Source organism: Arachis ipaensis, chromosome B4 (genome assembly GCF_059453495.1).
Source record: "Arachis ipaensis isolate K30076 ecotype BB chromosome B4, ASM5945349v1, whole genome shotgun sequence".
NCBI lineage: Eukaryota > Viridiplantae > Streptophyta > Magnoliopsida > Fabales > Fabaceae > Arachis > Arachis ipaensis.
Genome location: NC_142439.1, coordinates 143,016,378 through 143,159,147, shown reverse-complemented (window position 1 = coordinate 143,159,147; position 142,770 = coordinate 143,016,378). Strand labels below are relative to the sequence as shown.

General features: G+C 33.3%; 8 protein-coding genes, 1 long non-coding RNA gene and 3 pseudogenes across 20 annotated transcripts; 11 read left to right on the top strand and 1 right to left on the bottom strand.

Moving 5' to 3' along the window:
• Positions 1 to 10,392: 10,392 nt before the first annotated feature.
• Positions 10,393 to 14,918, top strand: LOC107635367 (receptor-like protein EIX1). Of its 4 annotated transcripts, none has more exons than XM_088483150.1 (4): positions 10,393 to 10,752; positions 12,085 to 12,531; positions 12,616 to 13,807; positions 14,678 to 14,918. In XM_088483150.1, the coding sequence occupies exons 1-3, from the start codon at positions 10,443 to 10,445 to the stop codon at positions 13,803 to 13,805; spliced, it is 1,947 nt and encodes a 648-aa protein (XP_088339276.1). In that variant the 5' UTR covers positions 10,393 to 10,442; the 3' UTR covers positions 13,806 to 13,807; positions 14,678 to 14,918. The 4 variants fall into 4 exon arrangements, with proteins under 4 accessions (XP_088339276.1, XP_020977706.1, XP_088339274.1 ...); XM_088483149.1 differs by having other exon boundaries at positions 10,611 to 10,752; positions 10,995 to 12,531; XM_021122047.2 differs by having other exon boundaries at positions 10,393 to 12,444.
• Positions 14,919 to 16,484: 1,566 nt separating this feature from the next.
• On the top strand, positions 16,485 to 20,344 carry LOC107637317 (receptor-like protein EIX1). 2 transcript variants are annotated; one of them, XM_088485254.1, is made up of 3 exons: positions 16,508 to 17,955; positions 18,322 to 19,613; positions 20,040 to 20,344. In XM_088485254.1, exons 1-2 carry the CDS (start codon positions 16,512 to 16,514, stop codon positions 19,599 to 19,601), a joined length of 2,724 nt encoding a protein of 907 aa, XP_088341380.1. In that variant the 5' UTR covers positions 16,508 to 16,511; the 3' UTR covers positions 19,602 to 19,613; positions 20,040 to 20,344. The 2 variants fall into 2 exon arrangements, with proteins under 2 accessions (XP_016196231.1, XP_088341380.1); XM_016340745.3 differs by having other exon boundaries at positions 16,485 to 19,613.
• Positions 20,345 to 53,998: 33,654 nt separating this feature from the next.
• On the top strand, positions 53,999 to 58,818 carry LOC107637316 (receptor-like protein EIX1). Of its 2 annotated transcripts, none has more exons than XM_016340744.3 (2): positions 53,999 to 57,277; positions 58,436 to 58,818. In XM_016340744.3, exon 1 carries the CDS (start codon positions 54,057 to 54,059, stop codon positions 57,273 to 57,275), a length of 3,219 nt encoding a protein of 1,072 aa, XP_016196230.2. In that variant the 5' UTR covers positions 53,999 to 54,056; the 3' UTR covers positions 57,276 to 57,277; positions 58,436 to 58,818. The 2 variants fall into 2 exon arrangements, with proteins under 2 accessions (XP_016196230.2, XP_020977705.1); XM_021122046.2 differs by lacking the exon at positions 58,436 to 58,818 and adding an exon at positions 57,726 to 58,015.
• A 3,297-nt stretch (positions 58,819 to 62,115) lies between these two features.
• LOC107637314 (receptor-like protein 6) lies at positions 62,116 to 64,259 on the top strand (annotated as a pseudogene).
• Positions 64,260 to 65,089: 830 nt separating this feature from the next.
• On the top strand, positions 65,090 to 68,255 carry LOC107637313 (receptor-like protein EIX1; annotated as a pseudogene).
• Positions 68,256 to 78,653: 10,398 nt separating this feature from the next.
• LOC107637311 (replication protein A 70 kDa DNA-binding subunit C-like) lies at positions 78,654 to 81,175 on the top strand. The gene is made up of 11 exons (XM_016340741.1): positions 78,654 to 78,803; positions 78,908 to 79,178; positions 79,275 to 79,374; positions 79,465 to 79,589; positions 79,679 to 79,763; positions 79,855 to 79,990; positions 80,069 to 80,232; positions 80,319 to 80,433; positions 80,525 to 80,722; positions 80,822 to 80,902; positions 80,990 to 81,175. Exons 1-11 carry the CDS (start codon positions 78,654 to 78,656, stop codon positions 81,173 to 81,175), a joined length of 1,611 nt encoding a protein of 536 aa, XP_016196227.1.
• A 4,437-nt stretch (positions 81,176 to 85,612) lies between these two features.
• On the top strand, positions 85,613 to 86,845 carry LOC148569496 (uncharacterized). Its single transcript, XM_088485087.1, has one exon. The coding sequence runs from the start codon at positions 85,613 to 85,615 to the stop codon at positions 86,843 to 86,845; it is 1,233 nt and encodes a 410-aa protein (XP_088341213.1).
• Positions 86,846 to 92,720: 5,875 nt separating this feature from the next.
• LOC107637310 (uncharacterized) lies at positions 92,721 to 96,925 on the top strand (annotated as a pseudogene).
• A 5,493-nt stretch (positions 96,926 to 102,418) lies between these two features.
• On the top strand, positions 102,419 to 106,103 carry LOC107637309 (receptor-like protein EIX2). Its single transcript, XM_021122048.2, has 2 exons — positions 102,419 to 105,333; positions 105,752 to 106,103. Exon 1 carries the CDS (start codon positions 102,461 to 102,463, stop codon positions 105,329 to 105,331), a length of 2,871 nt encoding a protein of 956 aa, XP_020977707.1. The 5' UTR covers positions 102,419 to 102,460; the 3' UTR covers positions 105,332 to 105,333; positions 105,752 to 106,103.
• Positions 106,104 to 116,211: 10,108 nt separating this feature from the next.
• On the top strand, positions 116,212 to 120,692 carry LOC107635366 (receptor-like protein EIX2). The gene is made up of 2 exons (XM_016338834.3): positions 116,212 to 119,425; positions 120,279 to 120,692. Exon 1 carries the CDS (start codon positions 116,301 to 116,303, stop codon positions 119,421 to 119,423), a length of 3,123 nt encoding a protein of 1,040 aa, XP_016194320.1. The 5' UTR covers positions 116,212 to 116,300; the 3' UTR covers positions 119,424 to 119,425; positions 120,279 to 120,692.
• Positions 120,693 to 127,847: 7,155 nt separating this feature from the next.
• Positions 127,848 to 131,011, bottom strand: LOC107635365 (uncharacterized). 7 transcript variants are annotated; one of them, XR_015880629.1, is made up of 5 exons: positions 130,233 to 130,993; positions 129,936 to 130,013; positions 129,123 to 129,318; positions 128,253 to 128,602; positions 127,848 to 128,137 (listed from the first exon to the last, which is right to left on the bottom strand). It is a non-coding gene; the product is annotated as an uncharacterized LOC107635365 (long non-coding RNA). The 7 variants fall into 7 exon arrangements; XR_015880631.1 differs by having other exon boundaries at positions 127,848 to 128,602; positions 130,233 to 130,254; positions 130,509 to 130,993; XR_015880626.1 differs by having other exon boundaries at positions 129,936 to 130,993.
• Positions 131,012 to 134,195: 3,184 nt separating this feature from the next.
• LOC107637308 (receptor-like protein EIX1) lies at positions 134,196 to 140,605 on the top strand. Its single transcript, XM_021122049.2, has 2 exons — positions 134,196 to 137,433; positions 140,351 to 140,605. The coding sequence occupies exon 1, from the start codon at positions 134,891 to 134,893 to the stop codon at positions 137,429 to 137,431; it is 2,541 nt and encodes an 846-aa protein (XP_020977708.2). The 5' UTR covers positions 134,196 to 134,890; the 3' UTR covers positions 137,432 to 137,433; positions 140,351 to 140,605.
• Positions 140,606 to 142,770: the final 2,165 nt, after the last annotated feature.

Sequence of the window (142,770 nt, the reverse complement as noted above, 5' to 3'; positions counted from 1 at the left end):
TCTTCTTTGTGGCATTTGCGATCTGTTTCTCCAGCTTTGAACCTAGCCTGTTTTTTGGACGTCCTCTTGTTCGAATCCTTGGCGGGCTTTGAAGCTCGTTAACGGATTCCAAGTTGGCGTCTTCGTGGGATAAAGAAGATGTCCCCTTCCTTTTGGCTTTTAATGCTTCCATCTCGGCCATGACGTTATCGTACGCACGGTGCAGAATTGCAGTCAGCTCCTCCGATTCGGAGGCAAATTCGCATATATTTTGCGAACGAAAAACCAATTGGTCGAACCTCTTGCTTCTTGGCTCCATTAGTGGCTCGTCGTGGCTGCTCTTGATGTGTGTGTGTCGCCTCTTTACCTTCTTGCTCCATCGTTCCAGTATGTATCTCGGTGACACTTGGCTTACTTGTTCGAAGCTTAACACGCTTAGTGCGTGACGGCACAGTATCCCTCTCGACTCGAATAATAAGCAATGACATTTTACCTCGGCTGCAACCGAGTCGTAAGTAACCACGAACTTGTTGAATATTGAGCTGGAAACTTGTTCTCCGACTTCGTATACTGAATAGCCTAGAGCGGAATTCTTTAGTCTGGTGATGCAATTCGCCTTTCCTCTGAATTGCGCTTGGACTTCCCTAAACTTTGCGTGAGTGTACGCATCTTGAAACTGAGCTTCAATGCAGGATTTGGTTGCACACGGTATGACCGTATGAAAATCTGCAGCATCTGATTCTCTCTCTGCTTGCTCCCTGCTTCCGAGGCAATTATCGTATTGTTTGACGAACTGAATAAGCGAGCTGTTCCGGGTGATATACTTGTTAAAAAATGAATGCATGCTCTCGCTCCTTTGTGTGCTTCTCATCCCTGCCCAGAAATGGTGATCCAGATAGATAGGAACCCATATGTGACGGTCTTCGTACAGATCTGCATAATACACCCAAAGACAGTCTATAAATACACCCGAGAAAACATGCAATTTACACCTCTGATGCAGATTTTAAAAAGACATTACCTGAAAGCCACTTGTTGTCCCCAAGACCAAAATTCAGCAGAAAATCGTTCCAATTCCTATCGAATGAGTCTTTGCTTTGAGAGTTCCAAACAACTTGGCTCATTTCTTGTTCGATATCGGCATGTCCCTTGTACCCGTTTAATTTGCTTGGAATCTTCTTCATGATGTGCCAAATGCACCAGCGGTGAACTGTTGTTGGCATACAGGCCTCTAAAACCCTTTTCATGGATGCGCACTGATCGGTGAGAAACCCTTTCGGAGCGTTTCCTCCCATGCAACGAAGCCAGCTTTGAAATAACCATTTGAATGATTCAATTTCTTCGTTCTTCATCAAAGAGCATCCGAGAAGTGTTGATTGACCGTGGTGATTCACCCCGACAAAAGAACCACAGACCAAATTATACCTGAAACAAATTACCATGGTTCAGAATGCAAAATCATTAGCTACACCCTAACAAATGCTTCGCATACACCCAATGAAACAGCCAATATACACCTCTACTGCGGATTCGTAAAAATAAATTAATTTGGCATCATAAATAGGAACAGTTTGTTACCTGTTTGTATTGTAGGTGGTGTCGAATGAAATGACGTCTCCGAAATACTCAAAGGCGGCTCTGCTTCTTGCATCGGCCCAAAAAGCCAGCTTAATCGATTGATCCTCTTCGAGTTGGAGCTCAAAAAAGAAATTCGGATTCTTCTCTTTCATTCTTAAGAAATATTTCCCGAATTCCTTTGCATCTTCTTGTTCGGAAACATTCCGCACTTCCCTGGTAATGTAATTCCTCACGTCCTTTTCGATAAAATTTAACTCGCGGTGACCCCCGGCAGCCGCAACAAACGATTGGTAGGTTTTGCTTGGTCTGATACCGGCCTCCTCGTTATTCTCTATCGTACGACGAATGGACATGCTTAGTTCCCTGTGCTGTTTGAGTATCTCTGCTTTGCTTGGACAGCAGGGGTGTGAATGATCCAGCACAACCTTTGAAATGATCCAAGCACCGACATCCTTCAATGTGTGTATATAAATTCTTGCAGGACAGTTTAGACCGGCTGTCAGATTGGTCTTCTCGGTCGGAGATATTTTAGATTTCCATTTTCCCTCTCTGCTACATGTAATCAGTTGGTTCTTAATCTCGTTTCCCTTCCTATTTGTGCACCGAACTCTTGTAGAGAAACCTGCAGCCTTGGCGTAGTTCCTGTAAAATTTTCCAGCATCTTCAAGGGTGGTAAAGGTCATTCCGACCTTTGGAACAAGCTCGTCATCAACAACTGAGAGAGGCTGCAAAATACACCGTGTCAGAACTGTAAATACACCCATAGATATGATTCAAATACACCCAATCATGTCTAATACGATACACCCGAACCGCAACAACTCAACTACAGAATGACTTTTAAAGCCATAAACTGTAAATACACAGCATGCAGATATACACCATCTCAAAAACTAAATACACACCTAATCATGTCTGTTATAATACACCTGAACAACAACAAGTCAATTAAAATAACAAAAAACCAGTAAAGTGTAGATACACCCACACTTCTAGATAAAATACACCCAAACAAGAATTGATCTACACCCGAGCGTCTGCTACAAATTTCAGGTAATTAATCACAACTAATACATTGAATCGACAGATTCAGGTAAACGTGTTACTTTCACAGTCAATGTTCAGCAATTTTTCAACTACACAATGCTATACAAATTACTGAAAGAAATTTCATACTAATCCTATGTAAATCAAACCTCAGGGACTTCGTTAGATTCTGACTCATAATCCACTTCGCCTGCATTCAGATGACAATCTGAGGTTGAATGATCCATTATCTTCAAAACGAGATCAAACTTTGATTTCGGAAAACAACAAATCAAAAATAGAAAACGAAGCTCGAGTTGCAGAGAGAGACAAAGGTAACCTAAACGAAGAAGATGCTAGTGAGAAGAGGAGACGAAAAGAACGATGGAGAAGAAGGAGGGAAGACGCGGGAGAAGAAGAACAACGAAATCTCAAAATAACGAAAACGAAAAGGGAAAGAAATATTTTAAATCTGGTAGTTAGATATACGCGCAATGTTATATAGCGCGTGGCATCAACGTACCTGAAGCAGCGCGTATTTTGATTTTATTGTTTAATGAACTTGTAAAGCATACAAGCCATTAGGGCTTGTATGCAGAGCTTTTCCGTTTTTTTTATAGCTGTGTCTAATGGAAGTGTCTTTATAAATGTATTTTTTGGATATGTCTCTTTATACATGTGTTTAAAATATAATAATTAATTATTGTTGGCAATAAATTAGCAGATATTATATTGATACCTTATATTTTTCCTTAATTTTGTATTGATTTTTTCCATAAAAAAAATAAACTACGCTCGTGGTGGTTTCCACTTCTCAACTGTATCATTTCCATTACGTGAAATATAGCGCAAGATATCTATCTATTTATATATCTATGTAAAAGTTGATACTAATATATAATAGAATGAATTTATGTTATATTATTTTCTGTATGAAAAAATATAGGTAATCAACAAAATTTTTGAATAATGTGTAAATAATATGAATTAATAGGGTTAAAAAAGTAAATTTAATTAGTAGCATTAAATTATGATGTAGTGTATTTTTATTTGATTGGTGGTTGTTCATATTGTTCAAATTTTTCATTGTTCTCCTGACACTCTCCTTTTTGTATTTATGCCTCGTCAATAATTTTACATACATATTTGTCAATTTTACAATATAAAAAATAATTAAATTTTTATATAATATTAATATATCATTTATGATTAATCATTACAAAATTTAAATTAATTTTAATATATCACTAAATAAAATTTTAAAATTTTTAATTAATTGAATTTAATATATATCATTAGTCAAAACTTAAAAAATAACGGTTACATATAATTATTATCTACATTAAAACGGTATATTTTTTATTTTTTTAAATAATCATATTAAATTATATATAAATTTTCAAATAAAAATTTTGTATAATATTTTTTTATAAATTAACTTTTAAATTCAATATTAATTTACATATTATTAATTTATTCATAATATAATATGGGTTAATAGTTAAATTAGTCTCTGAAAGATAAGATACTCTTTAAATTCATTTTTGAAAGATTTTTTCAATCAAATTGGTCCTTCAAAAATTGAGAATTAATTATATTTGTCATCTAGTCACTCCATTAACAATTTTTTTCAAAGATTGATGTGGTAAAACATTAATTGATAACATATATAATATCTGATATGTCTAATTGGATATTCACCAAATAGGTTTATGAAAATTTATTAATTTAGTCATCTTCCCCAATTACAAGAATCCTATTTCTAATATGACCTAATGATTAAATTGGTTGATTTTCGTAAACATATTTAGTCAACATTTAATTCAACATATTATGTGTTGATGGTAATCATTGACTAAGAGAATGAGGGTTGAATCTTAGCTTCCCTCTTGGTAGAGTATTAGTTTTACTTTTTCAATAAAGTTCAGGAGATATTTTCACTTTTTGTCTTGTAACAAGTTAAGAGACATTTTTGTTTTGTCTCGTAACAAGTTGAGAAATATTTTTCATTTTGTCTCCTGCGAACCAGAAATAGAGAAGAAGCAGAGAAGAGAGAATCACACCAATATGTATCCTGGTTCAGCTGCTAAGTGCAATGCAGCCTACATCCAGTCTCCATCACAACAGTGATGGAATTTCACTATCTTTAGCAGATTACAAACACTAATTCTTTTCCTATGATCTACCCAATCCTATTTGGAACAAATCCAGATTATAACCCCAATCTGAACTTGACTTGGACTGAAACCAAGCTTTCAACAGCAAAGTGCTAACCCAACTTGCAAGAAAATTCCCACAGAATCATGACACACAATAGAAAGATGTACAAAGAAACTCTGAGACATCTATGGCTTTTTCTCTAATTTTGATCACTACATTTTCCTCTCATTGGCTTTTTCTTACAAACCTCACCATATTTATCTTTTTCACCATGAGACACAAACAAACAAAACTAAGAAAAAGAAAATGAGATGAACACCGTTGAAGGAGAACTCAGAAAGTTTGGGTAGCTATGAGAACTCTGTACTTTTCACTTTCTCTCCTTGATCTCAACCATTGGCTGTTCACCCTTAATATAGAAGAGGAAGTTTCCAAAGTTGAAACCCTAACCCAACAATTTCTTCTCCTACCAAAGAGTAATTGCGCCTTCATCAGAAGGGGTTGAGAAAAGTGAGGCTAATGCATGCAAGCTTACCTCATCTCTCTCACCCTTTTTCTTCAAGCTTCTTCCATCTTGGTCATTCATCTTAACTTTGGCTTCAAAAATGAATTCGAACCCTTGATGAGCTTCTGACCCAGGGTAGTTTTAGGGTTTCCATTTTTGCTTCTACCCTTCTTGAGGTTCAGACGCTATCTTCCTCTTGGAAGAACAAAAATGGAAATGAACTTTTATCTAGCTAGATCTTCTTCCTGACAGAGGTGAATTGCTTCTATTCTTGGCAACGAAAATCTTAAAGGTTTTCTTCAAAATCTTTTCTTCTATAGCAAATATCTTTTTTGGCTATTTTCTGTGATTTTTCTTTTTCTTCCATCTTCTTTTTTGATGGATTGAAGTGACCGAAAATAAAGAAAGAGGAGAGAGAAAAAGAAACTTTCGAAAGAAGTATTCAAAGTAAATTAAATTCAATTAAAATCTAAATCTCAATTCCCAAAAAATAGAGTAACGTGTGGATCTTTTAATGCAATTAAATCGAATTGAAACTTTCATTTACCAAGACATAAAGTCACGTGTTGGACTTTTAGTTTCTTGAAAGATTGCTTTGTAATCACCGAATGAATTCCTACTAGACCTTGGGTCATTTGCTTCTCATTTTGATTCATCATGGACTTGTGATATGTGCCACTTTGGATTTCTTTCTTTTTTAATATTCAACCACTAATATTTAAATTAAGAGAAAAGGACAAATAGGTCCCTGACCTTTTGTCGCGCGGATATTTTCGTCCTTGACCATTAAAAAATACTTTTAAGTCCCTGACCTTCACAAAATTTGGACGGATCAGTCCCTCCGTCCAAATGCCTCCGTCTGGAACTGATCCGTCCAAGTTTTGTGAAGGTCAGGGACTTAAAAGTATTTTTCAATGGTCAAGGACGAAAATGTCCGTAGAACAAAAAGTCAGGGACCTATTTGTTTTTTTTTCTTAAATTAATTTTGTCCAAAACTAAATTTTCTTTGATGATCCATTTGGACTTGTGTAGTTTTGGCCCAATAGAAAATTTAATTTGCTTCCTGCACACTTGAACAAAAATCATCAAACAAATTATTGGAAGCAATTTAAACAAATAACCATTTAATAATTTTTAATTAATATTTTAATAATGTTTGATCATCATTTCGGTTTTCCAAATTTAACATGTGTCATATATACCATCAGTTAACATTTTATATCATCAATCGTCGACGAAAATTGTAAATAGAGTAACTGAAGAACAGCTATAATTAATTCGTAATTTTTGATAGATTAATTTAATTGAAAAAATTTTTGAGGGACAAATTTAAAAAATACCTTATTTTTCAAAAATTAATTTATCTGTCAATTTAGTATAATATTTTAAATTTATATTATATAATACAATTAATTTAGCTCTTAATATATAGCAGGTCTTAATCTAGTCTTAATTAAAACGCGCTGATGAACTTCATTCATCTGTATCGGTTCACTGCACTAGTTTACTAGTTACTTGGTCTACGTAATTAATATCTATTAGTTAAACCGCGTTGATCAATTCAACTCCATTCTTCATGTCTTCAATTTTGGACACATAAGTGGTTAGCTTAAGCTTAATATATGACTGACCTTTGCTCTTGTAAATAATCATTCCTCTTTCATTTGCTACACAATTACCATGAATCCAAGGTTTGCTATGGCATTTTATTATTATGTCTTTATTGTGTTCTTCATGCACATATCACTAATACATGTACTTGCATTAAAAAGCCCAATAGATTTGTTATTTAAATGGGTAAAATACTAAATTAGTCCTCTACATTTGGACGTAATCATGTTTTGGTCCTTGAATTTTAAAGTGTCATATTTGAATCCAAAAAAGTTTCATTTAGCTTTAATGTAGTTCCACCGTGATTGTCAAAATTAAATAATTAACGAAATGTCTTACATAACATAACAGCAGTACAAGAACAAGGTTGATAATTTGGAGAATAAGTACAAGTTCCAGAGGCACAAAAACAACTATAGATGTATCAATATATTTATTTATTATTTTTTTATAATTTAAATGAAATATTTTCTATAAAACTAAAGAGAATGATAAATAAATGTATTGATGCATCTACAGTTGTTTTTGTGCCTCTGGAGCTTGTATTTATTTTCCAAATTATCGATCTTGTTCTTATAATGTTGTCATGTAGGACATTTCATTAATTATTTAACTTTAACCTCACGCTGTGACTAAATTAAAGCTAAATGAAACTTGGATTTAAATATGACACTTTAAACATTAAGGACCAAAATAGGATTATGCCTAAACGTAAATGACTAATTTAGTACTTTACACTATTTAAATTAACAGTAATTTTGGTGTACTTATATAGTATAAACTCATTCAATTATAATTATGACTTTAGATAACTATTTAGGTGAAAATTCAAATGCAGTTAACTTTACGTGAAGTTAATAAATGAGAATCACAATTTGACTGATTTGACTAAATTTTCATCTAACAGAAATCTCAGCTATCAACTTTACGTAAAGTTAACTGCATCTTAGTTTCCACTAACTATTTATCATCTTGCCGGTGAAAATTTTTCGAGGGTGCTGCAGAGAGATTAAAAAAAGCTATCAGAAAACCAACAGTTCCCGTTACTACCTTTCTTATATCGAAAAAAAAAAAAACGAAGATAGAACACAATCAGAACAAGAAGAACCTCGGATTGTTGTTCAAATGGACACAGAAAGTCCTGCAATATACAAGAAAACCTGTTTGGATTATTATTTCGACCAACCGATCCTAGTAAATAACCACTAATCATTTTAACACTAATATACTAAATGGCAGATGCTAATACACTCCGAAAAAATAGAAATGTATCGCTTTTTAAATTTTAAAATCTAAATATTAAGTTTTAAATCTTAAATTTGGAATTATATCCTAAATTCTAAAATTTACATAAATTCTAAATTTTAAAACCTAAATCTGTAAATTTTAAATAAATTCTAAATCTAAACTATTAGTATAAAATATAATAAATAGAAAGTTAAGATTTGTTTAATTAATAATGAATATAACACTCTTTATTTTATAAAGAGCGTTTAAAGATGGAAAAAATTTCAAAAAACAGTAATTTTAATTTATATTAATTAACACTTTTAGCTAATAATCTAATATTTTTAGTCTATTAGTCTATTACCATATTTTTTGCTAACACTTTTAAATATTATTGATTAATTATAGATCAAAAATAATAAAATGTGTTGGTCTTTGTAGGATTGCTCTTAAATATGAGTCTAAAAGAATATTTGATTTTTTCAATGCATTAAATTATTAAAAAAAATTAAAAAGTTAATATTTGTGTTATATTTTTATAATAAAATATTTTATATTTATTAAATATTAGTCATTAAATTAGTTACTATATATTTTTGTATATTTATATATATTGATTCACATATTTTTTAATAAAATAATCAATAAACAAAATAATTAAATTTGTAATAGACAAATAATTGAATTTGTTTACAATATTATAATAAAAAATTTATAAAATAGTAAAAATATATTTCTATATAGCAATAACTTATTAGTATTTGATTTTTAATGTACATCGCATAGTATGATTGATTTCACAAAAAAAAAAAAAATCAATATCTTTAATTATTATTTTTAGAACACTTGCTAGCAATAATGTTAGCACTAAATTGTTAGAATTCTAAGTATATTATTTTCTCTAATTTGTTGACAGAACTTATATGAAGGTATATATGAGACAACAAAAAAAAAAATATGAAGGTATATTTGTGTTGACTACGGAATTAGGCTTGGTTTATTTGTTAAAATTTTTTGAGAAAGAGTTTGTAGTTTTCAATATATAGCATCAGTATCTTATTTTTTATTTGATAAATAAAAAAATATGTATTTATATTTATAGTTTTTAAAAGATAAAAATATTTTAAAAAGTATTTAAGGTAAATTTTTTTAAAATTGACCTATATTTATTAAAATTAAAAAATCTAATATAGTTAATATAAATTAATTTTTAAATTTAACTTTTACATTTATATCTAGTATAGTATTTTTAATTTTTAAAAACTATTTTATTAAATGTAATTATTATTATTTATATTTATTAAAAAAAATTTTTAATTTGATTTATTAAACATAATTTTTATAAATTATGTTTAAAAAATAAACATTTTACCAAAGTGTAGTAAGGGTTAGAGAAGTCTTGAGCTTATGTACAGACGAAAAAATTGACATAAAATTAGTGGAGATGAATGTCAGAGTGTTTGTCCAAAATGTAGGATCATTGTGTCAACTTTAATTACAAATTTTTGGGAACAGTCTTCTTAATCTTTTTTAACTATTGAAGTAGTGAAATGTGATATTTCACAATTAATTTTATAAATAGGATAAAAAAAATATAAAAAAATTAAAAATCATACTTTATTCTCTCAATTATTAAAAAAAATTGAAAAGAGCTATTTCTCAAATTTTTTCATTTATTTGCTACTCTAATTTGAAATATCCACAAAAGTACACATCTCACTGATAAGGAAGCCAATTTTTCTTACCCAAAATGTACGAAAGAATAATTTATTATGCTATGTGTGTACTAAAATTAACTATTAAAGTCAATTATCAGTATAAAATGTATGTTAAAATATAAATACACATTAAAAATAAATTCAATCACACATGTATTTATATACAAATACATTAATGACTGATTTTGATTTACAAATATTATTTTTTTGAAGAATAATATTTATATATTTGAGAGTATGTATATAAATATAAATGGTATTTTAAAAATATTTATTATTATTCACTTGTAGGCTTACCCAAACATTACTGTAGGAATATATGTTTGGTGTTGACTGTTGAGGCTCTCATATAATGCAACGTACATCAAACTTGTTAAGTCAATAGTTCAAGTCATGTCATGAGTCATGAGTATAGAATACGTTGAGTGAGTGGAAGCATTTAGGCCACACATGACAAGTTATTTATATTGGATTTATATATATCTTTGGTTTGAATTAGTCTTTGTGGAATTTGCTGTCCTCATTATGTATTTTTTGTGAGTATAACCTACGTACGCGTTGATTATAAATTGGAAATATGGCCTTAGGTTGTTGAGCACACACATGATTTGATACAACAACTTAACTTGAAATATTCTATGCTTGGAGTGATGATGATGAATGGTGTAGTTTATGTGGTGTTGATGGTGCAGGTACTTGCATGGACGAGCAGTGCAGCGGTGGTGGCAAGTGGGAAGTGCATTGAGAGTGAAAGGCAAGCTCTGCTTTCTCTCAAACGTGGCTTCAATGTGACCGATGATGATGATTGGCTGTCTTCATGGGGAGATGGGGAGCAGCAGAAGGAGTGTTGCATCTGGGAAGGCGTCAAGTGCAGCAATGTAACTGGCCATGTTCTCATGCTTCATCTCCATGGTTATCACTTTGCTGGCTCCATAAGTCCATCACTGGGTGAGTTACATCATTTGAAGTATTTGGACCTTAGTGGTAATCGTTTTACTCACACCCCATCCCTCCCTCCTTTCATTGGCTCTTTAACCTTTTTAACACATCTCGATCTCTCTTCTTGTTACTTTGGTGGAAAAATGCCACCCCAACTTGGAAATCTCTTATCCTTGGAACATCTTGATCCAAGTTACAATGCATTCACCGGAACCATTCCTAGTCAATTCAAAAATATTTCCCGTTTGCAGTATCTTGACCTTGATTCCTTGTACATGATGAGTTCTGATTTACAATGGCTATCTGAACTTTCAATCCTGAGGTATCTTTCGCTTGCTTGGGTGAATCTAAGTGGTGCCAGCAATTGGCAACAACAAGTGAGTAGCCTTTCTCATCTTCAATATTTAGACTTGCATGGTTGCAATCTTGTTGATTCCGTGTCCATTTCATCCCCCGCTAATTTCTCCACTTCTCTGTCTTTTGTGGATGTCTCTAACAACTCTCTAAGGGATGCATCCTTGATGTTCCCATGGTTAATGAATTCCACTGGTAGGCTTGAGGAGTTAAATCTTGCAAATAATGAGCTCAAAGGCCAAATACCTGTATCCTTGTTTCATAGTTGCAATTTGGTAGAACTAGACCTATCCAAGAACAACTTGATAGGGGACTTTCATGAATATATTCGAGAGTTTTCTCGTTGTGCTCATAAACCCTTAAAATTCTTGGATATGGGATGGAATGAAATTACGGGGATGGTGCCTGACCTCTCTCACTCTCAGCTTCAATCTTTGCATGTGTTACGACTTGATAACAACAGGTTAAGTGGAACTATACATGAAGGTATTGGACAACTATCCAACTTAACTCACTTAAACCTTGGGAATAACTTCCTGACAGGTTTGATAACTGAAGCTCATTTCTCAAGACTTTCCACTCTTTACACTTTGGATTTGTCTCATAATGCATTGGCTTTTAATGTTAGCGTCGATTGGATTCCCCCTTTCAATTTAATTAACATTTATTTGGCCCGTTGCAAGTTGGGGCCTGACTTTCCAACATGGCTTCATACCCAAACCATGATTGACTATTTGGATATTTCCTGTGCTGGAATTTCTAGCACTGTTCCAAATTGGTTTTGGGAACCTCTTCCTCAGATGATGTATTTGAATATTTCTCATAACTGTTTTCGAGGAAAAATTGAAGGCCCAATTCTACCAGCTATTGTTTCTGACCAAGGTCTTTCAATTGATTTGAGCTTCAATTTATTTGAAGGCCCAATTCCAGCATTCCTTTCAACTGCTTCTCAAACTTTTTTCTCCAATAACATATTTTCAATTGCAGATCCTCTTTTATGTGCAAACTCGACCAAATACATGAGATTTATGGATTTGTCAAACAACGATCTAAGAGGAGAACTTTCGGATTGTTGGAGGGGTTTTGAGTTATTGGTCGTCCTAGATTTATCCAATAATCAGTTGTATGGAAATATGCCAAAATCTCTGGGGTCTTTAAGAAATATCCAGTCAATACAATTTGAAGGCAATAATTTTTCAGGAGAGATACCATCATCCCTGAATAATTGCACACAACTACAAATTTTTGATGTTGCAGATAATAAGTTGTCAGGAAGAATACCAAGCTGGATTGGAGATAATATTCCAAACCTACTTGTACTTAGCTTACGTTCCAATAATTTTCATGGTAACATTCCATTAAGCATGTGCAATCTTCATAAACTCCATGTCTTGGACCTCTCTCTCAATATTCTCTCTGGCAATATATGCATATGTAATCTTTCTGCTATGGCCACTCTAGCAAATTCAAATATGCATATGTAAACTTTTTTCTCCAATAACAGATTTTCAATTGCAGATCCTCTTTTATGTGCAAACTCGACCAAATACATGAGATTTATGGATTTGTCAAACAACGACCTTAGAGGAGAACTTTCGGATTATTGGATGAGTTTTGAGTTATTGGTCGTCCTAGATTTATCCAATAATCAGTTTTATGGAAACATGCCAAAATCTTTGGGGTCATTAAGAAATATCAAGTCAATACATTTAGGAGGGAATAATTTTTCAGGAGAGATACCATCATCCTTGAATAATTGCACACAACTACAAGTTTTTGATGTTGCAGGTAATAAGTTGTCAGGAAGAATACCAAGCTGGATTGGAGATAATATTCCAAACCTACTTGTACTTAACTTACATTCCAATAATTTTCATGGTAACATTCCATTAAGCATGTGCAATCTTCATGAACTCCATGTCTTTGACCTCTCTCTCAATACTCTCTCTGGCAATATACCTAAATGCATATGTAATCTTTCTGCTATGGCCACTCTTGCAAATTCAAATGCAACCATTACCGATAATTTTACCATCGGAATTTATAATGATAGCACATCACTCATATGGAAAGGAAAAATGTCAAAATATAGAAGCACCCTGGGATTCTTGAGAAGTATTGATTTCTCCAGCAACAGATTAACAGGGAAAATACCAAGTGAGATGATGACTCTTATTGGCTTGGTTTCTTTAAATCTTTCAAGGAATTTGTTTAGTGGACACATTCCTCCAACTATTGGACAGCTGAAGTCAATAGATTTTCTTGATCTATCCAGAAATCATTTGTCAGGAACAATTCCTTCACAGCTTGCTCAGATTGACCGTCTCAGTGTTCTTGACTTGTCATACAATGATTTATCTGGAGAAATCCCACTTGGCACGCAACTTCAAACTAGGGATGCTTCTGATTATGCAGGAAATCCAAAACTTTGTGGTGCTCCCCTCAACAATACTTGTCCCATTCATGGTCACCAGATCAGTGAACATGATGCTGATGGTGATGATGATGAACAATTTGTAAGCGAGGGGTTCTACATTGCTATGGCTGCTGGATTTGTTATGGCATTTTGGGGAGTTTGCTTCTCATTGATTTTGAAGAAATCTTGGAGATATGCTTATTTCAAGTTGTTGAGTGATGTCTATGACAAGCTCTATGTATTTACAGCGATCAAGGTGGCCAAGCTGAAAAGGATCAGATCTCAAATATGAAGGTATGCACCGTTTTCATTTCTTCTAGTTTTTGTTATTGTTGATATAGTTGTTATATTCATAATATTGGTATACCAAAAAAATTAATATCTGATCTATCTAAACGAAACAAAATATAGTAGTGCTAAAATGTACTTTATTATAGTTGAAACCTTAAGTTGGACACACCAAATAAAGCATTTATTATTGATTTTTTAATGGTTAAAACATAGCTTAGTTGATTACTTCCTAGTTAAAACAGTAGCTTACTTATAATATTAGTTCCTAGCAAACATATGTTGTATTTTACCGAACATGAGTTTGTTTGATGCAAAAAGATCTTCATGGTTATCCGTTTGAAGTGGATATGTTGTTGAGAATAAGTATCACTGTTTTCTAAGGATTTCCATGGTTAAAGATTATGTTGTAGGTGTGAATTGATGAAGTTTGGACAGGATTCTTTTTCGTATCACTCTGTTTACATTTTCTGAATTGGATATTTATATATGGGTGTGAAGCTTGGTTTTATATATTTTATTCACGTTTTTTGGTTTAAGAGTGCATGTTTTAGTGTGTTTTTGTATAAGTGGATTTCATTCAATTTCTCTAGTGCTACTCTGTTTTCGAGAGCTGTTGATATACCTACTTACTATACTCAAGAGATTGTTTACTGTTTTCACTTTTTATATATACAGACTCTTTTATTATATATTTAGTCTTTATATATATACATTCTTATATATACAATTGTAAACATGTGAACTTGTTCTTGTATTATAGTATATGTATATGGGATATGTATTGCATTTATGTTACTTAAATGTATAGTTCTGCTCTTTTACACATATATATTTTGAATATTATCTAACATGTAATGTTGTCATATCTTTCAGGCAGAATCTTCATGCATGTGTATCCATTTGGAAGGAGACCAATAACATTTAGAGATGCAGTTAATATAATAAGTGTTATGTTTGCATATTCTAGCCCTCTTTTTAGGTTTTCTGCTGTAGCTACAGGGTGTTTGTTTTGTTATATTGGTGTGATTGTAAAACTTGGCCTTTGTTTTATTGCTGTAATTTATTTTCAGGAACGATATTAAGTGTTAGTTATTGTGGACTTGTGGTAGTTCTGTTTTTGTTCAGTTCATAATACTTACCATTTTCATATAAAATTAATATTTTCTTCTTTCAAAGAAAAAGAAAGTAGAAAAGCTTTCAAAAAGCATTGGTTTCCTCTTAACATTTCAAGAAACACAATGAGAGGAGATAAATTTTAACTATAGGACAATTGAAGTTGATAAATTTTCTTCATTTATTTAAAAACTCTTTTTTTTTTTTTGGAAGGAATATTCACAACTTTTCATCATTTTTATGTTTAATTTTGTATTGATTTTTTCCATAAAAAAAAAAAATAAACTACGCTCGTGGTGGTTTCCACTTCTCAACTGTATCATTTCCATCACGTGAAATATAGCGCAAGATATCTATCTATCTATTTATATATCTATATAAAAGTTGATACTAACATATAATAGAATGAATTTATGTTATATTATTTTTTGTATTTATGCCTCGTCAATAATTTTACATACATATTTGTCAATTTACAATATAAAAAATAATTAAATTTTTATATAATATTAATATATCATTTATGATTAATCACTACAAAATTTAAATTAATTTTAATATATCACTAAATAAAATTTTTAATTAATTAAATTTAATATATATCATTAGTCAAAACTTAAAAAATAACGATTATTATCTATATCAAAACGGTATATTTTTTTGTATTTCTTTTTTTTAAATAATCATATTAAATTATATATAAATTTTCAAATAAAAGTTTTGTATAATATTTGTTATAAATTAACTTTTAAAATCAATATTAATTTACATATTATTAATTCATCCATAATATAATATGGGTTAATAGTCAAATTAATCTCTCAAAGATAAGACACTTTTCAAATTCATTTATTGAATATTTTTAAAATCAAATTGATCGTTCAAAGATTGAGAATTAATCATATTTGTCCTCTAGTCACTCCATTAACAATTTTTTTCAAAGATTGATGTGGTAAAACGTTAATTGATAACATATATAATACCTGATATGTCTAATTGGATATTGACCAAACATGTTTATGAAAATTTATTAATTTAGTCATCTTCCCCAATTACAAGAATCCTATTTCTAATATGACCTAGTGATTAAATTGGTTGATTTTCGTAAACATATTTAGTCAACGTTTAATTCAACATGTTATATGTCATGTATACCATCAATTAACATTTTACATCATCAATCGTCGACAAAAATTGTGAGTGAAGTAACGGAAGGACAAATATGATTAAAAAAAAAATTATTTTTCAATAACTAATTTAACTATTAATCCAATATAATATTTTAAATTTATATTATATAATATAATTAATTTAGCTCTTAATATATAGCAGGTCTTAGTTTTTTTTTTGGTGACTTAGCAGGTCTTAGTTTAGTCTTAATTAAAACGCGCTGATCAACTTCATTCATCTGCACTAGTTTACTAGTTACTTGGTCTACGTAATTAATATCTATTAGTTAAACCGCGTTGATCAATTCAACTCCATTCTTCATGTCTTCAATTTTGGACACATAAGTGGTTAGCTTAAGCTTAATATATGACTGACCTTTGCTCTTGTAAATAATCATTCCTCTTTCATTTGCTACACAATTACCATGAATCCAAGGTTTGCTATGGCATTTCATTATTATGTCTTTATTGTGTTCTTCATGCACATATCAATGTTACATGTACTTGCATTAAACCCCATGATTGGCAACGTTACTGTGAAGTGCATAGAGAGTGAAAGGCATGCACTACTTGCTTTGAAACACGGTTTTCATCTCAACAACAATGCTTGGCTTTCTTCTTGGGGACATGGAGACAATCAAAAAGAGTGTTGTAACTGGGAACACATTCAGTGTAGCAATGAAACAGGCCATGTTTTGAAGCTTGATCTTCATGTTTCTGATCATATTGTAAGAGCTGGCTCCATTACTACAGCACTGGCTGAGTTGCATCATTTGAACTATTTGGATCTTAGTTACATTTCTTTCAATCTCACCCCATCAATTCCTATCTTTATTGCCTCTTTAACCCATTTGAGATACCTCAATCTTTCACACTCTGCCTTCCAAGGAAAAGTACCCCATCAGTTTGGGAACTTGCTCTTCTTGGAATATCTTGATCTTGGATATAATAGCCTCTTTGCAGAAATTCCTCCTCAAATTTCAAACCTCTCCAATTTAGTGTACCTTCATTTCGGATCCAATTTATTTCATGGGAACATTCCTCCACAATTTGGAAGTCTCTTATCCTTGAAATATTTGGATTTGAGTGAAAATGGTTTCAATGGAACTATTCCGGAAAGTTTTGGAAATCTTTCAAATTTGGAGTATCTTGACCTTAGCTCCTCTTACCAAATATCTTTGAGTTCTGGTTTGCAATGGTTATCTCATCTTTCATTTCTGAGGCATCTTTCACTCCCTAAGGTTAATCTTAGCACTGCAAACAATTGGCAACAACTAGTGAGTGGTCTTTCTCATCTACAATACTTGGACTTCAATGGTTGTGATCTTTCAGATTCCATCCCCTCATCACTTTCTCCAGCTGCAAATTTCTCCACTTCTCTGTCATTTGTGGATCTCTCCGGCAACAATTTGATGAACTCGTCTTTGATATTTCCATGGTTAATGAACTCAACTAGCAGCCTAGCCATGCTCAATTTGGATCATAATTCTCTGAGGGGAACCATACCAGAAGCCATAGGGGAATTGAGCTCTCTTGAATACTTGAATCTTGCCAGCAACCAACTCGAAGGCCAAATACCTATATCATTGTTTCATGTTTGCATCTTGAGAGAATTAGACTTTTCTGGAAACAGGTTGAGTGGCCAGTTTCATGAGTTTGCTAAAGCATTGTCCAATTGTAATCACAAGCAATTGCAAAGTTTGAATATGGGATGGAATGAAATTACAGGTGTGGTGCCAGACCTTTCTTCATTTTCATCATTGCAAGTGTTACGACTTGATAGCAATGGATTAAATGGAACTTTGCATGAAGGCATTGGACAACTATCCAATTTGAGGGAGTTAAGGCTTGGAAATAACTCATTGGAAGGTTTGATATCTGAGTCTCATTTCTCTAAACTTTCCATGCTATTAACTTTGGATTTATCTCATAATTCATTGGTCTTTAACATTAGCAATGAGTGGGTTCCCCCTTTCAAATTAATCAAGATTAAATTGGCATCTTGCATTTTGGGCCCTGACTTTCCAAAATGGCTTCAAAACCAACATAACATGAATTGGTTGGATATTTCTGGAGCTGAAATATCTAGCAATGTTCCTAATTGGTTCTGGGAATTCCTTCCCACAATGGTAAAATTGAATCTTTCCCACAACCATTTCAAAGGAAAAATTGAAAATTTACCTTTGATTCCTCAGAGTGCCTTGCAGATTGATTTGAGCTCAAATTCTTTTGAAGGCCCGGTCCCAGCATTTCTTTCAATGTCAGCACAAGTGTTTCTGTCCAACAACATGTTTTCAACAGCAAATCTTTTTCTGTGTTCTAACGGGTCTGCAAACACTGAATATTTAGATTTGTCAAATAATCATATTAGAGGACAGCTCCCAGACTGTTGGATGAATTTCCAATCTCTAGGCTTCCTAGATTTGTCCAACAATTATTTTCATGGCAGCTTACCGAGATCTATGGGATCATTGAGGCAAATTCAGTCATTACATCTAGGTGATAACAATTTTTCTGGAGAAATACCACTGTCCTTTGTTAATTGCACAGAGCTAAGACTTTTTGATGCTGCAAAGAATAATTTAACTGGGCCATTCCCTAGCTGGATTGGAAATAATCTTTCAAATCTGTTTATACTTAGCTTGCATTCCAATCAATTTCATGGGAGCATGCCTCTAAGTATATGTAATCTTGATGAGCTTCATTTGTTGGACCTCTCTTTGAATAGTCTTTCAGGGAATATACCTAAATGCATAAGCAATCTTTCTGCAATGGCAAGTCAAGCAACTTCAAAGGTTGATATTTTCTATGCTTATGATGCATATTATGATGATTTTGATGGCATTACCAGCTTTGGAGTTAATGCTGATAGTGCTTCACTTATATGGAAAGGAAAAATGTCAAAATACAGAAGTACATTAGGACTATTGAGAAGCATTGATTTGTCAAGTAACAGATTCAATGGGGAGATTCCAAGTGAGATGATGAGTCTTGTTGGTTTAGTTTCTCTTAACATTTCGAGGAACAAGTTAGTTGGTAATATTCCTCAAGGTATTGGACAATTGAAATCCTTGGATTTTCTTGATCTGTCTAGAAATCAATTGTCTGGAAGGATTCCTTCACAACTCTCTCAGCTAGATCGTCTCAGTGTTCTTGATCTATCATATAATGATTTATCAGGCCAAATTCCACTCGGTACCCAACTTCAAACTAGAGATGCATCTGCTTATATAGGAAATCCAAAATTATGTGGTGCTCCTCTCAACAAAACCTGTCTCATTCCTACACAGAATCCAGTTGATGGAAATGATGATCACGAAGAACAATTTTTTACTGAGGGGTTTTACATTGCTTTGGCCATTGGATTTATTATGGGGTTCTGGGGAGTTTCCTGCTCATTGATTTTGAAGAAATCTTGGAGATATGCTTATTTCAAGTTCTTTAATGATCTGTTTGACAAGCTTTATGTATTTGCTGCAATTAAGATGGCTAAATTAAAGAGACTCAGATCTTAAGAATACATACAGGTATGTAACCCTTCCATTTTTGTGTATTAGTATCTGTAGAACTGCTTACATGATTCTCTTAATTAGCTATTTATGGTACAATTAGTGTAAACATAATATATCCATCCAGATCCAGGCATCCATATATTTTGAAATTATTCACTATAAGATAAGATGTAAGTTGAACAAATATGCATTATTTTAGCAATTATTAGTAGATAGTATTGTTCTTCTGGATCATAAGAATTGTGATAATGTAGATACAGTTAGGATTAGTGTTGGTCGTCTATAAAATTGTAATAACAATGTGAAGTTGTTCTTGTGTTATACTGAAAGATAATGTATATGAGATGGTTGGCATTGTATGTTACTTAAATATGTTCTGCTTTTTGTCACTTCTGTGTATTTTGAATATTACTTAATATGTAACTTTGTTGTATATTTCAGGTAAAAGGGTAGACAACATCATATGTTAAAAGAAGAGGTTTGCTTGTGATACAACCAGGATCTCCATGTGTATCCATTTGGAAGGAGATCTTCAAAATGTAGTGATGCAGATGATAACAAGTGCTGTGTTTGCATATTTTAGCCCTGTTTAGGTTGTCTGTTGTAGCTGCAGGGTGGAGTGTGGAAGAGGATTCTTTGAAACTTGGCCTTGTTTTGTTGCTGTGATTTATTTTCATGGATGATTTATGTGTTGTTATGAAAGTGTTTGTAGTGAGTTAATACTCAATTTGACCTATGAAATTTGAGGTTGGACTTAATTTAATTCTTAAAATTTTAATATACTCAAATTAGACACCCAGAAATTTATAGTTGTAACTCACATTAATCATTGAGTTGATCTACATCAGTGGCGTATTGATTTGGTACATTAACTTGTTGCGATTTAGATTCCTCACTTAGATTCTATGCACATTGAGATTTATTAGAACTTCCACGAGCTTGACTGCTCCTAGAATCCCAAAATTTTCAAATTGAACTTGTTATTGTTATCTTTGTGAAGATATTAGGAAGTCAGTCAAATTTCTAAGAGGTCTAGCAGATCTCAATTACATGAAATTTAGATGAGAAGTCCAAATCTTAATAAATTAACATGTAAAAAAATTAGCATGTTATTCATGAAAATCAATTCAGGCCTAATGCGAGTTATCTATTCTTAATATATAAAAGTAGATGGATAGGTTTACCCACATTACTTTTACGACATCTTTCTCCTTCTATTAATGCCATGTCAGCAAAATCGCTTACTTGGCAAAACTTTAGAATCAACCACTCAATTTTTGCCAAATCAACTATTATTTTCAAATCAGCAAAAAATAAAACATACAAAAAAAACTAAAAAATACAATACAATAAATTTGTAACGTACAAATACATTAAATTCATATTCCTATATTTATTATATCTTACCGTTATAAACATTATAACCCCAACAATTAATTTATTAATTTTTATAAATAACTTACTAAAGGTAATAAACATCCATATTACAAATGTCATAATAATATTATTAATCATAATAAATTTTACGTTACAAGTATTCAAATTACATACTATTTGAACTACTTATATAAGTCTCTTATCACTATTCCTTCAAATAACATCAAATTTAACACAAGAAATTTATTTTCGAACTAAACATCTCAAACTTACTCAATGGAACATCATTCTTGCAATGAGAATCTGATGATCAGGTATGACAAAAAAAAACTCACAACATGCATCAAACATTCATACTTACTCAAATACTGTATACCTAATGATAGCATAAATTGAATATTAGAATAGGAAAAGATCTTCACAATTTTAGCAACTATTAAAAGTTTCATATTAAAGTACTACAATAACTTTTGTACTATTTGATGGCGAAGCAAACAAATTATTGGGCACAACTATTTCAAATCTAATGACACTTTATAAAAGTAATGACATTGAAGTACCACTCCATCAAGAGATTAAGGAGAAAGAAAACCATACAAATTCAAGACACATCTTTGGAAGAAGTACATGCAAAGATGGAACAAACAACACAATAAAAAGTGCATCCAACTCAACAATTCATAAAGAACATGCCTTTACAAGAACCTACGATAGAAAGAAGAAAGCAACAACTTTAACAACAACCAATAAAAAAAAAGGATGACGAGCGCCACATAAGAAGACTAGGTCCATCAACTAAAATAAATGTAAAAATCAAACCACCAAATAAAAATGTCACTTTATACAATTTCAACATCCAAATCTTTTATACTACAAATCATTTTAAATAAAACACCTTTTAAATTTAACTTTAATTTACACATATTTAATTTATTTCTACAAAACGTAACAATTTTTAATATTTATTATATACTATCGTTAACTCTCATTCTAGTTATTATAAATTTTGGAATTCAAATTGACTCAATTATAATTTTAGGGGTCAATTTGAATCCAATTTCAAATTCCAGAGCCAAATTAAATATTAAGGCAGTAGTTGTGTTTCCTATTAAGTTACCTATTAAGTTACTAGGTATTGAATCTATTGGTCTAAAAATCCGAGTGATAATGTATCATGTAATTTGTCATATCTTTGTCTACTCAAAAGTTGAAAATTAAAATAAAAAAAAATTCGATAATATTAGCCTTGAAAACAAATTTAAAAAGCCCAATAAATTTGTTATTTAAATTAACTCTAGTTCTGGTGTTTTTATATAGTATAAACTCATTCAATTATAATTATGACTTTAGATAACTATTTAGCTAAAAACTCAGATGCAGTCAACTTCACGTGAAGTTAATGGTTAAGAATCATTAAATAATTTGACTGATTTGACTAAATTTTCATCTAATCAGTTATTAATTTTACGTAAAGTTGACTACACCTAAGTTTCCACCAACTATTTATCGTCCGCCGGTGGAAATTTTTCGAGGGTGCTGCAGAGAGATTAAGAATGGCTATCAGAGAACCAATAGTCCTTGCTACTACTTTTCTTATATCGAAGAAGAAAACGAAGATGGAACACAATCAGAACAAGAAGAACCTTGGATTGTTGTTCAAATAGACACAGAGAGTCCTGCAATATACAAGAAAACCTGTTTGGATTATTATTTCGACCAACCGATCCTAGTAAATAACCACTAATCACATTTAACACTACATTCAATCCATCTTCACCGATCATAAGGATCTTCTAATCAACTTTTTACTAGCAACAACCTTTGGAACATACCTTGTATTCTTTTTTGCTTATGCATGAAAATGTGAAACAGCTATAATGGTTATCAGTGGCTAAGAGAATGGAGGGTTGAATCTTAGCCCCCTTTTTGCTTGATAATACTTGTTGACCTTTGAAACCAATTTTGGAAACTTTTTGTCTTTTTATCTCGTGACTAGCCACGATATTTTTTCTTTTGTCTCGTCCCCAGCCACGAGACTTTTCTTTTTGTCTCGTCACTTGACACGAGATATTTTTGTTTTTTTAGCTCCTGTGCAGTCAGAACAGAAATGGAGTAGAGAAGAGAGAAAATTACACCCAGATATATCCTGGTTCAGCTACTAAGTGCAATGTAGTCTACATCCAGTCTCCATCACAAACATGATGGAATTTCACTATAATCTTCCTGATTACAATCTGTAAAGTGCTAACCCAACTTACAAGGGGATTCCCACAGAATCATGAAACACAACATAGATGAACAAAGGAACTCTATAGACATCTATGGCTTTTTCTTTTAATTTTGCATTCTCTGCCTTTTTTCCGCTCTATGGCTTTTTCATACAAACTTCACTGTTTGCCTTTTTCCACGAGACTCAAGACATGACAAAATTAAACAGAAAAATTACAAAATAGAATACATTGAAGGAGAAGAGAAAACTGTTAGCTCAGGTAACTCTGAGAATTCTGTGCCTTGCACTCTCAAACTTTCTCCTTACTCCAAACAGTGGCTGTTCTCTCTTTTTATAGAAGAGGAAAACCTCCATTTTTGAAGCCAAAAACTAAGCCAACTTCTTCTCCAAGAAACAGATCCGGTTCGGCCACACAGAGAGAGAAGAGATAACCATGCAAAACCCAACATGCAATTACCTCTAGTCCTTCCTTGGTCATCACTCTTCATCAATCCGAGCGCTCCATCCTTGGCTTGCTCTCCAAGATGGATTTTTGGCCCTTGATGTTTCATGATGATAATGGCTTCATCTGCTCCAATCTCTGCCTCTTCCATCACTTCGCTACTCTAACTACTTCCTGTGGTGGTTGAGCAGAATCAAAGACAAGCCATGCCTCCAAGAATCTCTACCTTGCTGGCCGAATCTTCTTCTTTCTTTTTGAGTATGAAGAGCTCGAGATTACCTCACCAAATCTTACAATTTTTGGTGAAAATCTCAGCCACAGCATACTTTTATTTTGTTATGTTTTCTTGCCATCATTGTGATGGTCTTGTAGCTTGTTCTTCCTTCACTTTGGTAGCTCATTTTTGCTTTCATGGTTTCCTGGGTAATGACCGAAACAGAGAAGGAAAGAGATGAGAGAGAATAAACAACTTGGAAGGAAAGCAATTAAATGAGTTAATCAATTTAATTCAAAAGATGCTTTTACTTCCCTTAGAGTGGCGTGTAGCTTAAACACATCAATCATGTCACTCATTTTCTCTCTCTCATTTATGTTTTCAATGCTACCAAATTAAAATTTGAAATCCATCCTTAATGAGAATTGGAATCCGTTGGAAAGCATATGGCAAATGATAACATTTGCTTTCCTGATGGATTTTGGATCAAGCATTGGATCACTTAGCATAAATCATAATTGGGCTTGGAGCAACAAAATTCATTCTGGCCCAATTAATATCACAACAATTCAGCCATATAATTATTTTATTTTTATATCCATGCTGAATAAATTCACACTTGGGATTGCATCAAATCATTTAATTTTCGGCCCAAATGTACCTGCATAGCAAAAATTAATTTATTAACATATGTGAATTAATATTTTTGCTATTTATCAAAGTAATAATGTTTAGTCATCACAAATATTTGCTTAGAGTTTTCCAAACTCATCAATCTCTCCCTTGATGACAAACATTATTAAAATTGAAATGGAAAGAAATTTAAGAATTAGATTATAGAGTACTCCCTTTGAAGATTTGAATTTCTCCCCCTTTCAAGTTGTCACATGGCTCCCCCTTAATATATACCATTTTTACCAAGGAAAGTACTAACCTGTAACATTTTAATCAAGCTTCAAGTAACAATGTTATTTAGCAAAGTCATTACATGATGCTAAATGCTTGATTTATGAGCAAAGTTGGATGATAATTAAAACTCTTTTGTTATTAATAAATTGATTTTCTGCTGAAACTTTACACACATCAATTGAGTACAAAACAATGTTTGTTCAAAAGTTTCAAATATTTCCTAGTCAAGATATCAAAGCAATATTATTCAAGTAAGGAAAATATTTTTGAATCATACATGATCACATAAAAAATATGGCAGCTGTTAGATATCACAGTTTAAAGAAACTGCCAAAAATAAATTATCAAGCCAGCATGTTTACCAAGATGAATCAGAATATTCCTATTTCAATAAAGGCATGTTCATCAAGATAAATCAACAACCAGGCATTCATATAATCAAAAAAAATGCATTGTCAAACATCATCATAAACCAAATGCCAAATGCATTTCCAGCAGCAGTAATCATAGTGAAACAAATGCAATAACAACATGCATCCTTTTAACAAGGGTGATCATGAATTTTCAAACGAAAATTTCATCCCCTGTTTTTCACCTCTGTTTTTCAGATTTCAATTTTCAGCTTTTCTCCCCTTTTTGTCATCAAAGGGGCACCTGCAAGAAATGTTTAACATAGAAAACAGAGTATGCAAAAGATAACTCAAAACACAATCCAAAAGTGTTAACAGAGTATCACATAGTTATACTACTATCAGTCTCCAACCTAACAAAATAAAGTAACAAATTGAGCCAAAGTGTGCTAATATCAAACAGTAAACAGAAATTTAATCATCAGAAAGATTAAAGTTAGATCCCTCAGCCCCTGCTTCGCTACCAACTTCATCATCAAGGCTTTCAAGCATTAAACCGACCATTTCTTGGCATTTCTTCCAGGCCGTCTCATTTTCATATGCAAGTTTGCGAGTAGATTTGTGAAATTGAACCATGAGATCGGACATGTTTGAGAATTATGTGAGAATGTCTCTTAGGGAATCGGTCGCTTTTGAGGATTCTGGCCGGCTCTCAAAGTCATCATCAGAAGCCATAGATTTCTTTCCCTTTTTAACAGCCCTGCCTCCTTTGATCATAGAGACTTTGTTCTCTACATCCTCATTTGTTAAATCTACTTTAAAGTACTCAAAGATACACATGAGAAACATTCCATAAGGTAAATTAGCCTTTTTTGTACTCTTTACAGACTCCCACATATGTCTAATTATGAGATAACTAAATAAAATAGAAGATGAAGTAACAAGAGCAAATATTATGAGACAATCAGATACGGTTACCCTGTTATGAGAGCCACTCTGTGGGGTGAGAATGTGAGTTATGATGCGGTGCAGCAGGGAGTTGGTTGGTCCAAGAGCCTTGTGAGTCGGAACAGTGTCGTCGAGTCCAGACAGATTCTCACAAATTTGATGAAAAACTTGCTTGTATGCGACCCCAACGTGTGAATCCCATTTATCACTCATGTAAACCTTCGGCCCTTCATCAATGTAACCAAGGGCAGAAGCAATGGTCTCAGCATTCAGAGTGATATGCACACGTTTCACATGGGAGTGAAGGCTGCCATCAATAAATCTCAGATTTGCATAAAACTGTCTCACCAACCCTGGGTAAACCATTTTGTGAATAAGGAGCAATGGTGACCATTTGAGACTATCAAACAGGGGTTGTAGATTTATTCCTTTGGAGGTCAGAGACTCGAGATTCACCAAGTAGGAGGGGCACATATGCCGTTTTTCCAAAACCTCTTTGTGGAATTCATAGAATGCACATGTAGAAAACCTTGAAGGATCAAAGTGAGAATGTGGCTTATGAAATTTGTTCTTGAAATCCATTGAGCCAAGGTTTGCGGATTCCCGGGTCTCATGAAGCACGAAACCTTTGTTTTTCTGAGAGCTTTTCTCAGACGCATGAGGGGTGGACTTCTTCGGTGGTGATGGAGGAGGTGATGTATGAGATTTCTCTTCCTCTTCCTCCATGCTTGGTTCCTTGTTCTTGTCACTTTTTCTCCTTTCAGAGGATTTCTGGGCAATAACCTTGCGCCTCATGGATTCGGTTCTCTTGGTGGGAGGTGAAGGAGAAGATGAAGAAGTGGAGTGAATGTGTATATGTGTATGTGTTTGGGGAGTGGAAGGCTTTTGAGAGAGACGAATTCTTTCACTCTTCCTTGGTGCTGTTTTCTTTTTCATAATGAGGAAGATGAATGGTGATGGAAGTTGAGAGAGAGAAAGGTGGCCAAATGGTGTGGTGAGTGGAGGGAGGTTAGGGGGGCATTAAATGCTTGATTGAAAAGAGATAATGGAGGGAGTTATTAACCATTAAGGGCGCGGTTATTAACCAAGGAGGTTTCAAAAAACTGAAAAGGGAGTTTCCTTGAATCAAGGGATTAGTTGGAAGGAAAGATTTGATTTGACAACATGCTTCTTCCAACAAGATTTGATAAGACAACCAAGAGATTTTGTAATTTTTTTTTAAATAAGGAACTAACAAAACTGTCATGGTGGAGTCAAAGATATTTGGTAGGGCCCATGAGAATTGAATTCTGCGTTGCCTCCCCCTTGATTATAGCTTCTTCCATCATGCCCTCATTTTTATCTCGTCCAAACCTACGAGACAAAACTGAACAGAGTCAAATATTCACAAGTTATCAATAGAACTTAAATCAAACATTTCCAAACTTTTTCTCAAGGTGTAGAATCTGTCTTCACAGAGGGGTTTTGTAAAAATATCAGCAATTTGGTCTTCAGATTTTACAAATTGAATATCAATAGTAACCTTTTTTATATGTTCTCTAATAAAATGATATTTTATCTCAATGTGCTTGGTTCTTGAGTGCAGAACATGATTTTTTAAAATATTTATAGCACTCATATTATCACAAAATAAGGGTATACTATTGATTTTTAATTTGTAATCTTCCAATTGTGTTCTTAACCAAATTAATTGAGAGCAACAAGCAGATGCGAAAATGTATTCTGCTTCAGCCGTGGATAAAGCCACTGTGGCTTGCTTCTTGCTTGACCACATGTTGAGTGAGCTTCCAAGGAAGCAACACATGCCGGATGTGCTCTGTCTATTGACAAACCCCAATTTGACGGTTTGTTTTGCCTTGAATTTAGAACATTTTGATAACCTTTTGTCACATTTAGCCTAAGAATTAGCATGGTTTTGTTATCTCTTCCATGATTGTGCTTAAGTGTAAAAACATGCTTTTTAAGCCTTATTTTGGTGAAATCTAGTTTCTGTTTGATTCCATAAGATGCCTTGATGTGTTTGCTAGTAACCGCAGGCTGAAATAGGCTAGGCATGGATCAAAGGAAGCAAGGAAGGAAGCATACAAGTGGAGAGAAGCATAAAAAGTCAAAGAAGCAAAGTCAGCCATGCATGCGCACGCGCACAAGGCGCTCGCGCGCACATTACAGAATCGACCAGGGACGCGCACGCGTACCATGCGCGCACGCGCCGATGCTGGCACATGACCTCATTAATGCAACACGTGCCTGGCGATTTGAGAGGGTTTCTGAACCCATTTTTGGCGCCAAATTGCTAAAGGAAAGGAATAAAAGGATGAAGGATTAAGGGGAAGGCATCATTATCACTTAGGATTTTTTCATACTTTTCATACTTGAGAAGTTAGATAATTAGTTTAGTTTTAGCTTTATAGTTAGTTTCTAGAGAGAGAAGCTCTCTCTTCTCTCTAGGATTAGGATTAGGTTTAGGTTAATCTCTCTTCTTAGATCTAGGTTTAACTCATGCTTTGAGTCATTTCTCATTTACCAATTCTTAATCTTCTCCTCTTCCTCTTTCTAGTTGTGTGCTTTAATAATTGTAATCCTTCATTTTGTTTTGGATATATTGTTGTTCCTTGGTTTTCTTTCAATAATGCAATTTGAGGTAATTCATGATAATTGTGATTTCCTTGATTGTTGTTGTTAATTCTTTACATTCAATTGTAGTTAGAATTCATTCTTGTTGTGATTGACTATACTTTTCTTTTGTGCCTTCCAAGTGTTTGATGAAATGCTTGGTTGGATTTTAGTATAGATTTTGTTCCTCTTGGCCTAGGTAGAGTAATTAGTGACACTTGAGTTATCTAATTCCTTTGTTGATTGATAATTGGAGGGATTGCTAATTGGTTTGGAGTGCACTAAAGCTAGTCTTTCCTTGGGAGTTGGCTAGGACTTGTGGCTCAAGTCAATTCATCCACTTGACTTTCCTTTAATTAGTAAGGGTTAACTAAGTGGTAGCAATGAACAATTCTCATCACAATTGAGAAGGATAACTAGGATAGGACTTCTAGTTCTCACACCTTACCAAGAGCCTTTTATAGTTGTTAGTTTATCTTCATTGCCATTTACTTTTCATGCTTCTTATCCAAAACCCCAAAATAACTCATAACCAATAACAAGGCACTTTATTGCAATTCCTAGGGAAAACGACCCGAGGTCCAATACTTCGGTTTATAAATTTTAGGGGTTTGTTTTAGTGACAAACAACTTTTTGAATGAAAGGATTAGTGATTGGTTTAGAAACTATACTTGCAACGAGATTTCATTTGTGAAATTCTAAACCGCCAAAAATCCATTCATCAAAATGGCGCCGTTGCCGGGGATGAGCAATGGTGTTATGTTATTGGTTATTGTACATATGTGAATAGTGTAAATAGTTTGTCTTTTGCTTGTTTACTAGATTTTGTTAGTTTTATTTTGTTTTTCTATAATGAATTCTCACTTTGGCTATGAGTTTGGCTCTAATTGTGTTGTAGGGAATGTGAACTTCAATGCTAACATGTACCAAGGTTGGAACACTCCAAGATGGGAGGAGCCTCAAGGAATTGATCACTCCTATTGGCAACAACCTCCGGATACTTATAGGTACAATTTCCATCCTAATGCATGCCAACTTAGCGGCTATGATGATTCTTTTTGTGACACTCAACAACCACCATCATATGCCTATGAATCTCATCCTCAACATGAACCTCAACCATTCTCACAAGCCTTTCATCACCAAGCACCACCCTATGATCCATATCCATCATATAACCAATCATCCATACCACACTTTTATGGCCATTATGAGCAAGAACCTCTAGAATCACCACACCCATATCAAGATTACTCCCAAGAACCACCTCAATATTCATCATCTCCATACCTTTACCAAGAAGAACCACCTTCCTACCATGAATCCTCCCTCCAAAATAATGAACCTTCCTATTCACCCCAAGCCCCAATGGACGATCCTCTCACTTTGTTACTCCAAGGACAAGAAGCCATGAAGCGGGATACACTTGAGTTTGTGACCAATTTGACCAAGGTGGTGCACACTTTAGCCCACCAATGCTTGAATACTCAAGGTACCTCCGTGACCACATGTGAGAAGTCAAAAGAAGAGCAAAGCATGAAGGAGAAATTGGAAAATTCGGTGGAAAAGGAGGAGTCAAATTTTGTGTTGGAACAATTGGAGGAGCCTATGATCATTGAAGAAAAGGAAGAGGTGGTTGAAGATTCAAGAGATGTTGAAAGTCCAAGGGAATGTAGCATCATGGAGAACTCTTCCAAGAAGCTTGATATTGATGTTGAGGAGGGCGCGCAATCTCCAAGACATATCATCGTTGGAAACTTGGAAGCGGTTTATCAAGAAATGGATTCAATCATGGATGAATTTCTCTCTACAATGGAATCCTCTCCCCTTGGACATAGAGTTGAAAGTATAAGAGAGTGGGCACAACCTCCCATACCCTTGGTGAGCAATGAGAAAGAGAGCTACCAAGAGGAAAATGTTGGCATGGTGTATATCGAAATTGAAGAATATGAAGAGGTTGACCAAGAAATGGATTTATTCATCAATGAATTTCTATCCAAAATTGAACCACCTCCCATTAGGCAAGAAATCAAAGTTCTTGAAGACAACACCAAGCTATGTGATAAAAGGGGAAAGGTTGAAATCAAGGAAGCTCGCAAAGAGGTGGAAATACACAAAGAAGAGCACAAGGAAGTAGACCTTGCATTGTCTAAGTGTGGGGAGGTCTCCCTTCCCGAGTCACCATCCAACACAACATTCAAGTGGGTAAAATTCTTATCCATAAGCTTTACTTTCTCGCTTGAATATGGTTTGATTGAAACGGATGGACAACTTAGAGCTCTTTGTGGAATTAAAGGCAAGAATGAGTTGTGTAGTGGTTGCAAGTTAGGAATTAGGCTCATTAAGGTCAAAGCTTCAAGGTATAGGAACGATGATTGGAAGAATACCACTTTGCATGGGTCTCGACGGAAGGCTAGGTGTGCTAAAGAGAATTCTACATGTCAACCACCCGGAAAGAAAATGTACGAAGATCGAATCGAAGACGGGTGTGAAGATAAGATATGGGATCCTGGTTCGCTATGTAAAGACCAACTATGGGGACTCATGTCTTGGGTAGAATTTTGCCCAAGTTTGATGAATATGGTTGGAAATTCTGTCAACCAATTGAGGAGCAAAGATCCTTGGAGATTCAAGGATGAGTACAAACATAAGCCACCATGACAATAAGCATCTCAAAATGTCCAACTTAAGGACTTAAACTAAAAGTGCTAGGTGGGAGACACCCCACCATGGTAAACTCTTTCCATTCCCTTTTAAATTTGCCTAATAAGTGATTTGAGTTACCATTGTAGGTAGATGTTTCATACAAATTTATTTGTACAATTTAATTGTTAGCTTAGTCACATGCATGTTGTATTTAGTAGTAGATGAATAATATCGAAAATTGCATTTTTTGTGAATTCTATGATGGTTGAGTGAATAAGAGTTGTGAACACTAAGGGGAGCCCCAGCAAAAAAAAAAAAAAAAAAAAAAAAACCAAGGAGGGGCGCAGACGCGCACTACATGCGGGCGCGCCGACTGTTAGATCCTGGAAGTTTGCGCGGACGCGCACCTGCCGCGTCCGCGCCGATTTGCTGCTGCAGATGATTGGGCCAAACCCCAGAGAGTTAAGCCATTTCTGGGCTAACTCTAGGCCCCAGGCCCAACCCCATCTGCGCGAGCGCGCGCATCGCGCCAGCGCGCCATTTCACAAATTCGTCAATGTACGCGGACGCGCACTTGCCGCGCGCGCGTCCTTGCGCGGTGCCACCAAACTAGGCCATGGACCAGAGAGTTGGGCGTGCCTCAAGCCCATTCTAAGCCTAAGGCCCAATCTCATGTACGCGTGCGCGCACTGTACGCTCACGCGTAGATCTCCATTCCCCTCAATGCACGCGGACGCGTACTTGCCGCGTGCGCGCAAATCTAGTGGCGCGACTCCCAGGCCATTCTCCAGAGAGTTAGGCCTGAGTTGGGCCAACTCTAAGCCCCTGGCCCAACTCCATGCACGCGTGCGCGCACGGTACGCGCACGCGTCCTTCCCTCTTTTTGCTCATCCCCGCTTAAGCGCGTTGTACGCGCACGCGTAGGGACCACATTCTATCAATGGGCGCGGGCGCGCAAGGTGCGCGCACGCGCCAATTCAAAAATCGGGATAACCCTAGCTCGCGAGGCACACTGCGCAGTCGCGCAACCCATCCCTCCCAACCTCCATCTTCTTCTCCTCGCCCCATCTGTCATCGCAGCAGCAGCACCGCCTCCGCCGCCGCGCCATCTTCACCGCCGGCGACTCGCCCTCCCTCATCATCACCTTCTCTTCCCCCTCTCACCACCACCCATTCTCTCTCTCTCACTCCTCTCTTCCTCCTCCCGGCCGAACTCCCACCGCACCACCGCCTCCGCCTCCGCGCCACCATCACCGCCTTCCTCTCTCTCTCTTCCATTCTCTCTTACTCCTCTGACCGACTCACCCTCTCACCATCGCCGTCCCTCCGCCCTTCAATTTCTCGAACCACCGCGCCACCGTTCACGGCGGTGCCAATCTGTCCCTCCTGCCCTATCGTAGTCCCCACTGTCCATTTTCAGTTTTTCCCGGCTCCCAGGTTCCTGCTCCATTTCTGTTAATTCTTTTCTATTTTCCCTTTTTATTTGTTCATTCATGTTCGTTCCTAGAATTGCATGTTAGTTAGCTAAATTCAAATGTTGAATGTTAGGATTAGTTAGAAATAATTGCGGTTAGGTAGCTAGGACTGGATAGAGGATTCTAGGCCTGATAAGTGCTCCGTATGTGCTTACTTTCTGTTTGTCTGTTTGAATGTTGTATGCTGATTTTGGACTGTTTTTTTTATGCACTTCCTGTTGCCTGCATGCTGTACCACTGCTGCTGTGCTTAATTGATGATGCGTTCTTACTGTTTGTGCCATTCTGCTATCCGGGAACGTCCAATTTTAAGCCGGAATGCTGCCCGATTTTCAAGGACATTAGTTTCATTTTGATCTTTATTTTAGTTATGGGCAAATTTCCGTTTCCTTTTTGACTTCCCGGATTTGCACAATCATCGTGAACATGAACCGCAATTTCTCGTTCAATTGAGCCTATATATCATCATATCACCAATCCACTTTTCTAACCAACTAATTTCTTTCACCATTTTACTTACACTCACTTTTAACCCTCTTTAACAATTCTTTCATGAATATGATGATATTAGTGCCTTTTGCATATGTGGTGTTACCTTTCATGAGGATTACGGTTTTGGTTCAGTCACTTATGCTTACTTGCTCACTTTTACATATTCAGTGCAACATCATGATTGCTCTTTGATAATGGTATCCTGAACATGTCTTCTTTGTTACATGCTAAATGTTTTATATATTCTGTCACATTCTTTTCAGGATGTCGGATAAAGGCAAAGCCATAGCCACCGCCTCTAAAAAGAGAAAACACTCTACCCCCTCCATTCCTTCCATCTACAAGAACTATGCTAGGAATCCATTGCAGGACGAGGATAAAGAGAATCAGCAGTTGCCTTCTACCAATCCTGGCAAATTTCCCAATCTCTACTGTGAGCTTCGGTTCTCTAGGTATCGAACCACGAAGCTAAATATTGAGAAGAAGTTGCTCCTACCTAATGATGTGAGACGGCGCATTAATGGTCGGACCCTTGAGTTAGGTATTGACTTTGTTGACCGGGATTTGGGTGACATTAATATATCTTGGGTGAAGGAATTCTACTGCAACTTCTTCCGTCCGACCTTGGATTCAGTTCAGCTGAGGGGTAGAGAGATTATGCTCACCGAGGCCGCCATTGGAGAGGCATTACATTGCCGATACATCCCGCATGACCAGTGTGCCCATCATCAGGCTGAGATAGCCATCCATACCATGACTTTTGATTATGAGGCGCTTCGGCGTGTGATTGGGATACCGGAGGCTTCTTGGGTTATGGATGCGGGCAACACCAAGCCAAAGGGGATGTTGTTCACTCATTTGACTAGGGAGGCCAAGACTTGGCAGATGATCTTCGCCCACTACGTCCTGCCTACCACCCACTTTTCTAAGGTCCCCATGGAGATGCTTCTGCTGATCGGGTGTGTTATGGAAGGGAAGGATGTCTCCTTCCCTAGACTTATCCGACAGTGCATGTGGCGGGCGCATATTCGTGGCCTACTTCCGTTTCCTACACTGGTCACGAGTATGGCAGCCCTGGCTGATGTCCCGTGGTCAGATGATGATGTGCGACCACCACCAGCTGATGCAGATGACAGGGAGATTACTATCCCCTGGGGTGTTTGGGTGCACGAGAAGCCACCTGCTAGCCGCCGCTCTCGGGCTAGGGCTGTCATAGGCACACCTTCACCACCAGCCCCTGTAGCTGGCCCATCTTCTTCTACAGCCGCAGCTCCTCCACCATCTACAGACCCTCCAGCAGCACCTGAGCCTACCTATCTCCTGGTCCAGCGTCTCTTCCGGTTCTTAGAGCGAGAGCGACACCATGTCAGACGCCGTTTGGATCGGATGGACCAGGCACTTATCTCTCTAGGCGCTGAGCTACCTCCGCTTCCCGATTCTCCGGCCTCCGATGAGCAGGATCATCAGGAGGAGGGCGCGGAGGCACCAGCTCAGCAGGATGCCCCTGACGCTACAGAGCCAGCACACATGGCGGCACCACCTCAAACACAGGAGACTCAGCCGGTCCCACAGCCACAGTCAGAGCCAGAGCCTATCGTTGTACCTCCCACTGATCCTCCGGTTTAGCATCGAGGACGATGCTTGGTTTTAAGTGTGGGGAGGGCACCGGTAGCATTATTTGGGAACCGGTGAACTTTTTTTTCGGCCTAGTTATCTCATTTTGCACATCCTTGTATATATTTTGATGCATTTGCATTTCTAGTTTGCTTTGGATACTTTTATTGCTTATTTTGGATTTTAGACATTTTGATGCTTCTAGATATTATTGGATGCTTTTGGACTTTTTTAGATCTTTTGGATGATAGATTCCGTACTTTTAGTGGATTCTTCTTTATACATTTTGTTTATCTTTGTTTTTAGTTTGCGGTTGTGATTAGAAATCATGTTTTAAGTAAAACTTAGGCACCCTTTTTGCAAATTATATTGATTCTAAGTGAAAAAGAAAAGGGTGAACTAAGAAAATTTTTGAACTTTTCAATCACAACAATGCTTAGTCAAACATTGAGATTTTTCAAGAAGTTTAAATATAGGGCATTAACCCAATTGATTGAAAAAAAAGAAATTTTTGAAACTTGCTTGAATTTCATACCTTGTGAAGCATGTATTGAATTGAGAACACAAGCTTGTGAGACTTGAGCCTATTGATGTGGTTACATTTTATAACCATTTATTTTCCATTCTTGTGTGAAATTGTTCTCTTTCCATGATTGTGATCCTTAATTTGCTTGATTCTATATATCCGTTTATTTCTTGTGTTTGTGCATTTATATGATTGAGGCCATTATTTCATTTGCCACTTACCCAAATAGCCAACCTTTTACTCTCCATTGTTAGCCAATTTTGAGCCTATGCTTAACCAACTCATTCTTATTTTAGCTCATTACAAGCCCAAGGCGGAAAACCAATGAAAAGTCCTTGTTTGGATCCTTGATTGGCTTAGGCTAGTGAGAGTGTTTTATTATTCAAAGTTGGTGAGGCTTGGGAACATTGGATGGGATAAAAAGGGGCAATACACTTTTATGTTTAGGAATTGGGCACATATTCATGTATTAATCAAATGTAGAGACCTTATGCATTGATGTTCTTGTATTTAGCTTGAAAGAAGAAAAAAAAAAAAAAAATATATATATATATATATATATATATATATATATATATATATATATATATATATATATATAAAATGATGAAAAGAAAAAAAAATAAATAAAATGAAAGAAAAAAAAAAAGAAAAAAAAAAGAGAAAAAAAAATAAAAGGGGACAAAATGCCCCAAAGTGAAGTCAATAAAAGGGAATCAATGCATAGGTGTTGTGAATCAAATAAAAAAAAATGCATGAGTATGTAAGAAAAAGTGAAGAATGGGTAGTTCGAATAGCTCGCATTTGTATAGGTCATTAATTAGGTTAGGTGGGAAAGTCTATGCTAATCAAAGATTCAAATCCTAGCCCACTTGACCATAAATGATCCTACCTTGACCCTAACCCCATTACGACCTAAATGAAAGACCTCATGATGAATGTATGCATGCATTGAATAAATGTTGATTGTTAGAAGAAAATCAAATTTTGGAAAACATGATTAGAAGAGAATTGAGCGAATTAACCCTTAAACACTTGAGCGAATAGAGCGGATACACATCCGGTGAGGGTTCAAAAGTTCAATCACATGTGTTCACCCACATTATCTATATTCTTGCAAGTTTGAACTCCTTTTAACAATTCAATACAATTGTGGTTTGGACTTGGTCCTTATTACTTAGCTCTTGTACTTACACATGCTCTCTTGGGAATTGATTTGTTTGAACTAAGCATTTCCAATTGCTTTAGATAGTTGCATTTAGATAGGACTCACATAGTTTAGTTGCATTCAATAAATGCCATACCCCTTAGTTCCTTCTTATTTTAGCATGAGGACATGCTAAGGCTTAAGTGTGGGGAGGTTGACAAACCCCAATTTGACGGTTTGTTTTGCCTTGAATTTAGAACATTTTGATAACCTTTTGTCACATTTAGCCTAAGAATTAGCATGGTTTTGTTATCTCTTCCATGATTATGCTTAAGTGTAAAAACATGCTTTTTAAGCCTTATTTTGGTGAAATCTAGTTTCTGTTTGATTCCATAAGATGCCTTGATGTGTTTGCTAGTAACCGCAGGCTGAAATAGGCTAGGCATGGATCAAAGGAAGCAAGGAAGGAAGCATACAAGTGGAGAGAAGCATAAAAAGTCAAAGAAGCAAAGTCAGCCATGCACGCGCACGCGCACAAGGCGCTCGCGCGCACATTACAGAATCGACCAGGGACGCGCACGCGTACCATGCGCGCACGCGCCGATGCTGGCACATGACCTCATTAATGCAACACGTGCCTGGCGATTTGAGAGGGTTTCTGAACCCATTTTTGGTGCCAAATTGCTAAAGGAAAGGAATAAAAGGATGAAGGATTAAGGGGAAGGCATCATTATCACTTAGGATTTTTTCATACTTTTCATACTTGAGAAGTTAGATAATTAGTTTAGTTTTAGCTTTATAGTTAGTTTCTAGAGAGAGAAGCTCTCTCTTCTCTCTAGGATTAGGATTAGGTTTAGGTTAATCTCTCTTCTTAGATCTAGGTTTAACTCATGCTTTGAGTCATTTCTCATTTACCAATTCTTAATCTTCTCCTCTTCCTCTTTCTAGTTGTGTGCTTTAATAATTGTAATCCTTCATTTTGTTTTGGATATATTGTTGTTCCTTGGTTTTCTTTCAATAATGCAATTTGAGGTAATTCATGATAATTGTGATTTCCTTGATTGTTGTTGTTAATTCTTTACATTCAATTGTAGTTAGAATTCATTCTTGTTGTGATTGACTATACTTTTCTTTTGTGCCTTCCAAGTGTTTGATGAAATGCTTGGTTGGATTTTAGTATAGATTTTGTTCCTCTTGGCCTAGGTAGAGTAATTAGTGACACTTGAGTTATCTAATTCCTTTGTTGATTGATAATTGGAGGGATTGCTAATTGGTTTGGAGTGCACTAAAGCTAGTCTTTCCTTGGGAGTTGGCTAGGACTTGTGGCTCAAGTCAATTCATCCACTTGACTTTCCTTCAATTAGTAAGGGTTAACTAAGTGGTAGCAATGAACAATTCTCATCACAATTGAGAAGGATAACTAGGATAGGACTTCTAGTTCTCACACCTTACCAAGAGCCTTTTATAGTTGTTAGTTTATTTTCATTGCCATTTACTTTTCATGCTTCTTATCCAAAACCCCAAAATAACTCATAACCAATAACAAGGCACTTTATTGCAATTCCTAGGGAGAACGACCCGAGGTCCAATACTTCGGTTTATAAATTTTAGGGGTTTGTTTTAGTGACAAACAACTTTTTGTATGAAAGGATTAGTGATTGGTTTAGAAACTATACTTGCAACGAGATTTCATTTGTGAAATTCTAAACCGTCAAAAATCCAACAAATATTCATTCATAGGATTTTTGATCAAACTTTCCAAAGTTTTATTTATTGTTAAGTACAAAGCATTTGCATCCAAAAACATGAAAGTACTTAAGATTTGGAGGGGTTCCTTTCCATAGCTCATAAGGGGTTTTCTTCAACCCTTTTCTAATGATTGTCCTATTCAAAATGTAACAAGTTGTATTCACAGCTTCTGCCCATAAAAATTTAGGGATCTCATTCCCACAAAGATTAGCCCTAGTCATCTCTTGAAGGCTCCTATTCCTTCTTTCAACCACCCCATTTTGTTGGGGGGTTCTAGGGCATGAAAAGTTATGAGAAATTCCTAAGTCATCACAGAATTTTTCAAAGTCTTGGTTTTCAAATTCTCTTCCGTTATCACTTCTTAAATGGGCAATTTTTAAATCCTTTTCATTTTTAATTTTCTTGCAAAGAGTGGAGAAGGCATGAAAAGCATCATTTTTATGAGTAAGGAAAAGTACCCAACCAAATCTAAAGTAATCATCTACCACTACAAGACCATAGTGTTTACCTCCTAAACTTTGAGTTCTTGTTGGTCCAAAAAGATCAATATGTAACATCTCTAATAGCCTTTTGGTTGAGATTCCATCTTTAGGTTTAAAGGAGGATTTTACTTGTTTGCCCAATTGGCAAGCATCACAAGTAAGATCCTTATCAAATTTGATGTTTGGAATTCCTCTAACCAGATTTTTCTTAACAAGCTTAGAAATTTGGTACATGCTTGCATGACCCAACTTTCTATGCCATAGCCATTTTTCAGATTCAAGAGATGTAAAGCATGTCACATTTTGTTCTTTTAGGTCCTCAAGAGTCAATCCATACACATTATTACATCTTTTAGCTTCAAATAAAATATCCCCAGTTTTCTCACAAACAACTAAACAAACAAACTTCCTAAAAATAACCTCAAAGCCTAAATCACATAATTGACTAACACTAAGTAAATTATGTTTCAAACCATGTACAAGAAGAACATCATTTATACAAGATGAAAATTTTTACCAACTTTCCCAACAGCCACTATTTTTTCTTTTGCATCATCACCGAAAGTGACAAGTTCTCCATCATATTCATCAGGCTTTATGAAGAAGGTTGTCTTTCCGGTCATATGCCTAGAGCATCCGCTATCCATATACCACATATTTTCTTTCCGTTTGGATGCTAGGCACACCTACAAAACAAGCTCAAGTGACCTTAGGTATCCAAATTTTCTTAGATCCTTTCACGTTAAACCATCTCCTATGTCCTAAGCCATTGTAATCAAAAACAACTTTACAAACTTTATCACCAATCATTCTTTTACCAAAAAAATATTGAATAGGAAAGTGTCCATTTCGATTGCATAGTCTACAAAATCTTGGAGTTGCTGTTTTGTTAAAGTAGGTGGGATCTTGAAATCTTGTATCATTAGAGGATGAAGCAAAGTTTTCAAAATGAGATTTTTTAGCAGATTTATAAAACCCCAACCCAGCCTTATCATAAAGAGGTTTTTGACTAGCCAAGATTTTATTCAGATTTTCAGAACTTTGGGTGAACTTGGCTAAGTCTTCCTTAAGCCTCTTAACCTCGTTAAGGAACTCTTCATTTCTTTTAAAACAGTCTACATATGCAAGGACGGAATGATCACTTTCACAGCTCTTAATTTGGGCTTTTAACTGCTTATTTTCTTCAACAAGATCACAAGCAGTTTCGGCCTCCCTCACTTTTTCTTTAAGAAAACTGTTTTCAGCTTTAAGAATGGTGATTTGTTGTTCAAGTTCTTGATTTTCCAGCAGAAAACATCTTATTTTTTCAGAAAGGTGGTCTATCATAAGATGAAGATCTTCAGTGTTAGGGTTATGAAAGACTACCTGATCTATGTGATCTGCCATGAGACAAGGTTGTGACTTGGTCTCGGATTCTTCATCATCATCATCCGAGTCATTTTCCAAATCTTCCCATGAAGCCATCAGTCCCTTCTTCTTTCCTCTTTTTGGCTTCTCTTCCTTCTTTAACTTGGGACAATCAGATTTGAAATGTCCCATTTCCTTGCAGTTGTAACAAGTTACTTTGCTAAGGTCTTTCTTCATTTTTCTTGAGCTGCTGCCTTTGCCTTTGAGCTTCACCATTTTCCTGAATTTTTTTGCAAACAACACAAATTCATTTTCAGATGAGTTATCACTGGATTCATCATCCAGAGGGTTAGTGACAGAAAAAAAAGCTATTCCTTTCTTTTTTGAATCTTTTTTCAAGTAGGTGTTTTCAAAAGCAAGTAAATTTCCTCTCAAATCATCATAAGTCATAGAATCAAGACCACTACTCTCAGAGATAATTAAAGCTTTTGTTTCCCACTCTTTTGTGAGACATCTCAACACTCTTCTCACTAGCACAGATTCAGGATACTTGATTCCCATATCATCCAAGCCAACAATAATGGTGTTGAAGCGTTCAAACATCTCATCAATGGATTCTCCTTCCTTCATTGCAAACATTTCATACTCTCTGTTTAACATATCAATCCTGGTCTTTTTCACAATAGTTGTTCCTTCATGAGTAACTAGGAGTTTATCCCAGATTTTCTTTGCTGTTGTGCAACGTGATACCCGTCGATACTCCTCAAAGCTGATAGCACAGTTGAGCAGATTGATAGCTTTGGCATTGAGCTCCACCTTTTTTCTATCTTCATCCGTCCAACTTGCTTCTGGTTTAAGAGAAACAACTCCTTCGACACTTGTAACAGTTGGATATTGAGGCCCTTCCAGGATGATCTTCCAAAGTCTGTAATCCACTGCTTGTACAAATATCTTCATCCTCTCCTTCCAATAGGTATAATTTTTCCTATTGAAAGAGGAGGTCTGTTGCTTGATTGTCCTTCGGTCAGATTGTAGGACACCACATTTGAGCCACTGTTTTCTGCCATGAGGATCTTTACTCCAAGCTGCAAAGCTTGATCTCTTTGAGACCAAGCTCTGATACCAATTGATGGTTATCAGTGGCTAAGAGAAGGGGGGGTTGAATCTTAGCCCCCTTTTTGCTTGATAATACTTGCTGACCTTTGAAACTAACTTTGGAAACTTTTTGTCTTTTTATCTCATGACTAGCCACGAGACTTTTTCTTTTGTCTCGTCCCCAGCCACGAGACTTTTCTTTTTGTCTCGTCACTTGACACGAGATATTTTTGTTTTTTTAGCTCCTGTGCAGTCAGAACAGAAATGGAGTAGAGAAGAGAGAAAATTACACCCAGATATATCCTGGTTCAGCTGCTAAGTGCAGTGCAACCTACATCAAGTCTCCATCACAAACATGATGGAATTTCACTATAATCTTCCTGATTACAATCTGTAAAGTGCTAACCCAACTTACAAAGGGATTTCCACAGAATCATGAAACACAACATAGATAAACAAAGGAACTCTATGGATATCTATGGCTTTTTCTTTTAATTTTGCACTCTCTGCCTTTTTCCGCTCTATGGCTTTTTCATACAAACTTCACTGTTTGCCTTTTTCCACGAGACTCAAGACATGACAAAATTAAACAGAAAAATTACAAAATAGAATACATTGAAGGAGAAGAGAAAACTGTTAGCTCAGGTAGCTGTGAGAATTCTGTGCCTTGCACTCTCAAACTTTCTCCTTACTCCAAACAGTGGCTGTTCTCTCTTTTTATAGAAGAGGGAAGCCTCCACTTTTGAAGCCAAAAACCAAGCCAACTTCTTCTTCTCCAAGAAACAGATCCGGTTCGGCCACACAAAAAGAGAAGAGATAACCATGCAAAACTCAACATGCAATTACCTCTAGTCCTTCCTTGGTCATCACTCTTCATCAATTCGAGCGCTCCATCCTTGGCTTGCTCTCCAAGATGGATTTCTGGCCCTTGATGCTTCATGATGATGGTGGCTTCATCTGCTCCAATCTCTGCCTCTTCCATCACTTCGCTACTCTAGCTACTTCTTGTGGTGGTTGAGCAGAATCAAAGACAAGCCATGCCTCCAAGAATCTCTACCTTGCTGGCCGAATCTTCTTCTTTCTTTTTGAGTATGAAGAGCTCGAGATTACCTCACCAAATCTTACCATTTTTTGTGAAAATCTCAGCCACATCATACTTTTATTTTGTTATGTTTTCTTGCCATCATTGTGATGGTCTTGTAGCTTGTTCTTCCTTCACTTTGGTAGCTCATTTTTGCTTTCATTGTTTCCTGGGTAATGACCGAAACAGAGAAGGAAAGAGATGAGAGAGAATAAACAACTTGGAAGGAAAGCAATTAAATGAGTTAATCAATTTAATTCAAAAGATGCTTTTACTTCCCTTAGAGTGGCGTGTAGCTTAAACACATCAATCATATCACTCATTTTCTCTCTCTCATTTATGTTTCCAATGCTACCAAATTAAAATTTGAAATCCATCCTTAATGAGAATTGGAATCCGTTGAAAAGCATATGGCAAATGATAACATTTGCTTTCCTGATGGATTTTGGATCAAGCATTGGATCACTTAGCATAAATCATAATTGGGCTTGGAGCAACAAAATTCATTCTGGCCCAATTAATATCACAACAATTCAGCCATATAATTATTTTATTTTTATATCCATGCTGAATAAATTCACACTTGGGCTTGCATCAAATCATTTAATTTTCGGCCCAAATGTACCTGCATAGCAAAAATTAATTTATTAACATATATGAATTAATATTTTTGCTATTTATCAAAGTAATAATGTTTAGTCATCACAAATATTTGCTTAGAGTTTTCCAAACTCATCAAGCTACATGCTTTTCTGATAAGATTTCTTGTGTTTACAGTTAACTGGAGATGTACGTGTCATATTCTATGAGAAAATGATAGGAGGCCGTCTCTTCTATTGCTGTTTTAATACAGCTTTTGTTAAGAATAGCATGGTACAGGTAATTCTATTCCATCTATTTATTTTGGCATATTTACAGTTAGATAACAATCAAATTGATGCTCCAATTTTCATTATCAAATTAGTCCCTTAGTTTTACTAACATTAACAACTGTAGCATGATATTAGGCAAGCTGAGGGACCAATTTGATAACAGTTTATTAACAAAAAGACTAACTTGATTTACAAATTAAAATTGAGAGACTAATATCATCATTAAGTGAAAACTAAAAGACCAATTTGATTGTTATCTCTATTTACATTCAAAATGTGACTTTGTTTCCTTTTGTTATTTTGTTGCTGGGAATACAGGATTTGGACAAAGTTGGGAAGAAAGGAAGATGGAATATGTGGAAGTGATTTTAGCTTAGAATTACTGTTTGGTCCTGCCAATTCATCAAGTGTATCCAATAGTGACAATGCTAGTATTGTTTCCTTGTGATGATAATATTTATGCAACAGATAATATGAAAGGTCATGTTCAATTTTACATTACACTAACGTGTGCTGCAACAAAAAAACAGCAGAAAATTATATCCAATCATAAATGAGTCCATCAATGTTTTGTTGTGTAGTGTTGCATTCATTCTTTCAATAATCTTGCTGTCTAATTTTTTTATTGGCACAAGACATTAGGAGAAAGTGCAAATGTTGTATTGTTTTGATGTTTGAGTAGCATTTCGAGAAGATGGGGTTTCAAAGCACATTATAATGCAAAAGTTGCTATGTTTTCACATAGAATTTAATTTCAATTAAAGTTGCTATGCACCATAATCATCCATTTGTGTTCCATGTCATCCAATTGTGTTAAAATATAAAAATAAAAGTAAAAGTAAAAAGAATTTGATATTGAAAACATGTATGTAAGAACTAACCAAAATAAAACCAATTTCAATATTCTGAAAACCGGTCGGACCGACCGGTTTAACCGATTCAATCGGAAACTGGCTTGAAAAATGGTCCGATCCACTTTCCAAACCCACCCCTTCCCCCTAACACCCACCCATTCCCTCTAGCACCCACCCCCCAATACGTGAATCCATATATCACTATCTCCTGAACGTTGAACCCAAGTCAAACTCACCCTACCAAAATTCTAAGTTCTCCCTGCAATGGTTCTGCCGCGGTGCCGCCGCCGTCCGTGCTGTCGGCGCCTCTGCTTCCTCTCTTGTAGTTCGGCGTCCTCCTTCCTCTGTCCCCGTCCTCCTTCCATGTCGCCGTCGAAGGTAAGCGGCACTGCCTTCACTTCCTCGGTTCTTCTCTTCTTCTTCACTCCCCGCTGTTGTTGATTTTTGAATGTGACCTGTTGTTGATTTTTGAATGTAAAACTGTGAATGGATTAATAAGAAATCAAATAATTGATTTTGTGCTGTTGCTCTTTTTTTAATTCCTGAAATTTTTGTTGAAATTTTCTTGTTGCTGCTAAAAATAGAAATCAAAACATTATTGAAATTTTTGTTTAGCTTTATTGATTTCAGGTATAGTGTGATTAGGGATTACTAGTTACTGTTTTGTAACAATTGTTGCTGAATGCTAAAAATGGAAATCAAATCAAGTGTTGTTTGTTGCTGAAGGATAATTTTTCTTGCTTAATATTGAATGCTGTTGGTACTTGGTAGTATTAATTTTGCTGCTGTTATGAACTTAGCTGAGTTTTTTCGTTGCCTAATTGCCATACTATTGTTGTATCTTGCTATGTTATACTTCTAGTTTCTAGTAGTTTTTGTTCAAGTTTTTCCTTATTGATGTATATTGTTTTAAGCAATTTTTCTTCCTCAACAATCATGCATTCACTATAGTTAAATCTCACCAGTAAATATTGGAGGCCAAAGAAAAAGTCAAATTTACATTTGAAAGCTACAATCATATAGTTACATAAAAAAACAAAAATAGAAAATACCATTTTTCTAGAGACTGTGTTTGTGTTTTCAGTTCACTCAAATCTCAAATCTTGATAAGTAAAAAAAGAATGAACAAAAACCAGTCAATTATGAATTGAAAAACAAAAGGATGGGGGCATTTGGGAAAGGTTTGAAAAACTAAAAATCCTGTATCATGAACAAGGGCCTCTTTATTTTGATGAAACACTTGAGCAAGTGCTTGAAACAAAAAACTTGGTATCATAATCCGAAATTATTCATCATTCTAAATTACAGAGCCATTGTAATCATAATTTAACCAAAAAGAAAATGAAAAAACATGGAATTTACGAGAGGAATGTGGAAAGAGTGGAAGAAAATGAGAGAAGAAGCTAATAGGTACTCACTAATCGATTTCTTCGTCGTCAACAATCATACAAGCAAGGACGAGAGAGGAAGAATCGTTGCTGGAGATCTTCTCTATCGTTGTCGAAGGGTTTCTTTGTTGGGAAAGCCTTCCAGCGGCAATCTCCGGTGAGCTTAAGATTGAGCCGGTGAACAAAGAGATGAGAGCTTGAGCTTCAGTGAGAAAAGATTGAGGAAGGAGATGTTAGGGCTAGATTTTTTAATTTTTTAATTTTCGGGTCAGTTTGATAGATTAGTGAGAGATTAAGCTTGGATTTGGGTTTGGGCAGAGATAAGGGATTAGGGTTAGAATTTTTTTTAGAGACTTAATTGTATTTTTAAATTATTAGGGATTTAAATGTCTGCAAAATAAAAAATCAAGGATATATTTATCTTTTTATAAAAAATTTAAATATAATTCGGTTTATATTGTGTAAATTGATCGGAACAAACCGAATCTAATAATTATAATACGGACAATTAGGTTTATTATTTTTGTTATAATAAACCGATTTTATTATGATTTATTAAAAAATAGCTTATTAACCGGTTTAATAAAGATGTCCAATCATATTATGATACGTATACACGTCTTTAAAAAAAAGACATTTTTTGTGTCTTTATGTAAGTGGCCTCCAAATTAAAAATTTAGTATTTGTGTTATATTTTTATAATAAAATATTTTATATTTATTAAATATTAATCATTAAATTAGTTACTATATATTTTTGTATATTTATATATATCGATTCACATATTTTTTAATAAAATAATCAATAAACAAAATAATTAAATTTGTAATAGACAAATAATTAAATTTGTTTACAATAGTATAATAAAAAATTTATAAAATAGTAAAAATATATTTCTATATAGAAATAACTTATTAGTATTTGATTTTTAATGTACATCGCATAGTATGATTGATTTCACAAAAAAAAAATCAATATCTTTAATTATTATTTTTAGAACACTTGGTAGTAATAATGTTAGCACTAAATTGTTAGAATTCTAAGTATATTATTTTCTCTAATTTGTTGAGAGAACTTATATGAAGGTATATATGAGACAACAAAAAAAAATTATGAAGGTATATTTGTGTTGACTACGGAATTAGGCTTGGTTTATTTGTTAAAATTTTTTGAGAAAGAGTTTGTAGTTTTCAATATATAGCATCAGTATCTTATTTTTTATTTGATAAATAAAAAAATATGCATGTATATTTATAGTTTTTAAAAGATAAAAATATTTTAAAAAGTATTTAAAGTGAATTTTTTTAAAATTGACCTATATTTATTAAAATTAAAAAGTCTAATATAATTAATATAAATTAATTTTTAAATTTAACTTTTACATTTATATCTAATATAGCATTTTTAATTTTTAAAAACTATTTTATTAAATGTAATTATTATTATTTATATTTATTAAAAGTTTTTTTTTAATTTAATTTACTAAACATAGTTTTTATAAATTATTTTTAAAAAAAATAAACATTTTACCAAAGTGTAGTAAGGGTTAGAGAAGTCTTGAGCTTATGTACAGACGAAAAAATTGACATAAAATTAGTGGAGATGAATGTCACGAGTGCTTGTACAAAATGCAGGATCATTGTGTCAACTTCAACTACAAATTCTCTGTTGTGATAAGTATGAAAGCTGAGTTGGATGCCCATTAATGTCTGGGCGGCTCAGCTTCTCAATGGTAAATGGCATTAAAGAAATGTTGAAAAAGTAAAGTATGTTACCATTATAAATAGCAGAATGTTGTTTTACATTCGTACATACAAAAACAATAGCAATATAATAATATGATTCTCTTTCTTTTTCTTACTATAAACAAATGCTATTATCTCTCTCTCTACTTTTTATACTCCTTTCTATCTTTATATATATATATATATATATATATATATATATATATATATATATATATATATATATTTATGCAATTCTCTCTCTCTTTACTTTTTATACTCCTTTCTATCTTTGTATATATATATATACATTACAACATATAATTTTATTATATATATATATAAATTATTATTGAGCTAATTATTTTAATTTTAGAGTCTTCTATTTATACATCTTTATTTTATATATATCTTTTATTTTACAACACGTTATCAGCACGAGACTCTGATCAAATTCTTAGAAAGACTCAGGTAACAAAATTTTCATTATGTCGAAACTCTCTCATCTTGAATTCAATGCTCTTGATATATCTGGAAACAATTATTTATCATGGATATTAGATGCTGAAATCCATCTTGATTCAATGGATCTTGGAGATACCATTAAGGTTGAAAATAATGCATCCCAGAAGGATAAAGCTAAAGTCATGATTTTTCTTCGTCGTCATCTTGACGAAGGATTGAAAAATGAATATCTTACATTAAAAGATCCTGCAGATCTTTGGAAAGATCTTGAAGAAAGGTATAATCATCAGAAAACGGTGATACTTCCTCAAGCCCGATATGAATGGACGCATTTGCGTTTACAAGATTTTAAATCTATAAATGAATATAATTCTGCAATGTTTCGAATCACCTCACGAATGAAATTGTGTGGGAAAAAATAACTGATCATGATATGTTGGAGAAAACTTTCTCAACCTTCCATGCCTCGAATGTGCTCCTGCAGTAGCAGTATTGAGAGAAAGGGTTTAAAAAATATTCTGAGTTAATTTCTTGCCTTCTTGTTGCTGAACGCAACAATGAGTTGTTATTAAAAAATCATGAAGCGCGCCCAGCTGGCGCTGCCCCATTTCCTGAAGTAAATGTGGCAAATTACCCAAGAAGAGGTAAATGGCAAGGTTTTAATAATAAGAAAAATTATGGAAGAAAAAAGAATTATGTTCAAAAGAGAGGATCTCACCAGAAGTGGGATAAAGAAAGGAATATCGGGCAGAATAAATCAACCGAGGAGAAGTGTTTTCGCTGTGGTGGAAAGGGCCATTGGTCACGTACCTGTCGTACCCCAAGGCACCTAGTTGATCTTTACCAGGCATCTTTGAAAAAGAACGACAAAGGAAAGGAAACAAATTTTGTTTCAAATGATGCTGAGAACTCCACCACTCATTATGATGTATCTGATTTCTTTGAGGATCCTGAAAGAAATATTGGTCATTTGATCAATGATGGAATAGTTTAACATGTGGGATTGTGAAGTATATATGTAAATAAATAATGTAAAGAACTTATTGTTAAGTTTTATTTTCTATGTATTTAAGTTTCAAATGTGATGTACATAAATAATGAAATATTAATGTTTATGAATTTTGAAATGATTAATTGTGTCAAATTTTAAAATAAAATTTTAGTATATGACATTATTTTATGTACAGTGTTCCTTAGAAAAATAACTCTGATCAAGTATTCAATTTACCTGTGCATACTACTCATTTTATTATTATTTGTTTTTGAAGAGAATGGCAAGGATATGTAATGAAGATGTATGCCTTGCGGATAGTGCAAGTTCGCACACTATTCTCAAAAGTGATATATATTTTACCCATCTTGTGCCAAAAGAGGAATATGTTAATACTATTATTGGCTCAGGCAATGTGATAGAAGGCTCCGGAAGAGCTATAATTTTGTTTCCTGGAGGAACAAAATTTATAATAAATAATGCACTATTATCTACCAAGTCTCTGAGGAACTTGTTGAGTTTCAAAGATATTCGCCGAAATGGATATCATGTTGAGACGATGAATGAGGGAAATCATGAGTATTTATATATCACAACTCATGATTCAAATAAGAAAGTTATATTAGAAAAATTACCCTCACTTTCATCTGGGTTGTATTATACCAAGATTAGTGCAATTGAATCACATGCCACTGTAAACCAGAAGTTTACTAGACCAAATGAATTCATAACTTGGCACGACCGTTTGGGTTATCCGGGAACAACCATGATGAGGAGAATTATTGAAAACTCTCATGGACATTCACTAAAGAACCAGAAGATTCTTAAAACTAGTGAATTTTGTTGTGCTGCATGTTCTCAAGGGAAGTTAATTTTAAGGCCATCATCAGTAAAAATTGGATTTGAGTCCCCTGAATTCCTAGAAAGGATTCAAGGTGATATATGTGGACCTATTCATCCACCATGTGGATCTTTTAGATATTTTATGGTCCTAATAGATGCATCTTCGAGATGGTCACATGTGTGCTTTGTAAGGCCCACATCGGTTGGAGAGGGGAACGAAGCATGCCTTATAAGGGTGTGGATACCTCTCCCTAGCATGACGCGTTTTGACGAGTGAGTGTGGGGGGCTTCGGCTAGCATCCCTATCGTCAAAAGCAAAACCGTGAGGCCTTGTGTGCCAAAGCGGACAATATCGTGCTAGCGGGTGGTCTGGGCTGTTACATGCTTATTATCTTCTCGCAACCTGGCGTTTGCGAGATTACTGGCTCAAATTATTCGATTAAAAGCACAATTTCCAGAAAATCCAATCAAAGCAATTCGTCTTGATAATGCTAGTGAATTTACTTCCCAAGCTTTTGATGCTTATTGTATGGCTAATGGAATAAGTGTTGAACATCCAGTAGCTTATGTTCACACACAAAATGGGTTAGCAGAATCACTTATTAAGCGCCTCCAATTAATTGCTAGACCCTTGCTTATGAGAACAAATCTCCCAACCTCGGTTTGGGGGCATGCTATTTTACATGCCGCAGCACTTATTCGTTTGAGGCCAACGAGTTATCATCAATTCTCTCCTATGCAATTAGCTTTTGGCCAACAGCCAAATGTTTCCCATTTAAGAATATTTGGGTGTGCGATATATGTTCCCATTGCACCACCTAATCGCACCAAAATGGGACCCCAAAGAAAATTGGGAATATATGTTGGATATGATTCTCCCTCTATAGTGAGGTATCTTGAGATACAAACTGGAGATGTATTTAAAGCCCGGTTTGCGGATTGTCATTTTGATGAATCAAAATTTCCAACATTAGGGGGAGAGAATAAGCTTCCTGAAAAGGAGCTTAACTGGAATGCATCATCATTGATGCATTTAGATCCTCGATCAGGGCAATGTGAACTGGAAGTTCAAAAGATTATACATTTGCAAAGAATAGCAAATGATTTGCCTGATGCATTTTCCGATACAAAGAGGATAACTAAATCTTATATACCAGCGGAAAATGCCCCAATTCGAATTGATGTCCCAGTAGAACAAGTAGCCACTGAAGCAAATTCACGCCAGAAGCGTGGCAAGCCTGTCGGTTCCAAAGACAAAAATCCTCGAAAGAGAAAAGAGGTAAATAATATTCCTGTTGAAAAAGACATAATAGAGACACCTGCAGTTGTCCAAAATTCTGATATAACGCCAGAAGACGTTCAGGTACCTGAAAATTGTGAAAATGACGAGATCTCGATAAATTATGTCTTTACAGGAGAGAAATGGGACCAAAATAAGACAATTGTCAATGAAATATTTGCATATAATGTGGCATTGAATATCATGCATGAAAGTAAGGATCTTGAGCCAAGATCAGTCGAAGAATGTCGACAAAGGAATGATTGGCCAAAATGGAAAGAAGCCATGAAGGCTGAATTAGACTCACTTGCAAAACGTGAAGTCTTTAGACCTGTAGTCCGTACACCTGAAGATGTAAAACCTGTTGGATATAAGTGGGTATTTGTGAGAAAACGAAATGAGAAAAATGAAGTTGTGCGCTATAAAGCCCGACTTGTGGCACAAGGTTTTTCACAAAGGACCGGTATAGATTATGAGGAAACGTATTCCCCTGTAGTGGATGCGATAACATTGCGCTATTTGGTCAATTTATCTGCATATCATAAACTGCATATGCATTTAATGGATGTGGTAACAGCCTACTTATACGGCTCATTAGATCGGGATATCTATATGAAAGTCCCTGAAGGACTAAAGATATCTAAACCATCCAATGAATATTCGCAAGAGTTATACTCAGTCAAATTGCAAAGATCTTTATATGGTCTAAAGCAATCTGGACGAATGTGGTATAATCGTCTTACTGAGTATCTGGCCAAAAACGGATTCAAAAATGATGATATCTGCCTATGTGTTTTCATAAAGAAAACTACATCTGGGTTCATTATAATTGCTGTGTACGTTGATGATTTAAATATCATTGGGATTCCTGAAGAGATTCCAACAATTATAAAAACTCTAAAAGAAGAGTTTGAGATGAAAGATCTTGGAAAGACTAAGTTTTGTCTCGGCCTGCAGATCGAGCATATAAAAGGTGGGATCTTTATTCATCAAACAACATACACAGAAAAGATATTGAAAAGATTTTATATGGATAAGTCACATCCATTAAGTACCCCAATGATCGTAAGATCTTTGGATGTGAAAAAGAATCAATTCCGTCCTAAAGAAGAAATTGAAGATATCATTGGTCCTGAAGTACCATATTTTAGTGCCATTGGAGTGCTAATGTATCTTGCTAATAATACGCGACCTGACATATCATTCGCGGTGAATTTACTAGCAAGGTATAGTTCCTCTCTAACCAGAAGACATTGGAGTGAAATCAAACAAATTTTTCGATATCTTCATGGAACGGTTGATATGGGATTGTTTTATCCCTATGGATCCAAGTCACAACTAGTTGGCTATGCAGATGCCGGATACCTGTCTGATCCACATAAAGGGAGATCTCAAACAGGATACCTATTCACATATGGTGGTACAGCTATATCATGGAGGTCCACGAAACAGACGATTGCTGCAACCTCCTCTAATCATGCCGAAATACTTGCGATACATGAAGCTAGTCGCGAGTGTTTTTGGCTCAGGAGTTTGATCCAATATATTCTATCATCATGTGGACTGATTGATCATATGATAGCTCCAACTGTCCTATTTGAAGATAATAAAGCATGCATTGCTCAACTTAAGGGTGGATACATCAAAGGTGATAGAACAAAGCATATTTCTCCCAAATTCTTCTTCACTCATGATCTTCAAAATCAAGGGACAATTGATGTCCAACAGATTCGCTCGAGTGACAATCTGGCAGATTTATTTACAAAGTCACTTCCAAAATCCTCCTTTGAAAGATTGGTACATGAGATTGGGATGCGCCGATTTCGAAATATTAAATGATGTCGATAAGAGGGGGAGACTGTACTCTTTTTTCCTTGGTCAAGTTTTTTTTCCCATTAGGTTTTTCTTGACAAGGTTTTTAATGAGGCAGTTTCCATCATAAAGGATATTGTACTCTTTTTCCTTCACTAAGGTTTTTTCCCACTGGGTTTTTCTTTAGTAAGGTTTTAATGAGATATAATCCTAAATGGGCATCCAAATGGGGAGTGTTGTGATAAGTATGAAAGCTGAGTTGGATGCCCATTAATGTCTGGGCGGCTCAGCTTCTCAATGGTAAATGGCATTAAAGAAATGTTGAAAAAGTAAAGTATGTTACTATTATAAATAGCAGAATGTTGTTTTACATTCGTACATACAAAAACAACAGCAATATAATAATATTCTCTTTCTTTCTCTTACTATAAACAAATGATATTATCTCTCTCTACTTTTTATACTCTTTTCTATCTTTATATATATATTTATGCAATTCTCTCTCTCTTTATTTTTTATACTCCTTTCTATCTTTGTATATATATACATTACAACATATAATTTTATTATATATATATAAATTATTATTGAGCTAATTATTTTAATTTTAGAATCTTCTATTTATACATCTTTATTTTATATATATCTTTTATTTTACAACATTCTCTTGTTTATTTGCTACCCGATTCGAAATATTCACGAAAGTGCACAACCCACGGAAAGGAATAAGGAAGCCAATTTTTCTAGGAATATGGGTTTGGTGTTGACTGTTGACTCTCTCATATAATGCAACGTACATCAAACTAGGAAAGCTTTTTTGAAATTTGATTTCATGAGTGGAATTCTCTAATTAAAGCACTCAAATTGAAATTGGAGTATTAAGCAAGCGAAAGTATCTCTTATATATTATCACGTAATATTATTAATTTTTTTATTCATAATAAATATTTAAGAAAGAACTAACAATAAATAATTCATAGCTAGTGTGATGAACATAATAAGCTGACTTGTTAAGTCAATAGTTGAAGTCATGAGTGATGTGAGTATAGAGTACGTTGAGTGAGTGGAAGCATTTGGGCCACACTGGACAAGTTATTTATATTAGATTTACTATATATCTTTGGTTTGAATTAGTCTTTGTGGGAATTCGCTGTCCTCATTATGCGTTGATTATATTGTTAATTTGAATCAGTTGGTTATAAAATTGGAAATATGCAACGTATCGTACATAAATTAGCAAGATCTCATGAAAGTAGGAAAGCTTTTTTGAATTTTGATTCCATCATATAAATATATTAAGTAGACTTGTTAAGTGAATAGGTCATAGGAGCATAGACTAAGTTGAGTGAGTGGAAGCATTTGGCCCCACACTTGACAAGTTATGTTATGTCCCCTTCCACACGAGTATGTTGATTGTTGAGTGAGAAATATGATTTGAATCAGTTGGTTATAAATTGGTAATATGTACTTAGCTTGTTGAACACACATATGATATGATACAACAACTTAACTTCAAATATTGTCTGCTTGGAACGATGATGATGAACGGTGTAGTTTATGTGGTGTTGGTGGTGCAGCTACTTGCATGGACCAGCAGTGTAGCGGTGGTGGCAAGTGGGAAGTGCATTGAGAGTGAAAGGCAAGCTCTGCTTTTTCTGAAACGTGGCTTCAATGTCACGGATGATGATGATTGGCTGTCTTCATGGGGAGATGGGGAGCAGCAGAAGGAGTGTTGCAACTGGGAAGGCGTCAAGTGCAGCAATGTAACTGGCCATGTTCTCATGCTTGATCTTCATGCTGATTATTACACTCGTGGATCCATAAGCCCATCACTGGGTGAGTTACATCATTTGAAGTATTTGGACCTTAGTGGTCATCACTTTACTCACACTCCATCCATCCCTCATTTCATTGCCTCTTTAACCTTTTTAACACACCTCAATCTCTCTTCTTGTTCCTTCACTGGAAAGATACCCCCTCAATTGGGAAATCTGCTCTTCCTCGAGTATCTTGATCTTGGAGGGAATGCATTTGATTATTCGCAACGAATCCCTTCTCAATTCTCAAATCTCTCCCATTTAGTGTACCTTGATCTTAGTTTCAATTATCTGGTTGGAGAATTCCCTCTTCAACTCACAAATATGTCATCCTTGACATATTTGGATCTTAGTCATAATAACTTCAATGGAACACTGCCTCCTCAGCTTGGAAACCTCTTATCCTTGGAACATCTTGATCTCAGTGGAAATGCATTCACCGGAACTATTCCTAGTCAATTCAAAAATATTTCCCGTTTGCAGTATCTTGACCTCTCTTTGTTGGACAAAACCGTGCCAATAAATTCTGATTTACAATGGCTGTCTCAACTTTCAACCATGAGGTATCTTTCGCTTCCTTGGGTGAATCTCAGTAGTGCCAGCAATTGGCAACAACAAGTGAGTAGCCTTTCTCATCTTCAATATTTAGACTTGAATGGTTGCAATCTTGTCGATTCTGTGCCCACTTCATCACTTGCATCCCCTGCCAATTTCTCCACTTCTCTCTCATATGTGGATATCTCTTACAACTCTCTAAGGGATGCATCCTTCATATTCCCATGGTTAATGAATTCCACTGGTAGCCTTGTCACTCTCAGAATGAATGATAATGGTTTAACAGGAACCATTCCAGAAACATTCGGGGACTTGAGCTCCCTTGAGGAGTTAAATCTTGCAAATAATGAGCTCAAAGGCCAAATACCTCTATCCTTGTTTCATAGTTGCAATTTGGTAGAACTACACCTATCCAAGAACAAGTTGACAGGGGAGTTTCATGAATATATTCGAGAGTTTTCTCGTTGTGCTCATAAACCCTTAAAATTGTTGGATATGGGATGGAATGAAATTACGGGGATGGTGTCTGACCTCTCTCAGCTTCAATCTTTGGAAGAGTTACGACTTGGTAACAACAGATTAAATGGAAGCATACATGAAGGTATTGGAGAACTATCCAACTTAACTGAGTTAAGCCTTGGAAATAACTTGTTGAAAGGTTTGATATCTGAAACTCATTTCTCAAGACTTTACTATCTTGAGTCTTTGGATTTGTCTCATAATGCATTAGTTTTTAATGTTAGCGACGACTGGGTTCCCCTTTTTAATTTAAGTAACATTTATTTGGCCTGTTGCAAGCTGGGGCCTAACTTTCCAACATGGCTTCATACCCAAACCATGATTGAAAATTTGGATATTTCCTGTGCTGGAATTTCTAGCACTGTTCCTAATTGGTTTTGGGAACCCCTTTCTCAGATGTTGAATTTGAATATTTCTTACAACCGTTTTCGAGGAAAAATTGAAAGCCCAATTCTACCAGCTATTGTTTCTGACCAACCTCGTTCAATTGATTTGAGCTTCAATTTATTTGAAGGCCCAATTCCAGCATTTCTTTCAACTACTTCACAAACTTTTTTGTCTAATAACAGTTTTTCAATTGCAAATCCTCTTTTATGTGCAAACTCGACCAAAAACATGAGATTTATGGATTTGTCAAACAACGACCTTAGAGGAGAACTTTCGGATTGTTGGAGGGGTTTTGAGTCATTGGTAGTCCTAGATTTATCCAATAATCAGTTTTATGGAAACATGCCAAAGTCTCTGGGGTCATTAAGAAATATCCAGTCAATACATTTAGGAGGGAATAATTTTTCAGGAGAGATACCATCATCCTTGCATAATTGCACACAACTACAAATTTTTGATGCTGCACGTAATAAGTTGTCAGGAAGAATACCAAGCTGGATTGGGGATAATATTCCAAAGCTACTTGTACTTAGCTTACATTCCAATAATTTTCATGGTAACATTCCATTAAACATGTGCAATCTCTATGAACTTCGTGTCTTGGACCTCTCTTTAAATATTCTGTCTGGCAGTATACCTAAATGCATAAGTAATCTGTCTGCTATGGCCACTCAAGAAAAATCAAATGCAACCATTACCCATGACTATCATTATGAATATCGCAATGAGTTTAGCCGTGATGACGCTATAAGTGAAGTTTCCGGAGTTTATAATGATAGCGCGTCACTGACATGGAAAGGGAAAATGTCAAAATATGGAAGCACCCTGGGATTGTTGAGAAGTATTGATTTCTCCAGCAACAGGTTAACAGGGGAAATACCAACTGAGATGATGACTCTTATTGGCTTGGTTTCTTTAAATATTTCAAGAAACTTTTTTAGTGGACACATTCCTCCAACTATTGGACAACTGAAGTCAATAGATTTTCTTGATCTATCCAGAAATCATTTGTCAGGAACAATTCCTTCACAGCTTGTTCAGATTGACGATCTCAGTGTTCTTGACTTGTCATACAATGATTTATCCGGAGAAATCCCACTTGGCACGCAACTTCAAACTAGGGATGCATCTGCTTATGCAGGAAATCCAAAACTTTGTGGTGCTCCCCTCAACAATACTTGTCCCATTCATGGTCACCAGATCAGTGAACATGATGCTGATGGTGATGATGATGAACAATTTGTAAGCGAGGGGTTCTACATTGCTATGGCTGCTGGATTTGTTATGGCATTTTGGGGAGTGTGCTTCTCATTGATTTTGAAGAAATCTTGGAGATATGCTTATTTCAAGTTGTTGAGTGATGTCTATGACAACCTCTATGTGTTTACAGCGATCAAGGTGGCCAAATTCAAAAGGATCAGATCTCAAATATGAAGGTATGCACCGTTTCCATTTCTTCTAGTTTTTATTATTGTTGATATAGTTGTTATATTCATAATATTGGTATATCAAAAAAATTAATATCTGCTCTATGCAAATGAAATAAAATATAGTAGTGCTAAAATGTTAAAATGTACTTCTTTATTGTTGAAGTTTTAAATTGGACACACCAAACCGTTTATTATTGTTTTTTAATGGTTAAAACATAGCTTAGTTGATTAATTCCTAGCTAAAACAGTAGCTTACGTATATAATATGGTTAGCATTTTGTTACTCTGAATATGTGCTACCTGTTGCCATTACTGCAAATGGTGAATTTTACTGAACATGAATTCGTGTGATGCAAGGTAGATCTTCATAGTTATCTATTTGAAGTGAGATAAGTGCATAATTCAGTTATTGAGAATAAGTATCATGTTTGGTAAGTATTTACATGTGTTGTAGATTTGTAGGTGCATATTGATGAAGTTTGGAGAGGATGCCTTTTCAGATCACTCTATATTTTCTGATTAGATATTATATATGGGTGAGAAGCTTGGTTTTATATATGGTGGCTATTCCAATAAAGATATTATGAAGTGTCATCATGTGAAGATACTTCATTTTGATCATTGGATGATAGATTGTAGAATTTGATTTTTATTTAAAATAAAAGTGTTACCTTTATTAAAAATGTTGCTAAACAAATAAATTTCACTTTTTAAATAAGAATCATCATGAGAAGATATTTTTAGCATATTTATGGGAGAAGTTGCCTTTATATATTTCATTGCTGCGTGACTCAGTGTCATGAATAAAATATTATTCATGTTTTTCACTTTTTAATTTTTATACATGCATGTTCATCACACGGCCCTTTTATTATTTTTAGGCTTTATATATACATTCTTACATATACAATTGTAATCATGTGAACTTGTTCTTGTGATAATAATATATGTAAATATGTATATGGGATGTGGTTTTATGTTACTTAAATATATATTTGGAAAGTTTTCAAATGTATCTGAGGTGTTTCAGTAATTTTAACCGTTGATTTTAATTAATATATATTATATATCTTAATGCATATATTCTTCCTATATATTTCTGCTCTTTAACACTTTTATATATTTTGAATATTACCTAACATGTAATGATGTCATATCTTTCAGGCAAAAAGAGTACACAGTATATTGAGTTGAAAAGATAGAGCCTTGTTTGTGATACAGCTAGAATCTTCATGCATGTGTATCCATTTGGAAGGAGACCAATAACATTTAGTGATGCAGTTAATATAAGAAAAAAGTTTGTTAATATAATAAGCATTATGTTTGTATATTTTAGCCCTGTTTAGGTTTACTGCTGTGGCTGCAGGGTGGAGTGTGGAAGAGGATGCTTTTTCACATTTCACCTATATTGCATAGTATTTGTTATATGAGTGTGATTGTCAAACTTAACCTTGTTTTATTGCTGTAATTTATTTTCGGGGACGATATTAAGTGTTAGTTATTATGGAAGTGCTTATGGACTCGTGGTAGTTCTGTTTTTTTTTTTTTAATTTCTGCTTACCAAATCTATCAGGCTGAATTACGATGTTTATTTTATAATGAACTATACTTAGTCTACTTAAAAGTTGAAAGTTTAAAATTATTAGTAGGGCCCATATCGAGTAGAATTTAGATTCTACTATAATTTTATTTGCGAGTTTAATTTTTTTTTTTAAATTTAACATTGTTTTATTTGCAAATTGAGAATTTTCAAGATTAGCTCTATTTATACCCTAAAGTTCTACACTCAACTCTATCCAATCTTATATGTAATAAATTAATTTTTTTTCAATCACACACAATATTTAATTATTTCATATTTTATAAATATATTAATTAAAAAATATAAAATTAAGTCCATTAAAATTAAAAGAAACAAAATTATAATAAAATTCATGTTAAAATTTTAAAAGGGAGAAGACATGAGTTAAGTGCAATCTCTATCAATTTTATTATACATGTATAATAATTTTTAATAAATACTATATTATATTAGGAGTACAAATTGATTGAATAATAGGATTAGGTCTAAACTCGCATCCTACCATATCTGCAGCTCAATCTGTTCTGTTCCGTTCTTAACTAGATTTTTACGGTTAGGTTATTAACCGTGTTCGAACAAATTAGATTGAATTGGACACCCATAAATAAGGTTAGTATTATGAGTTCAATTTACCATGAAGTCATATAAATAACCGTTAAAAATGAATTTATCGAGAGAAAAATACTTTAAATAGGATTTGATTAAAGAATAAGAATATTGTTTAAAGGGAATAAATAAAAAAATATTTAATTTTTAATGCATTGAATGTATAAAAAAAATTTGAAAAAATGAATATTTGTTTTATATTTTCTTTATTTTTCTGTAATATCTTTAAGTAGTCTTTTTAAGGCATAGCAACAACCTTTAAAATATTATGCTGTCAGGCGTCAGCACTAAGCTATCAGAATTACAAACATAAAAATTTTCTCCAAATTGTTGATAGAACTTATATGAACATGAATTCATGTTGACTACGGAATTAGAGAAGACTTGAGCTTATGGACTTGAACTTCCAATCCAAATTTAATTAAGTGCACTAGCAGCATAAAAATTGACCATGTACAGGAGAAAATTGACACAGAGTTAGTGGAGATAATGTCATTAGTTTTTTTCTAAAATGAACAAACAGTGTCAACTTCAACTACAAAATTTTCTCATTTATATGCTGAAATATTCGCACAACCCAATATAAGGGATTAGAAAGCCAATTTTTCTTCCCCAAAACACACGAAAAAATAATATTTATATATTTTAGAGCATAAATATAAATGATATTTTAAAAATATTTATAATCATTCATTCTATTATTTTTGTTTATTTTTAAATATTATAATTAAAAATAATAAATATACTATAAAATCATATAAATATTTCAACGTAATAGCAAATTCTAACAAAATTTTTTCTAGAGTTACCATGATACAAGTGCATTCCAACAGCTAATTTGCTACAGTAACATGGTAGATCTACATTATACATACAAATAAAAAGGTGATTAGATGTGTAACAAAAAAGACTTATTCTCTTAATTTCTTCTTATATAGCTAAGTTATCGCCTTCGAGTCCTTTAGTATAAAACGGTTTGGTGTGTGGCATACTTTCCATGAAAAACCTTTTTTTTTTTGGTCAAGCCATGAAAAACCTTTAAACAAATGTATAAAAATGGGGTTGTTCTTGTTTTATTTTAAAATCACATCCTTTTCCTGTTTTGAAATTTTATTCCATCAGTGGATTTCTTTAATTTAAGCAATTAAATTAAGCCACTCGAATTTGAAGTTGGAGTTGTATGCCAGCGAAATTCTTATCTTCACATAGTATTATTAATTTTTTATTCATAATAAATATTTTTTAAAAATTAAGCATAAATAATTCAATAGTGTGATGAACATAATAAGTTGACTTGTTAAGTCAATAGTTCAAGTCATGAGTCTTATGAGTATAGACTACGTTGAGTGAGTGGAAGCATTTGGGCCACACTTGACAAGTTATATATCTTTGGTTTGAATGTCTTTGTCGAATTTCCTGTCCTCATTTACTTTTTGTGAGTATACAATCAAATAAAATGGTGATCAGATGTAATCATTTTCTTCTTATATATCTAAGTCATCAACTTCGAGTCCTTTAGTATAAAAACTGTTTGTGTGTGCCATACATGAAAAACCTTTAAACAAATATATAAAAATGGGGTTGTTCTTGTTGTCTCTTGTTTTGTCGACGCAATTTCTTCCTCTTCTTTATCTTGTCATTGACTATTATTGACTATGATGCACGAACATTCACATGGACACGAGACACGATATGACACGGGATATACCGACACACGAATTTAAAAGTTTTATAAGATACAGAAATATAAATATATATAAAATATAAAGTATTTTTTAGATGAATTGAAATGATATTTTGTTATTTTGTTGATATTAAAACATAAATAAATTTTTTAATGTTTTATTTTAATGATATAAAGTATTTAAAATATTTTTTGTTTTAATAAATAATAATATACACTACTTCTAAATTTATTTTAAGAATATATATTAAGAATAAAATTGGACACTTATGGTTAGGGCTGGAAGTGAGTCAAGCCAGCTCATGAGTCAGGTCGAGCTCGACTCGTTAACAGCTCGATAAGCTAAGCTCGTAAGCTGGTGAGCCAAGCTTGAGCCTGAAATTGAGCTCATAAATTAAATGAGCCGAACTTGAGTTTGGATAAACTCAACTCATTAGCTCGTGAACTGGCTCGATTATATATATATATATATATTTTAATATAGGACATAAATAAAAAATTTATAATTTATTGATAGATAAACAATATATAAAATTGATCTTTTCAAATATTTTTAAAAATATATAAGTTATAATTTATTGATATAAAATTATAGATTATGTATTTATGTTTCTCTTATTTGAGCCAGCTCGTGAGCTCGAGCCAGCTCGTGAGCTTTTGGTGAGCCGAGCTTGAACTTAAGAAATAAGCTCGATTGTTAATGAGTCGAGCCGTGAGCCAAGCTCAATTTTCGTGAGCCGAGCTTGAGCTTGGTCTAGCTCGGCTCAGCTCGACTCACTTCTAGCCCTACTTATGGTATTTAGGTGTGTACAAGTTTGTCTCAAGATATTTTGAGTATATTCCTCCAAATCCAATCAACAAGTTGCAACTCAAGATATCCACTCTAAGAAGCTTGATTCAAAATGCAACTAGTCTTGAAGTCCTCCGTCTTGGTTTTGTGACCATTTCATCTACTATACCTGATATGCTCACAAATTTTACATCTTTGCGAAAACTTGAGCTTTTCTATTGTGAGTTATATGGTGAATTCCCAATCGAGAGGTTTTTCAAGCTAAAAATGCTTAATAATCTTGGCTTATCCGGAAACAAATTATCTTTGCTCCCAGGGATAAGTTCTTCCAATGAAACTCTTCCTCCAATTCAAAACTTGGGATTGAGATCATGTAATTTGCATGGCGAAATTCCCTCTTGGATAATGAACCTAACAGATTTGGCATACTTAGATCTTGAGTATAACAATCTTCAAGGCCAAATTCCTCACTCTCTTTTTAGACTAGTCAATCTTGAAGTTCTTTCTTTAAGCTTCAATTCATTGCAAGGACAGATAGAACTTAACATGTTTCTGAGGTTGAAGAGGCTTACTTGGCTTGATTTATCTCGCACAAATTGTCTTTGCTCAATAAAAGAGATTCTTATTCCAATGTAACTATTCCTCCACTTGAGAAGTTAGATTTGTTTTCATGCAATTTAAGTGGGGAAATTCCATCTTGGATAATGAACCTAACTAGTTTACATTTTCTGAATCTTCAACAAACCAACCTTAGAGGTGAAATTCCGCACTCTCTTTTTAGTTTTTACACTAGAGAATCTTACTTTTCTCTCTTTAGACAACAATGAGTTGGAAGGACGGTTGGACCTTGATATGCTTTTGAATCTCAAAATGCTTTCTTTTCTTGGGTTGTCATACAACAAACTCACTCTGTTCCCTGGAGAAGATTCTAAAATTGTAACTCACCCTCCATTAGAAGTTTTACCCTTGGCGTCATGCAATTTGGTGGAGTTCCCCCCTTTTATTCAAGAACTGGATCAGTTGGGAAGTGTTGATGTTGGAAACAACGATATCAAGTCAATATCCAGTTGGATGTGGAGAAAAAGAAATCTCCAGAGTTTGTTTGCTTATGGCAATTCATTGACAGGAAGAATATCCCCATTGATTTGCAATTTGAAATCACTTGTGATTCTTGATTTTTCCTATAATAACTTAAGTGGTGTGATTCCTTCATGCTTGGGAAGCTTTAGCCAATCTCTCCAAGCTTTGGTGCTCCAAGGAAACAAATTGGTTGGCCCCATTCCTCAAACATATATGGCTGGGAGTAACCTGAAGATGATTGATTTCAGCAATAATACCTTGAAAGGTAAGCTACCAAGAGCTTTGGTCAATTGTAAAAGGCTAGAATTTCTTGAAGTGAGACAACCGAATCAATGATTGCTTTCCTTATTGGCTGAGCACTCTTCCAGAGTTGAAAGTTATTGCTTTACGGTCTAATGAATTTCATGGAGCTATAATGTGCCCAACAAGATGCACATTTCTCAAGCTTCATATCATTGATCTTTCTCACAATGAATTCTCTAGAAATTTGGCTCCAGAAATGATTAGGAATTGGAATCCGTGACAGCTTCCAACATAAGTCAACTACAATATGAGGACAGCACTATTCAATTTCCAAATCAGTATTGGTTTAGACTTTAGAGACATTTCCTATTCATTCACAATGTCTAGCAAAGGGGTTGTTATGGATTATCAGGAGCTTCAACAGGACTTCTATTTTATGATAGCCATTGATCTTTCAAGCAACAAACTCTTTGGAGAAATTCCAAATGTCATGGGGGATTTGACGCGTCTTGTTTTGCTCAACTTGTCAAATAACATGCTTTCTGGCAATGTTCCATCATCCTTTGGAAAGCTTTCTAATCTTGAAGCATTGGATCTTTCTCGCAATCGCCTCTCAGGACAAATTCCTCAACAGTTAATAGGACTCAAATTTCTGGAGTTCTTTAACGTGTCCTTCAACAATCTCTCAGGTCCAATACCAGAAAGTAAGCAATTCAACACATTTGAAAACAATTCGTTCATGGGAAACCGAGGCTTTTGTGGGATGCAGGTGTCCAGAAAATGTGATCATGCTAAGCCTCCACCACTGACATTTGATGGTGATCAAGACTCCGAATCAGAATCTTTCTTCAACTGGAAAATAATTTTGATTGGCTATGGTGGTGGACTTGTTGCTGGGCTAGCATTGGGAAGTGCTTTCAGCCAAGACATATTTATGTGCTTGAAGAGGGTGTTTTGAGTCAAAATCAAGAAACAGGAATTCCTACCATACATTGGTGTTAGTGCAGGCAGGGTTGGATGGATGAAGTGTACTGTTTGTTGTCTAAAATCTAGAAACTAGAGCTTATAGTTAATAAGAGTATGAACTAAATTTCCTTTATGTTTATACTTTCAAGTTGCTATGTGTCTTTTTTTAGTTACTACGATTGTGTTTAGCAAGTGTGAGATGAAAAGTTTTTAGATGTTTCTAAAGCAAGTAAATCATTATTACTCTGCACTATTCAATTTTTATTTATTTATTTTGGGTAGTACTCTGCACTATTCATTACTTTAGATAGAGATAATATAGTTATTACACATTGTAGAAGGAAAAAAAAAGGAGGGAGGAAAGAAAAAACTTTATTCAGATTGGGAAACACAAATTAAGCAGTAAAGGAAGGAAACCCCAAACAACATTAAAAAAAGAAAAAAGCTGATTTAAACTCCCCCCATCAACATGTATCGGCTTAAACTAATATATAGACCAAGTGGGTGTGTGCTATTTTTTTTTTTTCTTGAGCTGTTCAAGTAATCATCAAACCAAATTTTAGCATAAAATCCAATCTTGTTGTGTTCAACATCTAAGGAGTATTAGTAAACTTGAGGATTTTGCAAAGAGCATACATCTAAATGGGATGTTCTGTTACCTCATGCCATGAAATTTTTTTCAATAAATCACCCATCCATAAGCTTTATATGCAATAGCGATAGAGGGGGGAAAATGATTCAATACATTGTGCAAAAAACAGAAAAGTAATTATAGTTACCGATAAACAGATAAATTGCAGCCATCTCTATGCAGATTCTGATCCTCCTGTTAAGCTTCACCCTTGTCTATACCCACTCTAACCACCAATGTACGACCACAAAGTTCCTGCAAGAAACACCATACATGATAGGCAATACAAATAAGTGAAATCGGAAACAAAACATTGAGAAGTTGATAGAACTATATCCTACCGTTCCGTTCAGGGTCAATGCAGCATCACGTTCTTTCTCCGATAGGAAAGAGAGAAATGCATAAACCCCATGATTGGCAACGTTACTGTGAAGTGCATAGAGAGTGAAAGGCAAGCACTACTTACTTTGAAACAGGGTTTTCATCTCAACAACAATGCTTGGCTTTCTTCTTGGGGACATAGAGAGAATAAAAAAAAAAAGTGTTGTAACTGGGAACAAATTCAGTGTAGCAGTGAAACAGGCCATGTTTTGAAGCTTGATCTTCATGTTTCTGATCATGTAAGAGCTGGCTCCATTACTACAGCACTGGCTGAGTTGCATCATTTGAACTATTTGGATCTTAGTTACATTTCCTTCAATCTCACCCCATCAATTCCTATCTTTATTGCCTCTTTAACCCATTTGAGATACCTCAATCTTTCACACTCTGGCTTCCAAGGAAAAGTACCCCATCAGTTTGGCAACATGCTCTTCTTGGAATATCTTGATCTTGGATATAATAGCCTCTTTGCAGAAATTCCTCCTCAAATTTCAAACCTCTCCAATTTAGTGTACCTTCATTTCGGATCCAATTCTTTTCATGGGAACATTCCTCCACAACTTGGAAGTCTCTTATCCTTGAAATATTTGGATTTAAGTGAAAATGATTTCAATGGAACTATTCCTGAAAATTTTGGAAATCTTTCAAATTTGGAGTATCTTGACCTTAGCTCCTCTTACCAAATATCTTTGAGTTCTGGTTTGCAATGGTTATCTCGTCTTTCATTTCTGAGGCATCTTTCACTCCCTAAGGTTAATCTTAGCACTGCAAACAATTGGCAACAACTAGTGAGTGGTCTTTCTCATCTACAATACTTGGACTTCAATGGTTGTGATCTTTCAGATTCCATCCCCTCATCACTTTCTTCTGCTGCAAATTTCTCCACTTCTCTGTCATTTGTGGATCTCTCTGGCAACAATTTGATGAACTCTTCTTTGATATTTCCATGGTTAATGAACTCTACTAGCAGCCTAGCCATGCTCAATTTGGATCACAATTCTCTGAGGGGAACTATACCACAATCCATAGGGGAATTGAGCTCTCTTGAATACTTGAGTCTTGCCAGCAACCAACTCGAAGGCCAAATACCTTTATCATTGTTTCATGTTTGCAGCTTGAGAGAATTAGACCTTTCTGGAAACAGGTTGAGTGGCCAGTTTCATGAGTTTGCTAAAGCATTGTCCAATTGTAATCACAAGCAATTGCAAACTTTGAATATGGGATGGAATGAAATTACAGGTATGGTGTCAGACCTTTCTTCATTTTCATCATTGCAAGTGTTACGACTTGATAGCAATGGATTAAATGGAACTTTGCATGAAGGCATTGGACAACTATCCAATGAGGGAGTTAAGGCTTGGAAATAACTCATTGGAAGGTTTGATATCTGAGGCTCATTTCTCTAAACTTTCCATGTTATTAACTTTGGATTTATCTCATAATTCATTGGTCTTTAACATTAGCAATGAGTGGGTTCCCCTTTCAAATTAATCAAGATTAAATTGGCATCTTGCATTTTGGGCCCTGACTTTCCAAAATAGCTTCAAAACCAACATAACATGAATTGGTTGGATATTTCTGAAGCTGAAATATCTAGCAATGTTCCTAATTGGTTCTGGGAATTCCTTCCCACAATGGTAAAATTGAATATTTCCCACAACCATTTCAAAAGAAAAATTGAAAATTTACCTTTGATTCCTCAGAGTGCCTTGCAGATTGATTTGAGCTCAAATTCTTTTGAAGGCCCAGTCCAGCATTTCTTTCAATGCCAGCACAAGTGTTTCTGTCCAACAACATGTTTTCAACAGCAAATCTTTTTGTGTGTTCTAACGTGTCTGTGAACACTGAATATTTAGATTTGTCAAATAATCACATTAGAGGACAGCTTCCAGACTGTTTGATGAATTTCCAATCTCTAGGCTTCCTAGATTTGTCCAACAATTATTTTCATGGCAGCTTACCGATATCTATGGGATCATTGAGGCAAATTCAGTCATTACATCTAGGTGATAACAATTTTTCTGGAGAAATACCTCTGTCCTTTGTTAATTGCACATGGATAAAACTTTTTGATGCTGCGAAGAATAATTTAACTGGGCCATTCCCTAGTTGGATTGGAAATAATCTTTCAAATCTGTTTATACTTAGCTTGCATTCCAATCAGTTTCATGGGAGCATGCCTCTAAGTATATGTAATCTTGATGAGCTTCATTTGTTGGACCTCTCTTTGAATAGTCTTTCAGGGAATATACCTAAATGCATAAGCAATCTTTCTGCAATGGCAAGTCAAGCAAATTCAAAGGTTGATATTTCTATGCTTATGATGCATATTATGATGATTTTGATGGCATTACCAGCTTAGGAATTAATGCTGATAGTGCTTCACTTATATGGAAAGGAAAAATGTCAAAATACAGAAGCACATTAGGACTATTGAGAAGCATTGATTTATCAAGTAACAGATTCAATGGGGAGATTCCAAGTGACATGATGAGACTTGTTGGTTTAGTTTCTCTTAACATTTCGAGGAACAAGTTAGTTGGCAATATTCCTCAAGGTGTTGGACAATTGAAATCGTTGGATTTTCTTGATCTATCTAGAAATCAATTGTCTGGAAGGATTCCTTCACAACTCTCTCAGCTAGATCGTCTCAGTGTTCTTGATCTATCATATAATGATTTATCAGGCCAAATTCTACTCGGTACCCAACTTCAAACTAGAGATGCATCTGCTTATATAGGAAATCCAAAATTATGTGGTGCTCCTCTCAACAGAACCTGTCTCATTCCTACACAGAATCAAGTTGATGGAAATGATGATCACGAAGAACAATTTTTTACTGAGGGGTTTTACATTGCTTTGGCAATTGGATTTATTATGGGGTTCTGGGGAGTTTTTTGCTCATTGATTTTGAAGAAATCTTGGAGATATGCTTATTTCAAGTTCTTTAATGATCTATATGACAAGCTTTATGTATTTGCTGCAATTAAGATGGCTAAATTAAAAAGAATCAGATCATAAGTATACAGGTATGTAACCCTTCCATTTTTGTGCATTAGTATCTGTGAAAATGGTTACTTGATTCTTTTAATTAGCTATTAATGGTTATCAGTGGCTAAGAGAAGGGGGTTGAATCTTAGCCCCTTTTTCGCTTAGTAACACTTGCTGTCTTTTAGAATTCTTTGAGGAGATATTCTTGTTTTTGTCTCGTGCCTAGTCAAGAGACTTTTTCTTTTTGTCTCGTAACCAGCAAGAGATATTTTTCAATTTTGTCTCCTTCGAACAGAAACTGATATGGAGTAGAAGAGAGAGAGAGAATCACAACAAGAAGTATCGTGGTTCAGCTATTAAGTGCAATGCAGCCTACATCTAGTCTCCATCACAACAATGATGGAATTTCACTATAATCATCTTGATTACAAACACCAATTCTCCCTAGGAACTACCCTTCCTATTTGGGACAAGTCCAGAATCTATCCTCAATCCTGAACTTGACTTGGTCACCTACCAAGCTTTCAACTGTTAAGTGCTAACCCAACTTATAAGGGAATTCCCACAGAATCATGAAACACAACACAGATGTACAAAGGACCTCTAAGACATCTATGTATTTTTCTTTTAATTTTGTATACTCTGTCTTTTTTCGCTGTATGACTTTTTCATACAAACCTCACTGTTTGCCTTTTTTCATGAGACTCAAGACAGATAAAACTAAAGAAAATACAAAATGAAACACATTGAAAGAGAAGAACTTCTGTTAGCTTAGGTAGCTATGAGAACTCTGTGCTTACTCTCCTTTTATCCTTGCTTCAAGCCTTACCTGTTCACCCTTATTATAGAAGGGAAAGCCTCCAAGGTTGAAACGGTTAAACCGAACTAACTTCTTCTTCTTTTATAACAAACCGGTTCGGACAGAGAGAAGAGAGAGGAAACCGAATGCAAAATTCAACATGCAATTACCTCTCTGTCATCCCTTCTCACCAAGCTTCATCAATCTGTGCCTTCCATCTTGACTTGTTTCCCAAAAAGGATTCCTGACCCTTGATGAGTCCTTGATACTTGACAGCTCCGTCTGCTCTATCTTTTGCCTCTTCCTCCACGTAGCTACAGTAGCTACCTTCTGTGAAGGTTGATCAAAAGTAGAGACGAGTCATACCCAAGGGATCTTCTTCCTCTGACCGAAATGGATCTTCCACCATTTTTAGACATGGTGATCTTGAGACTACTTCACCACATCTTACCATATGTGGTAAAGATCTCAGCTACACCATATTGTAGATCTTCTTTTTGCTGAGGACATCATCACCTTAGCCCTTTTCTTACTTCTAGCTTCACTGCAACAGTGCCTTATCTCTGATAACTTGCTTCTTCTTCTCTGTGACATGACCGAATCTGAAGAGAGAGAATGCAGGAAAGCTTTCAACGTAATTGAAAAAAGAAATTAAAATGAATTAAGTTTCCTTTTTCCGAAACCCCCATGCCTTGTAACGTGTAAAGTCAACTAATGCCATCAAATCAATTTCAAACTTTCTCTTTCCAGTTACCAAGGCATTAAAACTAAATTAATTGAATTTGAAATCCATTTCTTAGTGGTAGTAGGTAATCGAGGAAAGCATGCAACCTAGCTTTCTTCCTTCTTTTTAATTTCGGACCAAGCTTTGTTGGTCATACATCAAGAATTGTTTTGGACTTGCACAATAAAATCTGGCCCAACTAACACAATAATAATTCAGCCACATTTTTTAAAACATTTTCTGCACAAGGCTGATTATTTTTGCCAACCATTTTGGACTTCATGCTTTCTTTATGCCCATTGATAAAATCTGTAAGCAACAAAATTATTAATTAACAAATATGAATTAAAAATTTAAATAATAATTTTGTAATTAATTATTTTAATAATGTTTGATCATCATCAAATTAATTTGGAGTTTTCCAAACTCATAAGCTATTTATGGAGTAATTAGTGAAAAATATATATATTGAAGGTTCTTGATGACCTAAAAGGGGTTAAATGTATGGCCTTCTTTAATTTTGATTAACAAAGTCTTAATACCAGAAATTAAAATTTGACTTCTGTTTAATCTGCGCAGCGTATGATATAGGAAACAATTTCGTTTTGTCTCATAAAATCAAAAAAACAGAATCAGAACAAAAACGAAGAAGGTGATACAACCATATATCCTAGTTCAATTGTCTAGTGCAATGCAACCTACATCCAGTCTCCACCACAACGTTGGTGAAATTTTCACTATTTTTTAAGGAGAAATGCTAGGGGGCCAGCAACTTTTGTGATTTGTAGCCATCAAATAACCATCAATGATGGTTTTAATGGTGTGAGATTGGTGTGAGATTTCATCCAATGGCTCACTTTTCTTTGCTGGTTACATGCTGGCCAGAATTTAACAAAATTGCTGGCCCCCTAGACTTTTCCTTTTTTAAGTATTGCTTACACTAATTCCACAGGACTCCACATAATCCTATTTGAGACACATCAAACTTTAACATAAGCTTGATTTGGTTATGTAACTACCTAAACTCAACACACTAAGTTCTTACCCAACTTAGCAAGAGATACCTCTCAAGTACATGACACAAAACAGAAATACAACCAAAAGAAATCTAAAATCACTCTTGCCTTTTCTCAAGTGTTTCTCTTAGACTTTTCTTTCAATGACTTTTTCTCAATGTCTCTCTTTTTTACCTTTTACCTCTGAATGAATACAAAGAAAGAGATGATGATTCACAACCTTAACTCTATACGCTGAACCCAACTTCTAAACTCATAACGTTGTTCTTTTTGGCGGAATGCTCCCTTTAGTGTAGGTGCAATGCTTCCAAGACTTCTCTCTGAACTCATAACGTTATTCTTTTTAGCGAAATGCTCCCTTTAGTGTAGGTGCAATGCTTCCAAGACTTCTCTCTCTTCCTCTCCCCCTCTCTCTCTCTCTCCCTCTCTCTGACCTGCACACTTGAACTACAGTATCAAAAACCCACTTAAATTACTAATCCAAATCAAACAAATTTGTCATCATTAATATGTTATTTATTTATCTAACTCAACATATATATATAATATATTGATTCTAATGTTTTTTAACTAAATGATCAATAAAAAGATAATTAAATTTGTTTACAATAATATAATAAAAGAAAGTATGAAATGGTAAAAAAGTATTTTAATATAGCAACGAAGTCTCTAATTTTTAATATACACATAGTATAATTAATTTTATAAAAGCCTTTTTAATATCTTTAATTAGAATATTTTTTTCAAAAAAGATAAATTGCATTTTATAAAATTGACAGGATCATAAGTGTCTAAAGGGATAAAATTAGAGCAAATGGGATTCTCTCACAATACATTTTTGAAGTGTAAAAAAATGAGAAAAAACTTAAAGAAAGAGAAAGTAACTTAGGTCATGAGCATTCATTAATTTTTACTCCTTTCTAACTCTTCACAAAACTTCTTCGTTGCAGCAATGATGTCTGAAGCTGATGATTCTTTTTTTTCAAAGATGAACAAATTACGAGCCTTCCACAGATTTCAAAGTAATACAGCATCTCCCTCTAATAATTTTCGCGTTTCATCCCTACCAGATCTTGTTGCCCTTACTCTTCTCATCCACCATAAAGCAAATTCAGTCTGGTATGTCTCAAATTCAGCTCCCACCGGCGTGTACTCCTTCCAAACTGTCTCTGTTATTGGGCATCGAGTTAAGCAATGTATTATTGTTTCTGGTTTTGCTTGACATTTTAGACAAAAAAGAGTAGTAGCTAAAAATCTTTTATGGATATTGCTAAGCACCGGAAGCTTCTCATGTACCGCTCTCCATACAAAAATCTATATCTTTGTTGGCACCTTCAATCCCTAAATCGAATTCCATAACCCTTTATTTTGCATGAGAGCAGGGCATTGTTCAATTTGGAGATGTTGAAAACTATATGCAATCTTATAACCGGATGAGACATCGTATAATTTACTTTTGTTCCAAGTCCAAATCAACGAATTAATACCTGAGTTATTTAGCAAGACACCTTTAATCCTCTCCACAGTGCTTGTAGGAAGTAAATCTTCAATCAGTGGCCAGTTCCAACTTCTATCTTCATTGAGCAGATCTTTTACTTGGTGAATACCATGAAAGGCTTGGTTGATCAAATTAATGATAAACGGGTAAGGAGGAGGGAGCCATGGGTCGTTGAAAATATTCACCATATCGCCAGATCCAATGCTCCATCTGAGTCCCTTCTCTATAACCGATCTTCTTTCAAGAAGGCTTTGCTACCCCCATAATGGTTGAACACCTTTCTCTGCTGTTAGAGTTGTTAAGAGTCTGTAATACTTGTCTTCTAGTAGTCGTGCAAGCAATGAGTTTAGTTTGGTTGCCACATGCCAAAACTGCTTCCCTTATCGCGCCAAGTTATGAGCCCTCAGATCTTTGAAGTCAAGACCCCCTTCAGATTTTGGTCGTGACATCGTTTCCTAACTGATCCAGGCCATCTTCCTCTCCGTCCCCTTTTGACCCCACCAGAACTGATTTAGAATCCAGTGAATATCGTCCAGCAGATTGTAAGGGAGTTTGAAATATGACAAGGTGTATACTGGAATCGCCTCACCTACCGCTTTGATCAAAATATGTCTTCCCCCAACAGAAAGTAAGTTTCTTTTCCAAGCTTGGACTTTTTTCTGAACTTTTTCCTTAACTACACCAAAAGTAGCTTTTTTAGATTGTTGGACAACTGATGGTAATCCTAGGTACTTGTCTTGTGCTCCTATGTGATTGATCTACAATACCTCTGCAAGTTCTTTTCTAATATTAGGAGGTGTATTATTGCTAAAAAATGCTGCCGATTTATTGAGATTGACTTTTTGCCCACTTATGTATTCATATTGCAAAAGGAGAGTCAAGATGTTATTGCATGAGTCTGGGGAGGCCTTGCTGAATAGGATCGAATTGTCCGCAAAAAATAAGTGGCTAACTGTTGGGCATCTTCTATATATTTGAATTCCTTGGATTGCTCTGTTTTGTTCTGCTTTGTGTAGCATGAAGGAAAGACCTTCTGCACAAATTAAAAAAAAGATAAAGTGATAAGGGGTCACCTTGTTGGATCTCCCTTAATGGCCTGAAAAAAACTATATGGTTGACCTTCCACAAGAACAGAATAAGAAATAGTAGAGACTACCTCCCTAATCCAAGAAGTCCATTTTTTTTTATCAAAACCCATTTTTTCCATTATAAACCATAAAAAGTGTCATTCGACTCTATCATAAACCTTACTCAAATCCAGCTTTAGAGCCATGTCATACTATAACCCTTTCTTTTTATTCTTCAAGTAATGCATACATTCATGAGCTACAAGGATATTGTTTGAAATTAATCTACCCTTCAAGAAAGCACTTTGATTTGGACTCACAATTATATTCATAACATTTTGCATTCTATGCACCATCACTTTAGAAATGATCTTGTAAAAAACGGTAGACAAACTTATCAGTCTCACCTGAGTCATGTCTCCAGCACCAGGGACTTTTGAAATTAGGCAAATTTGGGTGTGATTTAGTCCTTTCAACATTCTACTTCCTCCAAAAAAGTTTTAGACAGCCTTATAGACATCTTCACCCACAATATCCCAATAATTCTGAAAAAATTTGGCCGCGAAGCCATCTTCTCCCAGAGCACTCGTAGAAAAAATTCTGAAAGCTGCTCTCTTAATTTTTTTCATTACTAACAAACCTCAATAGTTTTCAGTTCATAGACTCTGTAATTCTAAATTGGAAATCTTCAAGAAAATGATTTGGATCAGTGTCATTTGTCATGAAGAAAATATTTTTAAAGTACTCTTCAGCTACCTTTATTATGTCTTCAGGGGTAGATGCAATAGTACCATCATTTCTTGTTAGTCCCAGATTTTATTTTTCTAGTTTCTTGCATGGAATTTTTGGTGACAAAATTTTGTATTGCGATCCCCTTCCTTTAGCCATTTGCATCTCGATTTTTCCTTCCAATAATATTCTTCCTTCACATAGACTGCCTCCAGCTGCTTTTCTAGTTCATTAATCTCTCTTCCTCCATGAACTCCTTCGGCTTTTAATTATTCTAACAGCATTAAGACATTTTCAAATTTTTTTTTGAAATTAATGTTATTCTGGAATTGCCATTGGAACAGCTTATGCATGCAGTCCTTTAGCTTCTGTGCTAGAATATACATTGGTGAGCCCACAATCTGTCTCCTCCAAGTATCTTTAATGATTTGTCGGACGTCACTCCTTTCGCACCACCTTTCTTAAAATTTAAATTGCCTCTTGGTTGACCACCTTGGCGGATCAGTGTCTAATAATAATGGAGAGTGGTCTAATCCATTTTCAAAGAGCCTCTTCACTACTGCTGTACTATACTTCTCCCGCCACTGTTCCCTCACTAGCACTTTATCCAATCTCTCCTTGATTAATTCATCGCCAGCGCGCCTATTGGTCCACATGAATGGTTGTCCTATCATCCCTAAGTCTATGAGAGAGTTCTCGTTAATAAATTGATTGAAATTTTCTATAGAGCTAGAGGACTTTACACTACCTCCCTACTTTTCACTGTGACACCTAATTACATTAAAGTCTCCTAATATTACCATTTTGTCAGCAAAAATATTTAATTGAGTTGCAAGTTCCTGAAATTGGTTAAATCTGCCCATATCGCTTGTGCTAAGGTGAACACCAATCAATCTCCACTCTTCTCCTTTACTAACATCCTTTATTCTTGTTGTAAAAAAGTACGCTCCCTGCTGTATTATTTGAACTTCAATGCTCTCCTTTCACGCAATTGTCATACCTCCTGATAAACCATTCAGGTCAACCAAATTCCAATCTCTAAATCCGCACGATCGAAGTTTTCTTTCTACAAGTCGAGGTTGATTCTTTGTTTCACATAAAAAGACCACCTCGGAAAAGTGGGATTTGCACATCCCTTTAAGAGAGTGGACTGTCCGGGGTCTCACCAAACCCCGGCAATTCCTCACAATTAACTTCATGATGACTTGGGTGCCATTAAACGGCTGGCACCCCTTACCATCTCAGCAACATCATCACCTTCACAAAGACATATCCTCTTTGAGCTCACTTCCTCCTCCCCTGCATTTGCACTTCTCTTCCCCCTGTCACCTTTGGAATTTCTTCTCCATTACTTCTTGCTAAGTTTTTAATCTTGTGAAACTTCCTTGACTTCTTCATATTAGTTTTCTCCCCTGTCTGGCTTGTGCTCTTTTCATCCAACTCCTTAAGTGGCATTCTTAGACTATTTTCCTTCTGGGCAGCAAGTTCACTTTTTTCACTACTAGCTTGTATGTGGTCACAATGAGGTGCTTCATTCTCCTTGTTTGCATTGGTTTCCTTGATACCAAGTCCAAAGAAAGATTCAGCGAGACAATCCGGGATTGGTTTTTTCTTTCTGATACAGTCTGCAAATGGTTTTCCTTGATAAGACCCATTATTCACCTCCTCTTTTTGTTCAACTCTAATTCCTATTTGAGTTACTTTTATCCACTCACCCACCATGTCTTGAGCCTGCTTCTTATTATTAGTATCCTCTAATAGCACAGGACAATTCCTATGTTCGTGCCCAATTCTTGCACAATATGTGCAAATTGTTCAAGCTTTTTCATATCGGAGAGCAATTTCAATCATAGTTTTGTCTAGGGGTGCACATGAGGCGGGGTGAAGCTGGGTTCGCCGTGACCCGAACCCGACCCTAAATAATGACCGGGTCTATTTATGAGACCCTTACCCGACTCTAGACTCGATGAAATCGTGTTACTTTTGGGCCACACTTAAACCGGGTCTAAACCGGGTGAAGCCCGGGTCTTGATCAACTTTATCACGACATCACCAAAAATTAGATTCTACATCTTTTGAACCTCTAAATTTTGAAAAATAATTATTCCATAACAATGCAACATTCGCATAATAATAATTTAGAATCTAATAATAATAATTTAAAGTTTCATAATAACAATTATATCAATTACACATTAAACATTCAAAGTTCAAAAGACAATTAAAACAAAGTTAACAACCAACACAAGATTAACATAATAATAATAATTTATAGTGTCATGCCAACCTATAACAACAAAATATTAAGTAGCAAACAACTACATGGGTCCAACGGGCCGGGGCCGGGTGACCCGAGACTTGACCCGAACCCGATTTAATAAATAACCGGGGCCATCTATTGAAACCTCGGGTCTGACCGGGCCATAACAAAGCCGGGCCAAATTAACCCCGAAGTCATCGGGTCCGGTCCGAATCTTCGGGCCGGACCGGATCTTGTGCACCCCTAGTTTTGTCAAGCTCGGCAACTTTCAAGCAGTCTCTCACCCTCTTCCCAGCATCCAAATCAATTTTAGCTTCACAATTTTCGTTTTTCTGCCTTTGACATTAAACACACCCATATATAAAACTGTTCCAATTTTGTTTCCTAGTTTCCTCCCAACCTCTGTTGTCTTAAATATTCCGGGAGCCCCAGAATTGGATCCACACGAGGTAATTGTTAATTTCTTGCGTGATTCCAGCTGTTTCAAGCATCCACCTTTGTGTGTGTAGCACAAAATCTTTAAATAGCCATAGAGAGCCTTTCTCTACTCTCATAACATCAATCTCTTTCTCAAAAAAAAATTAGAAGTAATTATGTCCAATTTCACTTACCCGGAAACCATCAAGTGGTCCCCGGATTGCATGAAAAAGCTCTCTCCATTATTCCGATAGATAAGGTTTTATCTGCAAAAAGTCTTTCAACCAAGCTGTTCATGCACTTTTTGAGACCGCTCCTAAAATCGCACTCTTCTATTTAGATGGAAATGTCATTCTCCATGATCCTCTTTATCACTGCTCTTCGGTTCTCAGCCATGAAAAAGAATACATAATTATTGTTAGGAACACTGTTATCACTATTTCTGACCCAAAAAAAAAAAAACGTTGACTCGTCGACACAGTTAAACTCTATCACATGAATTCTAACAGTCAAGAAAACTCTAACAGAGTAAAGGAACTCTAGCGGCACCGGTTATAATTCCACATCAAGCTATCTCTAATTAGTATGTTTAGAACGCTTGTTAGCAATAATGTTAGCACTTGATAGTTAGAATTCCGAATATATTATTTTTCTCCAATTTGTTGAGAGAACTTATATAAAAGTATATTCGTGTTGACTACGTAATTAGCGAAGACTTAAGCATATTGACTTGAGCTGATGTACAGACAAAAAAATTGACATAAAATTAATGGAGATGAATGTCACGACTCACGAGCACGAATATTGTATCAACTTCAACTTCAAACGCACGAAGAAATAATATTTGTATATTTTAGAATATGTATATGAATGATATTTTTTAAATATTCATAATCGTTCTTTTTATTATTATTGCTTTTTCTAATATTATAATTGAAAATAATAAGTATACTATTAAATCATACAAATTTTCTAAATTTTACGTAATGGCAAATTCTAATAATTTGTTTCCTATTGTTACCATGATTGATGTACATTTCTACGCTAATTTAGTACATAAATATAATGCATACAAATAAAATGGTGATTACATCCCTTTTTTCCTAAGTATGTTTGAGTGTTTGACAGTAAAAAAGTGAGAATAAATTATGCCTAAATAAATAATGTATATAATTTTTCATATAAAATTAATTTATATAATGTTTACCTTCGCTTCTACGCTCAACCCAAATCAATTCTAAAAATATGTTTCTTGTTGACTAGACTCTCTCATATAATGGAACCTACATAAATTAGCTAGACAGACCGTCTCAAACAAGGAAAGCTTTTTTGAAATTTGATTCAAGTGATAGTGGAATTCTTTAATTTAATGGCATAAAATATTGAAGAATCAAATTGAAGTTGGAGTAATAAGCCAGTGAAACTATCTGTTATATACTTATATTATCACGAAATATTATTAACCTTTTTATTTAGCAATAAAAATTTAAAAAGTTAACAATAAATAATTCGTACTTGGTAGTGTGGACTGTGGAGGAGGGTTTGATCAATATAAATATACAACTGGTTAAAAGAAATAGCTATGGGAATTGTAAGGTATAATAAGCTGACTTATCTATTAATATATAATAAGAATGTAGTAGGTAGTTCTTTGCTTGACAAGTGGAGCCGCCAGTATTCGACAAGTGTTATCTTTCATTGCAGGCCGCGTGTAAGCTGAAAACTAAAGCTGTTTGGAAAAAAATTAGGATTAGGATAAACTTGCCCGTAAAAAAATATTTTCTTGATCTTCAAATTTTAAAGAGACCTATAAAAGGGGGTTCAGTTTATGTCTATGAACAATTTTCTTCGCTAAAGCTTTTTGGTAGTATTATATCCCAAAAAAAGTGAGTGACTTCTGGTCCATATCTGCAAAAACATGGCAGAAATATGTGATATGTTAATGGATGTTAATCCAAGAAAACTCCAATGGACCTTCAAAGTTTATGTTGTGCACTTATGGGAAGTTCCAAACAAGTTCAACAAAAACGAAATCAATGGTATGGAGATGCTTCTTCAAGATATGAAGGCAAGTTTGTGAAACTTTTTTTGGATTTGCTTGAGTGATTCTCTTCTTGCTTTTTTTTTTTTTTTTTGTATTCGTAACTGACATGTAATTTTTCTAATTTCTAGGGTGGTAGAATCCAAGCTTCAATCCCAAAGCCATTAGTGAAGAAGTGGAGAGGCAGCATATTGGAGTTTAACATGTACGTCATGTCTAACTTCATTGTGGTGGATAAGAAAGAAAAAATCAGGACAACCAGGAATAGATGGACTATAAACTTTTCACAGAGAACCACTGTTATTCCGGTATCTCATCCAAGTTTTCCTCTAAAGGCATTTTCTTTTAAGCCAATCCCTGAGCTGCTGGCAGCTGAGAAGCTCGATGATTCATTACTTATAGGTAATGCATAAACTCAAAAATTTCTATATAAACATAGGAATAACCTACATTCCCGTGAGTACTTAAATTTTGTTTGGACCTGTCTTTGTGGTTTAGATGTGATAGGTGAAGTTGTTGGAAAAGAAGATCCAAGAGAATTGATTACTAGCAAAGGCAAGGAGACAAAACGTTTGGCTGTTTTGATAGAGGACCTTGAGTAAGAGTCCCGACAACATTTTTATCTATTTTAATTAGATATGCAATCAGTGTTTAACTAAATGAATATTTTTTTGTGTTTATTTTGCAGAAATAACAGTATTGGTTGTGTGTTGTTTGGAGACATGGTAGATCAAATTCTACCCTATCTTAAAGAAGAAAGGGTTGAGCCTTTGATAGTTATAGCGCAGTGCTTTAAACCAAGCAGGTGGAATGGTATGTCTTTAATCCTTGCACTCAGTTAATGTCAGAGGTATAAATCCATAAAAAATATGTGGCTCATAATAATGTCTCTTCTCTTATAGAAAAAACATCAGTACAAAGTCATTTTGATTATTCAAAGTTACGTATTAATGCTGATCTGGAAGAGGTTAGAGTTTTCCGTGACAGGTTAGACTAACACCCATATTGAGTCATTATGTTATTAGAAGTGAATATTTTTTTTACTGGCCTGTTAATTATTTATTGAATAATTATTTAGGAGGCTTTCTGGGAAACCTGCAAACTCGGCTAGAATTAGTCAAGTGTCATCCCATGGTCCGCGTTCTGGTGCTGAGGAACTAAGGAGGGGAGAAGCCATTGTTAAAACTATAGAGGAAGTCCTCAACTCAACACAGGCAAGTATAATTTGTACAAGAAGCTATTTTTGATATTTTTATCATCAGATATTAATTTTTGAATGTCATTGTGGACAGGAAGGGCCTGTATGGATTGCTGGTACAATAGTTTCAATAAACTCTGACAAGGATGATTGGTTTTATAAATCATGTCGAAAATGCCCGAAAAAAGTAGAAACTCCTATTGGAAACAGATATGAGTGTGGAAAATGTGGACATACTCATGGAGCTGCATCAGTTAGGTGTGTTCTCTAGGTTAAATAAAAAAAAAATATGTTTTGAATAATTAGTTGATTTTTTTTAAATTTCATTTTCGAGTTTGAAATAGGTACAAAGTTGAGGTAATGGCATGTGATGGAACTGGGAGCATAGCATTGCTAATGTGGGATAGGGAGACAGTCCAGCTCTGTAGGAGGCAGGCGGACCAGATCAAGGATGAGGTTGTATGTTAGTTTTCGCAGAATTATTTTAATCTCCATTATCTCTTATTGATATCACAAAAAATATAGGGACTTATATCAATTAACTCATCAGGTTTTGGGTGGAGATGGATACCCCCCAACTTTGGAAACAATGATGGATAGAAAGTTACTTTTCAAGGTTAATGTTAAATCTTCAAACATTAGACAATATGATCATATTTATACAGTCATGAAAATTTGTGATGATGAGAAAATTGTAAAGATGAATCCCCCAAAGGAAATTCAAAACTCCGACTTTGCTGCTGTAAATGTATGTATTTTAGTAATTTCTATTTGACTATCAAAATATTCACTCAAATATGAACTATTCCATAACTTTTAAGTAGCATTTTCGGGTGCCTATTTGTAGGAGAATGTGTGCAGTGACTCAATTGATGTGTCAGCAGTTGTGGCCAATATGCATAACAACACTGATTCTATTCTTACTTTGGTAATTTTAAAGAATTAATTTTAAGAAGTATTTTTTTAAAATTTTGGTATTCTGTATTAAAGTTTCAAACTAAATTTTTTTTCTCAGGATGATTTGGAAGAATGTGTCACCAGCCTTAAAGAGGAAACCCCAATTAAAAGAGCTGCCATGGGGGTAAAACATACTTTGACTATAAATGTTGACAATGAAAACGAAGTGGGATTTTCAACCAACAAATTTAGTCGAAAAGGTGGAAAAAGACAGAAGATACAAATTAGTGGGAGTGAAAATTGATCATAATACATGATTCATAATATGATTGGAGATCATGATGTTCATTTGTTTTCACATTAGGAGCAAAAATTAGTTATGGTTTCAAGATGTTAAAGTTAGGGGTCTCTATATATTGAAATGGGTAGTATTTTGTTATTTGCATTGGGAACAATGTATTAGTTTAGCCCTCAAATCAGATATGGGTTTGACATTTATTTTGTATTACGGTGAATGTTTTGGGTGTGGGTGTGGAATGAGTTGGCTAATGAATTTGAGGATAAATTTTGTTATTTTCATATGATCAGTGTATCTTTGCTTGACATTTATTTTCCTATCTAAGCTTTTATATGTATTTTTCATCTGCAATATATTATAAGAGTATAGAATCAACTATAAAGTATATTATGAAATTACCTTAAGGTGTACTAGACGGAGCGTACTTGATTGTTGGATTAGTATGGTGAATCAATTGAGTTACCTGCAAAAAAAAAATAAAGTGTTACTTATGAAGACTTAATCAAAGCTTATTCAAAGGAAATATAGTCAGTTCCCTTACATGATTTAGTCAACGAATAAATATAAACATTTTTAGCTGATTAGCCACTTCTAAAATTTTGTGTGTAGAATAATACATGGTGATAGATATTGGCACTAATCTCTATAACTGATCAGAAAAATCTAAACTCTGACTTTTTATACTTTTCAACAAGATATCTTGAAATATATTGACTCATAACATAATGTATTAGGATGAGGACTGTATCAAAACTTATATAAATAAAAGAAGGTTAGTTTTGAAAACTGAAATAAATAAAACAAAGTTAGTAAGATATCTATAACCACACACAGTATATTCTATTAACAAATAATCATAGAATAATGTGACTAAATAAGAGCATATTTTCAATATCAAACAAGATTAATAAAGAAGCGGGGCTTGGTAGAAGTGAAAGATGCAGAAAGTATTAAAGTTTAAAAAATCAAGAAAAATAAACAATTTCAAAATAAATAAATTGTCAAGTAAGAATATAGGGGGTTAGTGTTTTAAAATTTAAGAACCTGATTGGTCATTCAAAGTCATCATAGGTTTTAAGAATTATTAAAAAGAATCTCTTGAAGCATGGCATTATAGATTAATTTGCATGAAAACGTCAAAGTTAGGATTTTATATCCAGGGATTGCATGTTAATATAAAAAAAATTATAAAAAGGTTTAACCACTTTTTAAATGAGTGGAAGATAATATATTGAGATAGGTGTAAGCTCTAATCTATTAAAGAAAGAGGACAGTTATGAACCATGAACTTTTATCCATTCCAACAAGCAAGATATCTTGAAATAATTTGAACCATATTAGAATAAAAAGTTTGAGGACTTTATGAATGGGGTGAATACTTTGAAATATAAGAATTCACTGTGTCATTAAAAAGGCTCATAACTGTCCATATATTGTAAACAAAATCCCTGAATAACTGGGTGTAGAGATTTAGTGAATTGAGCCAACATCAGGATTGAAACTATAGGAAGATAGGTTCAAACATAGGCATTCCCTTTCAGTATAATATGTGCTCTTTTTAAAAAAGCAAGAAAACTAAACACATCTAAATAGCAAGCAAAAATGTCACTTCTGAGAAGTAAGCAACTTTTGACTTTGATAAATTAAGATATATTAGATTACTTTGAATCATAGCATAAAAGAAGAATACTCCACACACGCTAATGCCTTTCCAGAAGTCACTCTAAACAAAATTGTTAATTGTCATTCTTAGATGAAGAAAGTATTATAGTTAAAAAAATTAAGGAAAATAAACAATTTCTATATAAATAAATTATGAACTAAGAATATTAGGGGTTAGTGTTTTGAAATTTAGGCACCTGATTGGTCGTTCAAAGTCATCATAGGTTTTAAGACTTATTAAAAAGAATCTCTTGAAGCATGGAATTAGAGATTAATTTTCATGAAATAATGTCAAAGTCAGAATTTTAAGTCCAACGATTGCATGTAAATATAAAAAAATAAACTATAAAAAGATTTAACCACTTTTTAAATGAGTGCAAGATAATACATTGAGATAGGTGTAAGCTCTAATCTGTTAAAGAAAAAGGACAGTTATAAACTCTGAACCTTTATCCATTCCAACAAGCAAGATATCTTGAAATAATTGAACCATATCAGAATACCAAAAAGTTTGAGGACTTTATGAATGGGGTTGAATGCTTTGAAATATAAGGATCCAGTGTGTCATTAAAAAGGCTCATAACTTTCCATATATTGTAAACAAGATCTCTGAATAGCTAGGTTTAGAGATTTAGTGGTTTGAGCTAACATCAGGACTAAAACTATAGGACAAGAGGATCAGACATAAGCGTCCCCTTTCAGTATAATATATGCTCTTATTAACAAAGTAAGATAACCAAACACATTTGAATAGCAAGCAAAAATGTCACTTCTGAGAAGTAAACCACTTTTGACTTTAATAAATTAAGATATGTTGGATTACTTTGGATCATAGCATAAAACAAGAACACTCCACACACGCTAATGCCTTTCCAGAAGTCACCGTGAATAAAATTGTTAATTGTCAATTCTACATGCTAATAGGTGTTTGCATCAGTTAGGAAAAACAAGAATGGCAGGTCTAATTTGTAACTTTTTCCAGACTCAACATTCAATATAGGTGGTTTCATTTGACTCAGTAGTCCAAAATAAATATACGCCAAACAAAATAATGAAAACCCAAAAGTGAATGACTACTTATTTTTTAGTTGTCAAACATATATGATGATATGTATAACAATAAGTACATTTCGGATTTGTGACTGTTTATCAGTCTCAACATTCAAGATATATGCAGTACTTTGACTCATATCGCAATCAAAATAAATGCCAAACACCTTAACGCATACTCAGAAGTCCATATACTTTTTAATTGCTAATTGTCTAACTTCACAATCTTGATATATGTGTAGTCAGGATTGACAGAAAAAAGATGTGTGCCACATTGATCAGATGCCTAAAAAGTTTTAGGAGAAGTTTAGTAAAAGTAGGTCTGATCATGTTTCAGCCAATCACACTCTATAGTACATCTAATATGCATATTGAGCTTTACAAAGTTATCATGCCAGAGGCAAGAAATTTTAAAATATGGTTCCTTTGATTAGTCTTTTGATGACTGATGGAAATATATATAGTATCCAATGCACATGGATGCATATAAAGAAACATGTAGTGGCCAGGATTATACTTATTAGGAAAATTATTGGATGGATCGGTATATAGTCTATTAGGTAAAGTTATACAATCTCCAATGCACATGAATAGAAAGATATATAGTCTCTAATACACATTGATGTATATAAAGATAGATTTCTTATTACGATAAGGATTGGATATCTTAGCAATACGATTTTGGTAGTCGTGCAAAGATTTAAAATTCTTTTAACTAATAACCTCTGGATAAAGATTGTAAACAAGAAAAAATCTATGAAGTAATATGCAGTATTATATAAGTAGTCAAAATGGCTATGTAATCTATTACAACATATTTAAATAACAATTTTGTAGCACCTATATAAAACATATATTCAGTTATACAAGAGATATTGGTTTATATATATATATATATATATATATATATATATATATATTGCTTTTAAAATTAAAGTACTTTTTACACAACAAATTTAACAATCACATATCTGAATTAAAAGCGGTGAGTGCTAAGATATATTATATTAATCTTAGTTTAATTATTCGTAGTAGGGCCTGTGTTTTTTTTAATTTATTCCATGGCTGTAAGACCCGAAAAAGTAGTTTTATAATATAAAATTATACTTTAAATCAAATAATATTATACAAAAACTAAGACAAAGAGTATATGAGATAAGGATGGATATTGAGATAAATAGATTCTTAATAGGTCGCATCATTTTGCATATAAAGTTCATACATATATACAAGGATTTAAAATACTTTTGACTAATAACCTCTGTATAAAGATTATAATAAATAAGCAAAAAGCTATGATGTGATATGTATTATTATCCAAATTGTCAAATCGGCAACCCATATGACATCACTTATTTTCCACTTTTACTAATATATATATTAAACCACTCATTACAGAGTAGATCCAACAATCACACATGCCAATTAAGGAGATTGAGTGTTGATATATATTATATTAATCTTAATCTAATTATTCTCAGTTGGGCCTATAATTTTTTTATTATATTCCATGGTCTTAAGACTTTAAAAGAGAGTTTTATAATATAAAATTATATTTTGAATAAAGTAATATTATATATAAAATAAGACAAATGGCACATGATATAAAAATATATATTTATATAAATGGACTCTCAATAAGTCGCATAATTTTGTATTTAAAGTTGATACATATATACAAAGTACTTTTATCGGCAACCGTTATTATCACTCACCATTTGTATAAATCACATGAAACTTAAACCAGTTAGTGCTAACACGAATCTCCGTTCTATCTCACTGAAACATTTTTGCAAAAACTTCACAAGCTGTGTTCGACTACTTAGCGACTCTTCACTCATGAGTGTTAATCTTCCACATCTTAATGAGGATCTTATATGGAAGATCATTGTGAAAGCAGACCCCAAGACCGCTGGTAGGTGCAGGACCTTGAGTAAAGGCTGGAATTTCAGACTCTGCACACCAATATTCATGAAGGAAAACTTCAGAGAAAACAAGGAACGCAACAGGAGTGTCATCATTGGGATTGGTTACCCCCCCAGTGATGAAAACTCTATATGGTTCATAAGAGCTTTTGTGGACTCCGGTCGTCAAGTACAATTCAATGTTCCCATTGACATCAACCAGTATGGGTTTTATGCTTTAATCGGTTCTGACCATGGAAATGTTTGCTTGAGGATTTCAATGGGTGGCCTAAACTCAAGGCTACTTATTTGGAACCCTCTCACCCGTAAGAGGCGATATGCAACAGACGAAGCTAGCAAGCATTCCGGGCATGCTGTCTCGCTTTATGCCTTTGGATTCCTACATGACACAGTTGAGTATCGAATTCTCCATGCTTATAAGAAGTTTTATACTCAAAGAACTCTTTCTTGGTCATTGTATACATCATTTGAAAGAGATTGGACTCATGTCGGGACCTTTGAGTCCAGCGTGCAGAAGCTCGGTCCCAAGTATGTTGTAAACAAAGGGATTTTCTACTGGATAGGGTGGGGAGGGCCTAATTTGATGGAGGCAGCAGCAATAGTTATTTTCAATCTTCGTCAGAGAATGTTTCACGAGGCTAAAATACCCACCCAAGTGAAATCTGATTACCACTCATTGACGCATTTCAACGACGGTGTTGGTTTTGTATCATATCATAATGTTGGTTACACAAGGCAGGTCTTGGTTTGGCAATTGAAAAATGATTGGGATACCAATCTCGATTGGGAAAAGATGATCAGGGTTTCTGGATTTGGAATTCCATATACTCCAACCCTGTTTGTTGACAAGGACATATTATCAGTGCTGGAAGCTAGGAACGGCCATGGCTCTTCAAATGACTCAGAAGCAACTGATGTTATACTTTCAAGGCTTAGGTACATGGAGGGTAAAAGGGAAAATTTGGTCCACCGAACTTGGCACGAGCATGTTAATGTTAAAACGATCACATTGCATTCGGAAGGGCTCTTCATGGTTTAATATCAATTAGGATGCTTTTTGCACCCCACTACTATGAAGCTATGGTGTTTAGTTAATTAGTTGTTGTTTAAGCTTTTATTATGTACTACGCTCCTAGGTGTGAAATAGTATTAGCTAAATTTGGGTTTTTGAATGTATGTTTCATTTTCTTAAAAGAAAAACATGTTTTTGTAAAAGGGTAACCCCAATTAGTTATTGGGGCGATGAATGAAACAAGTAAGGTGTTATGCAAGAGTATTCGCATAGTGTTTTTAGTAGTTTATTTCAACTGAATAATTAATTGACCCTACAGTAGTTCCCTTGATATTAAAGAATATACAAGTCTGTAAGACCAATTTATCCACATGTTAATGATATCCAATGTTAAATGATACTAGGTTGAGTGTATATTAGTACATATACCATATTGTAAATGGTTGTCTGGGTTAGCGTGATAAGAATTAGTATTATAAAGATAATATAAACAAGATATTAAATTAAGAGTTCTGAACAGATATTGCGGTGACATAATCTTTAGTATATTCTAATAGTGCAAAGAAAAAGTTGACTTAGTTCAGACTACACAAAAAGAGTTCCAAATCAAGTAAAATAAGGGTAGTTAACTTGACTGGGGTTGGGTTTTAATATGCAGCTCAAGTTAAACAATCAGAATTTTGGTGAGTAATAAACCTTTAAAATTCACCAATATAGTTTTTCGGAAACAATATCAGCTCAAGGTGACTCCAACTTACATTAATCTAATTGATATGAGACACTCATCATTGACTTAAACACTTAACTATATACTTAGTTGTAAGAAACTTATTTTCTATCATATACAACATTAGTATCATATCCATTTTAGGGTTAGGCATAAACAGTGCAGTAAAGGAATTATTTATTATTTCAAAGAAATAAATTCAGACTATAATAGGATTAAATGTACCTGATGTCATATACTATGAAGCATAGCTAACCACTTAAGTATTTGACGAAGACAACATTAACTTAATGCAAAAATATAGAGGTGCGGTCTAAACTATGGCATGGCATTAGGTCTATATTGCCTACAATTGATAGGTAACACACACAAATGTTGTCTTGAGCTAATTTTTCAAGCATACACACAAAAGAGCTTATTCTACTACAAACCACCGGGAGGTAAAATTTTCTTATTCTCTCAATACAACTTAAGTAAATAACTTGGAACCTCAATATATGAAAAGTGCACCTATGTAGATGAAGATAAATTTCATATCATAATTTTTCAAGTTTAGAATGGATAGTCCAACAAAACCAGTACACAAGATGAATGGGGTTCATATTCTTCATGGGGAATATGCAGATAACACAGGATGCAGAAAGCCTTTGACAGAGCTACAATTTTATTCCAGCAGCAACACTCAAGGTATATTTCTTAACTATATATTTAAATTATTAAAGTAGTGATAATATACTATCATTTATCCTCAAGAGGAAGTGTCACCTTAAACGAAGTTATCACATCTTCAAAAATATAAATGAATCTATTTTGACTTTGAGTCTCAACTATGAGTAAAACCCAAGTTTGAGGAGCTTTTCACTTATGCAGAATGTAGTCAAAGTTAATTTTATTAACTATGTTTATAATATGAGTTATTCTGAAGCAGAGTTTTCACTTTAGATAGAGTTTTCACATCTTAAAAGTGTAAAAAAATCTGTTTTGTTTTTGAGCTGAAACTAGGAGTAAAACCGAAGTGCATTAAGCTCTTCACTATGGGTTATATAGTAAAAATATATTTTATTAATTATGTTTATACTACTTTTCATCATCTAGGGGAAGAGTCACTTTAACAAGGTTTTTCACATCTTGAATGTGTAAACAAATCTGTTTTTGTTTTGAGATGAAACTAGGAGTAAAATCCAAGTGCATTCAGCTCTTCTCTTACCCAAAATATAGTGAAAATCCAATTTATTAACTATATATGTAATATTCTCAGTTGAAGAGAGCTGTGGCTTATTAAACAATAAGCGAAAGGTGGATGAATACTGGAATACTAAATGGACAACCCTGACAAACACAAAACTTAATAGTTTAGTAACACCTGAAACAATTCACCCCTATGAAAAGAGGGAGTCTCCACATTCAGGTAAGCATTAAAATGTATCTCTAACTCTGTATGACAGTTTTACTCACATTGGATATGCCATTTACAAAGGGGATTTCATTCAGAATAATCAAGCACGTGAAATGCCATGGTGGTGAAATAAGATGAGTGTAAGAAGAGTTACTATGTCTTATGAATGCCTTTTGCAGATATACAAGCATTTCCACATATGATGTTAATGGATGATTCATGCAAAGATATAGATAACAGTAAAAGAAATGATCTCAGAACAAGAAATAAGGATGCAGAGTCAATATATTTTCATATGAATAATAGAATATATACAAGGGAGGAGTGCCAAGTTTTGGGAACCAATCCCATTTCAGAAGGCAATACACAAAGTGTGATTGTTCATATTATTCAGATTTTCTTAGGAACTATATATTCATTGTGAATAACTAACTACATAGCATATCTGCATCATCAGGTCACACAAGACATGCTAGGATGGAACGAACATTGAAGTTAGCAAAGAAAAGAAAGTGCTTAGGTATTGCTTACCAGGAAGGTAGAATTACAAGAAAACTGGCCTTAATAAACTAGATTATCATGATCTAATCGGAAAAAATATTGGTAGTGTGTTGCATCTAAGTTCTATCGGAGATCTTAGATCAATGGACGAGGCTAAATGATGCATATATATTTGTATCGATAAGTATTCTAAAAATCCTAGGAAATAGAAGTAACCTCTCAGATTATTCATAAACTTTATACAATTTTTCATAAGATGTATAAAAGTTTTTGCAGTATCTCCAATGGGTAATAAAAGTGAGATCATTGAGGGAAAGAGCCAACAAATTTGTCCCATCACTTCAGGTAACTAATACACAGAAATAATCTATTCATTTTAGGGTATATTTATACACATTATATGAAAATACTTCGAATTGTACAGGGAATATCATAAGTGTGGAAGATGATTATAGAGTTTTAAGCTCCGAGGACAAGGAAAATCACATACCGGGCATTGCATGTGGATCCCCTATAGACCAACGACATTTCGATGGAAGCTTGCAAAACTATTTACGAGACAATGATTCTACAACTTTGCTAGCTGAAAGTCAACAAACTCTCTCTCCATTAAATGGTAAGTTTCTTATACGTAGTCTCAGGAGAATTTGAAAGATATAGTATTGTATGTAAGTTATAAATGAATAAATTTTTTCAGCTAAGGCAGCAATACTATCAAATGGTAAGTTTCTTATATTTAAATTCAGGAGAATTCAGATGATATAGTGTTGTATGTAAGTTATAAATAAATAATTGTTTTTAGCAAAGGCAGCAAGACATGCTAGGAATGAAAGAGCCATCAAATTAGCAAAAAAAAAAAACTATCCAAAGTAGCTCAGACAAAAAAAGGTAAACGTTAATTGTTCAGATAATTAATTTTTACCACCACAAATAGATAACCATGGTTTTATATAAGTGTATTTTATGCTTTATATTATTGTTCTTTTTTAACACAGGGATAATCTCTACAATTACATGCACCACGACTACTCCAACTTGGAGTTCCATGAAAGGTAACACACAATAAGTGAAATGTGGGTCAAAATCCTTAATTCAAAGTTTATTCACCACAAATCTTCAATATAAAAAAGAATTGATAAGGGACATTATCTACATCCAAGGAACTCAATACCCTATATATACATTTATAACTCAGTGTTAGTTAACGTGAATAATACCTCCCCTGATTATATGGAATTGAACATGCAAATATCTGGTGAATAATCTAAAAAAATACTGATTTTTATGTGTTCAGGCATCAGCCATTTGAAAACTTATCCAATATGATTTTATCAGAATTTGTTTTTATATAACTCACACGTAACAGATCAATGGAGAGCTGCTAGAAGGGATAGAAGGCAAAAAATGAAAAGAGCAAGACAACCTGAAAATGAGCAAAATGGGCCAGGTGTGCATAGTTATCCTTATATTCTTTTGAGGTTATTATGTTGTTCCGTGAATGTTCTTTTTAAAAAAAATATTTCACATTATTATTCATAGTAATTAGGGAATTTAATAACATTATTTATCTATACTCTAAAATATAAATACTCTAAAATACCTATGGATCATGGAACTGGAAAATTGTTCATTGGAATTGAAACAGGAAGAAATAACCAATTGGACATCAAAAGTGGTAACTCAAGACGAATTTCGAAGGCATGTACAGGTACACTATATACATAGAGTGTTTACTAATTCATTTAAATCTGATGTATTAATTGTTTGAGATACAAAACTAGATTAATTAATAGTATATTTTATTAAAAAAAAGATAATGTCCTCAATAGATAAGTTAAAAATAGAAAATTTTGATAAACATTTGCAAAAAAATTTAAAACAAAGAGAACTCTGCCAGTTGGAGAAAATGATTGCACCAAAAATAGTGGTGAGTAGTAACTGTGTGATTGATAGGATTTTCTTTAGCTGGATAATGTATCCTGTAATTTTGAATATTTGGACACTTATATTACACCTAAATATGAATTTTTAATCACTTAATAGGCATTATATTATTGGATAAGGAAGAAATCACTGTATGTTTGTACTGGACATGCACGATAGAATACTGATAAATAATATCTTCAATCAGGTAAAAAGAAATCAGAAAGGGTGAACAAAGATGTCTATGGTGCCGAACAGCAAAACAAGGGTATGACATAATGCAAGGCTCTTAAATACATAGCTAAATTGCACGGAAATTATTAAGCTGAATATCACAATTATTTATGAATGAGTTTTCTTTCTTTGTATTTTGTAGAGTATGTGCACATGGGGGATGCATTTTATGAGTGTGAACACTGCAATGCTTTGTTTTGGTATGCTGAGAGGTCAAACAAAAACTACAACACACTTGAACCGAAATTCACATTATGCTGTAATGGAGGAAAGGTTCAACTACCACACCTACCAGAAGCCCCTAAAGTGTTATATGAATTGTTATTCAATAATAGCACAAATAGCAAGCATTTCCGAGATAACATAAGATCTTATAATAGCATGTTTCAATTCACATCAATTGGTGCAAAGATTGATCGTGGCATAAATACTTCTAGAGGTCCACCGACATTTTGCCTTTATGGGGAGAACTACCACTTAATGGGTAGTCTGATACCACCAACAGGAAACTTCCCTAAATTTGCACAACTTTATGTTTTTGACACCCAGAATGAGGTTCAAAACCGCATGGCCGCTATCCTGTAAGTAACACAACCATGAATTTATACTGTTGGTGTACATCATTTAAATACCACTAAAAAATGTTATAGTGAACTGTGCAAATTAATTAAATGTTTGATATTATCAATTTTTTATCTAGGGGTGAGGATAACAAAGTAATACATGAAGACATTGTTAGAGACTTGAAGAAGATGTTGAATGAGAACAATGTATTAGTGAAGGCATTTCGTATGGTTAGAGAGTCAGTCGCCAAAGATGCAAATAGCACAGTGAAGCTTAGGCTATTGGGAAAACGAGATAAAGATGGTAGAAGATACAACTTGCCATCAACTAATGAGGTTGCGGCACTGATTGTTGGTGACTTTGATATTGATAAGACAGATAGGGACATTGTGGTTGAGACATAAAGTGGAAAATTACAAAGAATTAATCAACTTAATCCGGCTTACCTAGGATTACAGTATCCTTTGTTATTTCCCTTTGGAGAGGATGGTTACAAGGAAGATATACCACTTAATAAACGTAATCAGAAGAGTGGTAAAGGACGTCAGGAAGTTTCAATGAGAGAATTTTTCGCATACAGAGTTCAAGAAAGGTTAGCAGATGGCTCTCCTCTGCTATATTCCAGGCGGCTCTTCCAACAATTTTTGGTCGATGGGTATTCAATGATTGAATCATCTCGACTAAACTATATACGGTTAGACCAAGAGAAATTTAGATGTGAGATGTATAAGGGAATAAAGGAAGCAGTTCTTAGTGGGGAAACAACTCCATCATCGCGCGGCAAACGTATTATATTGCCATCTTCGTTCACGGGAGGTCCGAGGTATATGATTCAGAACTACCAAGATGCAATGGCAATATGTAAGGTAGTTGGTTATCCAGATCTTTTCATTACATTCACATGCAACCCCAAGTGGCCTGAGGTCGAAGACTTTATCAAGAACAGAGAATTAATGCAGAGGACAGACCTGACATAGTTTGTAGGACATTCAAGGCTAAACTGGATATATTGATTAAAGACATCAGAGTGAACAAAATTTTTGGTAGAGTATCTGTAGGTAAAGTTGATATCAATAACTATTAAGAATTTTTAAGATGAGTATTTTAGATACCATTTTTGCATGAAACAATTTGTCGAGGTTGTGATTTTTATTAGGTCAAACTGATTTGTGAATTATTGATGTTGCAGTTGTGTACACAATTGAGTTCCAGAAACGAGGATTACCACACGCCCATATACTTTTGTTCTTACACAAGGATGACAAGTTTCCGACAGCTGAGGACATTGATAAAATTATATCAGCTGAGATACCTGATAAGGATATAGATCCTGTATACTTTGAAGCAGTAGAAAAGCATATGATGCATGGACCATGTGGGTGTGTTAGGAAAGATTCACCATGTATGGAGAATGGTAAATGTATTCGTCACTTTCCTAAGAGATTCGTGGAGTGCACAACAGTTGATGATGATGGCTACCCAGTATATAGACGCAAGGAGGATGGAAGAACTATTAACAAGTCAGGCGTCGATCTTGATAACCGTTATGTGGTTCCGCACAATAGGCTACTACTGATGAGATACGGTGCTCACATAAATGTGGAGTGGTGTAACCAATCAAGATCAATTAAGTATTTGTTCAAATATGTCAACAAAGGTCATGATCGCGTAACAGCTTCATTCTATAAGAGTGCAACAGAGAGTGTTGAGCTGGATGAATATGATGAGGTTAGTATGTATTATGACTGTAGGTACATATCTCCATGTGAAGCTGCTTGGAGGATTTTTGGATTTAACATACAGTATAGGGATCCATCAGTTGTGAGATTAGGCTTCCACTTACCAGATGAACAGAATGTAATATTTAAAGATCATGAAAACTTAGATGATGTGGTAAAAAAAGCATCTGTAAAGGAGTCCATGTTCTTAGGATGGTTTCAAGCAAATAAGGACTACATTGAAGCGAGATCACTAACATATGCAGAACTACCTACAAAGTTTGTGTGGAAGGCGAATGAAAGGATGTGGTTGCCTCGAAAATCACATGCTGTTATTGGAAGAATTTTCTATGTTCCTCCAGGATCTGGTGAAAGTTATTATTTAAGACTTCTGCTCAACTACGTCAAGGGAGCGACATCATATGAGGAGATTAGGACTTTAGATGGTGTCATGTATGCTACATTCAAAGAGGCATGTTACGCCCGTGGCCTTCTAGATGATGATAAGGAATATATTGATGCTATAAAGGAAGCCAGTCATTGGGGATCAAGAACATATTTGAGAAAATTTTTTGCAACACTTCTATTCTCAAATTCAATGGATTCACCAGAGCATGTTTGGGAACAGACATGGTCTATTTTATGTGATGACATACCACATAGGCAGAGAAGACTACTTGACAATCCTGGTAACTAATAAGTTTTCCTATTATTTCTCAATTTTTTCAAAACATGTTACATGCATGCTGTATTTATTCTACTAATAAGGATGAGTTAATATTCAAGACATGAAAGCAAATAAATAATGAAAAGGATTGTTTGAGATAAATTTTCAAAATAATAAGTATGAGTTAAAGTTCAAAATCTAAAATACTAATGTTGGATACAACTAATATTTGTTAAATTGGAGATTGAGCTAAGTTTAGCAAATTTTTCATAAGTGGTCGTTAGAAATTAGTAATGGACATTCAAGCTTCCTAATTTACACTACTTTTATATTATTTCATCTGTGACCATCATTATTTTTTTAGATATACTAGATGTTTTTATATATTGGCAATTTATTAAATTAAATAAATCACACGAACAAAAAAAATGCACGAAAATTAATTTATAATATTACAAATCATATTTAATTAGTGTCTATATATAGTTTTTAGGCTTAAATTTCATAACCATGACTACTACAGTTATATTTAACTTAACATATTCTATACATGTTGAATAATTGGGTAAAATGTTCCACCGTTGATCTCCTTTTAATCTGTGAATTTTGTTATGTGAAAGAGTTGTTGCTTTGCTTTAATTCTAATGTTAGATGTGTTTCACTTTTTTCATTTTATACATTTTTTTTATGCGTGAATACAGATTTAGTCCTTACTGATATCGAGTTGAAGGAATTGACGTTAATTGAGATTGAGAAATTACTTAACAACTTCAACAAGAGTCTTAGAGATTTTCCACCAATGCCAATTGTAGATATGAGTCAAGTTAATAGTGGTTTGTATACCGATGGGTTGAACAGGTTAATTTGTGACGAGCTCCGCTATGACAGAAGACAATTGGCTTCAGAGCATGCAACTTACATCCAACAGCTAACCGATGAGCAAACAGTTGTCTATCAAAAAGTTATGGAGGCAGTTCAAAGTGGAAACGGAGGTGTATTCTTTCTGTATGGTTATGGGGGTACTGGAAAAACATTTGTTTGGAAGACACTAGCATCTGCATTGAGATCAAGATCACAAGTTGTACTTACGGTTGCTTCAAGCGGCATTGCATCTCTTTTATTACCAGGTGGTCGGACAGCACACTCACGGTTTGCAATCCCACTAAACTTAGATGAATTCTCAACTTGCAACATAAGGCAGGGCAGCGCATTAGCTGAGTTATTAATCAAGACGAAGCTAATCATTTGGGATGAGGCCCCCATGGTGAACAAATTTTGTATTGAAGCTCTTGACAGGACTATGCGTGATATTTTGCGATTCAAGAACCATAACAGCCTTGACCAACCATTTGGAGGGAAGACAGTTGTTTTTGGTGGGGATTTTCGACAGATTCTCCTGATTATTCCTAAAGGATCTAGACAAGAGATTGTTAATGCAACCATAAACTCATCATACATTTGGAATAGTTGCAAGTTGCTTACACTGACTAAAAACATGAGATTGAACGCAACTAAATCCACCCCAATGTCATCTGATTTAGAAGATTTTGCTAACTGGATACTTAGTATTGGTGATGGCAGTCACGGCACACAAGGTGATGTATTTGACAAAATTGAAATCCCAGACGACATCTTGGTTAAACATTGGGATGATCCAATAGAGGCAATTTGTAAAGTTACTTATCCAGAACTTTTTGCTGGTTCAAATATTGATGACCAAATTCAAGACCGAGCAATACTTGCTCCAACCTTGCAGATCGTTGATGAATTAAACAACTATATGATGAGCTTAAATCCTACTGAAGCACAAACATATTATAGCTCAGACAAAGCATGCCCAACAGAGTCCAACAATGACTTATTGGCATCCATACATACACCTGAATTTCTAAACACAATCAAATGCTCTGGGGTTCCTAATCATGAGTTGACATTAAAGATTGGAACCCCTATAATGTTGTTAAGGAATATCGACCACTCGGCAGGTTTGTGTAATGGTACAAGATTGGTTGTAACCAAGCTTGGTAAGCACATCATAGAAGCACGCAGTAGCGCCGGAAAGAACAAAGGCCAGAAGGTCTTTATTCCTAGGATGACTCTAAGCCCATCCGATCATCGAATACCATTCAAATTTCAACGCAGACAATTTTCTATAATGGTATCATATGCAATGACTATAAATAAGAGCCAAGGACAATCATTGTCCAAGGTTGGGTTGATACTTAAAAAACCAGTGTTTACACACGGTCAGTTGTATGTGGCAGCATCTAGGGTGACAAATAAGGAGGGGCTTAAGATATTGTTATGTCATGACAATGATAACAGAACAACGACAGACAATGTGGTATTCAAAGAAGTGTTCAGGAATGTTATTTGAATGCTGCAGCTTCATCAACAGTAGGCTCAGTTGGAGTATGTGTTTTGGATACTTTAATCCAAAGTAGCTTATGAATCATGTACTTAGATTTCTTTACTTTCTCATTGGACAATTTTTTTAAAACAAGCAAATTAACCAAACTATTTCTAACTAATCATAATAGTTATAGATCATATAACTTTTTAGATGATAATAGAACCTTAGGATCACAAAGAAATTGAAGCAAATTTTTTAAATCACATTATTAAACACTATTATTGTGTACATCTGTATACCAAAAGTCTTATGCCACTTAAATAAATCACATAGAATATAAGTTAGTAATGAGTATCATAGAATATAAGTAACTTACTTGGATTTGAGCAACAAAAGTGGACAACTTGACTGGCTTCAGTCTCCATTAAGAGAAATATCGGTTGTGAACTCAGTTTGTCAATAAATCATACATTAATTAATTTTGATAACTGAAAGTTGAAGATAATTGATATGATGATTAGTTGTAGATCGAGATATAAGATATAGATTTGCTAACTGAGCCACAACTAAATAAATTTCTAAGGGTATTAATGATATTATGATCATGTATTAACTACATGAAAAAAAGATCCATGATTAAGGATCACCTTTGGAGAGCATTGTCCAATGTCCAAAATGGTAACACTAGCTGGGACCTAAAAGTATTGCTAGCTGCACAACACATATATAAAATAATCAACAATAAATTTGTTAAAATAATGGAGCAGTTGTTATTATCATAAAGAGATCCAAAATAGCTTAAGAATAAGGTACTTAGATTCCTTTACTTCTCAATATATATATATATATATATATAAAGCTCAGTAACCAAACTATTTCTAAATAATCATAATAGCTATAGATCAGCTGAGTTTTAAGATGATAACACAATCTTAGGATCATACAACAATTGAAGCAAATTTTATCAAGTGCATATGTATATCAAGAGTCTTATGCCACTTAAACAAATCACATACAATATAAGCTACTTACGAGTATCATAGAATATAAGTAACTTACTTGGATTTGAGAACAAGAGCGGACAACTTTATTGGTTTCAATGGAGACTAAGAGGAAAATTCGGTTTGTAACTCTGTCAATACATCATACATTAATTAAGTGCGAGAACTAAAAGTTAAAGATAATTGATATGATGATTAGTTGTATTGAGCTCATTATTCAACCATACACACAGAAGAGCTTATTCCACTACAAACCACCAGGGAGTAAAATTTTTTTATTGACTCAATACAACTTAAGTAAATAAATTGGAACCTCAATATAGGAAAAGTGCACATATTTAGCTGAAGATAAATCTCATATCATAATTTTTTAGGTTTAGGATGATAGTCCAACAAAACAAGAACACAAGATGAATGCGGTTCATATTTCTCATGGTCAATATGCAGACAACACAAGATGCATAATGCCTTTGACAGAGCTATGATTCTATTCCAGCAGCAACACTCAAGGTATATTTATTAAATGTATATTTAAATGATTAAAGTAGTGATAATAGACTATCATTTATCCTCAAGAAGAAGTGTCACGTTAAAGAGAGTTTTCACATCTTCAAAAGTGTAAAAGAATCTGTTTTGACTTTGAGTTTGAACTATGAGTAAAACCCAAGTCCATTAATCTTTTCACTTATGCAAACTGTAGTAGAAGTTAATTTTATTAACTATGTATAATATAAGTTATTATGAAGTGGAACTGTCACGTTAAACAGAGTTTTCACATCTTAAAAGTGTAAATGAATCTATTCTGATTTTGAGCTGAAACTTTGAGTAAAACCAAAGGGCATTAAGATCTTCACTAATGCAAAATGTAGTAAAAATTTATTATATTAACTATGTTTATACTACAGGAAGTGTCACTTTAAGAAGGATTTTCACATATTGAAAGTGAAAATAAATCTGTTTTTGTTTTGAGCTGAAAATAGAAGTAAAATCCTTTACCCATTATTATCAAGTACATCTGTATATCAAAGGTCATATGCCACTTAAACAAATCACATATAATATAAGCTACTTATGAGTATCATAGAATATAAGTGACTTACTTGGATTTCAGCAACAAGAGCAGACAACTTGATTGGTTTCAGTCTCCACTAAGAGGAAAAATCGATTGTTAAATCTGTCAATAAATCATACATTAATTAAGTTTGAGAACTGAAAATTGAAGATAATTGATATGATAATTAGGTGTAGATCGAGATATAAGATATAGGTTTGCTAACTCAGCCACAATAAAATGAATTTGTAAGGGTATTAGTTAGATTATTTTCATGCATTAATTACATGAAAAGATCCATGTTTGAGGATCAACTTTGGAAATCATTGTCCATTAGCCATTGTCCAAAATGTTCACACTGGATGGGATCTAAAAGTATTGTTAGCTTCACGTGTATAAAATAACGAAAGATATTATAATCCTAGGAAAAGAAAGAGCTATCCTCTATACAAAATTAGGAAAAGAAGGAAAAAGAGGAAATGTTCTCTGTCAACAGCACAACAATGCTCCCCAGTCTCAACCAAATCAGAGATGAAAAGTAAATTCTAGATTGCAGTGCACAGTAAACTTATAACCTATATCCTTTTTCCAAGACATGCATGTTGCATTTGCCCCTACCCTGTCTTTTAATCCCTCTTTCTTCCCATACAAAACATTTCATTCATGTTTCAATGTTTCATTCAAGGATTCATTAACAAACTTCAGAATTTTTACACTTTCATAACATTATTAAACAAACTAACAAAGCTTGGAAACTATCAGTAGGGTTAATACCAGTTTAAAAAAATAATAAAGGAAGAGTGAGATACACACACCATATATGATACATAGAGAAAAATAAGTTTCCCCAATTATATTAGATAATGGAAAACTAACAATTATAAGATTTAAACTGACATAAAGCATTATAATATTGCTTAAGCACCAAAATTAAATGAAGTTAAGAGATACAATCATAGTGAAAACAAAAATTTATATCAAGTTTTTTTCTCCTTTTTTTAGGAAATTTACAATTGGAGGATGGAGATACCGAATGGATTTTTTAAGAATTTATTTTCAATGAAGCAGTGAATTTGCATAATGAGTAAACTTATTTTGTGAAAATTTAGGCATCAGCTATATTGAGGACAGGTTGTGTAGCATTTCATATTTTTTTTCATTATCTGTTACCCAGTGTATGTAGGTCAGAGAAGAGTCAATATAGATACTGTTTAAGGAATACATGAAGATCCTAATCAAAGGCATGATTTCAATACATAATATGAATAGATGACGGATTTTTTTTCTCAGGTGATAATTGCAAAATTTGTAACAAGATTTACCTTGGACCAAAATCATTCGATGGTTATAGCTGAAGAAGACAAACAGTCTTTACTGATAATATGAAAGTGAACAATTGCAAAACAATCTCAATCAAAGGAACACTCACTGGGACTTGCAGATCTGAAAATCATATCCCAGTATAATGTTTATGCTGATAATTAGTGAATTTCTTCCTGAACCTTCGCTGCTTCGCTGCTGTGGATTAGAAAGGAAGAAGTTTTGATGAACTGTTGTTTATGCTTTTTTTTTTTTTTGAACTTTGTTGTAATGAAAGCAGCACATTGATAGGTGAAAAGGGAGTTATTATGTTCATAAACACCTATTATCAAGAACGTTGGATACTGTGTTTCATTTAACGTATTCATATTTTAAAAAATGAAACATTTAAATTCAATCTTCTAATTTTACATACTATTTATATATTTTTTTTTATATGTATTAGCGGTAGGAACAAATTTTACCGTTAACTGTCCCTTTTAGTATAATTTGTAGGTAGTGGGTAAGTTTAAACTTTTTTTATAAATAATAGGTACTGTTATGGGTTATATGTAATGAAAAAGTATTGGGCCTAAAAAACTTATTAATGTGTCCAAAAAAAACTAATAATGGGCCACTAATAGAATAGGCTATAAAATGTTACAAAAGATTTTTATATTTTTATATAACAAATGTTTTTGGTACTCATAGATTACATGTATAATAACATTCAAAATGTAACAAAAAAAATTTACAATGAATTCACAAATGCCCCGCGCGTAGCGCGGGCCTTCCACTAGTTAAGACAATAGTTAACTATAAGACTGATAAAATGGGTCAAATTTATCGGGTTACTTCGCTGAATTTGTCAAAAAGATAGGACGGATTAAAATTTAGAATTCATAAAAAAAAAAAGTTCATCAAATTCGCATTACATGCTAAGTTAAAGATTATTTTACTTTATTTTATTAAATAAAAAATAATTAATATTACAAAAATTAATAATTATATAACTTTTAAATATATTTTCTATTTTTTTAGTTATTAATTTTATTTATTATATTTTATACTTTTATATATATGTTTAAATTATGTGGTTTATTTTTAAAAATAAAAATAATTTTATTGATAGATATCATTTTAAATAATTTTATTAAAATTAAAAATTTAAAAAAATAAAAATATTATATTATAATTTAATTATTTTTTATTTAAAATTAATTTTTTATTAATTTTTTTAAAGAAAAATTAAATGGGCTAGCCACCGGTCCACCAGCTCACCATAAAATGGGGTAGCACTTTGAGTCCCTTAATTTAGTGAAGCAGGTTGGCCCGTCCCATGTTAAGGTAGGGTTCGGTGGAGCAGGACAAGCTGTCTGTCCCATTTTAAAGTCGGGCTTTGGCACAGTAGGATTCGCGGACAAAATTTTGATAGCGGTCATTGAAATTCACGACTTTTATTATTTTAGTTTTTTATATTTGAAATTTATTATACTGATCTATGAGATTTAGCTTGAGGCATCATATGTCTATCGGTTTTTAGATTTTTTTCGGTATTCAATTAATAACTACTATGTTAGACACAATATTAAATGACTTCGTTTTGTTTTGACACTTAAACAAGATAAAAATAAAATTATTTTAGAGAATAAAAGGAAATAAAACAATTTGCACATCATATAAATATTTTTTCATCTTCTCGTTTTTTATTTTATTTAAGCGTCAAAATAAAACAATGTCATTTATTTAAGATTGTGTCTAATGTAGTAAGTCTCAATATTTTATTTATTAATTTAATATAAAAAGAATTCAAAAGTCAATATGATTTCTAGAACTTAGCTATTAATATAATAAATTTTAAATTTATTGGAGTAAAATGGTAAAATTCGTTAATTCCCGATACTAACCTGGGGGGATTTAGTTGGGTAAAGATTGAGTGAGTGGAAGCATATGGCCCACACTTAGACTGTTAGACATGTATGTCTCCTTGCACATGAAGATATACATTATTTTGTTTCGGATTAGGCTTCGTTGAATTGACTGTCGTCAACCTTTTTTTCATTTTTTGTGATTATAACCTAAGCGTTGATTGTTGACTAATGAATATAATTTGACTCAGTTGGTTATAAATTGGTTACATGTCCTTAGGTTGTTGAGCACACACATATGATCTGATACAACAACTTAAAATATTGTGTGGTTGGAGAGATGATGATGAATGGTGTAGTCTATGTGGTGTTGGTGGTGCAGGTACTTGCATGGACCAGCAGTGCAGTGGTGGTGGCAAGTGGGAAGTGCATTGAGAGTGAAAGGCAAGCTCTGCTTTCTCTCAAACGTGGCTTCAATGCCAGGGATGATGACGATTGGCTGTCTTCATGGGGAGATGGGGAGCAGCAGAAGGAGTGTTGCATCTGGGAAGGCGTCAAGTGCAGCAATGTAACTGGTCATGTTCTCATGCTTGATCTCCATGGTTATCACTTTGCTGGCTCCATAAGCCCATCACTGGCTGAGTTACATTATTTGAACTATTTGGACCTTAGTTTCAATAATTTGGTTGGAGGATTCCCACTTCAACTCACAAATATGTCATTCTTGAGATATTTGGATCTTAGTTTTAATACCTTCGATGAAATAATACTTCCTCAGCTTGGAAATCTCTTATCCTTGGAGCATCTTGATCTAAGTGGAATTGGATTCAGCGGAACCATTCCTCATCATTTCAAAAATCTTTCTCGTTTACAGTATCTCCAGCTCGATCCTTACAATGAGAACTACTTGTTAAGTTCTGATTTGCAATGGCTATCTCAACTTCCATCCTTGAGGCATTTCTCACTTAGTCAGGTTAACCTCAGTGGTGCCAGCAATTGGCAACGACAAGTGAGTAGCCTTTCTCATCTTCAATATTTAGACTTGAGTCATTGCAATCTTGTTGATTCCATGTCCACTTCATCACTTGCATCCCCTGCTAATTTCTCCACTTCTCTCTCATATGTGGATATCTCTCACAACTCTCTAAGGGATGCATCCTTCATATTCCCATGGTTAATGAATTCCACTAGCAGCCTTGTTACTCTCATAATGAATGATAATGGTTTAACAGGAACCATTCCACTATCTTTGTTTCATAGTTGCAATTTGGCAAACCTAGATCTATCCAAGAATAATCTAACAGGGGAGTTTCATGAATGTATTCGAATATTTTCTCATTGTGCTCATAAACCCTTACAAATCTTGGATCTGGGATCGAATGAAATTACAGGAATGGTGCCTGATCTCTCACATCTTTCATCGTTGCAAAAGTTACGACTTGATAACAACAGATTAAATGGGGCCATACATGAAGGCATTGGGCAACTATCCAATTTAAGTGAGTTAAGTCTTGGAAATAACTTATTGCATGGTTTGATATCTGAAACTCATTTCTCAACACTTTCCAATCTTCACACTTTGGATTTGTCTCATAATGCGTTGGTTTTTAATATTAGCGCTGAATGGGTTGCCCCGTTCGATTTACGTATCATTAACTTGGCTTCTTGCAATTTGGGGGCTAACTTTCCGAGATGGCTTCAGACCCAAGTGAATATTGGGCACTTGGATATTTCACAAGCTCAAATATCTAGCTCAGTTCCTAATTGGTTTTGGGAACGTTTTTCTACGATATCGTATTTGAATCTTTCTCACAACCATATTAGAGGAAAAATTGAAGGCTCCGTTCCAGGCAATAATATTGTAAGTCTTCAAACAATTGATTTAAGCTTCAATTTATTTGAAGGCCCAATTCCAGCATTCCTTTCATCTGCTTCACAACTTTTATTGTCCAATAATAGATTCTCAACTGTAAATCCTTTTTTATGTGCAAACTCGTGGAAATTCACAAAATTTATGGATTTGTCAAACAACTACCCTAGAGGACAACTTCCGGATTGTTGGATGGGTTTTGAATTCTTGGTTCTTCTAGATTTGTCTGATAATCATTTTTATGGAAATATGCCAAGGTCTCTGGGATCATTAAAAAATATCCAGTCAATACATTTAGGAGGGAATAATTTTTCAGGAGAGATACCATCATCCTTGAATAATTGCACACAACTACAAGTTTTTGATGCTGCTAACAATCAGTTGTCTGGAACAATACCAAGTTGGATTGGAGAAAATATTGCAAAGCTACTTGTACTTAACTTACATTCTAACAAGTTTCATGGGAGCATTCCATTAAGTATTTGCAATCTTCATCAACTCCGTGTCTTGGATCTGTCTCTAAATATTCTCTCTGGCAATGTACCTAAATGCATAAGTAATCTTTCTGCTATGGCCACTCAAGCAAATCCAGATGCAACCATTAGCCATGGCTATAATTATGTATTTGCCGCTTTCCATGATACTACTGGTTACTATCAACTTGAATTTCCAGGATTTTATAATGATAGTACTTCACTCATGTGGAAAGGGAAAATGTCAAAATATGGAAGCATTCTAGGTCTATTGAGAAGTATTGATTTCTCCAACAACAGGTTAACAGGGGAAATACCAAGTGAGATGATGAGTCTTATTGGCTTGGTTTCTTTAAATCTTTCAAGAAACTTGTTTAGTGGACACATTCCTCCAACTATTGGACAGCTGAAGTCAATAGATTTTCTTGATCTATCCAGAAATCATTTGTCAGGAACAATTCCTTCACAGCTTGCTCAGCTTGACCGTCTCAGTGTTCTTGACTTGTCATACAATGATTTATCCGGAGAAATCCCACTTGGCACGCAACTTCAAACTAGGGATGCCTCTGATTATGCAGGAAATCCAAAACTTTGTGGTGCTCCTCTCAACAAAACTTGTCCCATACATGGTCATCAGATCAGTGAACATGAAGCTGATGGTGATGATGAACAATTTGTAAGCGAGGGGTTCTACATTGCTATGGCTGCTGGATTTGTTATGGCATTTTGGGGAGTTTGCTTCTCATTGATTTTGAAGAAATCTTGGAGATATGCTTATTTCAAGTTGTTGAATGATGTCTATGACAAGCTCTATGTATTTATAGCAATTAAGGTGGCCAAATTCAAAAGGATCAGATCTCAAGGATGAAGGTATGCACCGTTTCCATTTCTTCTAGTTTTTATTATTGTTGATACAGTTGCTATATCAAAAAAAAAAAAAATTAGTATCTGCTCTATGTAAATGAAACAAAATATAGTAGTGCTAAAATGTCAAAATGTACTTTATTATAGTTAAAACTTTAAATTGGACACACCAAACCGTTTATTATTGATTTTTAATGGTTTAAACATAGCTTAGTTGATTAGATCCTAGCTAAAACAGTAGCTTAATTATATAATATGGTTAGTTTTTTTGTTATTTTGAATATGTGCTACCTGTTGACAATACTGCAAATATTGAATGTTATGGGATATGGTTTGCATATTTTATGTTACTTAAATATATATTTCAGGTTTTGACACAATACATATTTTGAATATTACCTAACATGTAACTTTGTCGTATCAGGCAAAAGATTTCACAATATCATGTGGTGAAAAAGAGCTTCGCTTGTGATAGTCAGGATCTTCATGCATATGTATCCATTTGGAAGGAGACCAATAACATATAGTAATGCAGTTAATATAATAAGTGTTATGTTTGCATACTTTAGCCCTGTTTAGGTTTTCTGTTGTAGCTACAAGGTGGAGTATGGAAGAGGAATTTTTTCACATTTCACTTATATTTCATAATGTCTGTAATATGGAAGAGGATGCTTTATTTTTTAAGTGTTTTTTTTTTTTAAACTTTTGGTCTAATTGTGTTTGTTAGTTATATATTGTCTTTATTATTTATATATCAATATTTGTCCTTTGAACAATTTATATTTTTTAACAGAGAAATGATAATTCTACTTCTTAAAAGACAAGAATTCAAACGGAATAAAAAAGATAAATTGAAATTGAATAAAAAGAGAATCATTTTAATTTTTACTAATTTTTTTGACGTAACAAAAAATGAACTCCTTGACTTAATTTGTCTAGGTCATAGTTTGATAATTGAATTGAAGTGACTCACTCAGCCTTCTACCCAATTTTTCGATGTAACAAGAGATAGATTCACTCAACTTCACTTGTTTACACCATGGTTTCATCACGAAACCAAAAGGGGTGTGCAAACATTTAATCATTGAATGACGACTACAATAATTTATGAGATATTTATATCCTCTTATTAGGTTAAAATAACATAAAACTCAATTTAATAACTAAAAAAACAAAATCAAAATACATCAAACTAAATTAAACATTCTAAAAATATAAATTAATAACTTCTAAATAATACTTTGTCATGGCCCAAAATGAGCCATGACCGGCGCTCAGAAAAATAATCCCATAGCAAGTCTAACATGCTCAAATATAAATTGAATAAGAAAGTTATAAATATTTTACAAGTCCTAAATTAAATAATTATACATTTTAAACAAAATTAAAATAATTAAGAATGGTTGGACCCTGCCTGTGTCATATGGAGCATATATGATGAGTTTGGAAAACTCTAAACTAAATTGATGATGATCAAACATTATTAACAGCAAAATTATTAAGCTAATCTTGGTTATTGTGTTAATTAAAATAATTTTGTTGTGCAGGATTAATATTGGGCCGAAAACAAATTTATCATGATAGCCCAATTTACATTCAGCCTTGGTTTGATAATAAATAATGAAAATGGCTGTTTTAATGTTACTTGGGCCCAAATGATTTTGATTACTCTAAGCCCAAGTGGGTTACATGCTTTCCATTTGTTTTATGCATGCTCCAAGTCTTATCAGGAAAGCAAATGTTATTAATGGGCCAAGATCAAATATTGTTACAATCAAGCCCATATTTTATAAGAGTTTCTCATGCATGATCCGAAACCAAAGAAGGAAGAAAGCAAAATTGCTTTCAACGGATCCAAGGATTCAAACATTAGATGGATTCCAAAATTCATTTAATTACAATGTGTTGCATGGGAACTATGAGAGAGAACATGAGTGACTTTGATTTGATGGACATTATTGAAGCTACACGTTACTCAGTAAAGGGAAGTAAACATTTACTTTGCTTTATCAAACCACTTTAGTTAATGTCCATATTCTCTTTCTTCTCTCTCACAACTCTTTCTCTCTTCGGTCATTACTCAGAAAATATTGGCAGCCATGGAAGCAAAAGTAAGCTACCGAGATGAAGAGAAAGCAAGCCTAAAGACCATCACAATGATGGCAAGAAAACATACTAAAATAAAAATGAGCTGTGGCTAAGATATTCACCAAATGTGGTTAGATTTGGTGAGGATATCTTGAGTCTTTCATGCTCAAAATGGAAGAAGAAGATTCGGCCAGCTGGAGGAGATTCTTGAAGCATGGCTTGTCTTCGATTCTGCTCAACCACCACAGGAAGTAGCTAGAGTGGCGAAGTGATGGTTGAAGGCAGAGATTGAAGCAGATGAAGTCATCATCATCATGAAGCATCAAGGGCCAGAATTCCATCTTGGAGAGCAAGCCAAGGATGGAGAGCTCGGATTGATGAAGGGTGATGATCAAGAAAGGACTAGAGGTAATTGCATGTTGGTTAATGCATGGTTATCTCTTCTCTCTCTATGTGGCCGAACCGGTTTGTTGAAGGAGGAAGAAGTTGGTTCAGTTTTGGCTTCAATAAGTGGAGGCTCCCCTCTTCTATATTAAGGGTGGACAGCCACTGTTTGAAGCAAGGAGAAAATTTGAGAGTGCAAGGCACAGAGTTCTCAGAGCTACCTGAGCTAACAGTTTTCTCTTCTCCTTCAATGTATTCAGTTTTGTATTTTTCTGTTTAATTTTGTCATGTCTTGAGTCTCATGGAAAAAGGCAAACAGTGAGGTTTGTAATGAAAAAACCATAGAGCGGAAAAAGGCAGAGAGTGCAAAATTAAAAGAAAAAGCCATAGATGTCTTAGAGTTCCTTTGTTCATCTATGTTGTGTTTCATGATTCTGTGGGAATCCCCTTGTAAGTTGGGTTAGCACTTTACAAGTTGTAATCTGTTTGATTATAGTGAAATTCCATCATTGTTGTGATGGAGACTGGATGTAGGCTGCACTGCACTTAGCAGCCGAACCAGGATATATCTTGGTGTAATTTTCTTCCTCTCCTACTCCATTTCTGTTTTCTACTGCACAGGAGCAAAAACCAAAAATGTCTCGTGCCAAGTGACGAGACAAAATGAAAATGTCTCGTGGCTAGGGACGAGCTAAAAACAGAAAAGTCTCCTCTGAATCCAGCAAGTATTAGCAAGCAAAAAAGGGGGCTAAGATTCAACCCCCCCTTCTCTTAGCCACTGAAACCATCAATATACATCTAGGAACTCGTCAAGAATAAGTACTCATCGCAGATTGTTACTTCTTGAATAAATTAAAAAATCTCACATAGACAAGGAATTGTTCTTGAAAAATATTTTTAGAAAAACGGGGTGAGTTTTGCAACTCAGTGATTAGACAATACATCTATAATCGACATGAGACCATATAAACATTATATCAAAATAATTTTAATTAAAAAATAATAATTCATAATAATAAGTGAATCAATAAGGGAGTTCTCATACAGAAATCAAATCAAAAGTCCACACTTGGGCGGCTCCACCTCTATGGGTAGCCCTTTCCTCTAGTGTGTCCGTACGAAATAACTGATCCAACGTGTGGCCTACACGTTAGGCTAGCAACGCCCCTGCTAGCTGAGGTCTGAACCAGATGCATCTAGGTTAACGTCATAACCACCGTTAACTATGGTTTTCTAATACGAGCCTCCCAAACCAATTCAAAACATATAATTTCAAACACAACAAATCTTTGATCTTTCAAATATATAAGGTATCGAATCAAATCAAATCAGATAATACTTTCTCATCCAAATTATATTCAATCATATTTTCTCAATCTTAAGGCATTTCAAAATATTTCACAATTCCAAAATAAGTGAATACCAACAAAATTTCAATGTTTCAAAAATACACATTCGAATAAAATCAAATGCTTTAAAATAATATAAAACTTCTCTAAACATACATGTAGTCTCTTAAAAATATATAGTCTCATGTGCATATTAAAATGAGTTTAACAAGGATAAGCATTTAGTTCTAATAAATCAATTAGTAAAACTAATTTAAAATCATTTGATAATAATCTTTGTAAGTATAACTAAGTTCAAGCACCGTATATCCAAATAATTATAGGCGTAAAGCCAAACAATTATAAATGTAAAGCCTACTCACAACTTGGTCTCAAAGGACCGAAGAAACTGAAACCGGAGTGCCAAATTAAAAGGGTGAAGATGGTTGGAATAGAATGGATCGAAAGGACGTAGAATTTAGACCGAGGCAGTAGCAACAACTCCAACTAATCCCGTAGCAACAACTTTGTAATAGTCACAGCTATAGCGGCTGAAACAGAATGGAAACAAGGTAGCATAAATGGAATAATAGCAGAACAAAAGTGGAAACAATGCAAGTTTAAGCAAATGACCTAAACCAAAACAAAGGCACTATTCGGTGGCGTTTTTCCAGAAACCACAACGGTGATGGCGACATTAGCTCCGATAAGATGCTTAAACCGGAGGCATAGGACCAGCAACGGTGCCAGCAAGGAATGGCTCTGACGGCGGCGCACAGCTCGAAGGTGACCTCCTTCCCTAGCAACGGCAGCAGCAGCGGCAACACACTACCATTACCCCTCTTCCCGGCGACGAGTTCTATCGTATTCTCCTTCCCCTTTCACAAAGTTTCTCCCTTCTCTCTCCTCGTGCTCTCCTCAGTAACGGCGAGTTGGCATCGCGGCGGTTGAGGCTCAGCAGCGACGGAGACAAGGCGCGGCAGCTGTAGCAGTTTGACGGTAGCGAGACAGAACGGCGGCAGTCCTTCTTCCTCGTCTCCTCTCTCGCGCTCATCCCCTCTCTCAGACGCATCTCACTCAGTTCTGGCCTCTGATGGCGATGCAACGGCGACGAGCTGGACGCGGCTGGCGGCTGGCGACGACGCGACAGGACACGAAGGGCGAGCTCCAGGCCGACGATGACGAGGTGTGGCTCTCTCTCTCCTCGCGCGGTGGCTCGGTGTGGACAGCTCTCTCCTTCCTCCTCCCTTCTCTTCTCAAGGTCTCCCCTCTTCTCTCTTTCCCTTTTCTTTCTTTCTTTTTCCTTCAAGTCTGTATGTGTGTGTGCTGTGAGGGAGAGGGTGTGAGGTGAGTGAGGGTGTGTGCGGCAGTAAGAGGTGAGTGAGTATGGGGCTAGGGTTAGAGAAAGAAGAAAATATGTAGGAGTGGGTCTCACTGTCTCATCTATTGTTTAATTAATTTTTTTTTGTTATTACATTCTTTCCTCCTTTAGAAATTCGGTCCCCGAATTTCAAACCAATGTACTATGTAATATCGCGTGAGCAGTACAAGTTACACATATTTCATAGAATTAAACATTGATGCAACGAATAACAAATTTAAGAATAAGAGAAAAGCAACGTTGTGACAATTTCAATCGAAATAAATACAATCACATTATGAAACCATAAGTTTAATAGTGTGTACAAATATTATGCAAAAACAAGACTACTATAGACAAAATGCTATTACAAGAGTTTAGGAAAACAATGATATGCATTAGAATAAAAAAAAATCTTTTGAGAGAGTAATGATTATAAGAAAGAGAGTTGTGATAATCATGGAATTAAAGGGGGATACGATGAATACACTAGCGACAAAACAAAATCATCTCAATCATAACTCGAACCTAAAACATTGTTATGATAACTTGCTTATCAATTACTATAGAAGTTCAACTAATTACAACATAATCACACAATGCAAAATATTCTTGCCGGTTAAAAAGATAAATACATTTAAATAGCTAATCTAAGACTTAAATCATATATCTAAACTTCTTAAAAATCATATGATAAAGATAAATTTAAAAATTTGGTATAAATTTTCTATTAAGATCAAAACATGTGTTATCCATGTAAAAACTTCCTCGTCAATGTGCTTCTTTGAAATATATATATATATATATATATATATATATATATATATATATATTTAAAAATATTTTTCTAATATCAAAATTTATTAATTAGTTAAGAGACCTAGTATAGATAAACAAACACATACGAGATAGCAAATATTTATTTTTCTAATTAATTTTTTTTTTTTTGAAAACTTATATGATGCATTTGAAATTACTTATTTATTTATACTAATTATAATAATATAAAGCAACTCTTATTATTACTATTACTATGCAATAGAAGTTCGGTTTTGATCCTTTTTAAGTCCACACACATAGACGAGGGCCAAGGTACAAGGGTATAGCACCCTTGATAAACTCACTTAGAACAAATTTAATTTATCCAATTATAAAAATATAACTTAAAACAAGGAAGAGAAGAAAAGAGTAGTGAAACAATAGACACAAAAAAATTAAAGAAAATAACAAATCAAAAATGAGAAAGTATAGGAAGCTAATGGCCTAAGCGTACAATGTGTACAATGAAGGTTTAGAAAGTACTAGAGATATGACTATTAGTGTTACATTATCCTATTAGGTTATGCTTTTGGGATGAGTGGTTTCATGACATGGTATTAGAGTTTCAGATTTGGAAGGTCAAGAGTTCAAACATTGGTGAACCCAAAATTAGCTTTTTATAACATGAGATGCTTATTATATCCCTGGTATCCGAATGATTATTCTGGATAGTATAGGTGATGTTCATTTTAATTCATAATAATAAGTGAATCAATAAGGGAGTTCTCATACAGAAATCAAATCAAAAGTCCACACTTGGGCGGCTCCACCTCTATGGGTAGCCCTTTCCTCTAATGTGTCCGTACGAAATAACAAATTCAACGTGTGGCCTACACGTTAGGCTAGCAACGCCCCTGTTAGCTGAAGTCTGAGCCAGATGCATCTAGGTTTCATGACATGGTATTAGAGTTTCAGATTCGGAAGGTCAAGAGTTCAAACCTTGGTGAACCCAAAATTAGCTTTTTATAACATGAGATGTTTATTATCCCTGGTATCCGGATGGTTATTCTGAATAGTATAGGTGATGTTCATTTTATTCATATGTTCATTTTAATTCATAATAATAAGTGAATCAATAATGGAGTTCTCATACAGAAATCAAATCAAAAGTCCACACTTGAGCGGCTCTACCTCTATGGGTAGCCCTTTCCTCTAGTGTGTCCGTACGGAATAACAAATCCAACGTGTGGCCTACACGTTACGCTGGATGATGAGTAAACGACGTCGTTCACCCTTAGCACCCAAACAAGTCAGAAATGAAGAATAGTGGAGGTAGAGAAGAAGAAGAATACTTTATTTTGGGTCTCCATCGTTTCTTCTCCTTTCATATACAAAGCGATGACATTTCTTACTTGTTTGGATGCCAAGGGTAAACAATGTCGTTTACTCATCATCCAGAGTGGCAGTGAGGGTGCCATCTCAGCATTCCGTTTGACTAGTCATCGCCGAAAAGAGTCGAGGGACCACATTGGTGCCGGGACTTGAATCTGGAGGACCAGTATAGGTAATTTTGAATTTCAAGGACCAAAATGGGTAATCACGTGAATCTCAAGGACCAAAATAGAGATTTAGTCTATATAAGGTATCGAATCAAATCAAATCAGATAATACTTTCTCATCCAAATCATATTCAATCATATTTTCTCAATCTTAAGGCATTTCAAAATATTTCACAATTCCAAAATAAGTGAATACTAACAAAATTTCAATGCTTCAAAAATACATATTCGAATAAAATCAAATGCTTTAAAATAATATAAAACTTCTTTAAACATACATATAGTCTCTTAAAAATATATAGTCTCATGTGCATATTAAAATGAGTTTAACAAGGATAAGGATTTAGTTCTAATAAATCAATTAGTAAAACCAATTTAAAATCATTTGATAATAATCTTTGTAAGTATAACTAAGTTCAAGCATCGTATATCCAAATAATTATAGACGTAAAGTCAAACAATTATAAATGTAAAGTCTACTCACAACTTGGTCCCAAAGGACCGAAGAAACCGGAGTGCCAAATTAAAAGGGTGAAGATGGTTGGAATAGAATGGATCGAAAGGACGTAGAATTTAGACCGAGGCAGTAGCAACAACTCCAACTAATCTCGCAACAACAACTTTGTAATAGTCACAGCTATAGCGGCTGAAACAGAATGGAAACAAGGTAGCATAAATGGAATAGTAACATAGCAAAAGTGGAAACGATGCAAGTTTAAGCAAATGACCTAGACCAAAACAAAGGCACTATTTGGCGGCGTTTTTCCAGATACCACAACAGTGATGGCGACATTAGCTCTGATAAGATCTTTAAACCGGAAGCATAGGACCAGCAATTGCGCCAGCAAGGAATGGCTGCGCACAGCTCGAAGGTGACCTCCTTCCCCAGCAACGGCAGCAGCAGCGGCAACACACCACCATTACCCTCTCTCCCTTCTCTCTCCTCGTGCTCTCCTCAGTGACGGCGACTTGGCATCGCGGCGGTTGAGACTCAGCAGCGACGGAGACAAGGCGCGGCAGCTGTAGCAGTTTGACAGTAGCGAGGTAGAACAGCGGCAGTCCTTCTTCCTCGTCTCCTCTCTCGCGCTCGTCCCCTCTCTCAGACGCATCTCACTCGGTTCTGGCCTCTGATGGTGATACGACGGCGGTGAGCTGGACGCGGCTGGCGGCTGGCGGAGACGCAATGCGACACGAAGGGCGAGCTCCAGGCCGGCGATGACGAGGTGTGGCTCTCTCTCTCCTCGCGTGGTGGCTTGGTGTGGACAGCTCTCTCCTTCCTCCTCCCTTCTCTTCTCACGGTCTCCCCTCTTCTCTCTTTCCCTTTTCTTTCTTTCTTTTTCCTTCAAGTCTATGTGTGTGTATGCTGTGAGGGAGAGGGTGTGAGGTGAGTGAGGGTGTGTGCGACAATAAGAGGTGAGTGAGTGTGGGGCTAGTGTTAGAGAAAGAAGAAAATATGTAGGAGTGGATCCCACTGTCTCATCTATTGTTTAATTATTTTTTTTGGTTATTACATACTTGATTTATTCATATCACGAGCATTTGAAACATGTATCATTAGGTAAATTTTTTGAGAAAGAGTTTGTACTTTTCAATGGCATAAGTATCTCATTTTTTATTTGGTAAATAAAAAAAATTATGTGTTTGTACTTATAATTTTTAAAAGATGAGAGCATTTTAAAAAGTATTTAAGGTGGAGTTTTTTAAAATTGACATGTGTTCATCAAAATTAAAAGTCTAATATAATTAATATAAATTAATTTTTAAATTTAACTTTTACATTTATGTCTACTATAATATTTTTTAATTTTAAAAATTATTTTGCCAAATATAATTATTGTTATTTTTTTGTGTACGTTATCTCCTAATTCGACATGCAATTATTGTTATTTATTTTGTGTTTATTAAAAGTTTTTTTAAATTTAATTTACTAAACATAGTTTTTATAAACTATTTAAAAAAATTACCAAAGTAAGGGTTAGAGAAGACTTGGCATAAAATTAGTGGAGATGAATGTCACGAGTGTTTGTCCAAAATGCACAATCATTGTGTCAACTTCAACTTCAAATTCTCTCATTTATTTGCTACCCTAGTTTGAAATATCCACAAAAATGCACAACCCACTGAAAGGGATCATGAAGCCAATTTTTGTTGCCCAAAATGCACGAAGGAATAACATTTATGGTGATATATTTCAGAATGTATATAAATAATATTTTAAAAATATTTATAATCATTCACTTCTAAGTTTATCTAAATAAGAGAATATAATACTTTTATCTTAAAATTTTTAAAAATTATTTATAATTCTCCCGATCCCACACTCTAAGAATATAAGTTTGGTGTTACTCTTGACCATAATTGTCAAAATCGAACCGGTAATTAAACCGATAAAGTTACTGGATCATTAATTTAACCGGTAGGTCATTGGTCGAACCGGTTAATTTAGTATAATTAAATAATTAAATAAAATTTAATTATTTTTTATTATTAATATTTTTATTTTTATAAAAATAATTATCATTTTTAAATTTTAATACTTTATTAATTAGTTTATATTTATTTTATTATTATATTATTATAGGTGGAAATTCACATACAATTTTTTTTGTGATTAATTAAATTTTTTTGTTTATCTTTTTAATTTGTATATATTTAATAAAATTTATACTTAAATAAAATGTAATTAATTTCAGAATGAGTGAACTTTAAAATTAAAATAAATTGAATATAAGTAAAAAAAAGAATGTTATATCTATTATAATTTGTATATAAATTAAAGAGAACACGGTAGAACACGGTGGAGTTGCTGATCGAGCAGTTCGGATCGGTCCAATTTTTGCTGGATTTCACCGGTTCACATTAGATTTGACCGGTTTGTATCAAGTCTCTACTTTAAATGGTCATAAGCATAGACCGAACCGGTATTGAGTTTGATTTATCAGTTTTTCAGTCGAACCAATCGATCCGATCCGATTTTAATAACTATGCTCTTGACGGTTGAGTTTCTCATATAGTGCAACGTACATAAATTAACAAGACCTCATCAAACTTGGAAAGGTCTTTTGAATTTTGATTCCATAAGTGAAAATCTCTAATTAATTGGAGTAAATAGTAATAAGCCAGCGAAAGTATCTCTTGTATATTATCACGTAATATTATTAACTTTTTTATTCATAATAAATATTTAAAAAAATGAACAATAAATAATTGGTAGTGTGAATGTGATGAATATAATAAGTTGACTTGTTAAGTCAAATAGTTAAAGTCATGAGTGATGTGAGTATAGACTACGTTGAGTGAGCGTGGAAGCATTTGGGCCACACTACTTGACAAGTTATTTATATTGGATTTAGTATATATCTTTGGTTTGAATTAGTCTTTTCCTTGTGGAATTTGCTGTCCTCATTATGTATTTTTTGTGAGTATATTGTTAATTTGAATCAGTTGGTTATAAATTGGAAATATGCCCCTTTGGTTGTCGAGAACACATATGATATGATACAACAACTTAACTTGAAATATTGTGTGGTTGGAGTGATGATGATGAACGGTGTAGTTTATGCAGTGTTGATGGTGCAGCTACTTGCATGGACCAGCAGTGCAGCGGTGGTGGCAAGTGGGAAGTGCATTGAGAGTGAAAGGCAAGCTCTGCTTTCTCTCAAACGTGGCTTCAATGCCACGGATGATGATTGGGTGTCTTCATGGGGAGATGGGGAGCAGCAGAAGGAGTGTTGCAAATGGGAAGGCGTCAAGTGCAGCAATGTAACTGGCCATGTTCTCATGCTTGATCTTCATGGTCATTACACTCGTGAATCCATAAGCCCATCACTCAGTGACTTACATCATTTGAACTACTTGGACCTTAGTGGTAATCTCTTTACTCTCACCCCATCCATCCCTCCTTTCATTGGCTCTTTAACCTTTTTGACACATCTCAATCTCTCTTCTTGTTTTTTCGGTGGAAACATACCTCCTCAATTGGGAAATCTGCTCTTCCTCGAGTATCTTGATTTAGGAGGGAATTGTTTTTATCCTCCGCAACAAATCCCTTCTCAGTTCTCAAATCTCTCCCATTTAGTGTACCTTGATCTTAGTTCCAGTAATTTGGTTGGAGGATTCCCTCTTCAACTCACAAATATGTCATCCTTGACATATTTGGATCTTAGTTATAATAGACTTAATGAAACAATGCCACCCCAACTTGGAAATCTCTTATCCTTGGAACATCTTGATCCAAGTTACAATGCATTCACCGGAACCATTCCTAGTCAATTCAAAAATATTTCCCGTTTGCAGTATCTTGACCTTGATTCCTTGTACATGATGAGTTCTGATTTACAATGGCTATCTGAACTTTCAATCCTGAGGTATCTTTCGCTTGCTTGGGTGAATCTAAGTGGTGCCAGCAATTGGCAACAACAAGTGAGTAGCCTTTCTCATCTTCAATATTTAGACTTGCATGCTTGCAATCTTGTTGATTCCATCCCCACTTCATCACTTGCATCCCCTGCTAATTTCTCCACTTCTCTCTCATTTGTCTATATCTCTTATAACTCTCTAAGGAATGCAGCCTTGATATTCCCATGGTTAATGAATTCCACTCGTATCCTTGAGGAGTTAAATCTTGCAAATAATGAGCTCAAAGGCCAAATACCTCTATCCTTGTTTCATAGTTGTAATTTGGTACACCTTGACCTATTCAAGAACAAGTTGACAGGAGAGTTTCATGAATATATTCGAGAGTATTCTCGTTGTGCTCATAAACCCTTACGAATCTTGCTTCTGGGATGGAATGAAATTACGGGGATGGTGCCTGACCTCTCTCAGCTTCAATCTTTGCAAGAGTTACATCTTGGTAACAACAGGTTAAGTGGAACCATACATGAAGGTATTGGACAACTATCCAACTTAACTGAGTTAAGCCTTGGGAATAACTTCCTGAAAGGTTTGATATCTGAAGCTCATTTCTCAAGACTTTCCAATCTTGACACTTTGGATTTGTCTCATAATGCATTGGCTTTTAATGTTAGCGTGGATTGGATTCCCCCTTTCAATTTAACTGACATTTATTTGGCCCGTTGCAAGTTGGGGCCTAACTTTCCAACATGGCTTCATACCCAAACCATGATTGAGTATTTGGATATTTCCTGTGCTGGAATTTCTAGCACTGTTCCTAATTGGTTTTGGGAACCCCTTCCTCATATGTTTTATTTGAATATTTCTCACAACCGTTTTCTAGGAAAAATTGAAGGCCCAGCTATGGTTTCTGACCAACTTGTTTCAATTGATTTGAGCTTCAATTTATTTGAAGGCACGATTCCAGCATTCCTTGCAACTGCTTTACATGTTTTTTTGTCCAATAACAGATTTTCAATTGCAAATCCTCTTTTATGTACAAACTCGCCCAAACGCATGAGATTTATGGATTTGTCAAACAATAACCTTAGAGGAGAACTTTCGGATTGTTGGAGGGATTTTGAGTTATTGGTCGTCCTAGATTTATCCAATAATCAGTTTTATGGAAATATGCCAAAATCTCTGGGCTCTTTAAGAAATATCCAGTCAATACACTTTGAAGGCAATCATTTTTCAGGAGAGATACCACCATCCTTGCATAATTGCACACAACTACGAGTTTTTGATGTTGCAGGTAATAAGTTGTCAGGAACAATACCAAGCTGGATTGGAGATAATATTCGAAAGCTACTTGTACTTAGCTTACATTCCAATAACTTTCATGGTAACATTCCATTAAGCATGTGCAATCTCGATGAACTTCGTGTCTTGGACCTCTCTTTAAATATTCTGTCTGGCAGTATACCTAAATGCATAAGTAATCTGTCTGCTATGGCCATTCAAGCAAAATCAAATGCAACCATTACCGATGACTATCATTATGAATATGGCGATGTGTTTAGCCGTACTGGCCATGTACGTGAAGTTTCTGGAGTTTATAACGATAGCGCATCACTGACATGGAAAGGGAAAATGTCAAAATATGGAAGCACCCTGGGATTGTTGAGAAGTATTGATTTCTCCAGCAACAGGTTAACAGGGGAAATACCAACTGAGATGATGACTCTTATTGGCTTGGTTTCTTTAAATCTTTCAAGAAACTTTTTTAGTGGACACATTCCTCCAACTATTGGACAACTGACGTCAATAGATTTTCTTGATCTATCCAGAAATCATTTGTCAGGAACAATTCCTTCACAGCTTACTCAGATTGACGATCTCAGTGTTCTTGACTTGTCATACAATGATTTATCCGGAGAAATCCCACTTGGCACGCAACTTCAAACTAGGGATGCATCTGCTTATGCAGGAAATCCAAAACTTTGTGGTGCTCCCCTCAACAATACTTGTCCCATTCATGGTCACCAGATCAGTGAACATGATGCTGATGGTGATGATGATGAACAATTTGTAAGCCAGGGATTCTACATTGCTATGGCTGTTGGATTTGTTATGGCATTTTGGGGAGTGTGCTTCTCATTGATTTTGAAGAAATCTTGGAGATATGCTTATTTCAAGTTGTTGAGTGATGTCTATGACAAGCTCTATGTGTTTACAGCGATCAAGGTGGCCAAATTCAAAAGGATCAGATCTCAAATATGAAGGTATGCACCGTTTCCATTTCTTCTATTTCTTATTTTTGTTGATATAGTTGTTATATTCAAAATATTGGTATATAAAAAAAATTAATATCTGCTCTATGCAAATGAAACAAAATATAGTAGTGCTAAAATTTTAAAATGTATTTCTTTATTGTTGAAATTTCAAATTGGACACACCAAACAGTTTATTATTGTTTTTTAATGGTTAAAACATAGCTTAGTTGATTAATTCCTAGCTAAAACAGTAGCTTAAGTATATAATATGTTAGCGTTTTTGTTACTCTGAATATGTGCTACCTGTTGCCATTACTGCAAATGGTGAATTTTACTGAACATGAATTCGTGTGATGCAAGGTAGATCTTCATAGTTATCTATTTGAAGTGAGATAAGTGCATAATTCAGTAACGTTATTGAGAATAAGTATTAGTTTGTTAAGTATTTACATGTGTTGTAGATTTGTAGGTGCATATATTGATGAAGTTTGGAGAGGATGTTTTTTCAGATCACTCTGTTTATATTTCCTGAATTGGATATTTATATGGGTGTGAAGCTTGGTTTTATATATTTTATTGCTGCGTGACTTAGTGTCATGAATAAAATATTATTCATGTTTTTCACTTTTTATACATGCATGTTCATCACACGGCCCTTTTATTTATTATATATTTAGGCTTTATATATATATACATTCTTACATATACAATTGTAATCATGTGAACTTGTTCTTGTGTTAATAATATATGTATATATGTATATGGGATATGGTTTTATGTTACTTAAATATATATTTCTGCTTTTTAACACTTTTATATATTTTGAATATTACCTAACATGTAACGATGTCATATCTTTCAGGCAAAAGAGTAGACAGTATCTTGTGTTAAAAAGATAGAACTTTGTTTGTGATACAGTCAGAATCTTCATGCATGTGTATCCATTTGAAAGCAGACCAATAATATTTAGTGATGCAGTTAATATAAGAAAAAAGTTTGTTAATATAATAAGTATTATGTTTGGATATTTTAGCCCTGTTTAGGTTTACTGCTGTAGCTGCAGGGAGGAATGCAGAAGAGGATGCTTTTTCACATTTCACCTATATTGCATAGTATTTGTTATATGAGTGTGATTGTCAAACTTACCCTTGTTTTATTGCTGTAATTTATTTTCTGGGACGATATTAAGTGTTAGTTATTATGGAAGTGCTTGTGGACTTGTGGTAGTTCTGTTTTTCTTTAATTTCTGCTTACCATATCTATTAGGATGAATTAGCATGTTTATTTTATAATGAACTATTGGGCTAGTCTACTTAAAAGTTGAAAATTTAAAAGTAAATAATATCAGTTATTGGTAGAGTTCGCAACGGGTAGGATTTAGACTCTATTATAATTTTATCTGCGATTTTTTTTTTTAAATTTAACTCTATCATACTCGGACGTTGAGAATTCATAACCCTACTTGCATTCTAAAGTTCTACATCCAACCTTATCCAATCATATTTGTAACAAATTATTTTCTTCAATCAAATATAATATTTTATCATTTTATATTTCATGAACATACTAATAAAAAATATTAAATTTATATTAAAATTAAAAGCAACAAAATTATAATAAAATCCATGTTAATAATTAGCTTTTATATTTATCACATAAATGGTCATATAAAAAAATGAATGTGGCGAATGAATAACTATGTAAAAAAATATACAAATTTTTATTATAATTTTCAATTATTAATTACCTCCTACTCAATTAAAAAAATTATTTATTACAATATTTATGGCATAAAAAACTTTTTAAAATCAAATCAGTTGTTATAAGCAAGATTATTAAGGGTTAAAATAAAAAAATATTATATCATTTTAAAATAAAAATATTAATTAATAGCTAGATGGTTTTTTTATCTCATCTATTTTTTAAGACAAAAAGGTGAAAAACAATTTTACTTATGTCTAGAAAATTAAGATTTATTTTAGTAATTAACTAATCGATTTGCGTCAAAAAATACGTCATCGCTATTTATTAATTTTTTTATTGAGTTGATTTATTTATTTAATTTTTTTATGCTAAATCAAATTTAATAAAATAAGTATGTTTGAATGTTAAATTTAATAAAATAATTTTTTTAACATAAATCTCAAAACAAAAATTTATACCTTAATATGATGGCAAAAATACTGGGGAATATATATATATATATATATTTTATTTATCAAATTTAGTGGGGCAAATGCTCTCTTATTCTTTATTTGGGTTCGTCTCTAGCTGTACTATAATAATAATAATAATAATAATAATAATAATAATAATAATAATAATAATAATAATAATAATAATAATAATAAAAACAAAAATGACTAACATAAAAAGAATGAATATAGAAATATTATATGAAGTTAAATAGATAAATTTCAATTGAATATTTTCATATTTTTTTTAATCCAATTTATGTATACTTTTTTAGTTACATAATTGTTAGATTTTATATAAATTTATATATTCATAAAAGTATATATCCATCTTTGTTCCCCAAAACATGTGAGCATAAACCCAGTTTTTTAAAATAAAATTTTGTTATCTTTATTAGCTTCTCTCTCACTTAAATACCAAATAAGCAAAGATAGATGGAAAGAAATCATTAAGAAGTTGAGAATACATATAAAATATTTTTTTATCCAATGCTGTAGATAAGAAACGGTAGAACTGGCTTAATGGTGTGTTCATATCTAACTTATTCTGACATGCTAGATAAGGCTCTTCAATTGTATGCAAAGAGAAGGATAACAAATAATGAAGGAGTAAGTTATGTTAGGTATAATTCCATCAATTAAAAAAATAAATTTGTCTTCAACAACAGATGAATTTGGATATTGACTCTTACAATCTGCAAGAAAAATAATATTATAAGGAATGGATCTACAAAGCTAGGCCTTTATGATTTTGCTTTGGTTGAATTTGGTCATTATAACTTTATTAAATTTGCAATTCGAATTTTCTTTCAATTTAATTTTTACATTATTTTTAATTTTATAATTATATCTTTTTATGTTAAAAAAATAAAATTAAAGTTTAATTATCTTATTAGTTCCTATAATTTCACTAAATATATAATTAAATTTTTATACCTTTTTTAATTAAATTTTTACACTGTTTTTAATTTTGTAATTAAATTTTTTTTATGAAAAAAATATTAAAATTAATAGAATATTTCTCCTAAAAAATATGTGATTAAAGATCTAATTAAGTTTTTAATTATAGATACATTTAATTTACAAATAAATATTCAGTTAATTCTAATATTTTTTACACTAAAAAAATTTAATTATAAAATTAAAAACAGTATAAGAACTCAATTAAAAAGAAAAAAAAATATAAGAACCTAATTAAAAATTTGATAAAACTATAAATACCAACAAAATAATTAAACTTAAAATTAATAGTATATTTTTTCTAAAAAATGTTATTAAAAATTTAGTTAGGTTCTTAATTATGAGAACCTTCAATTTGCGCTAGAGACACATATTCTATTAGTTTTAGTTCTATTATTTTTTATACTGATAAAAACTTACTTATAAAATTAAAATTATTAAAAGATAAAAAATACATAAATATAATCTAATTACAAATTTGATAAAATTAATTAAACCTTTTGTTTTAATATTTTGGGCCTATACCTTCTCAAGGTATTCTTTTATCCTTAACAAATATGAACTATAGAAGTTAGAACCCTATGTGATTTCACTATTTCAGGTATCAATACCAAGCCAACGCCGTTATGTATGGTACTTTGAAAGTGTACTTTCTACCCCTAGGGGCAAAGTGAGCTTGCCTCAGCCATGTAGCAGAGAATTGCGCCGAATTCGCCTTTATGATATTGTTAACATCTATGCAATTTTCTTTGTGATTTAAGAGCTGCAGGAGGAGGTAGTTAACTCTCAATTTCTTTATCAATGATAAGGATCTAATCAACATTTTACTAGGTACTAGCAACGAGTCAACAACCTTTGGAACATACCTTGTATTTTTTTTTTTTTTTTGCTTATGCATGAAAATGTGAAACATTAATTTTCTGATAAGATTTTTTGTGTTTACAGTTAACTGGAGACATACGTGCCATATTCTATAAGAAAATAATAGGAGGTTGTCTCTTTTATTGCTGTTTTAATACCGCTTTTGCTAAAAACAGCATGGTACAGATAATTTTATTCTATCAATTTATTTTGGCATATTTATAGTTAGATAACAATTAAATTGATGCTCCAATTTTCATGATCAAATTAATCTATCCCTTAGTTTTAACGGCGTTAATGCTGACATGTAACATTAACAACTGTAATAGCATGACATTAGGCAAATTGAGAGACGAATTTATTCACATTATTTTTAAATTTTTTTATTTACTAATATCATATTAGCAATAACATATTTAACAAAATTTTAGAATTAATCACTCAATTTTTGTCAAATAAATTATTATTTTTAAATTAACAAAAAAAATATACAAAAAATATATAAATAATAAAAATATATACAAATGCGGATGCAAAATTACCAATGATAATAATTAGAAATGAATAGTATCTAATTAAATTTGTAACCTATAAAAACATTGAATCCATATCCTATATTTATTATATCTTACCGATATAAACAATATAACAAATTTATAATCCCAATAATTAATTTATTAATTTTTATAAATAACTCATTAAATGTAATAAACATCCATATTACAAATGTTATAATAATATTATTAATCATAATAAATTTTACGTTACAAATATTTAAATTCGATACTATTTGAACTACTTATATAAGTCTCTTATCACTATTCCTTCAAATAACATCAAATTTAGCACAAGAAATTTATTTTTGAACTACACAATATCTCAAACTTATTCAATGGAGCATCATTTTTTGGAAAATATCACCAAATAAACAGACAATTAGTTTATCAAATTTTGTGTGATTCGTCTATGAAAAACATTAACACCTACAAATGAAGAGGGGTCTATTTGCTTAGAAATGATTATATTAAATAAAAAGATACAAAACAAACATATTTATTGTATTTTTAAATTGAATTTACAAAAAAATACTTTAATTATTTTTGCTTTTTATACTTTTTATATTATTTTATAATACTTTATATATAATTATATTTCAATATCGTTAAAATTATACTTCTTTCAATATGCTATTTATTGTTCATTTTCTAATAACTTAAAAAAATAAATGTAATCAATTTTTAATTAATTATTAACTATGATTTACTAACACTGTAGAAAATACCTTTTCATATAACTGTGAAGAAAAATATAATGAACAAATTTAAATATTTGTTACAAGAAGAAAAAGTCTATACTATAAAAAATTTAAAAATAGACTATGCAAATGATTTGTATAGACCAATTAAAAGTACAATGAAAGCAAATTTTTTAGTCACAACTGTTGTGAAAGAAATTAGAGATCCAATTTTAAACATTCTCCAACACTATTTTAAATTTGTATCACTTGAGACATTGTCTGACAAGAGTGGGTCAAAGAAAAATATTAACAGATAATTTTATTTTATACTATTTTAATTATTCTTATTAAAAATAAATTATTCAAAAAAAATTTACACATTTTTGTTCCTTTTATGGTAGATATCATTAGAAAACTGCATACACATCAAGAAATTAAAGAGAAAGAAAACCATATAAATTCAAAACACATCTTCCAAAAAAAACATACATGCAAAGATAAAACAAACAACACAATAAAAAGTGAATAAATATTACAATACTCCTTGTATTATTTGGAATTTTAAAACTCCTTTACGTTATTATTAATATTTTAATGTGAAAAGTTAGTATTCAAAAAATTAACACTAATTTAAAATTATACTTTTAAATAAAAAACATAAAATAGTCATAAAATATTAATCTCTCATCTTTATTTATTTATTAAGCAACGATTTTTTTTATTTTAGTGTTTTATTAGTGTTAATTTTTTTAATGAAATAAAATAAAAAATTTATTGTTTTTCATAACAATTTTTTATTTTTATCTTTTAAGATTTATTTTATTTTAGAATTTCATAAACTCATTGCAATACGATACATCGTACTGATATATTTTTAATTAATCCAATTTTATTTGCATAATTTAAAATTTTAAATTATAAAATTTTTAAATTAAAAATTAAATAAATATAATTTAATTAATAACTTAATTTAATTTGATAAAAATAAACATATTCGTATTATTATACTTATGTGATTAATTATATTTATTCGATTTAAAAAAATAACTATTAAAACTGTTAATTATAATTTAAAATAAATATAAATCGCTTGAGTCATACTCCCTTCTTTTGGTTGTTCTGTTTAGTCTATCTTAAATCTCTTCATATATACTGGATCTGTTCTTTTATTCTGGAACCTGGATATGTTTTTGTTCCTATTTTTTAAATTTTTGTTTCAAATAGAATGTTTTTAGGATATTTTAGAATTTTTACTCCTTATTTTAATTTTTCTATTCTTCTATTTTGGATATCTTCCTAAACTGTCTTCAATTTTTATCTCTATTTTAATTGTTCTGTTTTTGTTCCTATTTTAGTGTTTTATATTAAAATTCAAAATTTTACTTTTTAACTCATTTAAATAATCTAATCTTAAAAAAATATCTTAATATTTAAACTTAATACTAAATAATATATTTATATTATTTAGTTCTATTAATTAAATTCAAATTCACATTCCCGTGTTGTTTCTTTTAGTTACCAAGAGAAAAAAAATTCAAATTCAATTTTTTAATTTAATAAAATAAATTTAATTATTTAAAGAGTATTTTTATCATTTAAAAATATATAAAAAGTGTATTTTAGTCTTTTAAAATCAAATTTAAATTTTAACATTATAAATTTATTAAATAATATCAATCAAAATTAGAATTATATTTTTAAATAAAAGAAAAAAGAAAAGAAAAATTTTCTACAACGAAAAAAATATGAATAAAAAAAGATAAATGATAATTAAAATGAGATTAGGGTTAGATAAAAGTTATATAATTTATTGTTGGATTGGTTGTTCGAGCTTGTAAGTCGACCCTTAATTTTTATAAGGACATTTTTGTCTTTATAAAATTATCTATAAGAATATTTGATAAATTAAAATTTAAAATTATGTTTTCTAATTCATTTAAATAAATTTAATTCTAAAATAATTTTTATTGTTTAAATTTCTAGTTTTTTGATGCATGTAAACAACGTCAATACCAAAAAGATATTTTTGTCTTTTTACTAATATTTAAATAAATATTGTATAATTTTTAAATTAATTAATTTTATTTTTTTAAATTTAAATATAATTTTTTAGTTTTACTCTTTTTAAAATTAAATTAATTTTCTAATTCAAATTAAATAACTTTAATTTTTAAAAATATTTTAGTCTTTTAAAATTAATACCAAAAAATATGCTTACTTTTCAGTTTTTTAAACTTTTTATAATAATGTTATAATAATCTTTTTTTTTTCAATGTTATAATAATTTAATATGAGTAATATTAATACAAAAATATAATAGACTTGAAATGATCCAAATTGAAATAATAATCTTAGTCCAAACAAATATTAAATAAAAAAGACAAAAAAATAAATATAAGTGTTAACTTTTGTTTAACTTTTTAAAAAAAGTTTTAATACTCCAAAGTTTTAAGGAGCATTAATTCAGGTGTCTAAAAAATGCATAGATCTCAATAATTCAAAAAGGAGAAAATAACAACTCTAACAACAACCAATAAATAAAAAAGAGGACGAGCGCCATATAAGAAAACTATAGGATTTTCGCAAATAAGGGTTTTCGCAACAGTCAAAAACTGTTGCCGTAGATTGAAAAACCGTTCCCAAAACTTTAGGCAACGCTTTGGCAACGGTTTTTGACCTGTGATATATGCGGCCGTTACCAATGCTCAAAGGCAACGGTTTTTTACCTAAGGTAAAGATAACAAAAAAATCGTTGCCAAAGTTACTGGTTTAGACAACAGTTTTGACAATAATTTTTAAAGAACGGTTTAGAACTGTTGCTGGATAGGGAACGGTTTAGAATTGTTCTCTTTCATGACGTAACGGTCTAAAACCATAACTGGATAGGCAACGGTTTTAAACTGTTGTAATTTTATTATTCACAAAGCCAACGGTTTTAAAGCGTTGCCATTAGCGTCGTTTTTTGGCAACAGTTTTAATACCATTGCCATTTTATAGTTGTCTTTGATAACGGTTTTAACATCATTGCCTTTTGTGACTTTTGACAACGGTTTTTTATAATATAATTCTTTATTTACAAGAATTTTCTCATTACTGAAATTAGTTCCAACTTTTTTTTTTAATTTAGTGTCAATAAATAACCTAAACTATTTGAATCAAATTACTAAAGAAAACTAATTGAACATTTACCATCAAATTTGACTTATAAAAATTGTTGTAAGATCCACAATCACATTATATCATCATTGCAAAATAACATAATACTAATCTAGATCATAACTACTTTTACTTATATATCATCATTTTTCAAAATATCATAATACTATAGCGGTATAGCCTAAGAGTGGCAATTTCTTCATTTTTCTTCAACAAAGTTGGTATGGTAACTCAGCTTCAGTGGACTCTCTTGGCTTCAATGACAACTGCTCCACATAAAGAACTAGAAAGAATCTTAAATCTCATTTTTATCTGTATAAACATTTTTGGAAGATTAGAAAACCTGGATACTAAGCATTAAAAAGACAAACACAAAGTTATGCAGATAGTTAACCAAATATCAAGGAAGGTATATGTGAATAATAACCTTGACAGTCGCACTGGATCTGAATCATGAACAGGGGGAAAATGCAGGCTGAACAGGTAAAGGATATGACTATCAAGAATGAAGAATGTCAGAGTTAAAAAGATATTAAATCGCCAACCTCTGAATTTCTTCAGTGAGGGCAGGAAGTGGGGAGAATAAGTAGGCAGGGTCACATTTCCCTGCACACCTATTCCACTACCCAATCTTCTTCCATCTGCCATATCCACAGTTCAGTCCAGCCCAATAACATCAACTCCAGTATCTTTCATACGCTCAAGGAGGCCACCATTTCCATTTATATAAAGAACAATCGGTGTCTCAAGGCATCTTTTCTTGACCAAATCTACAATCTGGATGTTTAGAAATCAGTACATGGCAAAAGAGGAAAAAATTTGGAACAATAGCATCTTGCGCCCAACGTTCAATTCGCAAATATTTTATGTTTTATAAATTATGATGATGCACTAACAGCAACATAGTTTCAATTAAATAAAAAAGTTTGAAGGTGTAGCCTCTGATTTGGACTTTCTCTCCGAAATTCAGAAGACCAAGATCAACATCCAGTGAGCTTATTTACCACTCGATGCTTATAAATTACAAGCTCTTAGCTCATCTTATTATTTACCAACCAAATGACAATCATGAGAGCTTGGAACAAAATAATTTACATAAAACAAAACCTGTAATCATTGCAAACCTTTGAAAGCAACACATGGTTTGTCTAGTTCAAAGATTCAACTAAACAAATAAGCAAAAGTTGAAATACATACACTTAGGCTTGCTATGACATGGATCCCAAATAGAACGGTTTGAAAAATTAGAACACAATTTCAATAAGATGAAAATAAATGGGAACTATTTCTACATTACCTCTTTGATATAAGGCTTTGACCAGCGTTCCCACATATCAGGTGGTAGTTGTCCACCCCATGAATCAAATATTTGTATGCAGTGAGCCCCAGACTCCACTTGGAAAACAACATAATCTGCTATTGCTTGCGCCAAATGAGAGAGCAGAGTCTGCAATAAATGTGGTGCTGTATGGCAGCCTTCACCAGCAGAGAATCTGAAGACAAAATCACCACAAAAATCATGAATTTCTCTTGCTTAAATGTGTATAATCAAGAAAATAAGAGTAATCAAGAGAAAAAAATGCTTATAACAGTCTCCCAAATTTGAACAATATTACTCATTTCTGTAAAACATACAAATGAATGTTAATTGTTAACAGAACTTTTTCCCCTCTTTCTCCATGCCTTCAATTAATCAACTTCAACAATCTCTATTAATTGATTCATCTCAAAAGACTCAAAAATACCTGAATTACCCTCTCCTAGAACCCTATAACAATTTGCACCAAACTATCTAAAGCAACAAATTTCTTAAAACTGAATGCTATTAGGGACCAGCAACGTCACCTTTATTATCACACAGATAAAGTAGCTACGTTACCACTTCAAAAAATAAATGAACTGAAAGAAAAATAAAAAAGAAAAAGAAGCTAAATTGAACAAAATGAAGAGCATAATGAGAAGAAGGAAAAACTGTGGTACCGGAAGAAGGCAGAGCAAGTGACGAAGAAGTGCGGTTTTGGGTTTAAAGGGAGTGAAAGTGTAGCGTTTAAGGCATTAGAATGTGGAAACAAAGTAAAAGAAAAGAACAAATTGAGGTTGCGACTTGTACCTGAAAGGAGCTTTTCAAGAGTAGCACAAGCTTCCTTCCATGCTGGCCTTTCAAGGATACAAACTTATTTAAATTAGGCTGTTACAATTACAAATACAACATGGAAGCCAATTATTGTCCTATGCAAGAATTTAGCCATATACTCGACCATTAAAAAAAATTCTCATCATCAGATTGCACAAGCAGCGGTAGATTCAAAGGAAAAAAAAATGCACAAAATATTGTCCTATGCAATGAATATGAAAGTAAAAGAACTAAACCACAATGTCAAGCTACTAATAATAATGAATAACTGACCTTTGCCAATGATCAGACCAAGCTGCTTCAAGGTAAGTGTATGTCCAGTTTGGTGAAATTGAGTATGAGGGCAATTGGAATCAAAACAAAATCAGAGCAGCATTGCCAGAGTCCAGAGAAACAGTTACATACTAAATCAATCTTAAAATAAAAATAAAATCACAACAGCATTTCCAAATAACCAGTTCCCAAATCAACATCAGAACAACATTATACCAAGTCAACATTAAAATCAATATTAGGCAACAGCAAAGTAACTCGCACGGTAAAGCTCACCAGGACAGTGGCGAGTTGCAGCAGAAACAGAGTGGTGATCCAGACGCCAACGGCGACGGCGACGGCGAACCCAACCCCGCCAGCGACGGCTTGGCAGCAACAGAGGCAACCTCCTCCTCCCTCATCGTGTTTCTCTCTCTGCGCGAACCCTTTCTCTCTCTTCGAGCTCCTCAGTGGCGGCAGTGATGGGAGGTGCGACGGCGACGACGAGCTCGACGGTCAGGACCTTCAGCGGCGGTGATGGAGTCCTCGACGATGGTGGCTACTTCTCCTCTCTCGCGCGCACTCTTCTCCGTCTCCACACCTCCGGTTCGCGCGACGATGGCGGCAGCTCCACGGAACGGCGGCGACAGGCGGGCAGGGCGCAGCGACGGCGGGCTCTTCTCCTTCTCCTTCCCTTCTTCCCCGATTCCCCCTTCTCTTTTTTCCTTTTCTTCCTTTTCCCCTTTCCTTCTGTTTCCTTTTCTGTAAGTGTGTGTTTAGGGATTCAGCCATCAGGTAACAAATTTAGGAATTTGTGAAATTAGAGTTTTATTTGGTAATTCTATAATTATGGTAAAATATATATTAGTAATATAATAATTTTATAAAATATTTAAGATAAAATAATAATTTAAAATTTAAATTTAATATGGTAAAAATTATTTTTAAAATGTATAAAAAATTTTATTTATTAATATATCAATGAGTTAAAATAATTATTTTTAATTTAAATTATAAAATAAATGTATTAATCACATTTTATAAAATATAATTTTAAATTTAAAAATATTAATTATTTAAATTAAATAATATAACTTTTTATCATTTTCTATCATCAGAATTTTAATTTCAAATTATATGAAATAACTAATTAATAAAAATTACACAAAAATATTAATTAATTTAATTTTAAATATTAATAAAATTAATTTAATTATTTTTAATAGATTAATTTATAAAATAAGGAGTTTAAATTAATAAAATAAGTCATAACTTTTTTATAATAAAAGTTACTTAAATTAAATTGTACAATTCTTTCTTATTTTTTAATTATTAAAATTATACAAAATATTCCATTACAATAAAATTACTTAAGAATATTAATTGATTCAAAATGAATTTATCTCTGAATCTCTTTAATTATTTTTTAATAGAATAATTTCTAAAATTATAAAATTTAAATTTAATAAGATAAAATCACAATTTATCCATTTAAATTTTCAAAAATGTGAGATGTTACATTATATATTTATAACAAAAATATATAATATTTATTATAAATTTATTTTAATTTTATTTTTTCTAAAAATAATGTTTTATATATTTATAACAATATTTTTTGAGTATTTTATAAATTTAATATTTATAGAATAAATTGTTTAAATTTGTATGATTATTTATAATTATTTTTATATGTATATTTTAATTTGTATAATTATTTAAATAATATTAGAAAATTGTTGTTTAATAAACAACTGTTGTAATGGTTATAAAACCGTTCTTTAAAATAGTTAAAGAGAACGGTTTTATTTTGTTGTTATAATGTAATAAAAAATTGAACTTCATCAGCAACATTGTAAAAATCGTTGTCTAAAATCATCTAATAGAACGGTTTTAAAATGTAGCATTTTGGCAACGATTTTTATGTGTTTCTTTTGTACAATTATTTAAACAACAATAAAAAACCGTTGCTTAAAAACAAATCATAGTAACGGTTATAAAACCGTTCTTTAAAATAGTCAAAGAGAATGGTTTTAATTTGTTGTTATAAAATAATGAAAAATTGAATTCAACAGTAATACTACAAAAAAGTAAAAACCGTTGTCTAAAACTATCTTAGAGAACGGTTTAAGGCGTTGCAAAATTTGGCGTTGCTAAAACCCATATTTGTTAATCCATCAACTAAAATAAATATAAAAATTAAACCACCAAATAAAAATGTCACTAAATTAATAATTTCAACATCCAAATATTTTGTATTATAAATTATTCTAAATAAAATACTTTTTAAATTTAACTTTAGTTTACACATATTTAATTTAATTCTACAAAATATAATAGTTTTTAATATTTATTATATACTATCATTAATTTACTGTTCCATACATTGCGCTATCTCATTCTAATTTGATAATAATTTACTAATAGAAGGACTAACTTAATTTAGGGATTAAAATTGAGAGACTAATATCATCATTAAGTGAAAACTAAAAGACCAATTTAATTGTTATCTCTATTTACATTAAAAATGCATCAAGTGTATCCAATAGTGACAATGCTAGTATTGTTTCATTGTGATCATAATATTTATGCAACAGATAATATAAAGGTCACGTCTACACTAACATGTGCTGCAAAAAAAAACAGCAGAAAATTATATCCAATCATAAATGAGTCCATCAATGTTTTGTTGTGTAGTATTGCATTCATATCTTCAATAGTCTTGTTGTGTAGTATTGCATTCATATCTAAAATATATTATCTTTTGAGAAAGAATTTGTATTTTTCAATATATATCATAAGTATTTTAATTTTTATTTAGTAAACATACATTTATACTTATAGTTTTTAAAAGATAAGGATATTTTAAAAAGTATCTAAAATAACTTTTTTAAAATTAACTTATATTTATTAAAATTAAGAAATTTAATATAATTAATATAAATTAATTTTTAAATTTAACTTTTATATTTATGTCTAATATAATATTTTTAAATTTTAAAAATTATTTTATCGAACGTACTAATTATTGTTATTTGTATTTATCAAAAGTTTTTTTTAATTTAATTTACTAAACACAATTTTTATAAACTATTTTTAAAAAATAAAAATTTTACTAAAATAAGGGTTAGAGAAGACTTAAGCTTATGCATAATCGAAAAACGGTAATGTTAGGAAGATAAAAAAATAGCCACAACTTATCTTATTTAGCATTCATTAATTGTCACAACAATTAATAAATGTTAAATAAAATAAATTATGGTTTTTCTTTGGTTACTAAACATTTCTGAACCAGAAAATTGACGTAAAATTAGTGGAGATGAATGTCACGAGTGTTTGTACAAAATGCAGGATCATTGTGTCAACTTCAACTACAAATTCTCTTATTTATTTGTTACCCGGTTCGAAATATTCACGAAAGTCCACAACCCACTGAAAGAGATAAGAAAGCCAATTTTTCTAGGAATATATGTTTGGTGTTGACTGTTGAGTCTCTCATATAATGCAACGTACATCAAACTAGGAAAGCTTTTTTGAAATTTGATTTCATGAGTGGAATTCTCTAATTAAAGCACTCAAATTGAAATTGGAGTAATAAGCAAGCGAAAGTATCTCTTATATATTATCACGTAATATTATTAATTTTTTTATTCATAATAAATATTTAAGAAAGAACTAACAATAAATAATTCATAGCTAGTGTGATGAATATAATAAGCTGACTTGTTAAGTCAATAGTTGAAGTCATGAGTGATGTGAGTATAGAGTACGTTGAGTGAGTGGAAGCATTTGAGCCACACTGGACAAGTTATTTATATTAGATTTAGTATATATCTTTGGTTTGAATTAGTCTTTGTGGAATTTGCTGTCCTCATTATGTATTTTGTGAGTATAACCTACGTACGCGTTGATTATTTTGTTAATTTGAATCAGTTGTTATAAATTGGAAATATGGCCTTATTTTGTTGAGCACACACATATGATATGATACAACAACTTCACTTGAAATATTGTGTGGTTGGAGTGATGATGATGAATGGTGTAGTTTATGCGGTGTTGATGGTGCAGGTACTTGCATGGACCAGCAGTGCAGTGGTGGTGCCAAGCGTGAAGTGCATTGAGAGTGAAAGGCAAGCTCTGCTTTCTCTCAAACGTGGCTTCGATCTGACCGATGATGATGATTGGCCGTCTTCATGGGGAGATGGGGAGCAGCAGAAGGAGTGTTGCAACTGGGAAGGCGTCAAGTGCAGCAATGTAACTGGTCATGTTCTCATGCTTGATCTCCATGGTTATCACTTTGCTGGCTCCATAAGCCCATCACGGCTGAGTTACATCATTTGAACTACTTGGACCTTAGCGGTATTCAGTTTACTCTCACCACATCTATCCCTCCTTTCATTGCCTCTTTAACCTTTTTGACACATCTCAGTCTCTCTTATTGTTTTTTCGGTGGAAACATACCCCCTCAATTGGGAAATCTGATCTTCCTCGAGTATCTTGATCTAGGAGGGAATGATTTTGATCCTCCGCAACAAATCCCTTCTCAGTTGTCAAATCTCTCTCATTTAGTGTACCTTGATCTTAGTTCCAATAATCTGGTTGGAGGATTTCCTCTTCAACTCACAAATTTGTCATCCTTGAAATATTTGGATCTTAGTGATAATAGCCTTAATGAAACAATGCCACCCCAACTTGGAAATCTCTTATCCTTGGAACATCTTAATCTAAGTGCAAATGCATTCACCGGAACCATTCCTAGTCAATTCAAAAACCTTTCTCGTTTACAGCATCTTGACCTCCATCCTATGTATTATGCCTGGGACAAAACCATGTCATTAAGTTCTGATTTACAATGGCTATCTGAGCTTTCAACCATGAGGTATCTTTCACTTCCTTGGATGAATCTAAGTGGTGCCAGCAATTGGCAACAACAAGTGAGTAGCCTTTCTCATCTTCAATATTTAGACTTGCATGGTTGCAATCTTGTTGATTCGGTGCTCACTTCATCACTTGCATCCCCTTCTAATTTCTCCACTTCTCTGTCATATGTGGATATCTCTAACAACTCTCCAAGGGATGCATCCTTGATATTCCCCTGGTTAATGAATTCCACTGGTAGCCTTGTTACTCTCAGAATGAATAATAATGGTTTAACAGGAACCATTCCAAAAACATTCGGGGACAACTTGAGCTCCCTTGAGGAGTTAAATCTTGCAAATAATGAGCTCAAAGGCCAAATACCTGTATCCTTGTTTCATAGTTGCAATTTGGTAGAAATACACCTATCGAAGAACCACTTGACAGGGGAGTTTCATGAATATATTCGAGAGTTTTCTCCTTGTGCTCATAAACCCTTACAAATCTTGGATCTGGGATGGAATGAAATTACGGGGATGGTCCCTGACCTCTCACAGCTTTCATCTTTGAAAGTGTTACGACTTGATAACAACAGGTTAAGTGGAACCATTCATGAAGGTATTGGACAACTATCCAATTTAAGTGACTTAAGCCTTGGAAATAATTTGTTGCATGGTTTGATATCTGAAGCTCATTTCTCAAGACTTTCCAATCTTTACACTTTGGATTTGTCTCATAATGCATTTGTTTTTAATGTTAGCGTCGATTGGGTTCCCCCTTTCAATTTAAGTGTCGTTAACTTGGCTTCTTGCAATTTGGGGCCTAACTTTCCAAAATGGCTTCAGACCCAGGTTTATATTTGGGATTTGGATATTTCCTATGCTGGAATTTCTAGCACTGTTCCTAATTGGTTTTGGGAACCCCTTCCTCAGATGTTGAATTTGAATATTTCTCACAACCGTCTTCGAGGAAAAATTGAAAGCCAAATTCTACCAGCTATTGTTTCTCTCGAAGGTCTTTCAGTTGATTTGAGCTTCAATTTATTTGAAGGCCCAATTCCAGCATTCCTTTCAACTGCTGAACATGTTTTCTTGTCCAATAACAGATTTTCAATTGCAAATCCTCTTCTATGTGCAAACTCATCCAAATACACGAGATTTATGGATTTGTCAAACAACAACCTTAGAGGAGAACTTTCCGATTGTTGGAGGAGTTCTGAGTTATTGGTCGTCCTAGATTTATCCAATAATCAGTTTTATGGAAATATGCCAAAATCTTTGGGGTCTTTAACAAATATCCAGTCAATACACTTTGAAGGCAATGATTTTTCAGGAGAGATACCATCATCCTTGCATAATTGCACACAACTACAAGTTTTTGATGTTGCAGGTAATAACTTGTCAGGAACAATACCAAGCTGGATTGGAGATAATATTCCAAAGCTACTTGTACTTAGCTTACATTCCAATCATTTTCATGGTAACATTCCATTAAGCATGTGCAATCTTCATGAACTCCATGTCTTGGACCTTTCTCTCAATATTCTCTCTGGCAATATACCTAAATGCATAAGTAATCTTTCTGCTATGGCCACTCTAGCAAATTCAAATGCAACCATTACCGATGACTATCATAATAATGTTATCACGACTGACGTGCATAACGGTTCTACCTATGGACCCGAAGTTTCCATAATTTATAATGATAGCACATCACTCATATGGAAAGGAAAAATGTCAAAATATGGAAGCACCCTGGGATTGTTGAGAAGTATTGATTTCTCCAGCAACAGGTTAACAGGGAAAATACCAACTGAGATGATGAGTCTTATTGGCTTGGTTTCTTTAAATCTTTCAAGAAACTTGTTCAGTGGAGACCTTCCTCCAACTATTGGACAGCTGAAGTCAATAGATTTTCTTGATCTATCCAGAAATCATTTGTCAGGAACAATTCCTTCACAGCTTGCTCAGATTGACCGTCTCAGTGTTCTTGACTTGTCATACAATGATTTATCTGGAGAAATCCCACTTGGCACGCAACTTCAAACTAGGGATGCTTCTGATTATGCAGGAAATCCAAAACTTTGTGGTGCTCCCCTCAACAATACTTGTCCCATTCATGGTCACCAGATCAGTGAACATGATGCTGATGGTGATGATGATGAACAATTTGTAAGCGAGGGGTTCTACATTGCTATGGCTGCTGGATTTGTTATGGCATTTTGGGGAGTTTGCTTCTCATTGATTTTGAAGAAATCTTGGAGATATGCTTATTTCAAGTTGTTGAGTGATGTCTATGACAAGCTCTATGTATTTACAGCGATCAAGGTGGCCAAGCTGAAAAGGATCAGATCTCAAATATGAAGGTATGCACCGTTTTCATTTCTTCTAGTTTTTGTTATTGTTGATATAGTTGTTATATTCATAATATTGGTATACCAAAAAAATTAATATCTGATCTATATAAACGAAACAAACTATAGTAGTGTTAAAATGTACTTTATTATAGTTGAAACCTTAAGTTGGACACACCAAATAAACCATTTATTATTGATTTTTGAATGGTTAAAACATAGCTTAGTTGATTACTTCCTAGTTAAAACAGTAGCTTACTTATAATATTAGTTCCTAACAAACATATGTTGTATTTTACCGAACATGTGTTCGTTTGATGCAAGAAGATCTTCATGGTTATCCGTTTGAAGTGGATATGTTGTTGAGAATAAGTATCACTTTTTCTAAGGATTTCCATGGTTAAAAATTATGTTGTAGGTGCGAATTGATGAAGTTTGGACAGAATGCTTTTTCGTATCACTCTGTTTATATTTTCTAAATTGGATATTTATATATGGGTGTGAAGCTTGGTTTTATATATTTTATTCACGTTTTTTGGTTTAAGAGTGCATGTTTTAGTGTGTTTTTGTATAAGTGGATTGATTTCATTCAAGTTCTCTAGTGCTACTCTGTTTGGCTTGGGATTCGGTGGTCCCAGAACGTTTGGACCACTTAGTGGTCCCATAATAAAACATATTTTTTAAGTTTTTTTAACAATTGCTACATAATCCTTTAACTAATTTTAATTATAGATTGACCCCATATATTTTATATAATTATAAAAATGATTTTTTATTTTATAAATAATTAATTTATCATAAATCTATCATGTTCATTAACAATCAAGAACAAAAACAATTTGTTGGCCATTACAATCGATTAAAATATTAAATTTGATTCGTCTCGTTCGCGAGGAATCATAAAATTGTGTTTTCTGCGAAAACCAATCGATTGGAATAATGAATCAATCGATTGGATTACAGTTTACCACTAAACAATCGATTGAAAATTGCCAAAGCATGGTTTCCGCATAACTCAATCGATTGGTCATATGATCCAATCGATTGGACGATCAATAAAAATTAGATTTTTGTAATTCAATCGATTGTTTAGAATTTTCAATCGATTGAATGCTTCAAAACAACCTGGGTCTCACCAAATTCAATCGATTGCTTTTGTGACTCAATCGATTGAATTTACCCAAACAATATGAATTTGCCAATTTCAATCGATTGTAGTGTGTGTGAATTCAAATTCAATCGATTGAAATAATAATTCAATCGATTGGAACGCAATGTATTACGCCTATGTTCCAATCGATTGAATTATTATTTCAATCGATTGAATTTGAATTCACACACACTACAATCGATTGAAATTGGCAAATTCATATTGTTTGGGTAAATTCAATCGATTGAGTCACAAAAGCAATCGATTGAATTTGGTGAGACCCAGGTTGTTTTGAAGCATTCAATCGATTGGAAATTCTAAACAATCGATTGAATTACAAAAATCCAATTTTTATTCATCGTCGATTGGATCGTATGACCAATCGATTGAGTTATGCGAAAATCATATTTTTGGCAATTTTCAATCGATTGTTTAGTGGTAAACTGTAATCCAATCGATTGATTCATTATTCCAATCGATTGGTTTTCGCAGAAAACACAATTTTATGATTCCTCGCGAACGAGACGAATCAACTTTAATATTTTAATCGATTGTAATGGCCAACAAATTGTTTTTGTTCTTGATTGTTAATGAACATGATAGATTTATGATAAATTAATTATTTATAAAATAAAAAATCGTTTTTATAATTATATAAAATATATGGGGTTAATTTATAATTAAAATTAGTTAAAGGACTATGTAACAGTTGTTAAAAAAACTTAAAAAACATGTTTTATTATGGGACCACTAAGTGGTCCAAACGTTCTGGGACCACCGAATCCTGAGCCAGGTTACATACGAGGTTATATTAAACTTTTAAATTTTGAAAAGTACAAGCCAACTTTGAAAAGCTCTATCCTAGGTGCTTTTAAAAGTACTCCGATCTTTTAAAAGCTGCAAGCACAAGCACATGATCTTTTTTATTTACCAAACACAAAATGAGGAGTTTGAACTTTTAAAAAGCACAAGCACCTTTTCAAAAAGTTTTACCAAACTAAGCCTAAGTATATCAACAGCTCTCGAAAACAGAGTGGCTCAGGATTCGGTGGTCCCAGAACGTTTGGACCACTTAGTGGTCCCATAATAAAACATGTTTTTTAAGTTTTTTTAACAACTGTTACATAGTCCTTTAACTAATTTTAATTATAAATTGACCCCTTATAATTATATAAAATATATGGGGTCAATCTATAATTAAAATTAGTTAAAGGATTATGTAGCAGTTGTTAAAAAAACTTAAAAAACATGTTTTATTATGGGACCACTAAGTGGTCCAAACGTTCTGGGACCACCGAATCCCAAGCCATGTAACCTCATATGTTAACTAATTTTTAAATTCAATGCTTGCATTTATGTCTATTATAGTATTTTTGAATTTTAAAAGCTATTTTACCAAACACAATTGATGTTGCTTATGTTTATTAAAAGTTATTTTTTATTTGATTTACCAAACATAAATGCTACAACTTTTAAAAAGCCATCTTTTAAAAGTTAACTTTTATAAGCTACTTTTGAAAAGTAAAAGCTTTACCAAACTAAGCCTAAACTATACTCAAGAGAGTGTTTACTGTTTTCACTTTTTATACATGCAGACTCTTTTATTATATATTTAGTCTTTATATATATACAATTGTAAACATGTGAACTTGTTCTTGTATTATAATATATGTTTATGGGATATGGATTGCATTTATGTTACTTAAATGTATAGTTCTGCTCTTTTACACATATATATTTTGAATATTATCTAACATGTAATGTTGTCATATCTTTCAGGCAAAAGAGTAGCTTTGTTTGTGATACAGCCAGAATCTTCATGCATGTGTATCCATTTGGAAGGAGACCAATAACATTTAGAGATGCAGTTAATATAATAAGTGTTATGTTTGCATATTCTAGCCCTCTTTTTAGGTTTTCTGCTATAGCTGCAGGGTGTTTGTTTTGTTATATTGGTGTGATTGTAAAACTTGGCCTTTGTTTTATTGCTGTAATTTATTTTCAGGAACGATATTAAGTGTTAGTTATTGTGGACTTGTGGTAGTTCTGTTTTTGTTCAGTTCATGCTTACCATTTTCATATAAAATTAATATTTTCTTCTTTCAAAGAAAAAGAAAGTAGAAAAGCTTTCAAAAAGCATTGGTTTCCTCTTAACATTTCAAGAAACACAATGAGAGGAGATAAATTTTAACTATAGGACAATTGAAGTTGATAAATTTTCTTCATTTATTTAAAAACTCTTTTTTTTTTGGAAGGAATATTCACAACTTCTCATCATTTTTATGTTTAATTTTGTATTGATTTTTTCCATAAAAAAAAAAAATAAACTACACTCGTGGTGGTTTCCACTTTTCAACTGTATCATTTCCATCACGTGAAATATAGCGCAAGATATCTATCTATCTATTTGTATATCTATATAAAAGTTGATACTAACATATAATAGAATGAATTTATGTTGGAAAAGTATAAGAACCAAAAGCTTATCAGCAAAAAACTAAACAAAACTACATTAATTTATATTAATAATTAATTAATTTTAAATTTTTTAAATTTAAAATTTAAAAAATTTTAAATTGATTAAGTAAACTTAATTAAAACCTATAAAAACTTTCCTCTTCTCTCTCACATTAACCTACCCACCTCCAACAATCACACACATAAACCCCTCTCTCTCACTGTTGCGTTCAAGGTTTTATGTGAAGCATTACATGTTTGGTGATAAGTAGAATGCAATGCGACTTCAAGTGAGAAGGGGCTGGAATCAGTGTGTACTGGGTTTTGTTTTTATTAGGGTCTAGGGATAGTTATTATACTAGTAGTTAAAGGGTATGGATGTTGACAGATGTGGGAGGTTGTATTCATATTTCTTTTGATTCTTTATGAATGTGTTTTTTTTTGTGTTTGGACACACTCTTTTCTGGAATTTCATCACATTGTATGAAGAGATTCTACCTTGTACGCAATTATTTTGAGATATTAGGAGTCCTTTTAATAAACTACATACTTGATCTTAGTTAAAAGAAGTCCTTGAACAATTACAGAAAAATAAAAAAAACATCCTAATACTTAACAAAAGAAACATCTAATTATATTTTAACAAAAATAATTAAATATCTATAAAATTTTTAAAAAAATATAAAATTCTTAAAGAAATAGAGACATTCACATTTGCAATACAAAAAAATTCGAAAAATATATAAAAGAACATCCATTTAATATGAAAAAGAAACATTCTGATACTTAGTAGAAGAAACATCCATATATATTAACTCGTAGAGATTTTGAATTCATCTAAAGGTATTTAGCTGGGTTTTGGCTGATATGCTTTTGGTTCCATAGCTTTACTCATTTATGTTATATTATTTTTTGTATTTATGCCTCGTCAATAATTTTACATACATATTTGTCAATTTACAATATAAAAAATAATTAAATTTTTATATAATATTAATATATCATTTATGATTAATTATTACAAAATTTAAATTAATTTTAATATATCACTAAATAAAATTTTAAAATTTTTAATTAATTAAATTTAATATATATCATTAGTCAAAACTTAAAAAATAACGATTATTATCTACATCAAAACGGTTTATTTTTTTGTATTTATTTTTTTTAAATAATCATATTAAATTATATATAAATTTTCAAATAAAAGTTTTGTATAATATTTGTTATAAATTAACTTTTAAATTCAATATTAATTTACATATTATTAATTCATCCATAATATAATATGGGTTAATAGTTAAATTAATCTCTCAAAGATAAGACACTCTTCAAATTCATTCTTTGAATATTTTTAAAATCAAATTGGTCCTTCAAAGATTGAGAATTAATCATATTTGTCCTCTAGTCACTCCATTAACAATTTTTTTCAAAGATTGATGTGATAAAACGTTAATTGATAACATATATAATACCTGATATGTCTAATTGGATATTGACCAAACATGTTTATGAAAATTTATTAATTTAGTCATCTTCCCCAATTACAAGAATCCTATTTCTAATATGACCTAGTGATTAAATTGGTTGGTTTTTGTAAACATATTTAGTTAACGTTTAATTCAACATGTTATGTGTCATGTATACCATCAATTAACATTTTACATTATTAATTGTCGACGAAAATTGTGAGTAGAGTAATTGAATGATAGATATAATTAATTCGTAATCTTTAATGGACT

What these genes read in the sequence shown, in the direction of transcription:
- LOC107635367 (XM_088483148.1), top strand. Translation starts at nt 10,443, where the DNA reads ATGCTTGGAGTGATGATGATGAATGGTGTAGTTTATGTGGTGTTGATG. An exon ending in CTCTGGCAATATATGCATAT is followed by an intron (nt 12,532 to 12,615) that starts GTAATCTTTCTG and finishes TTTCAATTGCAG; the next exon opens with ATCCTCTTTTATGTGCAAAC.
- LOC107637317 (XM_016340745.3), top strand. Translation starts at nt 16,512, where the DNA reads ATGAATCCAAGGTTTGCTATGGCATTTCATTATTATGTCTTTATTGTG.
- LOC107637316 (XM_016340744.3), top strand. Translation starts at nt 54,057, where the DNA reads ATGATACAACAACTTAACTTCAAATATTGTCTGCTTGGAACGATGATG.
- LOC107637311 (XM_016340741.1), top strand. Translation starts at nt 78,654, where the DNA reads ATGGCAGAAATATGTGATATGTTAATGGATGTTAATCCAAGAAAACTC. An exon ending in CATGGAGCTGCATCAGTTAG is followed by an intron (nt 80,233 to 80,318) that starts GTGTGTTCTCTA and finishes AGTTTGAAATAG; the next exon opens with GTACAAAGTTGAGGTAATGG. An exon ending in CCGACTTTGCTGCTGTAAAT is followed by an intron (nt 80,723 to 80,821) that starts GTATGTATTTTA and finishes GCCTATTTGTAG; the next exon opens with GAGAATGTGTGCAGTGACTC.
- LOC148569496 (XM_088485087.1), top strand. Translation starts at nt 85,613, where the DNA reads ATGAAACTTAAACCAGTTAGTGCTAACACGAATCTCCGTTCTATCTCA.
- LOC107637309 (XM_021122048.2), top strand. Translation starts at nt 102,461, where the DNA reads ATGATGATGAATGGTGTAGTCTATGTGGTGTTGGTGGTGCAGGTACTT.
- LOC107635366 (XM_016338834.3), top strand. Translation starts at nt 116,301, where the DNA reads ATGATACAACAACTTAACTTGAAATATTGTGTGGTTGGAGTGATGATG.
- LOC107637308 (XM_021122049.2), top strand. Translation starts at nt 134,891, where the DNA reads ATGCCACCCCAACTTGGAAATCTCTTATCCTTGGAACATCTTAATCTA.